Source organism: Pongo pygmaeus, chromosome 19 (genome assembly GCF_028885625.2).
Source record: "Pongo pygmaeus isolate AG05252 chromosome 19, NHGRI_mPonPyg2-v2.0_pri, whole genome shotgun sequence".
Classification (NCBI taxonomy): domain Eukaryota; kingdom Metazoa; phylum Chordata; class Mammalia; order Primates; family Hominidae; genus Pongo; species Pongo pygmaeus.
In genome coordinates this window covers 20,981,396-21,116,666 of record NC_072392.2, presented here as the reverse complement: position 1 = coordinate 21,116,666, position 135,271 = coordinate 20,981,396, and the positions used below count along the sequence as shown (strand labels likewise).

Genomic DNA, 135,271 nt, shown 5'->3' with positions numbered 1-135,271 from the left:
GTGCTGGGATTACAGGCATGAGCCGCTGCACCCAGCCAGAACACTACTACTTGAACTACACATCTCCTCTCTCCTGGGTGGGTTTCACACTTCGGAACTGGTACCTTTCCTCAAGCAATGCCCACAATTTAAAATGTCTTCCCCCACATTCTGTCCAAAGAAGTCCTCATCTCTGAAGACTGACCACTTTCTCCTCCACATCCTCCCAAAGCCTTTCCCAATGCCCAGCCTGTCCTCACATAGCATCCGGTTTGGCATCACTGACAGTTCGGTTCTGGGCCTCTGTGCCACCAGATGTGAGTGAGCTCTTCCTGGGAAAGACTGGGATTCGTCCCCAGGAAGCATGACCCAGGAGACTCAGGGGAAAATCAGTTTGCTGTAAATGGACCAGGCCCAGCTAATGGCCCTGTTGGGCCCATCTGCCCAGAATCTGAACTAAGCCTTCCTTTGCTTTAGCGCCTGAAAAACACCCTATCTGCTCCTACAAAGAGGCTGACGTTAAGATGTCTCTCTCTAGTGCTAGTCCAGCAGTTCACAAGACATCATCCCACAGGTGCCCAAGGGTCCCTGAGACCCTTTCTGGAGGTCTGCGAGGTCAGAACTTCATAATCAGACTAAGATGTGGGGTGTCACCATGTGAATATTTGTACTGATGATGCAAAAGCAAGGATGGGTGAAACGCATCTCAGTGGAAATCTGGACAGTGACACTGACCTGTGTCACTCATTATTGAAATCTTCACCACCATGCACTCACCATAAAAAAGAAAAAGCCTGCCAGGCACTGTGGCTCATGCCTGTAATCCCAACACTTTGGGAGGCTGAGGTGGGTGGATCATCTGAGGTCAGGAGTTCAAGACCAGCCTGGCCAACATGGCAAAACCTTGTCTCTACTAAAAAATACAAAAATTAGCCTGGCATGGTGGCGGTCGCCTGTAATCCCAGTACCCAGGAGACTGAGGCAGGGGAATTGCTTGAACCCGGGAGGTAGAGGTTGCAGTGAGCCGAGATCGTGCCACTGCACTCCAGCCTGGGTGACAGAGCAAGACTCCATCTCAAAAAAAAAAAAAAAAAAAAAAGTAGTGCCACTGCACTCCAGCCTGGGCGACAGAGCAAGACTCCATCTGAAAAAAAAAAAAAAAAAAAAAAAGTTTCCCATAGGAATGTTCTTGGTGAAGGAGTAACAATTGGTAATTTCATTAAATATCAACCCTCAAGTACATGTATTTTAATATGCGTGACAAATGGGAAGTCTGCATAAAGCACTTCTGCACAGTGAAGTACGATGGCTGTCCCCAGGAAAAGCACTTGTGCAGTTGTCTGGATAGTCAGCCAACTTAGCCACCATTTTCATGGAATACCATTTTTGCTTGAAACAACAACTGACCAACTGGCTATTTATTGGGTTTTTAAAAGACATTTTCTTTTTTCTTTTCTTCATTTTTAAGATAGGGTATCACTCTGTCACCCAGGCTGGAGTGCAGTGGTCTGATCATGGCTCACTGCAGCCTCAAACTCCCGTGCTCAAGCGATCCTCTCACCTCAGCCTCCCTTGTAGCTGGGACTACATGTGTGTGCCACCATGATTTTTTTGTGGAGAAAAGGTCTCACTATGTTGTCCAGGCTGGTCTCCAACTCCTGGGCTCAACTGATCCACCTTGGCCTCCCAAAGTGCTGGGATTACAGCTGTGAGCCACCACAACGATGAACAAACGTGATTTGTAAAATGCTGTGTAATAAAATGTGTCAATATTTGGAGGATCTGCATAATCCAGTCCAATTTTTTTCTTTGTTTTTTGAAACACAGTCTTGCTCTGTCACCCAGGCTGGAGTGCAGTGGCGCAATCTCAGCTCACTGCAACTTCCACCTCCCGGGTTCAGGCAATTCTCCTGCCTCAGCCTCCCAAGTAGCTGAGATTACAGGTGTGCACCACCACACCGACTCATTTTTTTTTTTTTTTTTTGTATTTTTAGTAGAGACGGGGTTTCACCATGTTGTTAATTCCTGACCTCAGGTGATCCACCCACCTTGGCCTTCCAAAGTGCTGGGATTACAGACATGAGCCACCACGCCTAGCCCAGTCCAATTGTTTTTTGAGATGGAGGTCTTACTGTGTTGCCCAGGCTGGTCTCAAACTCCTAGCCTCAAGTGATGCTCCCACCCCAGCCTCTCAAAGCATTGGTATTATAGGCAGGAGCCACCAAACCTGGCGAAGCCAGTATTTTCCAAATGACCAGTGCATGATATAAAAAATCATGTTTAGGTAATAGATCAAAGTGCAAGAACCAGCAATAGATTTCAATATAACAGTATGAACAGTTCATTGATATGGTTCAGATTCTACATTGTAACTAACCTTTAAGAAAAAAATGTGAGACTGGGCGTGGTGGCTCACGCCTGTAATCCCAACACTTTGGGAGGCTGAGGCGTGTGGATCACCTGAGGTCGGGAGTTCAAGACCAGCCTGACCAACATGGAGAAACCCCGTCTCTACTAAAAATATAAAATTAGCCAGGTGTGGTGGTATTTGCCTGTAATCCCAGGTACTCGGGAGGCTGAGGCAGGAGAATGGCTTAAACCCAGGAGACAGAGGTTGCAGTGAGCCGAAATCGTGCCATTGCACCCCCAGCCTGGGAGACAAGAGCAAGACTCTGTCAAAAAAAAAAAAAAAAAAAAAAGGCTGACTCCTTTTTCGGACTCAGCCCACCTGCACCCAGGTGAAATAAACAGCTTTGTTGCTCACACAAAGCCTGTTTAATGGTCTCTTCACACGGATGCGTGTGACATTTGGTGCCGAAGACCCGGGACAGGAGGACTCTCCTTCAGGAGACCAGGCCCCCTGTCCTTGCCCTCACTCCATGAGGAGATCCACCTACAACCTCGGGTCCTCAGACCAACCAGCCCAAGGAACATCTCACCAATTTCAAATCGGTTAAGCGGTCTTTTCACTCCTCACCAGCCTCTCTCTCTACCCTTCAATCTTCCTCTCTCACTACCCTTCAGTCTTCCTCTCTCGCTACCCTTTAATCTCCCTGTCCTTCCAATTCCAGTTCTTTTTCCTTTCTAGTAGAGGCAAGGAGACAAATTTTATCCATGGAACCAAAACTCCAGTGCAGGTCATGGACTTGGGAAGACAGACTTCCCTTGGGTTTAATCACTGCAGGGATGCCTGCCTGATTATTTACCCACACTCCATTGGTGTCTGATCACTGTGGGGACGCCTGCCTTGGTCATTCACCCACATTCCCTTGGTGGCAAGTCAATTGCGGGAACGCCTGCTTTGACTACTCACCGCCCCTCTTCTCTGTGTCTCTACTTTTCTCTTTAAACTTACCTCCTTCACTTAGGGCAAACTTCCGCCCTCCATTCCCCCTTCTCCTCCCTTAGCCTGTGTTCTCAAGAACTTAAAAGCTCTTCAACTCACACCTGACCTAAAACTTAAATGCCTTGTTTTCTTCTGCAATACCACTTGACCCCAATACAAACTCGATAACAGTTCTAAATAGCCAGAAAACAGCACTTTTGATTTCTCCATTTTATAAGATCTAGATAATTTTTGTCAAAAAAATGGGCAGATGGTCTGAGGTGCCTGACGTCCAGCCATTCTTTTACACATTGGTCCCTCCCTAGTCTCTGCTCCCAATGCAACTCATCCAAAATCTTTCTTCTTTCTCTCCTGTCTGTTCCTTCAGTCTCCACCCCAAGCTCTAAGTCCTGTGAATCCTCCTTTTCTACGGACCCATCTGACCCCTCCCCTCCTCCCCAGGCTGCCCCTCGCCAGTCCCAACTCTTCTTCAGCCTCTGCTCCCCCACCCTATAACCCTTCTATTACCTCCCCTCCTCACACCCGATCTGGCTTACAGTTTCGTTCTGCGACTAGCCCTCCCCAACCTGCCCAACAATTTCCTCTTAGAGAGGTGGCTGGAGCTGAAGGCATAGCCAAGGTTAATGCTCCTTTTTCTTTATCCAACCTCTCCCAAATCAGTTAGCGTTTAGGCTCTTTTTCATCAAATATGAAAACCCAGCCCAGTCGATGGCCCGTTTGGCAACAACCCTTAGATGCTTTACCGTCCTAGACCCAGAGGGGCCAGAAGGCTGTCTTATTCTCAACATGCATTTTATTATCCAACCTGCTCCCGACATTAGAAAAAGCTCCAAAAATTGGATTCTGGCCCTCAACCTACAACAGGACTTAATTGACCTCGCCTTCAAGGTGTACAATAATAGAGAAGAGTTGCAATTACTTGCCTCTGCTGTGAGAGAAACCCCAGCCACATCTCCAGCACACAAGAACTTCCAAATGCCTAAACTGCAGGGGCCAGGCATTCCTCCAGGACTGCCTCTCCCAGGATCTTGCTTCAAGTGCCGGAAATCTGGCCACTGGGCCAAGGAATGCCCACAGCCCAGGATTCCTCCTAAGCCATGTCCCATCTCTGTGGGACCCCACTGGAATTTGGACTGTCCAACTTGCCCAGCAGCCACTCCCAGGGCCCCTGGAACTCTGGCCCAAGGCTCTCTGACCGACTTCTTCCCAGATCTTCTCAGCTTAGTGGCTGAAGACTGACGCTGCTCGATTGCCTTGGAAGCCTACAGGACCATCACAGACGCTTTGGGTGACTTACAGTGGAGAGTAAGTCCATCCCCTTCTTAATCAATATGGAGGCTACCCACTCCACATTACTTTCTTTTCAAGGGCGTGTTTCCCTTGCCTCCATAACTGTTGTGGGTATTGACGGCCAGGCTTCTAAACCTCTTAAAACTCCCCAACTCTGGTGCCAACTTGAACAACATTCTTTTATGCACTCTGTTTTAGTTATCCCCGCCTGCCCAGCTCCCTTATTAGGTGAAGACACTTTAACCAAATTATCTGCTTCCCTGACTATCCCTGGGCTACAGCCACACCTCATTGCTGCCCTTTTCCCCAGTTCAAAGCCTCCTTCGCATCCTCCCCTTGTATCTCCCCACCTTAATCCACAAGTATGGGACACCTCTACTCCCTCCTTGGTGACCGATCATGCACCCCTTACCATCCCTTTAAAACCTAATCACCCTTACCCTGATCAACGCCAATATCCCACCCCATGGCATGCTTTAAAAGGATTAAAGCCCGTTATCACTCGCCTGCTACAGCATGGTCTTCTAAAGCCTATAAACTCTTCTTACAATTCCCCCATTTTACCTGTCCAAAAACCAGACAAGTCTTACAGGTTAGTTCAGGATCTGCGCCTTATCAACTAAATTGTCTTGCCTGTCCACCCCATGGCGCCAAAACCATATACTCTCCTATCCTCAACACCTCCCTCCACAACCCATTATTCTGTTCTAGATAAACCTAGCTGACCCCATAGATCCTAAATCCTTTCCCCACTCCCCTTTCCATTCCTTAAAAAACAGCCCTAAAATCTGCTCCTAAACTAGCTCTCCCTAACTCATCCCAACCCTTTTCATTACACAACCCTGAAGTACAGGGCTATGCGGTCAGAATTCTTACACAACAGCCAGGACCGTGCCCTGTAGCCTTTCTGTCCAAACAACTTGACCTTACTGTTTTAGCCTAACCCTCATGTCTGTGTGTGGCGGCGGCTGCTGCTTTAATACTTTTAGAGGCCCTCAAAATCACAAGCTATGCTCCACTTACTGTCTACAGTTCCCATAACTTTCAAAATCTATTTTCCTCCTCACACTTGACACGTATACTTTCTGCCCCACAGCTCCTTCAGCTATGCTCAGTCTTTGTTGAGTCTCCCACAATTACCATTGTTCCTGGCCCATACTTCAATCCAACCTCCCACATTATTCTGAATATCAGACCTGACCCCCATGACTGTATCTCTCTGATCCACCTGATAGTCACCCCATTTCCCCATATTTCCTTCTTTCCTGTTTCTCACCCTGATCACACTTGGTTTATTGATGGCAGTTCCACCAGGCCTAATCACCACTCACCAGCAATGGCAGGCTATGCTATAGTATCTTCCACATCTATCATTGAGGCTACTGCTCTGCCCCTCTCCACTACCTCTCAGCAAGCCAAACTCATTGCCTTAACTCGGGCCCTCACTCTTGCAAAGGGACTACACGTCAATATTTATACTGACTCTAAATATGCCTTCTGTATCCTGCACCACCGTGCTGTTATATGGGCAGAAAGAAATTTCCTCACTACACAAGGGTCCTCCATCATTAATGCCTCCTTAAGAAAAACTCTTCTTAAAGTCGCTTTACTTCCAAAGGAAGCTGGAGTCATTCACTGCAAGGGCCATCAAAAGGCATCAGATGTCATTGCTCAGGGCAACGCTTATGCTGATAAGGTAGCTAAAGAAGCAGCTAGCGTTCCAACTTCTGTCCCTCATGGCCAGCTCTTCTCTTTCTCACTGGTCACTCCTATTTACTCTCCAAATGAAGTTTCCACCTATCAATCCCTCTCCACTCAAGGCAGATGGTTCTTAGACCCAAAAAAAAAAATCTCCTTCCAGCCTCACAGGCCCATTCTATTCTGTCATCATTTCATAACCTCTTCCATGTAGGTTACAAGCCGATAGCCTGCCTCTTAAAACCTCTCATTTCCTTTCCATCATGAAAATCTATCCCCAGTCCACCACTCTTGACTCCCTCTTGGAGTGGATCTTTGCTGACAGGACACACACCAACACTTTCACCCTGATGAAGTCCTATTCTTTACTTTTATACTCACTCTTATTCTCATTCTCGTTCTTATGCCACCCTCTAACTCTCCCCAGCTATCTCCACCACACTATCAATCTCTCTCACTCTCTCTTAGCCGTTTCTAATCCTTTTTAAACAAACAGTTGCTGGCTCTGCATTTCTCTTTCCTCCAAAATTGTCGAGGCCTCGATTTACTCACTGCTGAAAAAGGAGGAGTCTGTATATTTTTAAATGAAGAGTGTTGTTTTTGCCTAAATCAGTCTGGCCTGGTATATGACAACATAAAACAACTCAAGGATAGAGCCCAAAAACTCGCCAACCAAGCAAATAATTACGTTGAACCCCCTTGGACACTGTCTAATTGGATGTCCTGGGTACTCCCAATTCTTAGTCCTTTAATACCTATTTTTCTCCTTCTTTTATTCGGACCTTGTGTCTTCCATTTAGTTTCTCAATTCATACAAAACCGCACCCAGGCCATCATCAATGATTCTATACGACAAATCCTCCTTCTAACAACCCCACAATATCACCCCTTACCCCAAAATCTTTCTTCAGCTTAATCTCTCCCACTGTAGGTTCCCATGCTGCCCCTAATCCCGCTGGAAGCAGCCCTGAGAAACATCGCCCATTATCTCTCCATACCACCCCCAAAAATTTTCACCGCCCCAACACTTCACCACTATTTTGTTTTGTTTTTCTTATTAATATAAGAAGACAGGAATGTCAGGCCTCTGAGCCCAAGCTAAGTCATCATATCCCCTGTGACCTGCACGTATACATCCAGATGGCCTGAAGCAACTGAGGATTCACAAAAGAAGTGAAATGGCCTTAATTGATGATATTCCACTATTGTGATTTGTTCCTGCCTCACCCTAACTGATAAGATATAGTCTCCCCCGCCCTTAAAAGGGTACTTTGTAATATTCTGCCCCGCCCTTAAGAACATACTTTGTATGCCTGCCCCAACCCTGTAAGAACTAATGATAAACCTACCACCCTGTGAGACTCCTTTTTCAGACTCAGCCGGCCTGCACCCTTGTTGCGCGCGCACACACACACACACACACACACACACACACACACACACGCCAGACATGGTGGCTCATGCCTGTAATCCCAGCACTTTGGGACGCCAAGGCAGGTGAATCACAAGGTCAGGAGATCGAGACCATCCTGGCTAACACAGGGAAACCCCGTCTCTACTAAAAAAATACAAAAAAATTAGCCGAGTGTGGTGGCAGGCCCCTGTAGTCCCAGCTACTTTGGAGGCTGAGGCAGGAGAATGGCGTGAACCCGGGAGGCGGAGCTTGCAGTGAGCCAAGGTCGCACCACTGCACTCCAGCCTGGGCAACAGAGCGAGACTCCATCTCAAAAAAAAAAAAAAAAAAAAAGAAGAAGAAGAAGAAGAAAGAAAAAACACTCGGCCAGGTGCAGTGGCTCACACCTGTAATCCCAGCACTTTGGAGGCCATGCTGGGGAGCTGGGGAGATCATGAGGTCAGGTGTTCGAGACCAGCTTGGCCAACATGGTGAAACCCCATCTCTACTAAAAATAAAAAAATTAGCTGGGTGTGGTGGTGCACACCTGTAATCCCAGCACTTAGGAGGCTGAGGCAGGAGAATCACTTGAACCCGAGAGGCAGAGGTTGTGGTGAGCTGAGATTGTGCCATTGCACTCCAGCCTAGGCGACAGAACTAGACCCTGTCTCAAACAAACAAAACAAAACAAAACAAAAAACACTTGTCAAATTTTGATCTGAATAGGTTTTTGAGTTAGTCCACCTCTTCAACTACATATCTATGAGGCCAGATTTTCCTTAACCAAAACAGTGTATTACAACAGATTGAATGTAAAAAATATATGAGAATCCAGTTTTCTTCTATTAAGCCAGACACTAAAAAAATTTGTTAAAATATAAAACAATGCCACTTTTATCACTACATGTGTTTTGGAAAACATAGATTTTTAATGATACATTTTTGTGTTAATTTATAATGAGCCTATTATTTTTAAATAAAATATATCCTAAGTTTCTTAGTTTTAATTTTCAATACAGTGAATATGTCAGGAATCTTGAAAGTAAAAAGTTTAAGAAGGCCAGGCGTGGTGGCTCACGCCTGTAATCCCAGCACTTTAGTAGGCCGAGGTGGGCGGATCTCTTGAAGCCAGGAGTTCCAGACCAGCCTGGCCAACATGGCAAAACCCTGTCTCTACTAAAAATACAAAAACCAGCCAGGCATGGTGGCGCATACCTGTAATCTTAGCTATTTGAGAGGCTGAGACACAAGAATCGCTTGAACCTGGGAGGCAGAGGTTACAGTGAGCTGCGATCGTGCAACTGCACTCCAACCTGGGCGACAGAGCGAGACTTGGTCTAAAAAAAGAAAAATGCTTAAGAACTGCTGGATTAACTAGGCAAATGACAAACGTGATTGAACACATAAAACTAGGGGAAACTATGAAAAGGTAGTTGAAGGAAGAGAATTGAACAGAGATGCTATTCAAAATAAAGCCAGGCAGCTGGGCACGGTGGCCCACGCCTGTAATCCCAGCACTTTGAGAGGCCAAGGCGGGCAGATCATGAAATCAGGAGTTCAAGACCAGCCTGGCCAACATGGTGAAACCCCATCTCTACTAAAAATACAAAAAAAAAAACTAGCCAGATGTGGTGGCAGGCGCCTGTAATCCCAGCTACTGAGGAGGCTGAGGCAGGAGAATGGCTTGAACCTGAGAGGGGGAGGTTGCAGTGAGCTGAGATAGCGCCATCGCACTCCAGTCTGGGCAACAAGAGCAAAACTCCGTCTCAAAAAAAAAAAAAGAAGAAGAAGAAGAAATAAAGCCAGGCCAGGCCTGGTGCCTCGTGCCTGTAATCCCAGTAATTTTGGAGGCCGAAGCAGGCAGATCTCTTGGAGCCCAGGAGTTTGAGACCACCCTGGGCAATATAGGGAAACCCTGACCTGTCTCTACAAAAAATACAAAAAAATTAGCTGGGCATGGTGGCACATGCCTGTAGTCCCAGCTACTCCAGAGGCTGAGTTAGGAGGATCAGCTGAGGCCAGGAGGTCAAGGCTGCAGTGCAGTGAGCTGTGATTGTGCCAGTGCACTCCAGCCTGGGTCACAGAGTAAGATGAAAGAAAGAAAGAAAAGAAAAGAAAAAGAAAGAAAGGAAGAAGGAAGGTAGGAAGGAAAGAAAGAAAAAGAAGGGAGGAAAGGAGGAAAGAAAGAAGGAAGGGAGGAAGGAAGGAAGGAGAAGGGAAGGGAAGGGAGGAAGGAAAGGAAGGGAGAGAAAGAAGAGAGAGAGAGAAGAAAGAAAGAAAAAGAGAAAAGAAAAAGAAGGAAAGGAAAGGAAGAAAGGTGGGAAAGGAAGGAAGGAAGAAAAAAAAAAGTATCCAGCCTGGCCAGCATGGTGAGACCCTATTGCTACCAAAACAACAAAAAAGTTACCAGGACATTGTGGTGTGCGCCTCTGGTCCCAGCTACTCAGGAGGCTGAGGCAAGAGGACGTCCTTGAGCTCAGGGAAGTCAAGGTTGGGTAAGCCGTGTTCATGCCCCTGCACTCCAACCTGGATGACAGAGCAAGACACTGTCTTAAAAAATAAAGTTAAAAAGAAAAAGAAAACCAAGTATAAATTTCAACAGAAAATTTTAGGTTGTCTAATGATATGAAAATTAATTTGTGGTCCAGGTGCGATGGCTCATGCCTGGAATCCCACCATTTTGGGAGGCCAGGGTTGGAGGATCACTTGAGCCCAGGAGTTCAAGACCAGCCTGGGCAACATAGTGAGACCTCATCTCTACTAAAAATTTAAAAAGTTACCGAGGTGTGGCAGCATGTGCCCATAGTCCCAGCTACTCAAGAGGCTGAGGTAGGAGGATCGCTTGAATCCAGGAGTTCAAGGCTGTAGTATGCTGCACTTGAGGCTGGGTGGCAGTGAGACCCTGTCTCTTAGAAAGATAAAAAAATAGGCCAGGCGCAGTGGCTCATGCCTGTAATCCCAGCACTTTGGGAGGCTGAAGCGGGTGGATCACCTGAGGTCAGGAGTTTGAGACCAGCCTGACCAACATGGAGAAATCCTGTCTCTACTAAAAATACAAAATTAGCCAGGCGTGGTGGCACAGCTACTCGAGAGGCTGAGGCAGGAGAATCGTTTGAACCCAGGAGGCAGAGGTTGCGGTGAGCTGAGATTGTGCCATTGCACTCCAGCCTGGGCAACAAGAGCAAAACTCTGTCTCAAAAAAAATTAAAAATAAAATAAAAATTAAACATAAATAAGATATTCATTCTAATAAATATTTTATATATATTTCATAATAAAGCTGTTGGATATGTTTTTTAAATCTCTGACATTATTACAAGGATTAAGAAGATTCCGAGACATGAACAATATTGTTAATATTGAAATATTCTCTAGGTATTAAGAATACAGGCCAGGCCAGGCACGGTGGCTCACGCCTGTAATCCCAGCACTTTGGGAGGCCGAGGCGGGCAGATCACAAGGTCAGGAGATCGAGACCATCCTGGCTAACACGGTGAAACCTCGTCTCTGCTAAAAATACAAAAAAAAAATTAGCCAGGCATGGTGGCGGGTGCCTGTAGTTCCAGCTACTCGGGAGGCTGAGGCAGGAGAATGACTTGAACCCAGGAGGCGGAGCTTGCAGTGAGCAGAGATCGTGCCACTGCACTCCAGCCTGGGCGACAGAGCGAGACTCCGTCTCAAAAAAAAAAAAAAAAAAGAATACAGACCACTTCATGACTTTAAATCTAGTTGGTAAGTCATGAGAAGAGTTTGATATAGTTCACTGTTGTTAAAGCATGGTTCAGATGAGCTCTCATTTAACTAGTGAGAGCCACATCAGACAAAGGAGCACTCAACAACTTCAAAATATTGATAAATAATTTAGAAATCCTCAGCCGGGCGCGGTGGCTCACGCCTGTAATCCCAGCACTTTGGGAGGCCGAGGCAGGCGGATCATGCAGGAGATCGAGACCATCCTGGCTAACATGGTGAAATCCCATCTCTACTAAAAATACAAAAAATTAGCCGGGTGAGGTGGCAGGTGCCTGTAGTCCCAGCTACTCAGGAGGCTGAGGCAGGAGAATGGCATGAACCTGGGAGGCAGAGCTTGCAGTGAGCAGAGATTGTGCCACTGCACTCCAGCCTGGGTGACAGAGCGAGATTCCGTCTCAAAAAAAAAAAAAAATCCTCAAAGTAATTTAATTAATAATGTGTGCTACATCTTCAATGAGTTGATAGGCAACTTTATGTCATGTGTTATTTGGTTTGTTCAAAAAATAAAATGTTACATTTTATATGTTAGTATATAATATTGTTAAAAGTTGCCTATACTGTTTATATTAAATATTGTTAAATATGTTTAACACCCCAAATACAAGAAAGATTTGGTTCCTGTCCTCAGTTGCCCCTCAAGGATGAATATTGTTTCAGTAATCTACTCTTGTTTTGCAAAACTTAGTCACTTAAACCAAAAAACTTTTCTTTTTTGAGATGGCATCTTGCTCTGTCACCCAGGCTGGAGTGCAATGGCATGATATCGGCCCACTGCAAACTCTGCCTCCTAGGTTCAAGCAATTCTCCTTCCTCAGCCTCCCAAGTAGCTGAGATTATAGACACCCCCCCATCACGCCCAGCTAATTTTTGTATTTTTGTAGAGACAAGGTTTCACCATGTTGGCCAGGCTGGTCTTGAACTCCTGACCTCAGGTGATCCTCCGCCTCAGCCTCCCAAAGTGCTGGGATTACAGGTGTGAGCCGCCGTGCCTGGCCAACATTTTTTAAAAACTGTTCACAGGCTAGGCATGATGGCTCACGCCTGTAATCCCAGCACTTTCAGAGGCCAACGTGGGAGGATTATTTGATCCCAGGAGTTTGAGACCAGCCTGGGCAACCAAACAAGACCCCATCTCTTAAAAAGTAATTAAATTAATTAATTAAGGGTTCACAATTGTGTAGGTCAGGAATTCTGGTAGGGCCATGAGGGATGGTTCATCTCTGCCCCACATGGTTTTGTCTGTGGTGACTCAACTGAGGCTGTAGGATCTGGGTCACTGGAGCTGGCCAAGAGTGCTGGGTCTCTTTGTATAGGATAAGCTGGATTCACTAATTTTTCTGGAAACCCAGTTCCCCACTCACAGACCCCCTCATCCTCCCATCCCGCCACTGTACTCCTAAAGGTAACACTATCGCAACCTCTAGATTTAGTTTTGTCTGGTTTGTATCTGGTTTCTTTCACTCCAAGTCATGCATGTGAGAGTCATCCGTAGACGGTTTGTGGTCCTTCACTCATTCTCACTGCTATTCAGTATCACATGGTACGCATAAACCACGATTGCCAAGTTTATGTCTCCTGCAAATAATGCTGTTACAAACACTCTAGGTTGTGAATTTGGGTGAACATTTGTCGACATTTCTGTTTGTATACCTAGCTATGGAACTGCTGGATCACAGGCAATGCATGTACTCAATATTGACAGATACTAATAAAGTGTTTTCCAAAGAGTTTGTACTGTTAACTTTTTTTTTTTTTTTTTGAGATGGAGACTCGCTCTTTCGCCCAGGCCGGACTGCAGTGGCGCTATCTTGGCCTCCTGGTTTCACGCAGTTCTCCTGCCTCAGCCTCCGAGTAGCTGGGACTACAGGCGCCCGCCACCGCGCCCGGCTTTTTTTTTTTTTTTTTTTTCACACTTAATTCACTTTATTTTTTCTTGTATAAAAATCCTATGTTGTAGCCACAGCTGGAGCCTGAGTCCGCTGCACAGAGACTCTGGTGTGGGTCTTGACGAGGTGGTCAGTGAATTCCTGATAGGGAGACTTGGTAAATACAGTCTCCTTCCAGAGGTCAGGGGTCAGGTAGCTGTAGGTCTTAGAAATGGCATCAAAGGTGGCCTTGGCGAAGTTACCCAGGGTGGCAGTGCAGCCCCGGGCTGAGGTGTAGCAGTCGTCGATACCAGCCATCATGAGCAGCTTCTTAGGCACAGGTGCGGAGACGATGCCAGTGCCCCTGGGTGCAGGGATGAGGCGCACCAGCACAGAGCCGCAGCGGCCTGTCACCTTGCAAGGGACGGTGTGGGGCTTGCCGATCTTGTTCCCCCAGTAGCCTCTGCGCACGGGGACAATGGAGAGCTTGGCCAGGATGATGGCCCCACGGATGGCGGTGGCCACCTCCTTGGAGCACTTAACACCCAGACCGACGTGGCCATTGTAGTCCCCGATAGCAACAAACGCCTTGAACCTGGTGCGCTGGCCGGCACGGGTCTGCTTCTGCACTGGCATAATCTTCAAAACCTCATCCTTGAGAGAGGCCCCCAGGAAGAAGTCAATGATCTCTGATTCCTTAATGGGCAGGGAGAAGAGATAGATCTCCTCCAGAGACTTGATCTTCATGTCCTTGACCAAGCGGCCCAACTTGGTGACGGGCATCCACTCCTTATCCTCGGCCTTGCCTCCGCGAGCTCCGCGGCCTCGGCCCCGGCCCCGTCACCGGCCGCGACCCCGGCCCCGGATGCCACTGCCGAAACCTCCGCGGAAGCCACCGCGGTTCCCCATCCCAGGGCCACCAGGGCCTCCGGGCCCCCCCGCTGCACCGGCGTCATCCGCCATTTGGTGTTTTTTCGGAAAAGAAGCTTTTTTTTTTTTTTTTTTTTTTTTTTTTTTGAGACTGAGTCTCACTCTGTCGCCCAGGCTGGAGTGCAGTGGTGCGGTCTCGGCTCGCTGCCAGCTCTGCCTCCTGGGTTCACGCCATTCTCCTGCCTCAGCCTCCCGAGTAGCTGGGACTACAGGCGCCCGCCACCACGCCCAGCTAATTTTGTATTTTTAGTAGAAACAGGGTTTCACCGTGTTAGCCAGGATGGTCTCGATCTCTTGACCTCGCGATCCGCCCGCCTCGGCCTCCCAAAGTGCTGGGATTACAGGCATGAGCCATCGCGCCCGGCCTTGTGCTGTTAACTGTTTAAAAACCACAATGTATAAACTTAGAAAAAGGGAAGAGACTTGATTTTTTTTTTCTTGTCTTTTTTTTGAGTCGGAATCCCGCTCTGTTGCCCAGGCTGGAGTGCAGTGGTGCGATCTTGGCTCACTGCAAGCTCCGCCTCCAGGGTTCATGCCATTCTCCTGCCTCAGCCTCCCGAGTAGCTGGGACTACAGGCGCCCGCCACTATACCCGGCTAATTTTTTTGTATTTTTTTAGTGGAGTCGGGGTTAGCCAGGATGGACTCGATCTCCTGACCTCGTGATCCGCCTGCCTCGGCCTCCCAAAGTGCTGGGATTATAAAAGGGTTACAGCCTCCAAGGTGACCGTCCCACAGGCTGGAAGCGTGCCTCTGACCAAGACTAGAGATAGGCACTTCAGAGGAGGAGGGGTTAGGGTAGGAAGTAATGCTGGACATGTTGGCTAAGCATACATATTCAACATGTTACAGGAGGAGCTATGCTATGAATATTCATGAAGGCAGTCCTGATGTGTATTGAGCAAACATACATGTAACATACAACCCATGTTCACTTTTGGGTAGAGATTTAACATTTAAATGTATTACGGTTAGGCCCTATATGTCAAAAGATCTTTTCAGGACCCGAAAGCGTGAAAATACGAAACCTCTGTAAACCCACAAGAGCCAGTCCATAATCAGTGGTCTTTTTTTTTTTTTTTTCTTTTTTTTGAGATAGAGTCTCACTCTGCCACCTAGGCTGGAATGCAGTGGCGCTATCCCCACTCACTGCAATCTCCACCTCCCGGGTTCAAGCGATTCTGCTGCCTCAGCCTCCTGAGAAGCTGGGATCACAGGCGCTCGCCACCACGCCCGGCTAATTTTTGTATTTTTTAATTTTATTTTTTGTTTTTTAGTATTTTTTGTTTTTAGACGGAGTCTTGCTCTGTCACCCAGGCTAGAGTGCAGTGGTGCGATCTTGGCCCACTGCAAGCTCTGCCTCCTGGGTTCACACCATTCTCCTGCCTCAGCCTCCTGAGTAGTGGGGACTACAGGCGCCCACCAGCACGCCTGGCTAATTTTTTTTTTTTTTTTTGTATTTTTAGTACAGACGGAGTTTCACCGTGTTAGCCAGGATGGTCTCGATTTCCTGACCTCATGATCAGCCAATTTTTGTATTTTTTTAGTAGAGACAGGGTTTTACCATATTGACCAGGCTGGTCTCAGACTCCTGACCTCAAGTGATCCGCCCACCTTGGCCTCCCAGAAGTGGTCTTCTTATCAGGAGAAAGTTACTTAAATCAGTCTCTTGACCAATCAAAGCTGTAGCTATGGCTAGTGGAGCAAGGGTTCAATTAGTCAGCATCTGTGAGCTGGATGAGTTGTCATGGTTTTAATATTGCTTATTTGAGGCCACAGCTTGTTTAGTTGCCAGAGTTGCTCTCAGCATTTTGGGAAGCTGAGATGGCAAGATCACTTGAGCCCAGTAGCTCAAGGATGCAATAAGCTATGATCGCGTCAGTGTACTTCAGCCTGGGTGACAGAGCAAGACCCTGTCTCTAAAAAAATTTTTTTTTTAGTTGGAGTTTTGCTCTTTTTGCCCAGGCTGGAGTGCAATGGCATGATCTCAGCTCACTACAACCTCCGCCTCCTAGGTTCAAGCAGTTCTCCTGCCTCAGCCTCCCAAGTAGCTGGGATTTCAGGCACCTGCCACCACACCTAGCTAATTTTTTTTTTTTTTGAGACAGAGTCTTATACTGTCGCCCAGTCTGGAGTGCAGTGGCACGATCTCAGCTCACTACAACCTCTGCCTCCTGGGTTCCAATGATTCTCCTGCCTCAGCTTCCCGAGTATCTGGGATTACAGGCACCTGCCACCATGGCCAGCCAATTTTTGTATTTTTAGTAGAGACAGGGTTTCACCATGTTGGTCAGGCTGGTCTGGAACTCCTGACCTTATGTGATCCAACTGCCTCGCTCTCCCAAAGTTCTGGGATTACCGGTGTGAGCCACCGCGCCTGGCCAAATTTTTTTTTTTTTTTTTCGAGATGGAGTTTCGCTCTTATTGTCCAGGCTGGACAATCTTGGCTCACTGCAACTTCCACCTCCCGGGTTCAAGAGATTCTTCTGCCTCAGCCTCCCAAGTAGCTGGTATTACAGGCATGCATCACCACTCCCGGCTAATTTTTTGTATTTAGCAGAGACAGGGTTTCACCATGTTGGTCAGGCTGGTCTCGAACTCCTGACCTCACCGGTGATCCACCCACTTCAGCCTCCCAAAGTGCTGGGATTACAGCTGTGAGCCATTAAATTTTTTTAATGGTGCTAGGTCAGACACTAAGATTATCATGATGGAGGCGTGGATAATAGATGTTTCCCAGGAGAGCTACGTGGATAGGAGGTTGGCTCTGACAGTCAGAGTTCAAGATCAGCAAAAAATAACTCACAGCAAAGGTTATGTGAGATGTCTTAGAGAAATAATATTAATGCCAAGTCAGCAAGAGCTTTTTTTTTTTTTTTCTTTTTTGTTGAGGCAGAGTCTTGCTTTGCCACTCAGGCTGGAGTGCAATGGTGTGATCACAGCTCACTGCAATCTCTGCCTCCCAGATTCAAGCGATTCTCCTGCCTCAGCCTCCTGAGTAGCTGAGATTACAGATGTGCACCACCATGCTCAGCTAATTTTTTGTATTTTTAGTAGAGATGGGGTTTCACCATGTTGGCCAGGCTGGTCTTGAACTCCTGGCCTCAAGCAATCCACCCACCTCAGCCTCCGAAAGTGCTGGGATTACAGGTGTGAGCCACTGCACCTGGCAGCAAGATTTTTAAATTGAGCATATCTTAAGAAAGAGTGTGGGCCAGGCACGGTGGCCACGCCTATAATCTTAGCACTTTGAGAGGCCGAGGCAGGTGGATCACCTAAGGTCAGGGGTTCAAGACCAGCCTGGCCAACATGGCAAAACCCCGTCTCTGCTAAAAATACAAAAATTATCTGGGTGTGATGGCACATGCCTGTAATCCTAGTTACTCGGGAGGCTGAGGCAGGAGAATCACTTGAACCCAGGAGGCAGAGGTTGCAGTGAGCCAATATCATGCCAGTGTACTCCAGCCTGGGCAAGACAGTGAGACTCTGTCTCAAAAAAAAAAAAAAAAAGAAAGAAAGAAAGAGTGTGCTGGCCAGATGCTGTGTCACACACCTGTCATCCCAGTGTTTTGGGAGGCTGAGGTGGGAGGATTGCTTGAGCCCAGCAGTTGGAGGCTGCAGTGAGCTATGATCACACCACTGTACTCTAGCCTGGGCAACAGAGTGAGACACTTTCGAAAGAAAGGAAGAAAAAAATGAAAAGAAGCAAGGGGGAAAAGAGGGAGGTGGGGGAGTAAAGAGTGCACTAATCAGAAAGGGGCTGAGAGCCCTGGAAGAATGAAAAGGTGGAGTCAAGGAGACAATATGGGGGAGAGGGAGTATTGCCTTGCCAAGGGTGATGCCCTCAACGGCATTGCCCGAGGTCAGCAGACACCCTGGGCTCAGATTCCAGCTTACTCAGTACCCCTGAAGCTATGGCTTCCCAGGTGGCTTTGCAGAGCTGAGGGTATGTGAGGAGCTACCTACTGTTACCAGCATTTTAGCCCACCAGACAGTTCATCTATTCATTCGTTCAACAAGTATTTAGGAGTGAACAAAATTGACAAAGTAGCCAGGTGCAGTGGCTTGAGCCTGTAATCCTGGCACCCTTTGGGAGGAGAAGGCAGTAGGATCACTTGAGTTCAGAGCCTGGGCAACAGAGTGAGACACTCTCTCTGAAGTACATATACATATATGTAATATATGTATTTTATATTCATATTTACAATGTTAATATATATATTAAAATAATAATAGAAATAACTGACAAAACCCCTGTTCTCAAGAAATGTATTCTTTAGTGGAGGAAGCTGACCATCAAACAAACAAACTAGGTAGGATGTTAGCTGGTGATGGGTACGAAGGAGAAAATGAAACCTGGAAAGCGAGATAGGAATTGTAGAGGGAGGAATACAACTTGACAAAAGGGGGCCAGGGATAGCCTCACTGAGCAGGTGACATCTCAGTAAAGACCTGAAGGAAGTGAGGGTGTGATCCTTGCAGATAGAGTGAGAGCATTCCCAGAGGAAGAAACAGCATGTTTAGGAGCCCTGAAGCAGGAGGCCAGGCAAACTGGGGGAAGGTGACGTGAGATGTGGACACACGGGAAACAGGCCAGATAGTGAAGGCTCTTGCAGGTTATTGTAAGGACTTTCCCTTGATTGGATGAGAGGACTTTGTAGGGTTTTTAACAAAGAACAACATAATCTGGGTTACTCTTTTCCTCTTAAAGACTTTATTTTTATCTTTTTAGTTACTTTCATTCAATTTGTACAAATGTATTGGGTACATGCGCAATTTTGTTACATGCATAGATTGCCTAGTGGTCAAGTCAGGGCTTTTAGTGCACCCATCAGGTACATTGTACCCTTTAACTAATTTCTCATCATCCACCCCTCCCCCTCACAGCTCCTCACCCTTCTGAGTCTCCATTGTCTAGCATTCTACTCTACGTCCATGTGCACACATTTCTTAGTACCCACTTATGAGTGAGAACATGCAGTATTTTATTTTCTGCACCTGGCTTGTTTCACTTAAGATAATGACTGACCTCCATTTCTATCCATGATGCTGACAAAAACATAATTTCATTTTTTTTTTTTGAGACTGTCACCCAAGCTGGAGGGCAGTGGCTCAATCTTTGCTCACTGCAACCTCCGCCTCCTGGGTTCAAGCGATTCTCCTGCCTCAGTCTCCTGAGTAGCCAGGATTACAGGCACGCACCACCACGCCTGGTGAATTTTTTTTTGTATTTTTAGTAAAGATGGGGTTTCACCATGTTGGTCAGGCTGGTCTCGAACTCCTGACCTCATGATCCACCCTCCTCAGCCTCCCAAAGTGTTGGGATTACAGGCGTGAGCCACCGCACCCGGCCAATAATCTCATTCTTCTAATGGCTGAATGATATTCGATTGTGTATATGCACCACACTTTATTCATTCACCTGTTGATGGACACTTAGGTTGATTTTGTATCTTTGCTATTGTGAATAACGCTGCGATAAACATACAAGTGCAGGTATCCCTTTGATACACTAATTTCTTTTCGTTTGGGTAGATACCCACAGAGGGATTGCTGGATTGAATGACGTTATGGTTCTATTTTCAGTTTTTGAGAGATCTTCACATTGTTTTCCACAGAGGCTGTACTAATTTACATTCCTACCAACAGCATAGAAGAGTTCCCTTTTCTCTGCAGCCTCACCGACATCTGTTATTTTTTGTCCGTTTAATAATAGCCATTCTGACTGGTGTGAGATGATATCTCATTGTGGTTTTAATGTGCATTTTGCTGATGATTAGTGGTGCTGAGCATTTTTTAGGACTTTACTTTTTAAAGCAGTTTTGGGTTCACAGCAAAATTGAGCAGAAAGTACAGCGAGTTCCCACACACTCCCTGCCCCCACTGCATGCACAGTCTTCTCCACTGTCAACATCCCCCATCAGAGTGCTGCATTGCTCACAATCCATCAGGCTACACTGGCACACTCTAATCACCTGAAGTCCACTGTTTACAGGAGGGTTTTTACATTAGTGTTTACTCTTGGTGATAGACGTACTATGGGTTTGGACAGATGTCAAAGTTGGGAGAAGTTCACCTTTAATCAGAAATGAATGTTGGATTTTGTCAAATGCTTTTTCTGGTTTAGTTTTTAACAGCTGAACCTTTCCCTCACAAATCAATACATTCGGCTTCTGGGATATATGTCACAGCCTCTAGGATTGTGATTCATGTGAACTCCTCTTGAGAGAGACTCTCACCCTGATCTCTGGGTGCTCATGAAATCAGGTTCATGGACCTGCCAGGCCAAGTTCTGCATCCCAACTGAGGTGGTTTCTCTAGAGCAGGCGTCCTGTTGTGAAGCCTTAGGGAGGACACGGGCTGCAGCTTCTCAGGATGACCCCCTCGCTATCAAGGCTCAGCGCTGTGGGCTGGCCTCACAGTGTGTCTCAGGGTTCTACTGATGTCTCTTCTATGTCTGCACTGAGATCACACACACAGTTTTAGTTCTTGTTGCCGGTGGGTTTTGCTTCTTCCTTCCTTTGAAGAAGGCTGGCAGCCTCCAAGAGCTTCGTCCCCGAGAGGCGTGGCATGTGGGCATGTGTGTGCCGTGTGGTTGACCTGGGGCAAGATCCCGACCACATCCCCGAGAGGCAGAGGAGATGGCTTCGGGCCCCCCGCGCAGGGCAGGGCGTTCACTTCCTCTTGAGTTGGGGGAAGATATCAGCTCAGCAATTCTCACCACAGTGGGGAGAAAAAGGGAAATATTAGTTTCCCAGTGTTAGCAATTACACAACAGCCAGAAATCAGTCTTCCTGATTACAGACTCCTCTAAGGAGGAACTGAGGGCTGCATGGAAAGAATAGCCTTGGGAATAATGTCATGAGATAGGTCTGTCTTCGTAATAAATCAGAAAAATCAATGCTTTATTTTTATCTATTTATTTATTTATTTTTGAGACAGAGTTTCCCTTTTGTCGCCCAGACTGGAGTGCAATGGCACGGTCTCGGCTCCTGCAACCTCTGCCTCCTGGGTTCAAGTGATTCTCCTGCCTCAGTCTCCTAAGTAGCTGGGATTACAGGCGCGTGCCACCATGCCCAGGTAATTTTTGTATTTTTAGTAGAGATGGGGTTTCACCATGTTGGCCAGGCTGATCTTGAACTCCTGATCTCAGGTGATGCATCCTCCTTGGCCTCCCAAAGTGCTGGGATTACAGGTGTGAGCCACTGCTGCCGGCCACCAACTCTTTACTCTCATCTTCCTAATACATCATCAGGACCTCCTGACTGTCCCACCAATGTTTCACAAGTCAGTGAACTTGCCTCTATCTCTGTCTGCCACCAGCAGTCACTAAACATCAGCATCTCCATTTCTACAGATGGCACAGAGGCCCAGAGAGGTGAAGGAAAGCCCAAGGTCCTACAGCCAGGATGTGGCACAATTTGGAAGTGAACCTACTTTACTGCAAACAGCACAGTGTAGATGAAGCCTGGCCTCTTCCAGCACTAGCTTGAGCTTGGACCAGTGGAGCAGTTCTCAAAACTTTCATCTCAGAAACCCTTCACACCCTGAAAATGTTTTGAGAATCCCAAAGAGCTTGGTTTATGTAGGCTAGACCTATTGACATATGCATAACATATCAGAAATTAAAAACAGAAATTGGCCAGGTGTGGTAGCTCACACCTGTAAGCTCAGCAATTTGGGAAGCTGAGGCAGGAGTATCCCTTGAGCCCAGAAGTTTGAGACCAGCCTGGGCAACAAGTGAGACCCCATCTCTAAAAAAATATTTTAAATTAGCCCAGCACAGTGGCTCACGTCTGTGCTTCCAGCTACCCAAGGTGGGAGGACTGCTTGAGCTCAGGAGGTCAAGACTGCAGTGAGCTGTGATTGTACCACTCACTGCCCTCCAGCCTGGGTAACAGAGTGAGAACTTGATTTAAAAAAAAGAAAGAGAAATTTTTGGCCGGGCACAGTGGCTCATGCCTGTAATCCCAGTACTGTGGGAGGCCAAGGTGGGTGGATCACCTGAGGTCAGAAGTTTGAGACCAGCCTGGCCAACATGGTGAAACTCCCATCTCTACTAGAAAGACAAAAAAAAAAAAAATTAGCTGGGCCTGGTGGCCCTCTGTCTCCTGGATTCAAACGATTCTCGTGCCTCAGCCTCCCCCCCCAAAAAAAGAGAGAAAAGATTGAATTTTCTATTATACATCATTTATTAAAACCAGACCCTTAAAAAGTTTCATTTATTTATTATTTAGCCACTCCCATGTTACAGTTTTTATTAAACTTTCTAAATCAGGATGGATTGCTTTGCTTTTTTTTTTTTTTTTTTGAGACTGAGTCTTGCTCTTTCTCCCAGGCTGAAGTGCAGTGGGGTGATTTCAGCTGACTGTAACCTCCGCCTCCTGGGTTCAAGTGATTCTCCCACCTCAGCCTCCCGAGTAGATGGGATTACAGGCATTCGCTACCACACCCAGCTAATTTTTGTATTTTTAGTAGAGATAGGGTTTCACTATGTTGGTCAGGCTGGTCTTGAACTCCTGGTCTCAGGTGATCCACCCAGCTCGGCCTCCCAAGTGCTGTGATTACACGCCAGGTCGAGTCACAGGAAAAAAAAAATTTAATAGATGCTTTCAGATATTTTTTCTGCTAGTTCCACATAATTCACAAGACGCACTAAACAATCTTTAAAGTCTTAAAATTTGCATTTAAGTACATTATTAAAATATTTTAATGTGAAATAATAGATGTGGCATTGATAATGGTAGAAAATTACAGCTTGACTTCCAAGTGTTCCAGAAAGTTGTTGCAGTAGCCTTGGGGACATGCTGCCCAGACCTTCCCTGGAGGATGGACATGCTGCGAGGCTGTGGTAGCACAGTAAACGTCCAGCAGTCAACTCTTCCTGGCCTCAGCAGCAGAGCAGCCTCACCGCCCTGTCAGGGGGCCTGGGTGGCCCCACCAGGTTGCTGAGTGAGGCACGACATTTTGGCTCAATGCGGGACAACTTTGATGTTCTGCTCCAGAGCTTTCTGCTGAGGAGGTTAGGCATGGTCGAGCCTGCATCACAGTTCTTCCTCTTCTGTCCAGTTCTGCTTCCAGCCCCCATTTTTTCCCCCCTGGTGTTAATCCGTAATAATCATCTGTACCTCAAGTCCAGGTCAGCATCTGTTTTCAGAGAACCCAACCAAGGACAGTGGTTTTGTCATTTCAGTGGGTCTTTGCTTAGTAAGAGGGAGCTCAAATCTAGATTGCAATGGCACATCTACATTGGTCTCATTCCTTTTTTTTTTTCTGAGACCAAGTCTCGCTCTGTCACCCAGGCTGGCTGGAGTGCAATGGTGCCATCTTGGCTCACTGCAACCTCTGCCTCCTGAGTTCAAGTGATTCTCCCCACTCAGCCTCCTGAGTAGCTGAGATTACAGGTGTGCGCCACCACACCTGGCTAATTTTTGTATTTTCAGTAGAGACAGGGTTTCATCATGTTGGCCAGGCTGGTCTCAAACTCCCGACCTCAAGTGATCCACCCACCTCGGCCTCCCAAAGTGCTGGGATTATAGGCATGAGCCACTGTGCCTGGCCAGTCTTATTCTTTTTTGAAGTTCAAGTAAATCCATCATGGCTGAAAATGCTCTATTCTTTCTAAACCATACAGTAGATTCTGTTGACATTTTTGAAGTGCTTTCAGATAGCTGAACAGGGGAGGTTCCTGGAGGGTGCTGTGCCTGGAGAGGACATAGAAGCTCCATGCCTTTTCCCACATGCCTTGACCTGTGCATCTGTTCATCTAAGACACATGCTCACCAGTGCCCAGATGAGGAAGTAAGAGCTATGGACAACAGTGTGGTGAACAGAATTGGGGAACCCAGCTTCTTCTCGATCCCCTTTCATAGTCCTTTTGGACATGACCTTATCAGACAGCCTGGAAGTAGGAGTTGGCAGGGCCTCTAGCACCTTCCTGGATAAGGTCCCAAACTAACTTCCCAGCCCCGTCTCCCACTATTCTATCCAACCCATCCAACCATGTACCTTATATTCTTGTTATGCCAAAGAGCCCACTGGTTCCCACAATGCCACATTTTGAACACGCTCCTTTCACTCACTTTTCCTACTTGGCAGGCTCTGATACATCTTTCAAGACTTTTCTCCAACGTGACTTTCTTCCAGAAAACTTTGCAACCCCAAGCAATGTTAGAGTTGTCTTCTTCTGGTTTCACCATGTTGGCAAGGCTGATCTCAAACTCCTGACCTCAAGTGATCATGTGGGAAGGGGCATGGAGCTTCTATGTCCTCTCCAGGCACAGCACCCTCCAGGAACCTCCACCTGTTCAGCTATCTGGAAGCACTTCAAAATGTCAACAGAATCTACTGCATGGTTTAGAAAGAATAGAGCATTTTCAGCATGATCCCAAAATGCCTGTAATCCCAAAATGCTGGGATTACAGGTGTGAGCCACCGTGCCTGGCCTGGTCAATTGTTTTATTTTTTGTAGAGATGAGGTTTTCCTGTGTTGCCCAGAGTGGTCTTGAACTCCTGAGCTCAAGCAATCTGCCTGCCTCATTCTCCCAAAGTGCTGGAGTTACAGGCATGGGCCACTGTGCCTGGCCTGAAATGCAATTTTTTTTTTTTTTTTTTTTTTTTTTTTTTTTTTTTTGAGATGGAGTCTCGCTCTGTCTCTCAGGCTGGAGTACAGTGGTGCGATCTTGGCTCACTGCAAGCTCCACCTCCCGGGTTCACGCCATTCTCCTGCCTCAGCCTCCCTAGCAGCTGGGACTGCAGGCGCCTGCCACCACACCCAGCTATTTTTTGTATTTTTACTAGAGACAGGGTTTCACCGTGCTAGCTAGGATGGTCTCGATCTCCTGACCTCGTGATCCGCCTGCCTCAGCCTCTCAAAGTGCTGGGATTACAGGCGTGAGCCACTGAGCCCGACCTGAGATGCAAATTTTATACTGATTTTTTTTTTTTTTTTGAGACGGAGTCTGTTGCCCAGGCTGTTGCCTGTTGCCCAGGCTGGAGTGCAGTGGCGCGATCTTGGCTCACTGCAAGCTCCGCCTCTCGGGTCCACGCCATTCTCTTACCTCAGCCTCTGGAGTAGCTGGGACTACAGGCGCCCGCCACCATGCCCAGCTAATTTTTTGTATTTTTAGTAGAGATGGGGTTTCACCGTGTTAGCCAGGATGGTCTCAGTCTCCTGACCTCGTGATCTGCCCGCCTTGGCCTCTCAAAGTGCTGGGATTACAGGTGTGAGCCACTGCGCCCGGCCAAATTTTATACTGATTTTTGCACAATATAAAAAGATGCTCCCCGCTGTTTTTGTTTGTTTGTTTGTTTTTCGCATTGCATCAAAATATTCCTAGGCTGAACTTTATTACTGATATAGTTTCAGAAAACTTATATTTATTATTCAGAAGATTTGTTATTATGGTATTTTTTAAAACTTTAAAAAACATACTCAAAATTTGTTATTGCTTCCTTTTATGTGCTTATTTTTCATATTTTATTGTAAATTCTTGCATTTATAAATATCAAAGCACTGCACCCTAACTATTCACAAGAATTTCAAAGCATCAGCAATGTCATCAAAGTAGATACAATAGAACCAAAATAGAAGGAATAGCAATGATGTAATTTGAAAATAATAATAAACTAGCTATTCTCCTGCATCTTGGAATGTCTCCCTGCCCAGCAGAATATTTCTCACATTTATTTTCACAGGATACCTTTTATCATCAGAACATTTCTATAGCACTGGATGAGAAACTAAACAGTTTATATTAGAATTTATATTAGTAATTAATTTTTTTTAAGACAGTGTCTCATTCGTCACCCAGGCTGGAGTGCAGTGGTGTGATCCCAGTTCACCACAACCTCTGCTTCCTGGGTTCAAGCAACTTTCCTGCCTCAGCCTCCCGAGTAGCTAGGATTACAGGCGAATGCCACCACACCTGGCTAATTTGTGTGTGTGTGTGTGTGCGCGCGTGTGTGTGTGAGATGGATTTTTGCTCTTCTCATCCAAGCTGGAGTGCAATGGTGCGATCTTGGTTCACTGCAACCTCTGCCTCCTAGGTTCAAGTGATTCTCCTGCCTTAGCCTCCCGAGTAGCTGGGATTACAGGCACACACCACCACGCCTGGCTAATTTTTGTATTTTTAGTAGAGAAGGGGTTTCACCACGTTGGCCAGGCTGGTCTGGAACTCCTGACCTCAGGTGATCCACCCACCTCAGTCTCCCAAAGTGCTGGGATTACAGGCGTGAGCCCCTGCGCCTGGCCTATATTAGTAATTAATTTTACCTCTCATTGCAGTTACTGTTATTCTATTTACTAACTGGTATTGAAACATTTCAACAGTTTAGCATGTTTAGACACACATGCACATGCACACACAGGACAAATTAAGAACAATGAACATGAATCAAATTGGCAATTTCCAGTGATTTTAGAGGTAAACTAGAAATCTACCCTGGCCTCCGTTCTCAAATGAAGCCTAAATTTGACCCACGGTGAACACTTCCTGGGGTGCCTATGTGGCCCCTGCTTCTGGGGACTCAGAACACCCACAGGCTTGTGCTGGGGGCAGCCATAGTTACGTGATCCTGCCTTCCTCAGTCCCACTCCTGGCTTCTGATGATTGTTCAGGGCCCAGCACCCAGCTGAAGTTAGAATCCCCTCCTTAAGAATTTGGTGGCTGGGCACAGTGGCTCACGCCTGTAAACCTAGCACTTTGGGAGGCCGAGGCAGGCGGGTTACCTAAGGTCAGGGGTTCAAGATCAGCCTGGCCAACATGGTGAAACCCCGCCTCTACTAAAAATGCAAAATAAATTTTAGCCAGGTGCAGTGGCACGCGACTGTAATCCCAGCTACTTGGGAGGCTGAGGCAGGAGAATCGCTTGAACCCGGAAGGCGGAGGTTGCGGTGAGCCGAGATCGTACCACTGTACTTCACCCTGGGCGATAGAGCAAGACTTCGTCTCAAAAAAAAAAAAAAAAAAAAAATTTTGGTTTGGAGACTGGGGCTGCCATTGCCACCATGTAGGAGATCTCAGGCAAGAGAACAAAGCAGGGGCACAGACGGAAGGCAGTTCTCTTTGAGATCCTGGTTCTGCGGGTAGTTTGCTTTTGAAGCCCAACTTTGAACTCTGAGAAGCACACCTGTATCTTTATCTACATTCTTTATTTTTCACTTTATCACATTTGACGTTTGCTATTTGCTACCAACATAGTCCTAACTAAACATTTTTTAGCAAAGCAACCCCTGCCTCCTGCCCCCACTTCTTTTCTGACCCTTGAGGTCAGAAATCCTGCACATTTTGCTTTTCAAATGGATATGTCTGTGGGGCCCATGTTTCGCCTGTGAATACAGGACACGCATGTCCAAATGAAGGGCCTATTGGAGGTTTCTTAAAAATACCTTCATGTAGTCGGGTGCGGTGGCTAACGCCTGTAATCCCAGCACTTTGGGAGGCCGAGGCGGGCGGATCACGAGGTCAGGAGATCGAGACCATCCTGGCTAACACGGTGAAACCCCGTCTCTACTAAAAATACAAAAAATTAGCCGGGCGTGGTGGCGGGTGCCTGTAGTCCCAGTTACTCGGGAGGCTGAGGCAGGAGAATGGCGTGAACCCGGGAGGCAGAGCTTGCAGTGAGCTGAGATCGCGCCACTGCACTCCAGTCTGGGCGACAGAGCAAGACTCTGTCTCAAAAACAAACAAACAAAAAACCTTCATGTGGCCAGGTGCGGTGGCTCACACCTGTAGTCCCAGCACTTTGAGAGGCCGAGACAGGCTGATCGCTTGAAGTCGGGAGTTTGAGAGCAGCCTGGCCAACATGGTGAAACCCCATCTCTACTAAGATACAAAAATGAGCTGGTCGTGGTGGTGCGTGCCTGTAATTCTAGCTGCTTGGGAGGCTCAGGCAGGAGAATCACTTGCACTTGGGAGGCAGAGGTTGCAGTGAGCCAAGATTGTGCTACTGAACTCCAGCCTGGGTGACAAAGTAAGATTCTGTCTCAAAAAAAAAAAAAAAAAAAAAAGTAAAGAAAAAAATAGACTGTAGAGAATCTTTCAGTGAGGTAAGGAATAACCTCCATCCATTTTTGGGTGTATGTGCAAACTTGCTTAAGTTGCTGTCAACTTTTGAAGGCTCCAGATTTTCAGTGTCTAACACAACCACCTGGGCCAGATGTAAGTAAGGACAGGATGACGTAAGCGTGCACAGTAGCAGAAGCAGAAACTCAGGGCCCTACGTTTTGAGCGTGTGAGGAAGGAGGGTTCTCTCAGAATCCTGGAGCTGACTCTGCCACGGTTCAGAGATCAGCTTGCAGGGACATGCAGTGGCAGTCGAGGTGGTGAGAGACCCCAAAAGCACATACCCTATACAACCGAACACACACTCAAGTGTGGAGCCTGCGTTTTCCATGATAGTTTCAAGCATATTGTTTATTAAATGGTTTCATAAGACACTTCCTTGCGGGAAACCTGACAATCTGTTCCTTGTCACTTGGACAGCTTTAACAATCAGGTAGAAAAGAAAGCTCCCTTCGGCCACGTGAAGTAAGCCCGAGGTCAAACTAGCCTGACACTGGGAGCCCCCAGGAGAGCCTTAAAAACGTGGGCGATCCTGAGTCGGTGTGCAGAAGCGATTCTCTGCGAAGAGGGCCCTGAGCTGTCACCAGCTTCTCGCAGTCAAGGGACCCCCAAAAGGTGCAGAATCCTGCCTGTCACCGTCCCTCTTGGGATGCTGAGCGAGTAAACCCCAAGAGGCGTCCGAAGGCCGGCAGTTTGGCAGCGTGAACTCTGGTTTTCCAGGGAGCGGGCAAAGCCTGGAGTAGCAGTTGCTCCTTTGCTCTGGCAGGAATCTGGGGGTCTACCCTGCACAGATAATCCATCCCGTCCTGCCTGCAGCTGGGGTTCAAGACCCGCTTCTCTGAAGTCCGCCTCCCAGCGGCCTGGAGCCCGGGACGTGGTCGGCTCGAATCTGCTCCCCAGGCCCAGAACGGAGCCCGCAGCCCGTAACCCGCTGTGGCCGCAGCGGGTCGCGCCCTTCGTCCCCGCCTCAGCAGCGGCGGAGGATCTGTCCAGCTGCGGGCGCCAAGCCCGGGCCGCACTCCTTTCCCCGGCGGAGGGAGCCAGCTGGCGCTGCGGCCTTCAAGGCGCGCGGACGTCGCGGAGGGCAGCCAGTCGCGCGGGAGCGGGTAGCGCGCGTGAGGGCGTTGGGCGCCGTCGCGAGGCGAGGAAGCGCGGGGCCGCGGCGGTGCGGCTTCTAGGGCGGCGGTTGCCGCCGCCGCAGCAGCGCCCCGAGCGGGGAGGGCCGAGGAGGCCGGACGAGCTGGGGATGGAGAGTACCGGGCCCTTCACTGCCTCAGAGCGCGTGTGCGGCTCTGGGCGCGCACAGTGACGGTGACGGCGCCCCTGGCCCGGCAGCGCCGAGGCCGCTTCGCCAGACAGCCCGCGGCCGGCGGCAGGCCGGGTCATGAGCGGCAGGGGCCGGGCCGGGCCTCGCTGACCCCGGCTCCGTGCGGCAGCTTCCCCCGTTTCCGCTCCGGTCTCTCGGCATGAGAGTCCGCCCGGGCCCGGGGCTGTGGCTGCCCCAGACCCGCCGCCCGCTGTCGCGCTCCGGGCCCGCGGACCCGCGGTGCTGATACCTGCGCCGCACTGCGCCGCCCGCCCGTCCGCTGTGTGCCCCGGGGGCGCGGCCATGGAGGTGGTGGGCGACTTCGAGTACAGCAAGAGGGATCTCGTGGGACACGGGGCCTTCGCCGTGGTCTTCCGGGGGCGGCACCGCCAGGTGAGCGCCGGCCGGGGCGAGGCCGGGCCCCGGGCGGCAGGCAGGGGGCTAGGTAGTTCTGAAACTTGGCGCAGCCGCGAGCCGAGACCCCCCGACTCGGCTAGCCGCCCGGGTATGCTATTGTGCGCGCAGCCCGTTTCGCGGTTTGTTTTGGTCCTGTGAGGGTTGTTGTGAGGCCCAAGCCTCTGGCAGCGCTCCGCCTACCGACCGGCTGCTGCTGATCCCCCTGTGTGCCCGGGACCCACCCCGCGGGCCGCCCGCAGGAGCCTTTGCACCCAGGTTACCCTGGACCCAAAATAGACTGTACTGCACCGTGCAGACTCGAGGCTTGGGCGTTAATGGACCTTTGGTTTTTTTCCCCGTGCCCAGGGCTGGTCACTTTTGAGGTTGATATTACAGACCCAGCGGAAAATGGGCGGATGTCCCGTTAGCCTCAGGCTTTCTCAGCCTGGGAGGTGTCACCTTTCCCAGCACTGGTCCCCTGCACCCCGAAGAGCCCTCGCACCGTTTTCCCCCCTGGAGTCAGATAGACGAGCTCCGGGTGAGAAAGGTGGTTAGACAATTCATTTTCAATCACCTTGAACATGAAATCGTGTTTAAGCCTTAAAAAAATTTTTTTAAGCCTTTGCTGTTTCGCAAGTACAGTTACACGAGATTTTAGAATCTAAAGAATTTGGAAAGGCATATCGGAAGTGGAAATAATCTTAAAGGGTGTGGCAGTTCTGGTTGTTGCCAAAGGGGCGTGTTAAAAGTGGGCTGACTTTATTGCTTATCGGATAAAGTAATGCTACTTTTCTTATTTATTTATTTATTTATTTATTTATTTTTGAGACAGAGTCTCGCTTTGTCGCCCAGGCTGGAGTGCCGTGGCGAGATCTCCGCTCACTGCAACCGCTGCCTCCCGGGCTCAAGCGATTCTCCTGCCTCAGCCTCCTGAGTAGCTGGGATTACAGGCGCCCGCCACCACGCCCGCCTAATTTTTTTTTTTTTTGTATTTTTAGTAGAGATGGGGTTTCACCACGTTGGCCAGTGTGGTCTTGAACTCCTGACCTCAGGTGATCCGATCCGCCCGCCTCAGCCTCCCAAAGTGCTGGGATTACAGGTGTGAGCCACGGCGCCCGGCCTACTTTTCATTTATTAGGAAAATAATTTAGAACTCAAGCACGGTGTAATCCTTCCAGGCTAACAAATAACTTTTCAATTAACTGTATCACCTTCCAAGTTTATTTCTACATTTGTCCATAACTTTGAAGTGGTTGTGAACTGTTCTTTTTTCATTTAATGTTAGTTACTATGTGGACTTCATATTTGTTATTTTTAGAAGTTGTGTTGTAGGACCTTGGCATATTACACTATAATTTATGAAATCACTTTCCCATTATTGAAAATACAGGTTCTTTTCCATTTTTCCCCAATGCCGTACATTTATTTGCCAAAAACGCCTTTGCCCTTGTAAATTTTTTTCTGTTATTTATGTGGAATGGTATCTAGGAGTAACACTGTTTTTCCTTTTCAGAAAACTGATTGGGAGGTAGCTATTAAAAGTATTAATAAAAAGAACTTGTCAAAATCACAAATACTGCTTGGAAAGGAAATTAAAATCTTAAAGGTATGTTACTTTATGTAGTAGTATTCATATAAGGTTAAAACTTAATTTAAATGAGTACATGCTGCCATCCTTTTCAATTTTGATAGTTGGGTCCAAGTTTGAGAATTTTCAACTGTTGCTCTCCTTTTTGCATGCTCACTTTTTTAAAACATTGAGTACTCGGAAGCTATTTTTAAGAACCAAAGCTCAGAGGGATTCTGTGAAGACTGAGTTTAGCTTCTCATCATTTCTCTTTTTCCTAGTGACTGTGTTGTTGTTTGAGAAGAGGGCCAGGCAGACCCATCTTGTACATTGTTTTTACCTCTCCTGTTGTCCCCTTTCATGTTACTACTAAGTTTTTTGGGGAGAGTAGGGGCGCTTGGGGTCTTTCTTTAAATTGAAGAAAGTTATATTCCTTGGAGGTGGCCTTTTTAGATCACTCACAACCAGTGTTATCTAAGTGGGATGGTTTGAGAAGATGGTTAAGTAAGTCTGGGAAACCCCATTTGCTAAATACTTCTTGGACATTCACAAAGCCTATGGTTCATTAAAGAAAGTCTGAAAAACTCTACAATGAAGAAACTTGTTTCAAAGTACTTAACCTAGTGTTCTCCAAACTAATACAAGCGTGGAACCCTCATTTAACACCCGATTTCCTCAAAACTGCTTCCTGTGGAGAGCTCTTTTTTAAGAATTGTAGCTCTTTGAGCTAAAAATCATATTTTCTTTCAGTGAGATAATGTGCTTTTTGTTTGATCAGGCACATTTCTTATTCTTTAATTGAATTTTTATAGTCTATTAATATAATACTAGAAGTGTATGTGTATACTTTAATTTTATTTACATATTAAAATATAGTAAAGTCATTAGAATACTTACATATTTTTCATTCTCAATTTTCTTAATAGGAACTTCAGCATGAAAATATTGTAGCACTCTATGATGTTCAGGTACCTTATTTTGAAAATTTTTAAAAATTAAAATAAAATTTTTTAAATTTCATACAGATTTAAGTGACTCTTAATAGAAATAAAAATGACCTTAATTCTTGTTGAAAAGATGCATAGCTTGAGTGACATGTTCCCGAATTAAGAAATTGTTTAAAACAGAACAGAGTAATAGGCTGAAAGAATATGCTGCATGAATAAGTTTATTAACAATTGATAATATACTATAGGTGTAGCATTGTTTTAGGTGAAGTAGAGGAATATTGATACCAGATCTAGCATTCTCTGATGAATGTTGAAAGGACTATTAAAAATAGAGCTTTTTTTTTTTTTTTTTTTTTTTTTACGGAGTCTCACTCTGTCTCTTGGGCTGCAGTGCAGTGGCTTGATCTCGGCTCACTGCAACCGCCACCTCCCTGGTTTAAGTGATTCTCCTGCCTCAGCCTCCCGAGTAGCTAGGACTATAGGTGTGCACCACTATGCCTGGCTAGTTTTTTTGTGTGTGTTTTTAGTAGAGATGGAGTTTCACCGTGTTGGCCAGGCTTGTCTCAAACTCCTGACCTCAAGTCATCCTCCCACCTTAGCCTCCCAAAGTGCTGGGATTACAGGCGTGAGTCACTGCGCCTGCCTAAATAGAAGTTTTTTTTAAAGAAAAAAACATTTTTTTTATTTTGTAGAGATAGGGTCTATGTTGCTTAGGCTAGTCTTGAACTCCTGGGCTCAAGGGATCCTTCTGCCTCAGCCTCTCAAAGTGCTGGGATTACAGATGTGAGCCACTACACATGACCTACATAGAGCTTTTTCTTCTTATGAAAGCAATATTTGTAAATTGAAAAAATATTAGAAAATAAATTTAAAACAAGGACACTATGCATGTTCATCACCCAGTTATATCTATGATTATAGGTTATAGATATATTTGTGTATGCTATGGCATGCAGTAGAGTTGCATTTTATTTGGAATGGGAAGTAGGTTCTAAAGTCATCCACTAAGGCAAAATTTCCGTATAGTCAAAATTACTCTTGGAAATCCTTTTCAGATCTCAGCATTGGAGAAAATTGCTGTTTTCTGGGTGTAGCACCAGATGAAGTAGCTGGCTTATATTTAGGGCCATATTATGTTAAACAATCCTTTAAATGCTAGAATCAGGCTGGGTGTGGTGGCTTGAGCCTGTAATTCTTGCTACTCAGGAGGCTGAGGCAGGAAGGTCACTTGAGCACAGGAGTTGAAGGCTGCAGTGAGCTGTGATCCTGCCACTGCAGTCATGCCTGGACAACAGAGCAAGATCGTCTCTTAAAAAAAAAAAAAACAAAAAACCAAAAACTAGAATCGCTTGTAGCTAGTGTGATACCATGTGAGAGCTGTGGGGACCTGAGACTCCCAGAGGGAACAGCCGATTCTGGTTGTCTCTCCACTGTCACTCCAGGGCAGGTCAGCATGCGTGATTTACGTAATTTCTTTCTTTTGCTTAGTCTGGACAGTTGAATTCGGGTAAGGTAAATGTGTATGTTATGTGATCCTATTACATATGTATTTCTAGCTAAAACCTCTTCTGTATTCACTTGCATTACTCAAATTCATTCATTTGACAAGCTTTTTTTTTTGGAGACAGTCTCACTCTGTCGCCCAGGCTGGAGTGAAGTGGTGTGAGCTTGGCTCACTGCAACCTCTGCCCCCCCAGGTTAAAGTGATTCTTGTGCCTCAGTCTCCCAAGTAGCTGGGATTATAGGCGCCTGCCACCATGTCCAGCTAAGTTTTGTATTTTTAGTAGAGACAGGGTTTCACCATATTGGCCATGCTGGTCTCGAACTCCTGACCTCAGGTGATCCTCCTGCCTCTGCCTCCCAAAATGCTGGGATTACAGATGTAAGCCACCACTCCCGGCCTGTTTTGCAAGTTTTTGAGTGACTATTATGTGCCAGGCATTGTTCTGAGTGCTAGGAATCAGGCAGTGAATAAAACAAAGTCTTTGCTTTCAATATGTTTAGTTTTAGTGGGGTGAGACAAATGGGCTGTTGTATATTTACTTTTTAAAAAATACTGTCATTTTTCAGCTGGGCACGGTGGCTCATACCTGTGATCCCAGGACTTTGGAAGGCTGAGGCAGGCGGGTCACCTGAGGTTGGGAGTTTGAGACCAGCCTAACCAACACGGAGGAACCCCATTTCTACTAAAAATACAAAAATTAGCCAGGCATGGTGGTGGGTGCCTGTAATCCCAGCTACTCAGGAGCCTGAGGCAGGAGAATTGCTTGAGCCCAGGAGGTGGAGGTTGCATTGAGCTGAGATTGCGCCATTGCACTCCAGCCTGGGTAACGAGCGAAACTCCGTCTCAAAAAAAAAAAATTGTCATTTTTCATGTGGTCATATCATAACACAAAGTAACTAAACTCATGTTATAAGATGTTTAACTTTTTTTGCCCGATTGCGATGGCTCACGCCTGTAATCCACACTTTGGGAGGCTGAGGCAAGTGGATCACCTGATGTCAGGAGTTCAAGACCAGCCTGGCCAACATGGCAAAACTCTGTCTCTGCTAAAAATACAAAAATCAGCTGGGCGTGGTGGCGGGCGCCTGTAATCCCAGTTATTCAGGAGACTGAGGCAGGAGAATCACTTGAACCTGGGAGGCGGAGGTTGCAATGAGCTGAGATCGTGCCACTGCACTCTAGCCTAGGTGACAGAGCCAGACTCCATCTCGGGGGGGGGAAAAAAAAAGAAAAAGGATGTTTAAGTTTTTCCTAACAGAAAAATGCTGTAAGAATTATGTATACCTTCTGAACATATTTTTGATTATTTAACTTCAATTTCTAATTGGAAAGACCAAGTCAAATAGCATGCACAGTGTTAAAATTTTTGATTGTAGAGTATGATTGCTTTCCAAAAAATTTACAATTTAAACTTCCATCCATGGAATATGTGAATGCAGTGAGTATATTTTGTTACCTGTTCAGATAGCTGTAATTCGTTTCTTCATTTGAGAAATTCAAAGCAGCATGAAAAGGGGAGAAACCTTTTAAGTCAAAACTAAACTCATCTCTCAGTCCCTAGTTGAAATGTTGGTTCTCCTCACTGCTGTTTGTATAGTTTGTCTTAGTCTCTGTAGATAGAGGGCACCAAGTGGTACAACTCAGTGCCTAGTACAAAAACTGTTAAATAATGTTAACTCTTTAGTTGCCCAATCTTGGAGAGATACAGAAAACCCTGGCAATTGCAGAGTAGGTTTTGTTTTGAAAGTATACTTAGATGATTTTCTTTTTCTTTTTTTTTTTTTTTTTGAGACGGAGTCTCGTTCTGTTGGCCAGGCTGGAGTGCAGTGGCGCAATCTTGGCTCACTGCAAGCTTCGCCTCCTAGGTTCACGCCATTCTCCTGCCTCAGCCTCCAGAGTAGCTGGGACTACAGGCGCCCGCCATCATACCCGGCTAATTTTTGTATTTTTAGTAGAGACGGGGTTTCATCTTGTTAACCAGGATGGTCTCGATCTCCTGACCTCGTGATCCGCCCATCTCGGCCTCCCAAAGTGCTGGGATAACAGGCGTGAGCCACCATGCCCGGCCTTGCTTAGATTATTTTCTATCAGAATGAAAAGTATTTTTTAGTACCAGCTTTGATTATAGAATGAGGTATCATTAGGGAGAACATACTAAAAAATGTGAATTGTTAATCAGGAATTTCAGGATGACTGCATTCAAATGTTGTATTATTTTGTACATGGTATACTTTAAGAACTAATTTTTTTTCTTTTTCTTTTTTTTTTTTTTTGAGAAGAAGTCTCGCTCTTGTCACCCAGGGTGGAGTGCAATGGCACAATCTCAGCTCATTGCACCTCTGCCTCCTGAGTTCAAGAGATTCTCCTGCCTCAGCCTCCTGAATAGCTGGGATTAAGTTGGGAGCTGCATTGGCCGGGAATCAAACCTGGGTCTTCTGCGTGGGAGGCAAGAATTCTACCACTGAACCACCAATGCTTTGAAACTAATTTATAAAAACAAATTTAAGAAGTGTCAGGCCAAGCGCGGTGGCTCATGCCTATAATACCAGCACTTTGGGAGGCCGAGGCAGGCGGGTCGCCTGAGGTCAGGAGTTTGAGGCCAGCGTGACCAACATGGAGAAACCCTTTCTCCACTAAAAATACAAAATTAGCTGGGCATGGTGGCACATGCCTGTAGTTCCAGCTACTCGGGAGGCTGAGGTAGGAGAATCTCTTGAACCGAAGAGGCGGAAGTTGCAGTGAGCCGAGATCGCACCATTGCACTCCAGCCTGGGCAACAAGAGGGAAACTCCATCTCAAAAAAAAAAAAAAAGAAGTATTAATCAAACGTCTTAAGTATTTGGCTATTAAATAAACAGAGTTTTGACCTAATACTTTATATTTGTTTTATTGATTCAAATTGTTCATCAAGGGGTACAGTATGTTTAGGAACTAATACAGTAACTATCAACTTGAAGTGAATGTCATTTTTACTGACCATTAGTTTTGGTTATCTGTCTGAAGTTTATAAATTGAGAACTTTTGATGTTGTAAAAATCAGCTTTCAGTTTAGATGACACTTAAAAAGAAATGCATTTTCCCTCTAATTCCAAAAGTAATATATGCCCACAGTTAAAATAATCAAATTGAATGGTAAATTAGAAAAGAGATGGCAATTCCCAGGGATAACCACTGTTTGGTATATTTGTTTTAGAATTTTCTAAATACATATATCAATCTATAACCATTTATACTTAGTTTTTAAAGCTTTTGATTTTGAGAGAATTAGTAGTGTTTGTACAGAAATGCAACTTGTTTTATTAAGCTTAATGTATCTTAGATACCTTTTCATAATCAGTATAGTATTGTAGGGCTAAATGATAATTTACTTAAAACCCAATTATGAGCCAGGCATGGTGGCTCACACCATAAACTCAGTGCTTTGGGAAGCTGAAGCCGGAGGGTTGCTTGAGGCCAGAAGTTCAAGACCAGCCTGTGCAACATAGTGGGACCCTGTTTCTACAAAAAATAAAGTTAGCCAAATGTGGTGGCACATACCTGTAATCTCACCCAGCTACTTGGGAGGCTAAAGTGGAAGGAACGCTCGAGCCCGGGAACTTGAAGTTACATTGAGCTGTGATTGCACCACCAGCCACTGTACTCCAGCTTGGGTGACAGAGTGAGTCCTGTAGCTTAAAAAACCACCGAATTATGGCTATTTGGAGTGGTTCCTATTTTTTCCCTATTGGAAACATTACTGCAGAGAAAGATGTGTGCATATATCTTTGTGTGTTTTTATAGTGTTCCTATAGAATAAATTCCTTGAAGTGGAATTGCTTGGTCAAAGATATTAGCTATTTTTTAAAGGATTATACCAGTTCTTTCTGTTACCCAGGCTGGAGTGCAGCGACACAATCTCGGCTCACTGCAACCTCTGCCTCCTGAGTTCAAGTGATTCTCTTGCCTCAGCCTCCCAAGTAGCTGGGATTACAGGTGGATAATTTTGTTTTTGTATTTTTAGCAGAGATGGAGCTTCACCTTGTTGCCCAGGCTGGTCTTGAACTTCTGACCTCAGGTGACCTGCCTGCCTCAGCCTTCCAAAGTGCTGGGATTACAGGCCTGAGCCACCGCACTCAGCCTATACTAGTTCTTTTTAACCAGTAGTGACCTTTTTAAAAAAAAATTTTATAATCTCACACTAGGAAAATATCTTTAAAAACGTTTTTGAATTATATTTACTTAATTAATAGAGATGAGGTCACTGTGTTGCCCAGGCTGGTCTCGAACTCCTGGACTAAAGTGATCCTCCTGCCTTGGCTTCCTAAAGTGCTGGGATTATAGGCGTGAGCCACCATGCCCAGCCTAATTTTTTTATTACTTTTCTTTTCTTTCTTTTTTTTTTTTTTTGAGATGGAGTTTCACTCTGTTGCCCAGGTTGGAGTGCAGTGGCACGATCTTGGCTCGCTGCAACCTCTGCCTCCTGGGCTCAAGCAGTTCTCCTGCCTCAGCCTCCCAAGTAGCTGGGATTACAGGCGCCCACCACCACAACTGGCAAATTTTTATATTTTTAGTAGAAATGGGGTTTCACCATGTTGGCTAGGCTGGCCTCGAACTCCTGACCTCAAGTGATCCACCTGCTTCGGCCTCCCAAAGTTCTGAGATTACAGATGTAAGCCACTGCACCCAGCTGGTATTTTTTTTTCTTAAATCATTAGGGTATCAGTCATCTTTTTGCTGTATTTGTCTTTTTACATTTCTTCTGTGACGTTCCCATTGCTGTCCTATGATGCATAGGTTGTGTTCATTTTTCTTACTGATTTATTTGTGACTAGTATTTCTTGAGCTAGTTAATGAGATGTACAGGTGTATAGTGGTGAACAAAGTAGAAATGGTCCTTTTTATTGTGGAACTCTTACAGGATATTAGGGAAGATGACATTAAGCAAATAGTTACTATTTCTTTTTTTTTTCTTTTTCGAGACAGGGTCTGGCTGTCTGGCCCAGGCTGGAGTGCAGTGGCATGATCACGCCTCACTGCAGCCTCCACCCTCTGGGCTTAAGCCATCCTCCCACCTCAGCCTTCGAAGTATCTGGGACTACAGGCAGGCACCACCATGCCTGGCTAATTTTTCTATTTTTTGTAGAGATGGAGTTTCACCATGTTGCTCAGCCTGGTCTCAAACTTCTGAGCTTAAGTGACCTGCCCACCTTGGCTTCCCAAAGTGCTGGGATTACAGGCATGAGCCACTATACCCGGGCCAATAGTTACTATTTCCAAGTGTGCCAAGTGCTGTAAGGAAGAGCTGTTGGCGAGGTTTGAACAATATGGGGCCTAGGAAAATGGGACAAGGGAAGGCTTCCTGGGGAAATGATGTCTGTAGAGATTGAGGGATGGGTGGGAGAAGGCTAGGTGGGGGTTAATGGGAGAAAATAAAGTAAGTTTCCCAAGGAGATGAAGCCTTCTGTAAAGAAGATCTCTTCTGTCCTCACTGACAGGAGAGATCACTGAGTTTGAGGAACTGGAAGAAGGCTAGTGTGTCTGGAGTACAGTAATGAGAGCCAGAGCATAGTGTTAGATGATACTGGAGAGGTTAGCAGGAGCCAGATCTGATCTTTATCTTAAGGACAGTACAAAGCTATTGAAGAGTTTTAAAAGCAGGAGAGTGATAGCGTTTTTATTTTTCAAAAGATAAATCTCCTAGAGCACTCTGAGCATGAGATAAGTACTTTAACTTAGGAATACATAACTGGGTGATTGTCAGTGGCCTGGTTAAATATCTGCCTCTTGGTAATTTTTAGTATCACAAGAAAAAGATGATTAATTTAATAGGTGGTGCTCATAAAACTGAGACATCTGACAAAAAATAGAATTGGAACACCATTCTCATCATTTTCCAAAATCATTTCCAAATGAATTAAAGGCTTAAATATATAAAGTAAACAATAACAGTCTCAGAATAATATTTAAATGACTGTGCAATCCAAGGGATGGAAAGACGTTTTAAATCAAGATAAGAAACTCAGAAGCTGTCGTATCAGAAGTTGTAATAGGGACATACAAAACATTTTTTTTTTTTTTGAGACAGAGTCTTGCTCTGTCACCCAGGCTGGAGTGCAATGCTGTGATCTTGGCCCCCTGCAACGTCCACCTCCCAGGTTCAAGCGATTCTCCCTGCCTCAGCCTCCTGAGTAGCTGGGATTACAGGCGCCCCGCCACCACGTGTGGCTAATGTCTGTATTTTTGGTAGAGACGAGGTTTCGCCATATTGGCCAGCCTGGTCTCGAACTCCCGACCTCAGGTGATCTGCCCGTCTTGGCCTCCCAGTGTCGGGATTACAGGTGTGAGCCACTGTGCCCGGCTATAAAAAATTTTAAAACTCTTTTTTTTTTTTTGTGACGGAGTCTCGCTCTGTCCCCCAGGCTGGAGTGCAGTGGCGCGATCTCGGCTCACTGCAAGCTCCGCTTCCTGGGTTCCTGCCATTCTCCTGCCTTAGGCTCCCGAGTAGCTGGGACTACAGGCACCTGCCACCATGCCCGGCTAATTTTTTGTATTTTTAGTAGAGATGGGGTTTCACTGTGTTAGCCAGGATGGTCTCGATCTCCTGACCTTGTGATCCGCCCGACTCGGCCTCCCAAAGCGCTGGGATTACAGGCATGAGCCACCGCGCCCAGCCTCAAACATTATTTGAGAAAAAGAAACATGCCATATACTGCTACAGTATAATTCTGTTTTTGTAAATTTTGGGAAGAGTCAGAAGTAGGCTAGGGTGATAGAAATCAGAACAGAGGTTGCCTCTTGGTCCCAGGGACTGATGGGAAAGGGGCATGAGAGAACTTTTTGGGGTGATGGAATTGTTATGTATTTTGATTGGCAGGGTAGATACGTAGGTGTAAGTATTTGTCACAACACATTGAACTGTACATTTATTTTTATTTTTAAATACTTATTTAGAAATGGGGTCTTACTCTGTTACTCAGGCTGGAGTGCATTTCTTCTGTGGCGCCATCATATCTCACGGCAGCCTCTAACTCCTGGGCTTAAGCGATCTTCCTGCCTTTGCCTCCTGAGTAGCTGGGATTACAGGCCTGTGCCACCATGCTCAGTGTATACCATTATTAAAAAGAAAGAGCTATTTATATCTAGGTAAGAAAGAATGATGGTATCAATGGAGACAGAGGCCTGGACAGATTAGTGAGATGTTTAGGAGATAGAATTGGTAGGACTTGGGCACTTGGACTGTAGGAGGTAAACAAGAGGGAATCAGAGTTGATAGCTCTTTGTCATGTTTTGAGATATTTTTCCCATTTTGTTTGGTATTTTTGGGGGGGTCTTATTTTAGACTTTTTTTCCTTTTTTTTTTTTTTTTTTTTTTGAGATGGAGTCTTGCTCTGTTGCCCAGGCTGGAGTGCAATGTCACAGTGTCGGCTCACTACAAACTCCGCCTCTCGGGTTCAAGTGATTCTCCTGCCTTAGCTTCCCTGGTAGCTGGGATTACAGGCACCTGCTACCACACCCAGCTAATTATTGTATTTTTAGTAGAGACAGGGTTTCTTTTATTTTCTTTTTTTTTTTTTTGAGTTGGAGTCTCGCTCTGTTGCCCAGGCTGGAGTGCAGTGGCGTGATCTCGGCTCACTCAAGCTCTGCCTCCCGGGTTCACGCCATTCTCCTGCCTCAGCCTCCCGCGTAGCTGGGACTACAGGCGCCCGCCACCATGCCTGGCTAATTTTTTGTATTTTCAGTAGAGACGGGGTTTCACCGTGTTAGCCAGGATGGTCTCGATCTCCTGACCTCGTGATCCACCCGCCTCGGCCTCCCAAAGTGCTGGGATTACAGGTGTGAACCACCGAGCCCGGCCCAAGACAGGGTTTCACCATGCTGGCTGGGCTGGTCTCGAACTCCCGACCTCAGGTGATCTGCCCGCCTCAGCCTCCCAAAGTGCTGGGATTACAGGCGTGAGCCACCGCACCTGGCCTAGCCTCTTTTTTTTTTTTTGAGATGGAGTCTTGTTCTGTTGCCAAGTCTGGAGTACAGTGGCGTGATCTCAGCTCACTGCAACCTCTGCTTCCTGGGTTCAAGCGATTCTACTGCCTCAGCCTCCAGAGTAGCTGGGATTCCAGGCACCTGCCACCAAGCCCAGCTAATTTTTTGTATTTTTAGTAGAGACGGGGTTTCACCATCTTGGCCAGGCTGGTCTTGAACTCCTGACCTCGTGATCCATTCACTTCTGCCTCCCAAAGTGCTGGGATTACAGGCTTAAGCCACCATGCCCCTGCCTGTCTCTTTTTAATATATAGAAGTTCCTACATGGTAGAATTTATCCAACCTGTTATTTAATGACCCCTAGGTTTCATATTATGGAAGATTTCTTTACCCTGAGCTTATGAAAATGATTCCCCATGTTTTCATCTAGTACTTAGGGTTTCATTTTTTCATATTTATATTTTTGATCTCTGGAACTTAGTTATGTACAAAGGGATAATGTAGGGACTCAACTTATTTTCCAGAAAGCCCAACCAGCTATCCGAGACTCTTAACCTGTTTTTGAGGATATCTACAGAAGAAGTCTTCTGTAAGACCGTTAAAAAGAGTTAGGACTTAGGGAATTTGAAGAATTACAGCAAATCAGGGTCAGATTAGGTGAGAATCAATTTATAAATTTATAAATCAGTATTATATATTCTGAATATTTTTGCAACCTTTGGTGTAATTAGTATTAATGAGATACACATTGAAGGAGAGTTTTTCCACAAACCTATATTGGGTTTGTGTTAGATCAGGAAGCTAGAAATGGCTTTCTTTTTGTGTGCTTTTTTTTTTCTTTGAGATGGAGTCTCACTCTGTTGCCCAGGCTGGAGTGCAGTGGTGCGATCTTGGCTCGCTGCAACCTTTGTCTTCTGGGTTAAAGCAGTTCTCCTCCTTCAGCCTTCCGAGTAGCTGGGGTTACAGGCATGCACCACCACACCCAGCTAATTTTTGTATTTTTAGTAGAGATGGGTTTCACCGTGTTGACCGGGCTGGTCTCAAACTCCTGACCTCAGGTGATTCGCCCGCCTCGGCCTCCCAAAGTGTTGGGATTACAGGTGTGAGCCACCGTGCCTGGCCAGAATTGGCTTTCATATATTGTATTTTGCATCTCGAAGTTTTGTAGAACTTGATTTGCTATGGTGTCAATCAATGTTCATGTCCCTCCAAAATTCATATGTTGAAATCCTGTCCCTCAAGGTGATGGTATTAGAAGGTGGGGCCTCGGCCGGGCGCGGTGGCTCAAGCCTGCAATCCCAGCACTTTGGGAGGTTAAGGCAGGAGGATCACGAGGTCAGAAGATTGAGACCATCCTGGCTAACAAGGTGAAAGCCCGTCTCTACTGAAAATACAAAAAATTAGCTGGGCGTGGTGGCAGGCGCCTGTAGTCCCAGCTACTCGGGAGGCTGAGGCAGGAGAATGGCGTGAACCCGGGAGGTGGAGGTTGCAAGTGAGCTGAGATTGCGCCACTGTACTCCAGCCTGGGCAATAGAGTGAGACTCTGTCTCAAAAAAAAAAAAAGAAGGTGGGGCCTCATTAGATCATGAGGGCGGAGCCTTCACAAATGAGATATTAGTGCCTTTATAAGAGACTCCAGAGGGAGCTCCCTTGTTCCTTCAACTATGTAAGCTTATTGTGAGAAGATGGCTGTCTGAACCAGAAATGGGCCTTCACCAGACACCAAATTTGCCTGTGCCTTGATGAACTTCCCAGCCTCCAGAATAGTGAGAAATACATTTCTGTTTTCAACCCCCTAGTCTATGGTAGTTTGTTATGAAAATTTAGCAGCCTAAAGGGACTAAGAAATGATCTAAGAGGAAGAGCCATAGATGTCAGTAAGGAAATGTGAGCTTAGAGTACTGTTATTAGCAATCTCAATTTAGGATCTTGAGCAAACCACTTTTTCCATGTTAACACCACCCTCTCACCAAAGTGTGAATGATAATTCCAACCCTACTTAGTCATGCCCTGAGGCCGTCCAGTACCAGGTAAGCCTAAGGGAAATAAACCCAAGAATTGTAGGAATGTTTCTTTTCTCTTTTCCTGTGAGATAAACCATAGAAATTGCCGGAGGGGTGGAGAATGAATTAAGAATATAGCAGAGAGATGTGAGGATTTGGGTTTAGAAACCAGGAATTAGGCCAAGTGCGGTGGCTCATGCTTGTAATCCCAGCACTTTGGAAGGGCAAGCTGGGCAGATCGCTTGAGTCCAAGAGTTTGGGATCAGCCTGGGCAATGTGGCAAAACCCCGTCTCTAGAAAAAAATACATAAAAATTAGCTGGGCGTGGTGGTGCACACCTGTGGTCCTAGCTACTGGGGGGTGCTGAGGCAGGAGACTCGCTTGAACCCTGGAGGTGGAGGTTGCAGTGAGCCAGCATCACACCACTGAATTTCAGCCTGGGTAATAGAGCGGGACCTTGTCTCAAAAAAAAAAAAAAATTAAAAAAATTTTAAGAAGTGTCACTTTAAAATAAAAAAGAAACCAGGAATTTTTCTTTGAGTTGTCTGGCTTGTCATTTACTTTTCTATTGCTTTGTATCATGGTGCCGTTTTCTCTACTTCTGCTTCTAGGCATCCGAATTTACTGGAGAGAACCACCTACTCATGTTATTTTGACTTTTAAAAATTGGCCGGGCGCGGTGGCTCACGCCTGTAATCCCAGCACTTTGGGAGGCCGAGGTGGGCAGATCACGAGGTCAGGAGATGGAGAACATTCTGGCTAACACAGTGAAACCCAGTCTCTACTAAAAATACAAAAAAAAAACCCAAAAAAAAACAGCCAGGTATGGTGGCGGGCGCCTGTAGTCCCAGCTACTTGGGAGACTGAGGCAGGAGAATGGTGTGGACCTGGGAGGTGGAGCTTGCAGTGAGCTGAGATTGTACCACTGCACTCCAGCCTGGGCCACAGAGCGAGACTCCATCTCAAAAAAAAAAAAAAAAATTTACTTTATTGTTTTTTTAAATTACAAAAGTAAATGACCTTCAGTATAAAAACACTTCAAATAGTCTAGCAGTATATGAAGTAAAGAGATGCCCTCTTTTTTTTTTTTTTTTTTTTTTGAGATGGAGTCTCGCTCTGTCACCCAGGCTGGAGTGCAGTGGCGATCTCGGCTCACTGCAAGCTCCGCCTCCCGGGTTCACGCTATTCTCCTGCCTCAGCCTCCCGAGTAGCTGGGGCTGTAGGCGCCTGCCACCATACCCAGCTAACTTTTTGTATTTTTAGTAGAGATGGGGTTTCACTGTGTTAGCCAGGATGGTCTTGATCTCCTGACCTTGTGATCCGCCTGCCTTGGCCTCCAAAGTGCTGGGATTACAGGCTGAGTCACTGTGCCCGGTGCTTTTTTGTTTGTTTGTTTGAGATGGAGTCTTGCTCTGTCGCTCAAGCTGGAGTGCAGTGGTGCGATCTCGGCTCACTGCAAATTCTGCCTCCTGGGTTCAAGCCATTCTCCTGCCTCAGCCTCCCAAGCAGCTGGGACTACAGGTGCATGTCATGCTGCCCAGCTAATTTTTGTATTTTGTTTTTGTTTTTGTTTTTGAGATGGAGTCTCATTCTGTTGCCAGGCTGGAATGCAGTGGCACAGTCTCAGCTCACTGCAACCTCTGTCTCCCGGGTTCAAGCGATTCTCCTGCCTCTGCCTCCTGAGTAGTTGGGACTACAGGCACGTGCCACCACGCCCAGCTAATTTTTGTATTTCTAGTGGAGATGGGGTTTCACTGTATTGGCCAGGCTAGTCTCGAACTCCTGACGTCATAATCCACCTGCCTCGGCCTCCCAAAGTGCTGGGATTACAGTCATGAACCACCGCACCCGGCCGAGATGCCCTCTTCTTATACCTCTTTATTTCCTTTTTCCAGAAGAAAAAACTGTTTTGTGTCCTTCAAGGCATTTTTATTTTTATTATTTATTTATTTATTTTGTGATGGGGTCTCATTCTGTTGCCTAGGCTGGAGTACAGTGGCGCGGTCTCAGCTCACTGCAACCTCCACCTCCCAGGTTCAAGTGATTCTCATGCCTCAGCCTCTGGAGTAGCTGGGATTGCAGGCATGCACCACCATGTCCAGCTAATTTTTTTGTATTTTTAGTAGAGATGGGGTTTTACCATGTTGGCCAGGCTAGTCTTGAACTCCTGACCTCAGGTGATCTGCCCACCTTGGCCTCCCAAAGTGCTGGGATTACAGGCGTGAGCCACTGTGCCCGGCCTAATTTTTTTTTTTTTTTTTTTTGAGACGAAGTCTCACTCTGTTGCCCAGGCTGGAGTGCAGTGGTACGATCTCGGCTCACTGCAACCTCTGCCTCCTGGGTTCAAGTGATTCTCCTACCTCAGCCTCCCAAGTAGCTGGGATTACATGCGCCTGCCACCATGCCTGGCTAATTTTTTTTTTTTTTTTTTTTTGGTATTTTTATTAGAGATGGGATTTCACCATGTTGGCCAAGCTGGTCTCGGACTCCTTAGCTCAGGTGATCCACCCGCTTCAGCCTCCCAAAGTGCTGGGATTACAGGCGTGAGCCACTGTACCCGGCCATTTTTTAATTGTTAGTAGAGATGAATTCTCCGTGTGTTGCCTAGGCTAGTCTTGAACTCTTGGGCTCAAGTGATCCTCCCACCTTGGCCTTCCAAAGTGTTGGGATTACACGTGTTAGCCACTGGGCCCAGCCCAAAAGCTATATATCTAGATATAGATAGGTCTAGATCAATCTAGACCTATCTATATATATTTTTTGAGACAGAGTCTGGCTCTCTTGCAGGCTGGAGTGCAATGGCATGATCTCGGCTCACTGCAAGCTCCGCCTCCCAGGTTCATGCCATTCTCTTGCCTCAGCCTCCCAAGTAGCTGGGACTACAGGTGCCCGCCACCACGCCTGGCTAATTTTTGTATTTTTAGTAGAGATGAGGTTTCACCGTATTAGCCAGGATGGTCTCGATCTCCTGGCCTTGTGATCCGCCTGCCTCGGCCTCCCAAAGTGCTGGGATTACAGACATGAGCCACCGCGCCTGGCCAGAAGCTATATTTTGAATTACATTTGCACACTGGCTCAAGTTAAGCCACAGGGAAGTTCAATCTAAATTTTAGTTATCGTTATAAAATCCCTTGCCATTGAAGAGCCAGCTAATCAGTCTTTGAGTTACTTAATCAACAGCAGACCTGGAGCTATATGGATTTGAGAGACTTTTTAAGAGCCCTCAATTCATTTCCTCAACATTTTGGAACGTGTTGATAATGTGATAAAACATTTCCCTTTGCCACCAATTGCTGATAATGCGATTGCCCCAAATAAACATAAAAAACAGAAAAGCAAAAAACCAGGCATCCTGAGTCATATATTCCAGAAATCAGATTGTGCATATAGTGTTGCTAGGGAGGATTTTACTGCTCCAAATCATAAACTTTTCTGTTTTACTGCTCCAAATCATAAACTTTTCTGTTTTACTGCTCCAAATCATAAACTTTTCAAAGTGGAAGTGTTTCCCCAAGGACCAAAGAATCCTTCCTTTTTCCCATTGTAAATTTACCATGCTTTTTGTCCTAGATCTGTTGTTTTAGGTCAATCATAACCAAAAGATGAATCTTTCTCTAGTTATTTCTGTAAACAAAATTTTACTTCTTGATGACTACATTAGTGTTACCAAAACTTGATTTGGCTTTGTAGAGGAGATAATTACATCATTATGTTGGGAATTTTAATTTCACTTTCTAATGGATTTTGTGATTTCATTTTACCAGTTTTAATAATGAACAAGTATGGTATTTTTAACTATCATTATCTTTAAATTTTGTGTTTAATTTTTCTCTAAATGATATTTAATATGTTTACTTTTCAGGAATTACCCAACTCTGTCTTTTTGGTGATGGAGGTAGGTAGTATACAAACTTCTGTTTATTTCAAATTTCTTTTTTTTTTAGATTCTAGCATATATCTGCATATTTCAGATCCTTTTTGATTAATATGAACTTTAAAATTGGTAGTAGATTATTTGAATTTTTGTATTAATAAAGTTGATTCAGTGATCTAGATTCTACTCAAGGAATAAAAATTTAAAAAATTTTGAATCTATAATAATGTTTTTAGGCTATATTTACATGACATATACAAATGATTTTTTAATCACAATTGAGAATGGATTGAATTAATCTTGAATCACTGTCCTTATTTTCATTACTTTCTCTTTTCTATGTCAGTATTGCAATGGTGGAGACCTCGCAGATTATTTGCAAGGTAACTGTGTATGTGTGTCAGTGTTCAGTAAAAGACAGTGCTACAGCCTGTTTAATCCTAAGAGGTACTTGTGAAATACACTACCCATTTTCTGCTCTTGTATAGAAACATTCAATAAATATTTGTGTATTTGTTTGACTTGTGGTCACTTTACAGACCAGTTGTTGTTGTTGTTTGTGGTTTTGTTCCTAAGCTTTACTTGTATATAAGTATTTACCTTTTTGTGTGTCTCTCTCTGACAGTGTTTGAGAGATGGTCCTATCCCCAGGAGAGGAGAAACTCGATAGAATTCCTCTCCTTCAAAAGGCTTGACTGAGTTTTAGTCCGTTTCATTTCTTTCAGAATTAAAAAATTATAGTGGAAAAATATATCCAAGAATGTATTTTATGTGAATATTTCTTGTAATTAAAAAAAGGCAACAAAAATTATATTAGATTGTGCTTGAAATTCTGAACCCAAAATGCATACATGTAGGATATGAAGCATTCAGATCAAATTGTGTGCCTCCAGAGTATTTTCTTTTTCCTTTTTTTTTTGGAGATGAAGTCTCACTCTATCGCCCAGGCTGCAGTGCAGTGGTACATTCTTGGCTCACTGCAACCTCTGCCTCCTGGGTTCAAGTGATTCTCCTGCCTCAGCCTCCTGAGTAGCTTTGATTACAGGCGCATACCTCCACGCCCAGCTAATTTTTGTATTTTTAGTAGAGACAGGGTTTCACCATGTTGATCAGGCTGGTCTCGAACTCCTGACCTCGTGATCCGCCCACCTTGGCCTCCCAAAATGCTGGGATTACAGGCGTGAGCCACCGCACCTGGCCAGTGAAGCCAGTATGTACTTGTTCACCCCTTAAAAGATGCAAGGGGAATATGCAAAGACAGTAAAAGGTTAACACATTCAACCTATAAATAGGTTACAGTGGCCAGATGCGGTGGCTCACGCCTATAATCCCAGCACTTTGGGAGGCTGAGGTGGGTGGATCACCTGAGGTGGGGAGTTCGAGACCAGCCTGACCAACGTGGAGAAACCTCATCTCTACTAAGAATACAAAATTAGCCGGGTGTGGTGGCACATGCCTGTAATCCCAGCTACTTGGGAGGCTGAGGCAGGAGAATCACTTGAACCCAGGAGGCGGAGGTTGCAGTGAGCCGAGATCATGCCATTGCACTCCAGCCTGGGCAACAAGATAGAAACTCCCATCTCAGAAAAAAAAAAAAAAAATAGATTATGGCAGTTGATGGTAAAAGCACTGTGGACAGTTTACAAAAGATAACATAGATATATAGAATAATGTAGAATATTGCTGACATTCAGAAGCTGTGTGGAGAAAAATGTAAAGAATACCAGTACGGGTACCCCCCACCACCATTTACAAGGGAATTATAGGCTGGAAGTGGTGGCTCACGCCTGTAATCCCAGCACTTTGGGAGGCCGAGGTGGGTGGATCACTTGAGGCCAGGAGTTCGAGACCAGCCTGTCCAACCTGGTGAAACCCTGTCTGTACTAAAAATACAAAAAGTAGCTGGGCATGGTGGTGCATGCCTGTAGTCCTAGCTGCTTGGGAGGTTGGGGCAGGAGAATCTCTTGGACCTGGGTAGCAGAGGTTGCAGTGAGCTGAGGTCACACCATTTTACTCCAGCCTGGGCTACAGAGCAAGACTCTGTCTCAAAAAAAAAAAAAAAAAAGAAAAAAAGAAATTATAAATACAGTTGAAGCTCCCTGTAAGCCCTTCTGCAACCCAATTCCTGTCCTTTCCCTAGAGGCAGCCATTGTCCTGAATTTGGTAGTTTAAAAAAAAAAAAAAACTGTCAATTTAGTTAACAAATTTCAAAATGTTAATCATAGATAGAATGCAGTGAGACAGACACTTTCATTCACTACTGTTGGAAAGGAGTCGAAGCTGGAAAGCACCCTGCTCTGCCTTTCTTGACATCCTTAGTGTTCCTGATGAAGCACTTTTCTACTTGGGTCAGACTGAGTGACACCAGCTTACAGCCCTCATTAGAATATCAGTTGATACCACCCTCCTTAGAATATCAGTTTTTTCTTTTCTAGAGAGCGTGTTTTTTTTTTTTTTTTTTAAAAAAGAATATCAGTCTCATTAACAAAACTATTATTCACCCATAGAAGCACTATTAGAACAGTTTTGTTGAACTCTTGTGTTTGATATTCTAAAGCAATATTGTTAGGAGACTGAATAGTGAAAGAGCTTAATTAGCTTGAATGTTGGAGTCAGCCAGGCAAGCATGGTTCTAGCACCAGTGTTTGCTTATACTGCTGTATGATTTTGGTTTTTTAACTTCTCCCTGATCTTTCTCTGCCACAGTCCTTAAGGGAATCCTTTGTAGTATGAAAGCACTTTAAAGACATATGAAAGCACTTTAAAGACATATGAAAGAAATTCTGGTCCTTAGGGGAATTATTGAGAGCTGCACTGCCCAGTATAGTAGCCACTGACCACATTGCGCTGTTGAAGTGTGGCTAGTCAGAATCAAGATGTGCTGTAAGTGTAAAATGCACAACGGATTTTGAATACTTCATCAGAAGGAAAGAATGATTAAATCTCATTAATTTAAAAATATTTATTACAAGTTGAAATGGTAATATTTTGGATATATTGGGTTAAATATATTAATTATATCTCTTTCTTTTCACTTTTTAAAATCTGGCCACTAGAAAATGGAAAGTTTGATGTGTGGCCACCTTATATTCCTGTTGGAGAGCACTGGTCTAGAAGGTCTGGAATGTCTAGAAGGACTGGAATGTCTAGAAGGTTGAATATCATTGTGTCACAATAGGGTCATTTAGTCCTTTAATTTGCTCTTTGAAACAAACACCTTTTATGTTTTCTTTCTTTCTTTTTTTTTTTTTCTTTTTGAGATAGAGTCTCACTCTGTCGCCCAGGCTGGAGTGCAGTGGTGCGATCTTGGCTCAGTGCAACCTCTGCCACCTGGGTTCAAGCCATTCTCCTGCCTCAGCCTCCTGAGTATGTTACAGGCACCTGCCACTGTGCCTGGCTAATTTCATATTTTTAGTAGAGATGGGATTTCGCCATGTTGGCCAGGTTGGTTTTGAACTTCTGACCTCAGGTGATCCACCCTCCTCGGCCTCCCAAAGTGCTGAGATTACAGGCGTGAGCTACCGCACCCGGCCAAAATAAATTTTAAATATACCATCCATTTCAATTGTCACAATGTAATTTAAGTAAACCATTACAAAAATAAAGTTCTAGTTGTTGATTTGACCTCCCCACTAATATGCGATAATATATATATTAGCATCTGCGAGAAAGTAGAGCTGGAAAAATGCACATCAAATTTTTAACAGTGTTCATCTCTGGAGGATGATTTTTTTTTTTTTTTTTTTTTTTGAGACGGAGTCTCGCTCTGTTGCCCAGGCTGGAGTGCAGTGGCAGGATCTCAGCTCACTGCAACCTCCACCTCCTGGGTTCAGACTATTTTCCGGCCTCAGCCTCCCTAGTAGCTGAGACTACAGGTGTGTGCCACCATGCTGGGCTAATTTTTGTATTTTTAGTAGAGACAGCATTTCACCATGCTGGCCAGGCTGGTTTCAAACTCCTGACCTCATGATCCACCCACCTTGGCCTCCCAAAGTGCTGGGATTACAGGCGTGAGCCACCGCGCCCAGCCCCCAAAAATTTCTTTTAATTGTAATTTTTAATTGTATTTATTTATTTATTTTTTGAGATGGCATCTCTGTAGTCCAAGCTGGAGTGCAATGGCATGATCTTGGCTCACTGCAACCTTTGCCTCCCAGGCTCAAGTCATTCTCGTGCCTCAGCCTCCCAAGTAGCCGGACTATAGACGTGTGCCACCATGCCTGGCTAATTTTTTGTATTTTAGTAGAGATGGGGTTTCATCATGTTACCCAGGGTGGTCTCAGACTCCTGAGCTCAGGTGATGTGCCCACCTTGGCCTCCCAAAGGGCTGGGATTACAGGTGTGAGCCACCATAGCTGGCCTTAATTTTTTATTTTTTTTGTAGAGACAGAGTCTTACCATGTTGTCTAGGCTGGTCTCAAACTCCTGGGCTCAAGCAATCCGTCCACCATGGCCTCCCAAAGTGCTGGGATTACAGGCATGAGCCACACACTGGGCCATATTTGATAATTTTTAAACCGTAAAGATTTATTTTATTTGAAGATGTTAAGGACATGTAAAACTTGACAGGTCATTAAAATGATTTTAAAACCACAGTATTTCACTTGTTCCAAGTATTAATGTTATTTCTCTCTTATTTACAAATGGAAAGGTTATATAGAACATATTCTAAGAATTATATGGACAGACATGCATCACAAATAATTTAAATAGGCACGTGGATACTAAATCCTCAGTGTAGGTAAGGAATTACACTTGTGACTTTTAGACTTATTGTAATAAGCTTATTTGCATACTTACTACATTGAAATATGTGCAAAGCCTTTTTCTAAAGTTTTCATAATTTTTTTCTTTTTTTAATATAAATATTTTTTGCTAATCTTCTCTGTATTGTTCCAATTTTAGTATATGTGCTGCTGAAATGAGCACAAGTTTTCATTATTAAATGGGTTTTATTTAATGATCATGTCAACTCGTAGTTATTCTCATCAACTTTTATACATGAGGAAGGTGGGCGCAGAGGGATTGTCTTTTAAAAAGGGTCACACATTAAGTGGAAGAACTAGGAGTTGAACAAAGGCAGCTAGACTTCAAATCAAGCTGTTAACCACAACATGCTCTGGCATATACAGAAATACTGTAGAATTTATTGAATAGGCTGGTCACGATGTCTCTCAGTGTAATCCCAGCACTGTGGGCGGCTGAGGCAAGTAGATCACTTAGGTCAGGAGTTCAAGACCAGCCTGGCCAACATGGCGAAACCATGTCTCTACAAAAATAGAAAAATTAGCTGGGCATGGTGATACGTGCTTGTAGTCCCAGCTACTCGGGAGGCTGAAGCAGGAGAATCTCTTGAACCCAGGAGGCAGAGGTTGCAGTGAGCTGAGATTGTACCACTGCACTCCAGCCTGGGGGACAGAGTAAAACTCTGTCTCAAAAAAAAAAAATATTTACGGAATAATGACGCTAGTTTCAAATAATGTTCATACCACCTCTTTATAGTGGTGAAATAGGTTAAAACATTTATTCTTAAGGTATTTTTAGTTATGAAAGATAGTGGGACAGGGGTGTGGGAGATAAAAGGACGGAGTAGATGCAGGAACACAGATGCCTCACAGGTACAGGTAGCAGTAGTATCTGGTCCCTCTGGTCAAAGATTTTGCTTGTTTTTAATTTGTGCTCACATAATGGTTGGAATTAAATATGGACACTTATTCCAGATATTTGACTAATATGAAGGGGAACTTAGCTTTTGGCTTGTAAAGGACATTCATATTTATTGAGTACGTATGGTGTTCAGAGTCATGTGGGCACCTTCAGCAGTAAAAACATGAAGGGAAAAGCAAAAAACACAGGTGAAACAAAAGATGAAAGTGCCAGTCAGTTCTCTTTACAACAGATTGACTACTACAGGTTTTGAGAAATCTGATATCTCTTCATAGTCTTCAATTATTAAAGTTAAAAAAATGAATAAATGTGAATCCAAATTCCTCATTCCCTTCATGCTCTCCTTCACAACCCAATCCTGTTGATGGAATATGCAGATGGTATTTGATTTTGTGTGCTTAAATATTTACGTGACTCCTTTTGTACCAGTGAAAGGGACTCTCAGTGAAGACACTATCAGAGTCTTTCTGCATCAGATTGCTGCTGCCATGCGAATCCTGCACAGCAAAGGAATCATCCACAGAGATCTCAAACCACAGAACATCTTGCTGTCCTATGCCAATCGCAGAAAATCAAGTGTCAGTGGTATTCGCATCAAAATAGGTAAATGGCCATGTATTGTGTCATGGAAAGGACATTTTTTGAAACTATTTTTAGACAACTTTAGCTTTGTTGAGTGATGGATTTTTTTTTTTTTTTTTTTTTTTTTGAGATGGAGTCTCGCTCTGTTGCTCAGGCTGGAGTGTAGTGGCGCGATCTTGGCTCACTGCAACCCACGCCTCCTGGGTTCAAGCGATTCTCCTGCTTCAGCCTCCTGAGTAGCTGGGATTACAGGCATGCACCACTACGCCCAGCTAAATTTTATATTTTTAGTAGAGACAGGGTTTCACCATGTTGGCCAGGCTGGTCTTGAACTCCTGACCTCAGGTGATCTGCCCGCCTCAGCCTCCGCAAGTGCTGGGATTACAGGTTTGAGCCTCCACACCTGGCCAAATGATGGATTTTATTGATGCAATTTGATATTTTTATTGAGATTGTGGAGTTCTCTTAGATAGATGAATCCTTTACATTATTGACAGTTTCTGCTAAGTCTCAGGCAGTGCTGGCAGGCCCACATCAGGAGCTCTAAATATGAATACCTGCGTCTCTCGAGAGGAAAATTGATGCGGTGTGGTTACTGGCAGCAAATTAACAACCCTGTTTTTTTTTTTTGTTTTTTTTTTTTTTTTTTTTTTTGAGATGGAGTCTGGCTCTGTCACCCGGGCTGGAGTGCTGTGGCACGATCTCGGCTCACTACAACCTCTGTCTCCCAGGTTGAAGAGATTCTCCTGCCTCAGCCTTCCAAGTAGCTGGGATGCGCAAGTAGCTGGCATGTGCCACCACACCCAGCTAATTTTTTTTGTAATTTTTTTTAGTAGAGACAGGGTTTCACCATGTTGGCCAGGCTGGTCTCGAACTCCTGACCTCAGGTGATCCACCCAACTCAGCCTCCCAAAGTGCTGGGATTATAGGTGTGAGCCACAACACCCGGCCATAACCCTGATTCTTTACAGTTCCTAGGCTTTTGACATAGTGATCTCAGAGACCATCTAGGTTAGCCCTTGGCAGTTTTTTTTAGTGGTACCTCAAAATTATTTGAAACAATAAAAGCGTAATTGTTCACATTCTACATCTGGTATTGATATTTAATGAAAACTGTATTAATGAGCTACTTATTATAATTAGCATTTTCACTTGCAAAGTTTCATGCACCGTGGTTGCAAATCTGGCAGAGCAGTGACTTGTACAGTTGACGATTACTACTATTTTTAGCTTGTTGAAATCAAGGTAGCTACTTTTTTCTTTGGTGGACAGTCTTATTCAGTAAGCTGTTTATTTTTCACAGTCCTTTGTGCCTTCTTGTGTCTTGAAGAATCATATGATATATGTTAGGTACGAGCGAAGACATAATTTGCTTTTCTACTTTCTGTTTTGTGAAATAGCGGATTTTGGTTTTGCTCGTTACCTACATAGTAACATGATGGCTGCAACACTGTGTGGATCCCCGATGTACATGGTGAGTGAGTGTTTGCATCCTTGTGTGTTTAAAGCGTGGCTCCATAATCATTGGAATTTAAGTATAATGCTTGCTTCCAAATAAGATGTGATTTTACATATAGTCCAAGTTGTTATTACTAATGTTAATTATATTACTGATAATGCTATAATACAGACATCTTTTACCTTAGCATAGTGGACTGTAAAAGTAAGTCATTTTTGCCCATTTGTTTTTATTTTTTAAAAAAGATTAGTTATGAGACAAATCTATTAAGTTGAAAATAAAAATTAATCAAGGGTAGTCGTGCTGTACATCATGTATAATATTAGGAGTGCTTTAAAAAACACCTTCTGGGAGCACTTCTTCAGCTGTAGGATGTGCTCATCTTTTGCATGTTAACTCTCTTGACAGGATCCCTGTGTTGTAGATGTTTTTTCCATTAGCCTCACACAGCTGAAATATCTCAGCTTTCCCCTTTATCCTCTCGTATAGATATCATCATGTATTATAGGGTTAGGCTATGAAACTTCTAAAGTAATGTGCAGTATTAAGTCTGGAAATACCTTAATTCTAGAGATTCAGAATTATGTCAAATAAATGTACCTATTTCAGTTCTAAATTTAAAATGGATTTATATTAAATTCGAAATTTCTCTAAACTAAAATCAACTTTGAACTGGTAATCAAATTTCAAAAAAAATTTTATTAGATTTACAGTCTTGATCATAATTTTACTGCTTATATATAATAAATTTTATAATTTTATATAAATTTTAAAATTACTTTGTACTTCTTGAGTATAAAATTAGTTTAGCCTTGAGGTTAGAGTGCTTTGGCTGATTATTAAAGGATATTGACTTAATAAGAAATTTACTAGGGAAAATAAATAAAAATGTTACGCCTGAGCTGGGTGTAGTGATGCGTGCCTTTAGTCCCAGCTACTTGGGAGGCTGAGGCAGGAGGACTTCTCAGGCGTTCATGGCCAGCCTGTGAACACAGCAGGATCCCATTTCCACAAAGAATTAAAGTTAAAAGGAAATGTTACATCTGAGAAATAAAACTATCTTTAAGTATATTTTCCATTTCTGTTTAATATTTGTCCTGATTAATGGTATATTTAAAATGCAAAATTTGATGAGAGGTGGGAAAATACCTGTAACAAAGCAGCAGAGAAATGGTTTTGCTTTTAGGACAATTTTTAGTATTGTGTGGGGTTTTGCATCATAGTTTTTCTATTACTATAAAAGTATTCAGATTACAAAAAACATAGGGAATAATATAGCAAACACCTATGTACCCACCATCCATATTTCACAAAGTTAACATTTTGCCATGTTTGTCTTGATCTTGTTTTTGAAAGAAATAAAATAGGCCAGGCGCAGGGGCTTATGCCTGTAATCCCAGTACTTTGGGAGGCCGAGGTGGGAGGATCACGAGGTCAGGAGTTCGAGACCAGCCTGGCCAACATGGTGAAACCCCGTCTCTACTAAAAATACAAAAAATTAGCTGGGCGTGGTTGCAGGCGCGTGTAATCCTACCTACTCAGGAGGCTGGGACAGGAGAGTCACTTGAACCTGGGAGGTGGAGGTTGCAGTGAGCCGAGATCACGCCACTGCACTCCAGCCTGAGTGACACAGTGAGACTCATTCTTAAAAAAAAAAAAAAAAAGAAAAGAAAAAAGAAAAGTATTTTGGAGACAGCCCAAGTTCCTTTTATACCTCTCCCTGATTGCATTTCCTCCTCTGCTCCTCTCACACACCTGAGGGAACCTCTGTCCTATGGTATGTATTTTATACACCATGTCCTATGGTGTGTATTTTTCTTTACTATTTATTTCAGCCCTCTCACTGTACTTTATGTGTCCATTATAATCAGTTGAAACATTTGTTTCCATAACTTGCCTCTTTTCATGCAACATTGATTTTGAGATTTACTAGTAAATCTCAATATATAATAATATGTTGTAAGTTCATTGCCTTATTATTTGATTAGAGAACTATCACAGGGTGTTGTTTTATTCTGGTAGTTTGTTAGGAGTGTCACCTTTACCAGTTAATTAATATGTGCATATTAATTATGTAAATAACATACTGCATGCCCCTTAAATTTCTCTGTTCCCAGGCTCCTGAGGTTATTATGTCTCAACATTATGATGCTAAGGCTGACTTGTGGAGCATAGGAACGGTGATATACCAATGCCTAGTTGGAAAACCACCTTTTCAGGTAGGCTGACTTTTTTCTTATGTCCTCAGTTTTGGGATCTTGTCATTTTGTAGTTGCGTTTGATTTGTAAAATGAAGAATACTTTGAAAGCAGTGTTTTTGGCTCCTCTGTGACTTACTTTGATTCTGTTATAGGCAAAAAGTGCTTTAGTGAGTCAGAACATCTTTTGGTTTTCCCCTTTTATCTGCCTGCCCTTTGTAGTTGGACTGGGCATGAAGTCTGTTGTATGCTGGGTTTGGGGCTAACAGCCTGGTGGGAAATGGTTGTGAATGGTGACACCAGAGCTTCCTGGTTAGCCTGGTTTTGGGATCCCAGAATCCACATGAGGGCTGGGGCTGGTCTGGGGAGATCTCTGGAAACCATTTCTAGCCCTCTATTCCTGACACTGCTAGGTGAGAGGGAGGTAATTATATACACTTTATGGAAATTATTATGGGTCTGTCTTCTCCTCCTCTCCCCCAACATCCTGCCAAAAAGTGACCCTGTAGAGTATAATCACGATGATTTCTCTTGAGTTCATATTGCCATGTTATAATTTCTTATGTTACAAAGAAGATCTTTGAATTTGAAAACTGGAACAAAGTGAAAATATTTGCCCAAGATAGTATTAAGAAAATTAGTGATGGCCGGGCGCGGTGGCTCACGCCTGTAATCCCAGCACTTTGGGAGGCCGAGGCGGGCGGATCACCTGAGGTCGGGAGTTCGAGACCAGCCTGACCAACATGGAGAAACCCCATCTCTACTAAAAATACAAAATTAGCCGGGCGTGGTGGCACATGCCTGTAATCCCAGCTACTAGGGAGGCTGAGGCAGGAGAATCACTTGAACCTGGGAGGCGGAGGTTGCGGTGAGCCGAGATCGCACCATTGCACTCCAGCCTGGGCAACAAGAGTGAAACTCTGTCTCAAAAAAAAGAAAAAGAAAAAGAAAATGAGTGACACAGCCAGGTTAAACACTTTTAATTTCTTAGTCTAGTTTGCACGTAGAGGAGGCTTCACTAATTCAGCAGCTGTTGTTATCAGCTATTTGTTGCTGTGGAGAGACTGAATAGTAGCAGTATACATAGTTCTTTTCTTTGAATTCCTTTAGGGTCCTAAGGTAAAGTACACCTGAATTTTACCCAACAATAATGTACCTATTGGGCAGGGCATGTAACCTTGAGAATAGTGGTCCTTAATCTGTTGTAAGTTTCAGGCTCCTCTCAGAGACTGACCTCAGAAAAGGTACTTCAGAAAAGGTACCTCAGAAAAGGTACATTATACTCAGATGTACAGAATTTTCACAAATGTCATAGGTTTTATGAGTTCCTAATGACCAGTTATGGGTCCTTCAGCAATCCATGGCTTTCAAGTTGAGAATCTATGTTCTGTAGCAAGAATATGAGCATCATCTCTCTTTCCTTTCCTCCTGCCTCATACTTTCCCTCCTTTCCTCTCAATCCCTTCCTTGAAACTCCCACTCCCTCAATCCCTTAAAAAAAAAAGCATATGAGTGTCAATCATATGATTTGAAAGTTTTGCCCCCGTTGTTTAGGAAATTAAACCTTTTTTTTTTTTTTAATAGGCCAATAGTCCTCAAGACTTAAGGATGTTTTATGAAAAAAATAGGAGCTTAATGCCTAGGTATGTGTTTAGATTACACTGGGTTTTACTATTTGTGAATACAGTGTTGTTTATTTGAACTGTTTGTGTTTTATGTATTCTCATTTTTTAATTCTTTTTCAGTTGATAATGTGAAAGCATTTGTTACAACAAATTAGAAAATTGCTGGCACATCATAGGTGTCTGTGTAGTGCTGCACTCTTTTCTTTCTTTTTTAAAATGTAAATTTAAAATAAAAAGATACGGAAGTTACATGTGTTCTTTGTGGGGAGGGTAATGTGGACAGAATAGATACGCGTAAAGTAGGAAGTGAATTCCCCCCAGCTTTGATCTCTTTAGGGGTAACAAGAGTTTGCTGTGTCTCTGTCTTCATAGTTTTTTGGGCGTTCTTTATACGTGTTTGAGTGCTTGTTTTCCTTTTTTTTAATTTTCTTGAACTTGTATCTTGGGATGAGTGCTTGTTTATGTATGTATTTATACACACGCATAGTTTAAGACAAATTACATCATATTTTGTGAGTTGTTTGCAGCGTCCTTTTGTTTTTTACTTTGTAGCACATCACAGATGATGTTCCGCAGCGGGATGTGGAGAGCCACTGTATGCTTTTTTTTGTTTTTGAGACAGAGTCTTGCTCTGTCGCCCAGGCTGTAGTGCAGTGGCACGATCTCGGCTCACTGCAGCCTCCCCCTCCTGAGTTCAAGCGATTCTCCTGCTTCAGTCTTGCTAGTAGGCACCCACCACCACGCCCAGCTAATTTTTGTATTTTTTTTTTTTTAGTGGACACGGAGTTTCACCGTGTTGGCCAGGCTGGTCTTGAACTCCTGACCTCAAGTGATCCTCCCGCCTCATCCTCCCAAAGTGCTGGGATTACAGGCATGAGCCACTATACCTGGCCAACTGTATGCTTTTTTTTTTTTTTTTTTTTTTAATGATTAATAGACTATTTAGGCAAGAGTACATATAGTCATCATTGAGAGACTTAATGTGAGAGGTTAAATGTTTGATCCAATTTTCCTTCCCGGATAAGTTTTTCTTTTGAATCCATGTCAGTTTTGAAAACATAATACCAGAATAAGAGGGGCCCAAATCCACACAGAGCGCCCAAGAGTGAGGTTTTAGGAGTGGGTCTGAAATTAGGATAGACATTTGCTGATCTTGCATAGGTCCAACGAATCAAGGCAGGATCTTCGATGAGCCCTCTGCGGTTGGGGTTGTTGTACTGAAGCAGGTACTCTCATTTCAGCCGGGCTCTTATGGCCAACTGCTCGACTTGCACCCGTCGGGTTTCCGGAGATATGTCGTATTTGGCTGGGTCGAGGGTCGGGGGCAGAGTGGCCAGGCATGATAGAGTATACTTTGGGAACCACATCTTGGTGACCCAGGGCTCAACTGCACCTGCCACTGTATGCTTTTAAATGCCACAGAGAGTCCCATAGATGTACATTATTTTATTTAATCAGATCCCTGTTTTCATTTTTTGGTTACTGCAAACAGGCTCTAGTGAAGTGTGTGTGTGCAAACAGGCTCTAGTGAAGTGTGTGTGTGCAAACAGGCTCTAGTGAAGTGTGTGTGTGTGTGTGTGTGTGTGTGTGTGTGTGTGTGTGTGTGTGTGTGTGTGTGTGTGTGTGTGTGTGTGTGTGTGTGTGTGTGTGTGTGTGTGTGTGTGTGTGTGTGTGTGTGTGTGTGTACTCCTTTGTGTATGTGTACATTTTGTTAGGGTGGACTCCTAGAAATGGAATTGTCAGACCAAAAGATACACTTTGCAAATAGGCTGTCCCAGTGAATACAGCAAGATAGAAGACTACTCCTTTTCCGTCATTTTTACCAACATGGAATGTTAGCGGATTTGATGCCGCACAAATGCATGAGGACCAGTTAGCTATTAATTTAATTTGCATTATTCTCTTTATTAGTGAGTTTGGCTCCTTTGTATTTGTTTAATATCTTTTTCTTTTTTCTTTTTTTTTTTTTTGAGACGGAGTCTTGTTCTGTTGCCAGGCTGGAGTGCAATGGCACGATCTTGGCTCACTGCAACATCCACCACCCAGTTTCAAGCCATTCTCCTGCCTCAGCCTCCCAGGTAGCTAGAACTACGGGCAGGCTACCACACCCGGCCAAATTTTGTATTTTTAGTGGACACGGGATTTCACCATGTTGTTCAGGCTGGTCTTGAACTCCTCACCTCAGGTGATCCACCCACCTTGGCCTCCCAAAGTGCTGGGATTACAGGTGTGAGACACTGTGCCCAGCCTGTTTAATATCTTTTTGTAATTCTTATTCTTTGAATTGTGTACTGCTATTACTTAACTCATTTTCCTATTGCTTGTTGTTTTCATATTGGATGTTAGGAAGTCGTATTAGTTCTCACTTGTATTTAAGTGCTGCCCTTTTCCAGACAGAAATGGAGGTGGCTATTTTGTAGTAGAGAACATTATAGCAACTATTAGTGCAAGATTGAAGCTATGCTAAAACTCAACATTGGGCTTTTTGAGGTGCCTTACTCCTGCAGATACTCAGAACAACAGCAAGCACAATACAGGAATCTTCTCGATTTGATGCTGTTTCTCAAAGGCAATTTAGTGCTTTTTTTTCTTCTTTTTTTTTTTTTTTGAGATGGAGTCTCGCTCTGTCGCCCAGCCTGGAGTGCAGTGGCATGATCTCAGCTCACTGCAAGCTCCACCTCCCGGGTTCATGCCATTCTCCTGCGTCAGCCTCCCAAGTAGCTGGGACTACAGGCGCCCACCACCACGCCCAGCTAATTTTTTTTTTCTATTTTTAGTAGAGACGGGGTTTCACCATGTTAGTCAGGATGGTCTCGATCTCCTGACCTCATGATCTGCCTGTCTCGGCCTCCCAAAGTGCTGGGATTACAGGCGTGAGCCACAACACCCGGCTTTTTTTCCTTCTTTAGATGACTCTTACATGGTCTTCCTGGTATAAATGTATTGGTGTTTGTGAAACCACATATACGTTTTAGTTTACTATATGGAAGGCAAAAGTCAATGTTTATATATATAAACTTATCACTTAGGTGGTTGTGTTTTTCCTTTCCCCCAGTATTCCCAGAGAAACATCACCTTATTTGGCTAATCTCCTTTTGGGTTTGCTTCAGAGAAACCAAAAAGATAGAATGGACTTTGGTAAGAAATAGTTTTAACTTTTGCATGTTTTCTAATTTATTGTTATATGTGCTGAAAGATTTAAAAAATAGAGATTTCAGAAAATTAAAATCAGTTTCACTTTTCTTTTTGTTTATTTCCTTCACTAGTTTCGTAAATATTTATTGAGTGCTTATTACTATGTTCTAGGTACGGGAGATAGAGTAATAAACAAAATCACTCTCCTCATGTAGCATATATTCTAGTGGTAGAGACAATAAGCAAATTAAAAACCGTGATTACATATTATATTAGAAGTTGCTAAGTATTATGGGAATAAAGAAGTGGGGATAGGGGTGGGGGTGGGGATTGAAATTTTAAATAAGGTAGTCAGTGAAGACCTTACTGAGAAAGTGACATTTAAACAAAGACTTGACTTGAAATGAGAGTGAGCCATATGGATATCTGTGGGAAGAGCTTTTTAAGCAGAGTGAACAGCCAATATAAATGCTCAGGGCTGGGAGCATGCCTGTAAGCTTGAGGAACAACCAGAAGGCCAGTTGAAGACTTAGGCTTTTCCACAAAGTGTGATGGGAGCCATTTAGAGGGTTTTGAGTGGAAGAAAAGTGATGTGACTAATGTTTTTAAAAAGGATCAAGCTGGCTGCTGCTTGAGAACAGACTGTATGCATATAAGGGGAAGAGCAGAAGCTGGGAGACTAATCAGGAGACTCTTGTCATTACCCAGGTGAGAGATGAGTGTAGCTTTGACTAGGATAATAGTAGTGGAGGTGGTAAGAAGTCTTTCTGGTGGTAGAGGCAACAGCATTCACTGATGGATTGAATGTGAGGGTGTGAGAGAGAAGACTCAAGGATGACTCCAAGGTTTTTGGCCTGAGCAGCTGAAAGGATGTTGTCGGTTACAGTGATGGGAAAGACTATATGGATAGAGCAGGCTACGGGGACAAGATGAGGAGTTTCTGTTGGACATGTTAAATTTAAGATAACCATTAGATATCTAAGTGTTGATGTCAGAAGTGCACTTGAATTTCAGAAAAAGTCTAGACTGGGGACAGATTGGGGAGTTGTCAGCCTGGATTTATTTATTTGTTTATTTTTATTTTTTTTGAGACAGGGTTTTACTCTGTCACCCAGGCTGGAGTGCAATGGTACGATCATGGCTCACTGCAGCCTTGACTTCCCCAAGCTCAGGTGATCCTCCCACCTCAGCCTCCCCAGTACCTGGGACTACAGGTGTACAACACCACCTCTGGCTAATTTTTGTATTTTTTTTGTAGAGACAGGGTTTCGTCATGTTGCCCAGGCTGGTCTCAAACTCCTGGGCTCAAGCGATCTACCCACCTTGGCCTGCCAAAATGCTGAGATTACATATGGGAGCCACAGTGCCCAGCAATATTTATTAAATACATTCTTTTCTTTTTTTTTTTTCCCTTTATTTGAGAAAAGGCCTCACTCTGTTACCCAGGCTGGACCGGAATGCAGTGGTGTGATCGTAGCTCACTGCAACCTTGAACTGGGTGCAAGTGATTCTCCTGCCTCAGCTTCCTTAGTAGCTGGGACTACAAGCCTGCACCACCACAGTTGGCTAATTTTTTGTTTTGTTTTGTTTTTGAGACGGAGTCTCGCTCTGTTGCCCAGGCTGGAGTGCAGTGGCACGATCTTGGCCCACTGCCACTTCCGCCTCCTGAGTTCAGGCAATTCTCTGCTTCAGCCTCCCGAGTAGCTGGGATTACAGGCGCCCGCCACCATGCCCAGCTAATTTTTTATATTTTTAGTAGAGACAGGGTTTCACCATCTTGTCCAGGCTGGTCTTGAACTCCTGACCTTGTGATCCGCCCACCTCAGCCTCCCAAAGTGCTGGGATTACAGGCATGAGCCACCATGCCCGGCCTGTTTTGTTTTGTTTTTTTGAGACGAAGTTTTGCTTTGTTATTTTGAGACGAAGTTTTGCTCTTGTTGCCCAAGCTGGAGTGCAGTGGCATGATCTCGGCTCACTGCAACTTCCCAGGTTCAAGCTCCCAGGTTGCAGCCTCCCAGGTTCAAGCTATTCTCCTGCCTCAGCCTCCCAAGTAGCTGGGATTACAAGTGCCTGTCACCATGCCTGGCTAATTTTTTTTGCTTGTTTGTGTTTTTGAGACGGAGTCTTGCTCTGTTGCCCAGGCTGGAGTGCAGTGGTGTGATCTCGGCTCACTGCAACCTCCGTCTCCCGGGTTCAAGCGATTCTCCTGCCTTAGCCTTCTGAGTGGCTGGGATTACAGGCACATGCCACTATGCCTGGCTAATTTTTGTATTTTTAGTAGAGATGGGTTTCACCATGTTGGTCAGGCTGATCTTGAACTCCTGACCTCATGATCCACCTGCCTCGGGATTACAGGCGTTAGCCACCACACCCAGCCTAATTTTTGTATTTTTTTTTTTTTTTTTTTAGTAGAGATGGGTTTTTGCCATGTTGGTCAGGCTTGTCTCAAACTCCTGGCCTCGGGTGATCCCCCTGCCTTGCCCTCCCAAAGTGCTGAGATTACAGGCTTGAGCTAATTTTTTTACCCTTTTGTAGGGATAGGGTCTCACAATATTGCCAGGGCTGTTCTCAAACTCCTGGCTTCAAGAAATCTTCCTGCCTTAGCCTCCCAAAGTGCTGGGATTACAGGTATGAGCCATTGTTCCAGTCAAAATAGATTATTTTCTAGTGTGCCATTTAAATTCTTTCATTGAGTGTTCTGGCTTTTTTGTACTATGTATTTTTTTTTTTAATGATTGCTCTAGGGATTACAGTATGCATCTTTTTTTTTTTTTATTTATGAAGTATTTATTGATCATTCTTGGGTGTTTCTCGGAGAGGGGGATATGGGAGGGTCATAGGATAATAGTGGAGAGAAGGTCAGGAGATAAACACGTGAACAAAGGTCTCTGGTTTTCCTAGGCAGAGGTCCCTGCGGCCTTCTGCAGTGTTTGTGCCCCTGGGTACTTGAGATTAGGGAGTGGTGATGACTCTTAAAGAGCATGCTCCCTTCAAGCATCTGTTTAACAAAGCACATCTTGCACCGCCCTTAATCCATTTAACCCTGAGTTGACACAGCACATGTTTCAGAGAGCACAGGGCTGGGGGCAAGGCCATAGATCAACAGCATCCCAAGGCAGAAGAATTTCTCCTAGTCAGAACAAAATGGAGTCTCCTATGCCCACCTCTTTCTACACAGACACAGCAACAATCTGATCTCTCCTTCCTTTCCCCACACTTCCCCCACTTCTTTTCAACAAAACCGCCATCGTCCTCATGGCCCGCTCCCGATGGTCGCTGTCTCTTCGGAGCTGTTGGGTACACCTCCTAGACAGGGCGGCCGGGCAGGGGTGCTCCTCACCTCCCAGACAGGGCGGCCGGGCTGAGGCGCTCCTCACTTCCCAGACGGGGTGCCGGGCAGAAGCGCTCCTCACTTCCTCCCAGACAGGGTGGCAGCCAGGCAGAGGCGCTCCTCACCTCCCAGACGGGGCGGCTGGGCAGAGGCGCTCCTCACTTCCCAGAGGGGGTGGCCGGGCAGAGGCGCTCCTCACTTCCCAGACGGGGCGGCCGGGCAGAGATGCTCCTCACTTCCTCCCAGACGGGGTGGCAGCCAGGCAGAGGCGCTCCTCACCTCCCAGACAGGGCCGCTGGGCAGAGGCGCTCCTCACTTCCCAGACTGGGCGGCCGGGCAGAGGCGCTCCTCACTTCCCAGACGGGGTGGCCAGGCAGAGGCGCTCCTCACCTCCCAGAAGGGGTGGCGGCTGGGCAGAAGCGCTCCTCACTTCCCAGATGGGGCAGCCAGGCAGAGGTGCTCCTCACTTCCTCCCAGACGGGGTGGCGGCCAGGCAGAGGCACTCCTCACTTCCCAGACGGGGTGGCCGGGCAGAGGTGCTCCTCACTTCCTCCCAGACAGGGTGGCGGCCAGGTAGAGGTGCTCCTCACCTCCCAGACGGGGTGGCCAGGCAGAGGCGCTCCTCACTTCCCATATGGGGTGGCGGCCGGGCAGAGGCGCTCCTCACTTCCCAGATGGGGCAGCCGGGCAGAGGCGCTCCTCACTTCCTCCCAGACGGGGTGGCGGCCAGGCAGAGGCGCTCCTCACCTCCCAGACGGGGCGGCCGGGCAGAGGTGCTCCTCATCTCCCAGACGGGGTGGCCAGGCAGAGGCGCTCCTCACTTCCCATATGGGGTGGCGGCCGGGCAGAGGCTCTCCTCACTTCCCAGATGGGGCAGCTGGGCAGAGGGGCTCCTCACTTCCCATATGGGGTGGCGGCCGGGCAGAGGCTCTCCTCACTTCCCAGATGGGGCAGCCGGGCAGAGGCGCTCCTCACTTCCCATATGGGGTGGCCGCCGGGCAGAGGCGCTCCTCACTTCCCAGATGGGGCAGCCGGGCAGAGGCGCTCCTCACTTCCTCCCAGACGGGGTGGCGGCCAGGCAGAGGCGCTCCTCACCTCCCAGACGGGGCGGCCGGGCAGAGGTGCTCCTCATCTCCCAGACGGGGTGGCCAGGCAGAGGCGCTCCTCACTTCCCATATGGGGTGGCCGCCGGGCAGAGGCGCTCCTCACTTCCCAGATGGGGCAGCCGGGCAGAGGCGCTCCTCACTTCCTCCCAGACGGGGTGGTGGCCAGGCAGAGGCGCTCCTCACCTCCCAGACGGGGCAGCCGGGCAGAGGTGCTCCTCATCTCCCAGACGGGGCAGCCAGGCAGAGGTGCTCCTCACTTCCTCCCAGACGGGGTGGCAGCCGGACAGAGGCACTCCTCACCTCCCAGACGGGGCGACCGGGCAGAGGCGCTCCTCACTTCCCAGACTGGGCAGCCGGGCAGAGGCGCTCCTCACTTCCTCCCAGACGGGGCGGCAGCCAGGTAGAGGCCCTCCTCACCTCCCAGACGGAGCGGCCGGGCAGAGGCGCTCCTCACTTCCCAGACTGGGCAGCCGGGCAGAGGCGCTCCTCACCTCCCAGACAGGGTGGCCAGGCAGAGGCGCTCCTCACTTCCCAGACGGGGTGGCGGTTGGGCAGAGGCGCTCCTCACTTCCCAGATGGGGCAGCCAGGCAGAGGCGCTCCTCACTTCCTCCCAGATGGGGTGGCAGCCAGGCAGAGGCACTCCTCACTTCCCAGATGGGGTGGCCGGGCAGAGGTGCTCCTCACTTCCTCCCAGACAGGGTGGCGGCCGGGCAGAGGCGCTCTTCCCCTCCCAGACGGGGCGGCCGGGCAGAGGTGCTCCTCATCTCCCAGACGGGGCGGCCGGGCAGAGGCGCTCCTCACCTCCCAGATGGGGTGGCCAGGCAGAGGCACTCCTCACTTCCCAGACGGGGTGGCAGCTGGGCAGAGGCGCTCCTCACTTCCCAGATGGGGCAGCCAGGCAGAGGCGCTCCTCACTTTCTCCCAGACGGGGTGGCAGCCAGGCAGAGGCACTCCTCACTTCCCAGACAGGGTGGCCGGGCAGAGGCGCTCCTCACTTCCCAGACGGGGCGGCCAGGCAGAGGTGCTCCTCACTTCCTCCCAGACGGGGTGGCGGCCGGGCAGAGGCGCTCCTCACCTCCCAGACAGGGCGGCCGGGCAGAGGCGCTCCTCATCTCGCAGACGGGGTGGCCGGGCAGAGGTGCTCCTCATCTCCCAGACGGGGCAGCCGGGCAGAGGTGCTCCTCACTTCCTCCCAGACGGGGTGGTGGCCAGGCAGAGGCACTCCTCACCTCCCAGACAGGGCGGCCGGGCGGAGGCGCTCCTCACCTCCCAGACGGGGTGGCCAGGCAGAGGCGCTCCTCACTTCTCATATGGGGTGGCGGCCGGGCAGAGGCTCTCCTCACTTCCCAGATGGGGCAGCCGGGCAGAGGCGCTCCTCACTTCCTCCCAGATGGGGTGGCGGCCAGGCATAGGCGCTCCTCACCTCCCAGACGGGGCAGCCGGGCAGAGGGGCTCCTCATCTCCCGGATGGGGCAGCCGGGCAGAGGTGCTCCTCACTTCCTCCCAGACGGGGTGGCAGCCAGGCAGAGGCACTCCTCACTTCCCAGACAGGGCGGCCGGGGCTCCTCACATCCCAGACGATGGGCAGCCAGGCAGAGACGCTCCTCACTTCCTAGACGGGGTGGCGGCGGGGCAGAGGCTGTAATCTTAGCACTTTAAGAGGCCAAGGCAGGAGGCTGGTAGGTGGAGGTTGTAGCCAGCCGAGATCACGCCACTGCACTCCAGCCTGAGCACTATTGAGCACTGAGTGAGCGAGACTCCGTCTGCAATCCCAGCACCTCGGGAGGCCGAGGCAGGCAGATCACTCGAGGCCAGGAGCTGGAGACCAGCCCGGTCAACACGGCGAAACCCCGTCTCCACCAAAAATACAAAAACCATTCAGGCGTGGCGGCACGCACCTGCAATCCCAGGCACTTGGCAGGCCGAGGCAGGAGAGTCACAGGAGCCCGAGGCAGGGAGGTTGCAGCGAGCCGAGATCACGGCAGTACAGTCCAGCTTCGGCAACAGAGGTAGACCAAAAAAAACCTTTTTTTTTTTTTTGAGACAGAGTCTCGCTCTGTCACCCAGGCTGGAGTGCAGTGGCGTGATCTTGGCTCACCGCAAGCTCCGCCTCCCGGGTTCATGCCATTCTCCTGCCTCAGCCTCCCGAGTAGCTGGGGCTACAGGCCCCCGCCACCACACCCAGCTAATTTTTTTGTATTTTTAGTAGAGACAGGGTTTCACCGTGTTAGCCAGGATGGTTTCAATCTCCTGACCTCGTGATCCGCCCACCTTGGCCTCCCAAAGTGCTGGGATTACAGGTGTGAGCCATCGCTCCCGGCCTCTACAATATGCATCTTAATTTATCACAGTCTACTTTATATAAATACTAGTTGAGGCCGGGTGTGGTGGCTCATGCCTGTAAGCCCAGCAGTTTGGGAGGCCGAGGTGGGCAGATCACGAGGTCAGGAGACCAGTACCATCCTGGGTAACACAGTGAAACCCCGTCGCTACTAAAAATACCAAAAAAATTAGCCGGGCGTGGTGGTGGGCGCCTGTAGTCCCAGCTACTTGAGAGGCTGAGGCAGGAGAATGGAGTGAACCCGGTAGGCGGAGCTTGCAGTGAGCCAAGATCACGCCACTACACTCCTCCAGCCTGGGTGACAGAGCGAGACTCCATCTCCAAAAAAACAGAAACAAAAAACAAAAAACTAGTTGAATTCTATTAAAATATAGAAGCTTTGTTCCCTTAATGTGGCTCCATTTGCTCTTCCCTTTGTGCTGTTGTCTCACATATTATGTCTATGTTGTAATCTCAACAGTGGCGTGTTAAGACGATTGCTTTATACAGTCTTATCTCTTTTTAAGAAGTGAGGAGAAGAAAGGTGAAAAACATGTATAGCGTCTTTTGTGTGTTTGTCTTTTTTTTTTTTTTTTCTGAGACAGTCTCACTCTGCACCCAGGCCTAAGTACAGTGGTACAAACAAGCCTCACTGCAGCCTTGACCCCCTGGGCTCAAGTGATCCTCCTGCCTGAAACTTCTGTATAGTTGGGATTACAAGTGCACACCACCATGCCCAGCTAATTTTTAAATTTTTTGTAGAGAGGTTTTTGCCATGTTGGCCAGGCTGGTTGCCAACTCCTGGGTTCAGGTGAACATCCTGCCTCAGCCTCCCAGAGTGCTGGGATTACAGGTGTGAGCCATCATGCCCAGCCTTAGAGTACTATTTTAGCCTATACATTTATCATTTCTGACACTCTTCATTTATTCTTACAGACTCAAGTTACTGTTTGGTGTCATTTTTTTTTTCTTTTTGTATTTTTTGTGTCTCTTTTTTGTTTGGTGTCATTTTTTTAGTTCTAATATAATTCCATTCCTTTCCTCCTCTTTTGTGTTGTCATATGTATTAATGTTTGTATGTTACAAAGCCCAATAGTACAATTTTATAATTATTTTATACAGTTGTCCTTTAAATCGGCTAAGAGAAAAATACATAATGTACTGTCTTCCATAATTATCTACTTAATTACCAATGCTCTTTATACAAGTTCTCAGAATCTTCATTTATCTGGGAATGTCATTATTTCCCTTTATTTCCTTTCACTTTGGAAAAGTGTTTTTTTAGTAGATACTGAATTCTTGGTTGTTAGGATTTTCTCCAGCCAGTACTTTGACTATGTCATCTTACTGCTTTCTGGCCTCCATTGTTTCTGATGAGAAGTCACCTGTTAATCTTACTAGGTTTCCCTAGTAGGTGATGAGTCATTTTTCTCTTAGTGCTTTTGAGATTTTTCTCTGTCTTTGATTTTCAACAGTTTTAACTGTGATGTGTCTACATGTGTGTCTCTGTGTTTATCCTGCTTGGAGTTTATTGATCTTTTTGGATATATAAATAAATGTTTTTCACCAAATTTGGGGAGTTGTCAACCATCATTTCTTAAAATATTCATTCTGTCCCTTTCTCTTTCTCTTCTCTGAGACTCCCATTAATGGTCTATGCTTGATGATGTCCCACAGCTGCGTCTGTTCATTTTTCCGTATTGTTTTTTCCTTTGAGTTTTTCAGATTGGAAATATCTATTAATCTGTTCTCAGGCTTGCTGATTGTTTTATTCAGTTATTGTACTTTTTAACTCCAGATTTTCTGTTTGGTTCTTTTTTATAATTTCTGTCTTTTTCTTGATATTCTCTATTTGATGAGTCACTGTCTCCTGCCTCAGCCTCCTGCATAGCTGGGACTACAAGCGCCCGCCACCATGCCCAGCTAATTTTTTGTATTTTTAGTAGAGTCGGGGTTTCACCATGTGGGCCAGGCTGGTCTCGAACTCCTGGGCTCACGTGATCCACCCACCTCGGCCTCCTAAAGTGCTGGGATTACAAGCGTGAGTCAGTGTGCCCGGCTGGCTTTCTCTACTTTTAAAAATGGGTGACAGAGCGAGACTCTGTCTCAAAAAAAAAAATTTGTTTTAATAACTGCTTTAAAGTCTTTGTTAAGTCCAACATTTGGCCCCCTCACGACAGTTTCTATTGACTGCTTCGTTTCCCTGTGTATGGGCCATACTTTGTTGCTTTGCATGCCTTGCGGTTTTTTGTCGAAAATCAAACATTTTGTTCAATACAGATAGCAACTTTAGATTTGAACCCTCCCCCTCTCCCAATTGGGGATTGTTCTGTTTTTGTTTTTTTTTTTTCCTTTGAGACAAAGTCTTACTGTGTCGCCCAGGCTGGAGTGCAATGGCATGATCTCAGCTCACTGCAAGCTCCGCCTCCTGAGTTCAAACAATTCTCCGGCCTCAGCCTCCCGACTAGCTGGGATTACAGGCGCACACCACTACGCCTGGTGAATTTTTGTATTTTTAGTAGAGACAGGGTTTCACCACGTTGGCCAGGCTAGTCATGAACTCCTGACCTTAAGTGATCCACCTGCCTCGGCCTCCCAAAGTGCTAGGATTACAGGCATGAGCCACGATGCCTGGTCGGATTGTTCTGTTTGTTCAGTAACTTGCGTGGACGAAATCTGTGGAATATTGTTTTCCTTGCAGTTTTTGAACATTGATTTATCTCCAAAATTGTTTTTGTATTTTTTTCAGTTAAAAAAATTGTAAAGCCCAATTTCCTAGGGGTCACCCCTGTGTCTACAGTTTTTTAGTGGTCAGCCAGTTATTGGTCAAAGGTGGTGCTTTGAGACGGTAAGTTACCATCCTTTGTCCGTAGATCTGTGTGTGGCTTGGGGAATACACTAAAAGTTCAAGCACAGCTGGGCATGGTGGCTCACATCTGTAATCCCAGCGCTTTGGGAGGCCGAAGTGGGCAGATCAGTTGAACTCAGGCATTTGAGATCAGCCTGGGCAACATGGTGAAAGCCTTCTACTAAAAATACAAAAATTAGCTGGTGTTGTGGTGTGGGCCTGTAGTCCCAGCTACTCAGGAGGCTGAGCTGGGAGGATTGCTTGAGCCCTGGAGGTCAAGGCTACAGTGAGCTGTGATCATGCCACTGCACCCAGCCTGGGTGACAGAATGAGACCCTGTCTAAAAAGATAAAAAAAAAAAAAAAGAAAATGTTTCATTTATCTTGACTCCAATCTTTATTATTTCTTTCCTTCTACTAGTTTTGGGCTTAGTTTGCTGTTTTTCTAGTTCCATAAGCATGAAGTTAGCTTATTGATTAGATGTTTCTTTTTCTTTTTTTTTTGAGACGGAGTTTTGCTCTGTCACCAAGGCTGGAGTGCAGTGGCGCCATCTTGGCTCACTGCAACCTCCATCCAGCTCCTGGGTTCAGGCGATACTCCTGCTTCAGCCTCCAGAGCAGCTGGGACTACAGGCTCAAGTCACCACGCCTGGCTATTTTGTATTTTTAGTAGAGACAGGGTTTCATCATGTTGGCCAGGCTGGTCTCAAACTCCTGATCTCAGGTGATCCACTTGCCTCGGCCTCCCAAAATACTGAGATTACAAGTGTGAGCCACCATACCTGGCCTATTTCTTCTTTTTTTTGAGACAGAGTCTTGCTCTGTCGCCCAGGCTGGAGTGCAGTGGCACGGTCTTGGCTCACTACAATCCCCGCCTCCTGGGCTAAAGTGATTCTTCTGCCTCAGCTTCCTGAGCAGCTGAGATTACAGGTGCCCGCCACCACACCTGGCTAATTTTTTTGTATTTTTAGTAGAGACGGGGCTTCACCATGTTGGCCAGGCTGGTCTTGAACCCCCAACCTCAAGTAATCTGCCTGCCATGGCCTCCCAAAGTGTTAGGATTATAGGCGTGGGGCACGGCACCTGGCCTTATTTCTTCTTTTTTAAAGGAGGTGTTTACAGGTATATTTTTCCCTCTTACTACTGCTTTTGTTACATCCCATAAGTTTTAGTATGTTGTGTTTTCATTTTCATTTGTCTCAAGATATTTTCTAATTTGCCTTTATGACTTCCCTGACTCAATGGTTGCTTAAGAGTTGGTATCCTTTGGCTCTGTGTCCCACCCAGATCTCATCTTGAATTGTAATCCCCATGTGTCTGGGGAAGGGCTTGGTGAGGTGAGTGAATGGGGAGGGGCTTGGTGGGAGGTGAGTGAATCATGGGGGTGGATTTCCTCCACGCTGTTCTTGTGATAGTGAGTTCTCACAAGATCCGATGGTTTGAAAGTGTGGTACATCCCCTTCCTGCTCTGCAATGGTAAGACATGCTTGCTTCCCCTTCGCCTTCTGCTATGATTGTAAGTTTTTTGAAACCTCCCCAGCCATCGAGAACCAAATTAAACCTCTTTTCTTCATAAAATGGCCAGTCTCAGGTAGTTTTTTTTTTTTTTTTTTAAGGGACAGAGTCTTGCTCTGTCACCCAGGCTGGAGTGCAGTGGAGCAATCGTGGCTCACTGCAACCTCCACTTCCAGGGTTCAAGCGATTCTCCTGTCTCAGGCTCCTGAGTAGCTGGAATTACAGCTGCGTGCCACCATGCCTGGCTAATTTTTGTATTTTTAGTAGAGACGGGGTTTCACCATGTTGGCCAGCTGGTCTTGAACTTCTGTTCTCAAGCGATCAGCCTGCCTGGGGCTTCCAAAGTGCTGGGATTACAGGCATGAGCCACTGCGCCAGGCCTCAAGTAGTTCTTTACAGTGTGCGAAAACAGAGTAATACAAGAGTGTTTTGTTTAATTTCCACATATTGTGGATTTTCCCATTATTTCCTTTGTTACTGATTTCTAGGTTTTTTTTTTTTCCTTTTTTTTTTTTTAAACAATCTCAAAGGACAGGCATGAACCACTGCGCCCGGCCCTTGATTTCCACTTTTATTCCATTGTGATTGGAAAAGATAATCAGTCACCATGATTACAGTCTTTTAAAATTTATGGGCCAGGCATGGTGGCTCATATCTGTAACCTTAGTGCTTTGAGAGGCTGAGGAAGGAAGACTGCGTGAGGCCAGGAGTTTGAGATTAGCCAGTGCAACATAGTGAGAACCTGTCTCTACAAAAAATACTAAAAATTAGCTGGGTGTAGTGGTATGCACCTTTAGTTCCAGCTTCTTGGGAGTCTGAGGTAAGAGGGATTACTTCAGCCCAGGAGTTTGATGCTGCAATGAGCTAATTGCACCACTGCATTCCAGCCTGAAAAACAGAGCGCGACATTGTCTCTGATTTAAAAAAAGAAATTATTAAGACTTGTTTTGTGGCCTAAGGTGTGGTCTCTTTTGGAGAATGTCCCAGGTGTACTTGAGAAAAATATATGCTCTGCTCTCGGAGACTAGAGTACTCTGTGTGTGTCTGTTAGGTCCAGTTAGTTTATAGCACTGTTCAGTGCCTCCCTTTCCTTATTGATGCTGTATCTGGTTATCCTATCCATTACTGAAGGTGGGATATTGAAGTCTCCAACTATTATTGTACAAATCTCTTTCTCACTTCAGTTGTCAATGTTTGCTTCATGTATTTTGGGGCTTTGATGTTTATAAATCTTAAATTTTCTTGGTTAATTGACCCTTCTATCAATATTTAATATCTTTTTTTTTTTTTTTTTTTTAAATGGAGTCTCGCTCTGTCACCCAGGCTGGAGTGCAGTGGCGCAATCTCGGTTTACTGCAACAACCTCCGCCTCCCAGGTTCAAGCGATTCTCCTGCCTCAGCCTCCCAAGTAGCTGGGACTACAGGTGCCTGCCACCATGCCCAGCTAATTTTTCTATTTTTAGTAGAGAGGGGATTTCACCTTGTTGGTCAGGCTGGTCTCGAACACCTGACCTTGTGATCTGCCCTCCTCAGCCTCCTAAAGTGCTGGGATTACAGGCGTGAGCTACCGCGCCCAGCCCCCCCCCTTTTTTTTTTTTTTCCTTGAGACAGGGTCTCATTCTGTTACCTAGTCTGGAGTGCAGTGGTGCAATCTTGGCTCACTGAAACCTCTGCCTCCTGGGCTCAAGTGATCCTCTCACCTCTGCCCCCCAAGTAGCTGGGACTACAGGTGCAAAGCTACCACACCTAGCTAATTTTTGTATTTTTTGTGGAGACAGGGTTTCACCATTTTTTTCAGGCTGATCTAGAACTCTTGAGCTTAAACGATCCACCCACCTCGGGTCTCCCAAAGTGCTAGGATTACAGGCTTAAGCCACTGTACTTGGCCTTATTTAATGTACTTTTTGTCTTTTATAACAGTTTTCAATTCAAATTCTATTTTGTCTGATAGTCAACTTCGTCCTTCTCTTTTGCTTAGTATTTGCCTGGAATAGCTTTTTCCATCATTTTGCTTTCAAATATTTGTGTCTTTAGATTTTAAAGCGAGTCTCTTTTTCTTTTTTTTTTTTTTCTTTTTGAGATGGAGTCTTACACTTTCACCCAGGCTGGTGTGCAGTGGTACAATCTCAGCTCACTGCAACCTCCGTGTCCCGAGTTCAGGCAATCCTCTCACTTCAGCTGGGACCACAGATGTGCAGCACCATGCCTAGCTAATTTTTTTGTATTTTTGGTTTCACCATGTTGCCCAGGCTGGTCTTGAATTCCTGAGCTTAAGAGATCCGCCTGGGATTAGAGGTGTGAGCCACCTCACATGGCCTAAAGGGAGTCTCTGTTCTGTTTACAGATTATAGTTGGATTATTTCCTTTTAATCTACTTTGCCAGTCTCTGCCTAAGGAGATCTATTTACATTTAAAGTAATTACTGATGAGGAAAGATTTTCACCATTTCACTATTTTTATGTCTTACAGCTTTTTTGTCCCACATTTCTCCCATTACTGCTCTTTTGTGTTTGATTTTTATAGTAACGTGTTTTGATTCCTTTCTCATTTCCTTTTGTGTATATTTTTCCTTGTGGTTACCTGGGGATTACATATAACATCTAAAGTTACTGAATTCATATTAACTTTAGTTGCATACAAAAACTCTACTTCTGTATTGCTCTATCCCCCCTTTATGTTGATATCACAAATTATATCTTTATGATAATTTTAATGCATTTGTCTTTTAAACTCTGTAGAAAGTGAAAAAGTGAAGTTACAGACCAAAATTACAGTACTATTGGATTTTAAATTGCCAGTGCACTTATCTTTTCCGGAGATCTTTATGTCTTCATGTGGCTTTTTACTGTCTAGCTCTTTTCATTTCAACCTGAAGTACTCTCTTTAGCATTTCTTATAGGGGAGCTCTTGTGGTAATGAACTCCCTCAGCTTTTGTTTTTCTGGGGATATCTTTATTTCTTCCTGAGTTTTGAAGTACAGTTTTGTGGAATGTAGACTTCTCAGTTAACTTTTTTTTTTCTTTCAGCACTTTAGGTAATATCCCACTGCCTTCTGGCCTCAAGATTTCTGATGGGAAATTGGCTGATATTCTTATTAAGGATCCCTGTATATTACAAGTTGCTTCTCTCTTGCTGCTTCCAAGATTCTCTCTGTCTTTTGAAAGCTTGATTCTGTAACTCTGTATGGGTCTCATCAGTTTATCTTAGAGTTTTTGGAAGTTGCTTTTTTTCTTTTGAGACAGAGTTTCGCCCTTGGTGCCTAGGCTGGGGCGCAATGGCAGGTTCTCGGCTCACTGCAACCTCCACCTCCCGAGTTCAAGCGATTCCCCTGCCTCTGCCTCCTGAGTAGTTGGGATTACAGGAATGTGCCACCATGCCTGTTAATTTTGTATTTTTAGTAGAGATGGGGTTTCTCCGTGTTGGTCAGGCTGGTCTCAAACTCCCGACCTCAGGTGATCCGCCCACCTCTGCCTCCCAAAGTGCTGGGATTATAAGCGTGAGCCACCACGCCCGGTCCAACCTAATTCTTATCTTAGGTAAAAACAGCAATACTTGAAAATGTCAGACCAGAGAAATCATTGACATGTTTAATGAAAATACTTAGCAAATTAACCCTGATCTTGTAGTTTTTAGGGAAAAAAGTGTTTGACTTTTCCTGTAGTAATAGTTGTAATACTAACAGAGATTTGTGGAAATATACTCCAGGATTTTGGTTTGCTAATGTATAGTATAATATGGAAATCCACATTGGTATTTAAATAAGATGGACTGGAATTTGAATTCTAGTCCCTCACCTTACTAACTCTTTGACATTGGACAAGAAACATGGCCTTTGTGTGCTTTTAATTTTCCTACCCATGATAGGAGGACATACTTCCTCAGATAAGGTTTGTGAAGCACCCACTTCATTGTCTTAGTGAATGTTGAATACTCAGTAGAGGATAGCTATAATTGTTTCCATGTTGGGGAAAAGATGAAATGGTCTGAATACCTATTTTCTTAACGTTTTGTAAAGTTGGACTAAAATTAAATTCATGTAGTTGGAAATATTTATACCTATTAGGGAGAAGTTAAGCTGAGAGTTGCTCTGAACCATGAGAATTATGGTCAATAGTGAAACAACTATTATGGATAATGGTTTTAAAATTATTGAATGTATTGTTTTTGTAGTTTCTTTTTTTTTTTTTTGAGATGGAGTCTCACTCTCGCCCAGGCTGGAGTGCAGTGGCACAATCTCAGCTCACTGCAAGCTCCGCCTCCCGGGTTCACGCCATTCTCCTGCCTCAGCCTCCTGAGTAGCTGGGACTACAGGCGCCTGCTGCCATGCCCAGCTAATTTTTTGTATTTTTAGTAGAGACGGGGTTTCACTGTGTTAGCCAGGATGGTCTCAATCTCCTGACCTTAGGTGATCTGCCTGCCTCAGCCTCCCAAAGTGCTGGGCTTACAGGCGTGAGCCACCACACCCGGCCAGTTTTTTCTCTTTTTAATGTGAAACCAGCATCAGGAATACTTCTAGGGGTGAAGGATAGTTTGTTGTATAAATCAGCTGCATCAATTTCCTCTTAGGACAATTAACAGCTGTAGTTCACATGGGTGCTTAACAAGAGCCTGGTGATCACAGTTCTCCTGTGGGGCTGTCCACTGGAGGGTGGAATACATTAGAGGACATGTCTGTGTAAGTAGCATCAGAGTATGTTGTGCTGGTGATAGATGTTTTGAGAATTCATAATTATTTAAAATTTGTTATTGATTCATTATTTTATATGACTATAAAAATAATTATTTTATAGAGGATTTATAAAAAATATGCTTTTACATTTAAAGGAAATGGAGCCTATATAAAGAAGTTAAATTCTGATCTCAAAGACATTATGTTGAATACATTGAGAAAAAATAACCTAGTTGATATTTTAGTCAATGTCTCTTTAAAGGTTGCATTCTCATTTCTTGTTACAGAAGCATTTTTTAGCCATCCTTTTCTTGAGCAAGTTCCAGTAAAAAAATGTGAGTATCCATTTTTTGTATTTTCACTTAAAGAATGAATGCAAGCTTTAGGAAAAATTAATGATTTTTACTACAAAATTCATCTTTTATTGTGACTCTTAAAATTTCATTGAATTTATTTATTTATTTATTTATTTTTTTGAGACGGAGTTTCGCTCTTGTTGCCCAGGCTGGAGTGCAGTGGCACGATCTCGGCTCACAGCAGCCTCCACCTCCTGGGTTCAAGCCATTCTCCTGCCTCAGCCTCTGGAGTAGCTGGGATTACAGGCATGCGCCACCACGCCCGGCTAATTTTGTATTTTTAGTAGAGATGGGGTTTCTCCATGTTGGTCAGGCTGGTCTCGAACTCTGGACCTCAGGTGATCCGCCCGCCTCAGCCCCCGAAAGTGCTGGGATTACAGGTGAGAGCCACCACACTCAGCCACTTTTTTTTTTTTTAAACGGAGTCTTGCTCTGTCACTCAGGCTGGAGTGCAGTGGTACAACCTCTGCTTCCTGGTTTCAAGTGATTCTCCTGCCTCAGTCTCCCGAGTAGCTGGGATTACAGGTGGGCACCACCACACCTGGCTAATTTTTGTATTTTTAGTAGAGACGAGGTTTCACCATGTTGGTCAGGCTGGTCTCAAACTCCTGACCTCAAGTGATCCTCCCACCTCAGCCTCCCAAAGTATTGGGATTATAGGAGTGAGCCTCTGCGCCCGGCCTGATTTTCTTAGATACCTACGATTGTGTTTATTTAATAACTGTTCTATTTTTCCTTCTGAAACGAAGTTGAAATAATTTTAGTAATTGTTGCATTTTTAGTTTCATCAGCAGATGTGGTAATAAATAGGTAAATGCAGATTTTGGGGGAACACAAAGGTGTAGTAGTTTTGGCAAGTGTTTCTGTTATACAGGTCATGTGACTGCACTACAAAATGATGTAGTTCATTTGTGTTTCTTCCCCTAGCTTGCCCAGTTCCAGTGCCCATGTATTCTGGTTCTGTCTCTGGAAGCTCCTGTGGCAGCTCTCCATCTTGTCGTTTTGCTTCTCCACCAGTAAGTTATAGTTTTATTAAAAATAATTTCAGAGTTAGTGCTATTACATCTGTTCTCAAATGGAGCGTGCACATACACTGTGGATATTCTTTTTATGTATAATGTTTACTAATGCAGCTGAGATTTGGGAGAAAGAACATGATAGTTGTTGGGTCAAATGGACCTGTATTCGGACCTCTGTCCGTATGTTACTGTGTAAGCTCCAGAAAGAAATGTCACCTCTCTGGGCCATTTTCCTCGGAACAGTGAGTATAGCACTATCACCTTTTTATACCCTATGGTGTTTTGGTGATGATACTTGCAAACAAAGAGTACCCATTACAGGTGGATAGGCAATAAATATTTATTTTATCTGAATGCTGTAGACATGAGCTTGGATTTTTTTTGTATGTGGAATTTCTACTGAGGGAGGAGTCACCTCTGAGCCAGATTTCACTGACTTAGATTCTCTTAATCATGATTTCTGGCGCTTTTCTACTCAAACCTCTTCCTTTCCCTGAAGCTCCCAAGCCATTTTCTTCATGGCTGTGTTCCCTCCCATCTCAGTACTTCTTCCTAATCCTGAGGCCTTCTGGTCACTCTAGTCACTTCTTCCTGCTCCACTCTCCTCTTAGGCTTTTGTTTTTTCTTTTTTCTTTTTTGAAATGGAGTCTCGCTCTGTCGCCCAGGCTGGAGTGTAGTGGCGCCATCTTGGCTCACTACAACCTCCGCCTCCTGGGTTTAAGCGATTCTCCCAGCCTCAGCCTCCCAAGTAGCTGGGACTGTAGGCGCACACCACCACACCCAGCTAATTTTTTGTGTCTTTTGTAGAGACGAGGTTTCACTATGTTGGCCAGGCTGGTCTCAAACTCCTGAACTCAAGTGATCTGCCCGCCTTGGCCTCCCAAAGTGTGAGCCATGGCACCCGGCCCCAGACATCAATTTCTTGAATGCCACTGGCGGAAAGGTAGGGGAGCCATAAAAGTGAGACAACTCAGAGATTTAAGTGGATGGGGCTTGCAGCCTCCATGTACCTTATCTGTCATATTAACTAGGACACCTTTTTTTGTATGTCAAGTGAGTGTAATTTACCTACCTTGTAGGGTTCTTCAGGGATAAGTGAGTGTAAGCACTTATTGCATGCAGGGTCTGACACATAGTGTATAACGCAAGAGGTGGCAACTGTTAGGTAAAGCCAGATGCAGATGTAGCCTGTTGCAAACAGACAAGTCTCAAAACTGGCAGCAAACCTTTCTTACACAGCCCCGAAAATTCATACCAAATAGATAAAGCAGATTATGTTAATAAGACTTACGTTATGTTCTCGTGAACTAAAAAAACTAAGAGGCAGACACGCTGGCACCAATCCTAGCCCTGCTGCTTGCCCACTCAGTGACTTTGGGCCGGTCAGTTAGAGAGGTGGGCCATGGTGTCCTCATCTGGACCATAGGCTTGATTAACCTTTGCTTGCAGGGTCCTGGTAGTAAGATGTGGGAAGTGCCTAGCCATGGCAAAGTCTCAATAAATTGTGGCTATTATTATGAACCATATATTTGACACAATGTAATATGAAAAGCAAAGCTTGTGCTAGAGAAAAGAACAACAGGGAAGAATCTAATTTTGGGAGAGCAAACATAAAGGAGCCTGTGGGGTGATAGTGTGACTGAGGGATGAGAGAGGCCAGCAGGGAGGACGTTGAACTGGAAATTTTCTTTGACTGGAGAGAGCATTTTGGGGTTTTTGTTGGTTGAAAGAGGAGAACAAAATAGGAGCCAGGCTAGGGCTGCCAAGGAGTAGCTGAATGTAGAACTAACTGGAGGAGTGAAGAGAGGCAGGAGAAAGAGAAAGGCTTTTTTAGAAGTTAAAAACTCTGGTGGCCAAACCTATTTTTTCTGAGGCAGGAATATTGTTTGATCCCAGGAGTTCAAGACCAGCATGGGCAACATATCAAGACCACCCATCTCTACTAAAAAAAAAAAAAAATAGCCAGGCGTGCCTGGGCATGACTGTAGACTCAGCTATAAGGGAGGCTGAAATGAGAGGATTGCTTGATCCCAGGAGTTCAAGGCCAGACTGGGCAACATAGTAAGAACCTGCCTCTATTAAAAAAAAAAAAAAAATCCGGCTGGGTGTGGTGACTCACGCCTGTAATCCCAACACTTTGGGAGGCTGAGGTGGCCAGATCATGAGACTGGGAGATCAAGACCGTCCTGGCTAACACGGTGAAACCCCATCTCTACTGAAAATACAAAAAATTAGCCGGGCATGGTGGCACACGCCTGTAGTCCCACCTACTCGGGAGGCTGAGGCAGCAGAATCGCTTGAACCTGGGAGGCGGAGGTTGCAGTGAGTCAAGATCGCACAACTGCACTCCAGCCTGAGCGGCAGAGCGAGATTCCATCTCAATAAAAAAAAACAAACCAAACAAAAAACAGTAAAATGGCTGGGTGTGGTGGTTCATGCCTATAATCCCAGCACTTTGGAAGTCTGAGGCGGGTGGACCACTTGAGGTCAGGAGTTTGAGACCAGCCTGGCCAACATGCCAAAACCCTGTCTTGGTGTTTTTTCAAATAACAAAAATTAGCCGGGCATGGCGGCGTGCACCTGTAATCCCAGATACTTAGGAGGCTGAGGCAGTAGAATCACTTGAACCCAGGAGGCAGAGGCTGCAGTGAGCCAAGATCATGCCACTGCTCTCCAGCCTGGGTGACAGAGCGAGACTCCATCTCAAAAAAAAAAAAAAAAAAAAAAAAAAAAACAGTGAAATAAGTCACTGGCATAAACATATCCTTTTTATGTCTTATTCATTAGAGTTCTTTAAAAAGTAAGGTTGGGCCAGGCTCAGTGGCTCACGCCTGTAATGCAGCACCTTGGGAGGCCAAGGTGGGTGGATCACTTGAGATCAGGAGTTTGAGACCTGCCTGGCCAACATGGCGAAAACCTGTCTCTACTAAAAATACAAAAATTAGCTGGGTATGGTGGCGTGTGCCTGTAATCCCAGCTACTTGGGAGGCTGAGGTGGGAGAATCGCTTGAACCCAGGAGGCGGAGATTGCAGTGAGCTGAGATTGTGCCACTGCAGAGCAAGACTTTGTGACTTTGTCTCAAAAAAAAAAAAAAAAAAAAGATAAGGTCAGCTGGATTACGCCTGTAATCCCAGCACTTTGGAAGGCCAAGGTGGGAGGATTGCTTGAGCACAGGAGTTTGAGACCAGCTTGGGTAACATGGTGAAATCCCGTCTCTACAAAAAAATTAAAAATAAGCTGGGTGCTTGAGCCCCTGACTTTGAGGTTACAGTGAGCTATGATTGCTCCACTGCACTTCAGCCTGGATACAGAGAGACCCTGTCTCAAAAACCAACCAACCAACCAATAAACATCATTTTAGGAAGCCTTTAAAAAAAATGGAAATAAAGTGGAAAGCAGGGGAAAAAAGGAAAGTACAAACATTTGTATATAGTTTCCAGTTAGTGGGATTAGAAAATGGGATGGTTTGATAGACCTTACATTTAACATCATCTGCCAAAAATAAGATGATTTCATACATGCTTCCCCTTCTTTCTAGGACTGGTGTAGACTCATACAGAGGCTTGAGATACACAGACATGCGATATAACGTTGTCGTTTTTACATTCTCATGTAAATATCTAGCTGCTATTTTATTCCAGAAAAATTCTAGGCCCCCCCAAAACAAAAAATTATAAACAATAAACTCCAAATCACTTTTAATTATGATACTGACTAGAGATTAAATGCTATTTAGATGGTAAATCTTGAATCTTTATTTATTTAGTTATTTTTTTGAGACAGAGTCTCACTCTGTCACCTAGGCTGGAGTACAGTGGCATGATCTCGGCTCACTGCAACCTCCGCTTCCGGCTTCAAGTGATTCTCCTGCCTCAGCCTCCTGAGTAGCTGGGATTACAGGCGTGTGCCACCACTTCGGGTAATTTTTTTATTTTTAGTAGAGATGGGGTTTTGCCATGTTGGCCAGGCTGGTCTTGAACTCCTGATCTCAGGTTATCCACCTGCCTTGGCCTCCCAAAGTGCTAGGATTATAGGTGTGAGCCTCCTCGCCTGGCCTATTTATTCGTTTTATAATATTTATTGAATACCTACTTTGTGTGATGTTCTGGTTTATACTAATGAATGAGATGACCAGGTCCCTGACATTAAGGAGGTTTTAGTTTAATTGTATGGAGAAGAGGTAGGTAACTCAATCATTGCCAGAAGCATATGTATATGTATCTTCATTGCCTATGGGAATATGATTGGGGAACATCAAAATTAGATTAAGGATTTAGGAAGGCTACTAAAAAGAGGATTGTTTGAGCTGAGTTTTGAAGAAAGATTGCAAGAATTAGTGAAAGAATGATATTGTAAGCAGAAGAATTTCCGTACATGAAGTCACAGAAGCGTGAGCCACTGAAGGAACTCTAGCTCTCCATGGCCATTTACATTTAAATTTGTTAAAATTAAGTGAATTTTAAAATTCACTTTCTTATTCACACCAGCCACATTTCAAGTGCGTAGTAGCCTTAGCTAGCTGGTAGCTCCCATGGTGGATAGCTCAAATATAGGCCTTTTCCATCATTGCAGAAAGAACAAGGCTGCACTCAGTAGTTCAGTTTGGTGGATGTAGAGAGCATTGGTGATGGGTGAAGGGAAAAGAAAGCTAGAGAGGTAGACAAGAGGCCTGACAGTATTTGGAGGTCAAGCAAAGGAATTTCAGCTGCATTCTTAAAAGTTGTAGTGAGCCAGGCCGGGCACGGTGGCTCATGCCTGTAATCCCAGCACTTTGGGAGGCCTAGGCGGGTGGATCACGAGGTCAAGAGACTGAGACCATCCTGGCCAACATGGTGAAACCCCGTTTCTACTAAAAATACAAAAATTAGCTGGGCGTGGTGGGGCGCGCCTGTAGTTCCAGCTACTTGGGAGGCTGCAGCAGGAGAATCGCTTGAACCCAGGAGGCGGAGGTTGCAGTGAGCCGAGATCATGCCGCTGCACTCCAGCCTGGTGATAGAGCGAGACTCCATCTCAAAAAAAAAAAAAAAAAAAGTTGTAGTGAGCCATTGGAATGATTTTAGAGTGAGTGATATGATTCACTGTGTTTTTTAGCTAGATTCTCCCAAAAGCAGGGTAGAGGACTAGGTTGGAGTGAGAGAGGAAATAGAGAGGTCTCCACTAGAGGAGAGAGGACACCTTGAGACCCTTGCACCTTTTATGTTATCATCATTGTTGTTGTCGTCATTACCGTTTTGAGAACGAAGCCTGAACTAAGGCGGCAGTAGGAAAGGAGAAGAGCCAGGTAAGAGAAAGGCAAAGAGCGCACAGATCTTGAAGATTGCTTGAACTTGGGACCTGAGGAAGAGTGAGACCTTGCTGGTGACAATAGCCAGCTGGCAGGGTCACTCTGAGGGAACTTGGGGAGCAGTGCTTTGGAATATAAAGGTGATGAGTTAACGTACAGGCATGAATGTGTTGTATAGGCAAGTGAACAAAGGGATCTAGAGCTCGTCAGAGAGAATCTTGGCTGAAGATCAAAAAGTGGGAACCATCATTCTGTGAGTGGTAGTTAAAGGTAAGAGGGACGGTGAGCATGGTCACTTGGGTAAGTACAACAAGTGAAGCGTGAAGAGCCCAGGGTGGCTCATGAGGAACTCTATACTCTTCTCCTCCTCCTTTTTGAGGGGCAAATGAGAAGTATGTACTCACAAAAGAGACTCAGAAGGAGTCCCCAAGAAGTAGGAAAAACAAGATTGCAGGGTCACTGAATAAAGGGGTAGAGTGTTGAGAAGAATGGTCCACAGTACAGATGGAGCAGAAAGTTCAAGTACCTTAAGGAGTATGGGAAATACTTGCTGGACTTGACAATAGAAATTATTGATAATCTTAGTAAAGGCATTTTTATTCAAGGGTTGAAGACAGAGTGGGTTATGTTGAATTAAGGGATATATAGGATGTGACAAATTTGAGACAGTGAAGATGATAATTTCAAGATATGTTGTTTATAGGCTCACGCCTGTAATCCCAGCACTTTGGGAGGCTAAGGCGGGTGGATCATGAGGTCAGGAGTTCAAGGCCAGCCTGGCCAAGATGGTGAAACCCCATCTCTACTAAAACTACAAAAATTAGCAGGCATGGTGGCAGATGCCTGTAATCCCAGCTACTCGAGAGGCTGAGGCAGGAGAATTGCTTGAACCTGGGTGGCAGAGGTTACAGTGAGCCAAGATCATGCCACTGTACTCCAGCCTGGGTAACACACTGAGACTCCATCTCAAAAAAAAAAAAAAAAAAAATAGAAAAAAGAAATGAAGAAGAGATGATAATTCGAGAGGGTTATAGGGATTTGAGATGTGAGAAAGTTAAACATGGTTATCTACAGAGGGAAAAAATGCCATAATAAAAGGAGAGGATGAAAATGTCAGGAGCTGAGGGGAGTTGTTCTAGGCCATTGGGGACATAGAGGAGCATGGAATGCAGAGCACAGGTGGAGAGAGGAGCTCCCATGGAAGAGAAGCATCTCTTCCACTGTTATGAGAAAGAATGACCAGGGTGATTGTAGATGCAGGTAATTTTGTAAATAGCAGGAGAAGAAACTGGGAAAGTTCCTGCCTAAACCACTGGAAAGATATTGTGGAGTTAGATAATTAGAATCACATCTCAGCTTGACTGCTTTTTAATTGTGTGATCTAGGGCAAATTACCTGTCTGAACTTTGTTTATTTATATGTGAATGGGCTAAAGTTAGATAACATGGAAAGCTCTTTTTTTTTTTTTTTTGAGATGGAGTCTCACTCTGTCGCCCAGGCTGGAGTGCAGTGGCGCAGTCTTGACTCACTGCAAGCTCCACCTCCCGGGTTTACGCCATTCTCCTGCCTCAGCCCCCCGAGTAGCTGGGACTACAGGCGCCCACCATCACGCCCAACTAATTTTTTGTATTTTTTAGTAGAGACGGGGTTTCGCCGTGTTAGCCAGGAGGGTCTCGATCTCCTGACTTCGTGATCTGCCCGCCTCAGCCTCCCAAAGTGCTGGAATTACAGGCCCAAAGTGCTGGAATTACAGGTGTGAGCCGTGATTCACGCCCTGCCAGAAAGCTCTTAACAGTGCCTAGTGCATGGTTGAGGCTCAGTAGTGCTAGTTCTTCCATCTTCCCTTCCCTTCATTACCTTGAGATACAAAGTCTCTTCAAAAAGTGATAAGGAGAGATTGTGTCAAGTGCATGTCACACACATGAAAATAAGTGGTATCAGTGACCGATACCATGGCACAGTGACATTCAAAGGAGCAGCAGCAGTGAACCAGGTATTTAAGGCTTGGGTTTAAAGAGCATAATATAGTATTTTTCCTTTCCTTAAATAAAGGCAAAGACGAAACAGGTTAATAGGGGCTTAACACAATAAGCTATGAAGTTCATTGTTGTAGAAAACCATTGTATAATCAAGATATTCACTGAGTTGTCAACTAGGGTCCTTAAACTAGATAAACAACAAAAGATACATAGCTAGTTAACTCTTAAGTATTTCTTTAAATATATTTACATGCTTTTCTTCCCTTCCTATCCTATCTCCTACTAACAAATCAACTACTACCCCGATAAAACAAAAACAAGAGGAACACAAGGATACCTGTAAGGTTTTCCAAGTCTATAAATACATTTCTGGTCTTAAGTGCAGGCACCCTTCCTGATTTGTCTATTTTTTTACATTATGTGTTCTCTTGGTTTCCTGCTTGTAATTTTTCTTCATTATATATTTAAAACTTGTGTGTGTATAAGATGTCATTAATTTAAAGTCTCTGGACATTTTGTGTTTAGTCATTAAGTGGAGAGTTATTAAGTGTCTGCTTTGTTAGGCCATGAGCTAGAACTGGGGGATGTTGTGATGATAAAAATTCACTTTCTCAAAAACTTCAGGAGAGGGAGGCAAGTACATGTGGATAAGTGGTATGATATATTTTTAAGTATCACTTTTGGAAAACATTTTAGAAGTCTTTATGCAAACACTTTTAAAAGAAAGGTTTTCTAAAGGAAAGCTTTTCCAAAGAGATTTTTTGAAACCTTAGATGGAATTGGACTTCGTGCCCACTTTTGTGGGGAAAAAAAAAAAAATTCCTTAGTCTAGTCACTATTCTGACTTGCATTTGATTATTAGGCCAGTTTTAATTTTATGTTGTTAATTTTAGTCCCTTCCAGATATGCAGCATATTCAGGAAGAAAACTTATCTTCCCCACCATTGGGTCCTCCCAACTATCTACAAGTTTCCAAAGATTCTGCCAGTACTAGTAGCAAGAACTCTTCTTGTGACACGGATGACTTTGTTTTGGTGCCACACAACATCTCGTCAGACCACTCAAGTGAGAATCTTTTCTACTTGTACACATTGTATTTCTTAATCTACTAAACTAGCATCTTTTTTTAACCCATATATTACACTTTCTTGTGTAGGGCACCTTTTCAAATGAGCATTTTATTTAGTTGTTTGAATTCTCAGAATTATATTCCTACCTTTTTAAAATTTGCTCAATCATCTTCTATTAAACAATAATTTTGGATTCTGAAGGTACATGAAAACTTTATAGGAAATGATCTCAAATTCTGTTTGTATCCAAACAGAAAGAAATAGAGAAACCAGCAGAATGAGTGAAACTAAGGAAAGAAAGGAACAACTCATTTGGGGAAAAAACCTGAGTCAAAAGAGTGTTATAGACAATCTGAACGTCCTTCAGAAAATACTTATGTAAGTTAAGGAATGAACTTCATAAATATATGGGAAGAATTTTCATAAAGGAACTAGAATCCAAGTGACTAAATAGAGCCAGTGTACTTTGGAATAGTGAAGGGTACCAGAAAACCTACAAAAAAGAGAGATTAGGTAAAACTATTAAAAAGAAGGAACCCTGGTTTGATCTTGAAGGAGTAGTATCAGAAAAGCTAGAGATTTGATTACTTTAATAATTGAATAATATCAAGTGCTGATTATGTGCAGCAGTTTGTATCAGGTCTTTTTAGTTGTTCATCTAGTACTTATTTAGTAGATGCTCATTCTAGGCACTGTGCTAGTTGTTGGGAAGACCATAATCCCTAAACTGAATGTGATTGAGTATTAGCTGGGTGCGGAAGGGAAAACATGGACCACAGCAGCAGTGCCATGGCAGTTTATAACCAGCATTATGAGAACTGAGAGTTACCTTTAAAAGTAATCTAGTACAGTGGTTTTCTTTTTTATTTTTTTTTAATTTTGTTATTATTATCCTTTAAGTTTTAGGGTACATGTGCACAACATGCAGGTTTGTTACATATGTATACATGTGCCATGTTGGTGTGCTGCACCCATTAACTTGTCAAGTGGTTTTATTTCTTTACCAAAAGTAATTAAAACTTTTAAAATCATGAAACATTTTAAACAAAATAATAGAGCAGATACTCAAGGTACCCACTAGGCTGTGTTACTTTTATATAGGTCAATATTTTGCCGTATTTGTCTTAGATGTCTTTTTAAAATATATAAAATGCCGTAAGTTGCCGGGCGCAGTGGCTCACGCCTGTAATCCCACCACTTTGGGAGGCTGAGGTGGGCGGATCATGAGGTCAGGAGTTTGAGACCAGCCTGACCAACATGGTGAAACTCTGTCTCTACTAAAAATACAAAAATTAGCCAGGTATGGTGGCGCGCACCTGTAATCCCAGCTACTCAGGAGGCCAAGGCTGGAGAATCGCTTGAACCCCCTCCAGAAGCACTGGGGTCCCTGGGAGGGGGAGGTTGCAGTGAGCTGAGATTGTGCCATTGTACTCCAGCCTGGGCGACAGAGAGTGACTCCATCTCAAAAAACAAACAAACAAACAAAAAAGCAAAAAAAAAAATGCTGTAAGTACAGCTAAAGTGCCTTTTCTCTTTCTGCTCTTGCTAGGGGTATATTCTTCCTGTAGATTTCATATTTCTGCATGTAATTGTATCCATACTTAACATAGGATTTTTGTGTTTTTATAGTTACAGGTTGAGCCTGCCAAATTAGAAAATCTGAAATGCCCCCAAATCTGAAACTTTTAGAGTGCCAGCATGATGCTCAATGGAAATGCTCATTGAAGCATTTCAGATTTTAGATTTTTGCATTTGGAATGCTCAGTATAATGTGAATGTTCCAAAATTCAAAATTCATTCTAATACCTGAATTGTATAATATAACTAAAACACAGTTTATCCATTTCCCTACTGATTTATAGTTGGGTTACTTCTACCACTTCACTGTCCAAAATGTAATGAGCCAGGCGTTGTGGTTCACAACCTATAATCCCAGTAGTTTGGGAGGCTGAGGAGGAAGGATTGCTTGTACCCAGAAATTTGAAACCAGTCTGGGCAACATAGTGAGATTCTTTCTCTACAGAAACTAAAAAGTTAGCCAGACGTGATGGTGCACACCTGTAATCAGAGCTTCTCTGGGGGCTGAAGTGGGAGGATCGCATGAACCCCCAAGTTCAAGACCAGCCAGGGCATCATGGCAAGACCCCACCTTTACCAAAAAAAGAAAAATTAGCTGGGTATGGTGGTGCATGCCTGTAGTCTCAGCTTGGGAGGTTGAGGCTGCAGTGAGCCATGATTGTGCCGCTGCACTCCAGCCTGGGCAACAGAGCAAGACCCTGTCTCAAAAAAAAAAAAAATATATATATGTATATAATAACAGACATTCTTGTGTACATGTCCCAGAATTTCTTCTAACTAAAAACTTAGATATCTACAACTTTATAATATATTGGTACAAACAACTTGTACTAATATTCTCTGTCATGCTGCCCTAGTGTTATAATGGTGTTCTATATTTTCTTCTAAAGATTTTTTTTCCACATATAATTTTACCTGTAATTCATTTTTGTAGATGGAGCAAGGTAGAGATCGGTCAGTTGTCCTATTTATTAAATATTTGTCTTTTCTCCACTGATGTGCAGTGTCAACGTTTGTCATGTCAGGTTGAAATACACGATGGGGTTTCTTTTTTTGTCTATATTATAAGAATTTTTAAATTTGTGTCAGTATGTGTGTGTGGTCAGGGAGGGAAGGAGAGGCAGAGAGCATTTCAGTATTCTTCAGAATCACTCTGGCTATTCTTGGCCCTTTCCCCCCACATATAGTTTAATTTCAGCTCGATAAGTTTATGAAACCCATTTTGGGATTTTGATGGGAATTGCATTGACTTTATAGTATGACCTATTCAAGGACAGGCAGGTTCTTTACAATATTAAGTCACCTAATTATGAATGTGTATTTCTCCACTTATTTAGGTTTCTTTAATGTGTTTTGATACATTTTTATACTTTTCTATATAAAGAGCATTCACATCTTTTGTTTTCTTCTAGTTATCTTTTTTCTTGTGTGTGCTGGTGTAAATGTTTCAAAACTGCTCCTGTCAAGATCTTTGTGCTGCCAAATCCTAGGGGTCAGTTCTCAGTCCTCATTGTCCTGATATGTCCACATTTGTTACAGTTGATCATGCCCTTCTTTTTAATGATTAAAAATGTGCTATTGTGAAATGTATCATACATACAAGATGTTTAAAACAGTTATACAGTTTAAAAGTAATATGTAACAAGTACCTGAGTGCCCTGCTGATTTTTATCTTTTTTTGGTCAGCTTTTCCTTCTTTTTGTCTTATTGCTCTAATTTAATTTTATTAATGTTTCTTCTTATCCTTTCAGTGAGTTTTTCTTTTATGCTCTCATGTTTTAAATTTTCAGAAGTTCTTTTTCTCTGAGTATTGTTCTTATTTCAACATGCAGTGTATTATTGTATGCTTCTTGACGATGGAGAATTTGAAAGTTGTTTGAGAGCTCTGTACGTGGGACTGTCTCATTGACAGCAAGCAAGCCTCTTTGATGAATGCTATGGCGGGGGCAATTCTTGGGACTATTTCCCTTTTGGAGGGCTACTCATATCCCCCAAAAGACTCATCCAATCTTTTGCCTAAAGAGTATAAACTTGATACTATCTGGAGTAGCAAAATGGGGGAAGAAGTATGGAGTTCTCAATAGTCATTGTAAAATTTCATTTAATAACTCTTTTCCACTAATCTTTTTATTAGTGTAGTACCCTTGCTTTTAATTTTTCCTGCTGTTCTGCAGTTCAGAGACCCTCTGTTTTACTCTGTCCCAAGTATGAATGTACAGTTTTTTGCTATAGTGGGAGATGGGCATTGCCTACCTGCATAAGGTTGGGGAAAGGATATAAAATTCTAACTGCTTCTTTTAAAAAGAATTCTATATAAAAAATACGTTGTATTATGTATATTTAAGGTATGCAACATGATATTATGAGATATACAAATGGTCACTGGCTTACAATTTTTTGACTTTATGATGGTAGGAAAATGATATGCATTCAGTAAAAACCATCCCTCAAATTTTGAATTTTGATCTTTTTCTGTATTAGCAATATGCGGTACAGAACTCTCTTGTGATGCTGGGTGGCAGCAGCGAGCTGCAGCTCCTAGTCAGCCTGCGATCACCAGAGTAAATAGCTGATGCTGGAGATATTCAACACTTTATAAAATAGGCTTTGGTGCCCAATTGTAGGCCAGTGTAAGTATTCTGAGTATGTTTAAGGTAGCTAGGCTTAGCCATGATGTTCGGTAGGTTAGGTGTATTAAATGCATTTTGACCCAGGACAGTTTTCAGCCTACAGTGGGTTTATTCAGAAGTGACACCATCTTAGGTTGAGGGGCATCTATATATAGTAAAATGGTTACTACAGTGAAATAAATTAATATATTCATCAACTCACATAGTTACTCACCCCTCCCTCCATGAGCAGCTGTAATCTATTCACTTACCAAAATCCTGAACACGATACACTATGATGAACTATATCCTAACTGCTTCTAAATAGACTTTCAATCAATCCTGCTTTTAGTCCTACCTTCAGTGCTACTCTGAAAGGTATCTGGTACTGCTGATTACTCAGCATTTTGGAGTTCTGTGATGTAAATTGGTTTACTTTTGGGCTTTCCAGCTGGCTAAGGTTCTATCTTCTTGGGTCAACTAAGTTAAATACTACTCGTCCATCAACTATACCTTCCAAATTTTGGTGGCTGTGAACTTTTCTGTTCTTTTTGTCCTTGTGAGTTTAGGCTCTTCTCTTTTCTGTCCTGTTGCCTCTATAGTTTCAAAATTACAATATATCAAAAGAACTCTGAATATTACTTAAAATATGATTATTTATTGGTCCTGTCTGACTTAAAATTTTTTAAAATGTGGTCATTGAAAGCCATTTAAGATCTTTTTTGTCCTTAGGATAATCCCATTGGGTATATGCAATCAAATTATTGAGTTTCAAAGTTACTTGAGGCCAGGTTCAGTGGCTCATGTCTGTAATCTCAGCACTTTGGGAGGCCGAGGTGGACAGATCACTTGAGGTCAGGAGTTCGAGACCAGCCTGGCCAACATGGGGAAACTCCGTCTCTACTAAAAATACAAAAATTAGCTGGGTGTGGTGGCACACACCTGTAATCCCAGCTACTTGGGAGGCTGAGGCAGGAGAATTGCTTGAACCTTGGAGGCAGAGGTTGCAGTGAGCCGAGATCATGCTGCTGCACTTCAGCCTGGGCGACAGAGTGAGACTGTCTCAAAAATACATACATTAAAAAAAAAAAAAGTTACTTGAAATAATTTCCCTCTCGTGATTAAGCTATTGGGTTGATACATGATTAGGTTCCTTTACTTTTGATTTTTAGGTATTTTATTTTCTTTTGATTTAATTTCGTTTGAAAATTATGTATGGTTTCAAACTCAAAGCTACGAAAGAAAGTACACTTAGTGAAATCTAGCTTTTATCCCTGCTTCATCTCCCTGTTTTCTCAATTCTCCTATAGACAAGTATTCATTGTCTTTAAATAAAAATGGACTTCCCCTTTGCCCTGCTACTCTTTGTTCCCTTACCCTGATTTATTTTCCTTTATAATGCTTATTGCTACCTGACATTATTATGTTTTTTTTTTTGTTTTTTTTTGAGAATGGGATCTTGCTGTGTTGCCCAGGCAGGTCTCAAACTCCTGGGCTCAAGCTATTCTCCCACCTCTGCCTCCCTAAATGATGGGATTCCAGGCATGAGCTACCACACCTGGCCTTCTTCCATGACATCTTGTTCAACAACCCACGCAAGACCTGAGAGAGTGTTATGCAGGAGGATGGGGTAATCTGACATTTTATTGAACTAGACTTTGTTATATGGTCAGTTCTTCTATTATGTTATATTATGTTATATACATGTTCTTTGCAAAATTTTGCAATGAAGTTATGTGCAAATGGTATTAAAGGGCACAACTCTCAGAACTTTTGTCATTGACACAGAAAAAGGAACCTGATAAAAACAGCACAGTTTTTGGGTGTTTAATGGGGAAGGAATATGTAAACACTGCAATAAATATGGCATTTTATTTTGAAGAAGACCTCAAATTTGCTTATAGAAGTGGGCATCCAAAGAGTTGCAGCCTATGTCTTCAGCTAGGTGTAGTTTTCTGAGGTCATCTATTATTTCTTATAGATGAAATCATAACATAAGCCAATGGTAATTTTGCATCGTGCATGAAATCCTAATAATCATGTTGGAACAAATTTGTGTTTTTTTAAGCAGATGGTATAACAGGAACTGATTGTTCTTTTCTCTCTTTTAGATGATATGCCAATGGGGACTGCTGGCAGACGTGCTTCAAATGAGTTCTTGGTGTGTGGAGGGTATGTATATTTACATTATCTTATTAAAATTTGTTTTATATTTTATTTTTGTGAGTAAGGTTATAGAACTTAGTGTTCTTGATTTAAGATTTATTTTGTTTTACAGTCCATTATTTCGGTTTTTTTTTTTTTTTTCTTTTGAGATGGAGTCTGGCTCTGCCACCCAGACTGGAGTGCAGTGGTGCGATCTCGGCTCACTGCAAGCTCTGCCTCTGGGTTCATGCCATTCTCCTGCCTCAGCCTCCCGAGTAGCTGGGACTATAGGCGCCTGCCACCACGCCTGGGTAATTTTTTGTATTTTTAACAGAGACAAGGTTTCACTATGTTAGCCGGGATGGTCTCGATCTCCTGACCTCATGATCCGCCTGCCTTGGCCTCCCAGAGTGCTGGGATTATAGGCATGAGCCACCGCGCCCGGCCTCATTATTTATTTTCTTGAAATTTTATTTAGTTATTTTTTTCTTTGAGATGGAGTCTTGCTCTGTGGCCCAGGCTGGAGTGCATTGGTGGGAAGTTGGCTCACTGCAACCTCCGCCTCCTGGGTTCAAGCCATTCTCCTGTCTCAGCCTTCCAAGTAGCTGGGATTACAGGCATGTGCCACCATACCCGGCTAATTTTTTTTTTTTTTTTTTGAGACGGAGTCTCATCCTATCACCCAGGCTGGAGTGCAATGGTGTGATGTCGCCTCACTGCAACCTCTACCTCCGGGGTTCAAGTGATTCTCCTGCCTCAGCCTCCTGAGTAGATGGGATTACAGGTACGCACCACCATGCCCGGCTAATTTTTTTGTATCTTTAGTAGAGATGGGGTTTCACCATGTTGGCCAGGCTGGTCTCAAACTCCTTACCTCAGGTGATCGCCAGCCACGGCCTCAAAGTGCTGGGATTACAGGTGTGAGCCACTGCGCCAAGCCTGAAATTTTAATTGTGATAAAAAACACATAAAATCTACTATTTCAGCCATTTTAATGTTTATAGTTCATTAGTGTTAAATATGTTCACATTGTTATGCAACCAATTTCTGGGACTTTTTCGTTTTGCAAATCTGAAACTCTATACTCATTAAACGTTACCTCCCAGTTTCCCCTTCCCTTCAAGGCCCTGATAATCACATTCTGCTCTCTGTTTCTATGAATTTGACTACTTTCGATACCTCATGTAAGTGAAATCATATAGCATTTGTCTTTTTTGTGACTTGGCTTATTTCACTTAGCATAATGACTGTAAGGTTCATCCATGTTGTGGCATGTGACAGGCTTTTTCCCTTTTTACAGCTGAATTATATTCCATGGTATGTATATGCTACATTTTGTTTATCCATTCATCCATTGGTGAACATTTGGGGTTGCTTCAACCTCTTGGCTATTGTGCATGCTGTTATGAACATGAGTGTGTAAATATCTCCTTAAGATCCTGCTTTCAGTACCTTTGGATATGTACCAAGAAGTGAGATTGCTGGGTCATATGGTAATTTTGTGTTTAATTTTTTCAGGAATTGGCTAAATTTTCCATAGCAGTTGTACCATTTTACAGGCCCACCAACAGTGCACAGGGGTTCCAGTTTCTCCACATTCTCACCAGCATTTGTTATTTTCTAAAATAACAGCCATCCTAATTAATGAGCGTGGGGTGATACCTCATTGTGATTTTGATTTGCACTTCTCTAACGATTAGTGATATTGAGCCATCTTTTTTTATACTTCTTAGCCATTTGTATATCATCTTTGGAGAAATGTCCAGTCAAGATCTTTGCCCATTTTTAAATTGAGTTGTTTGGGTTTTTGTTGTTGGGTTGTAAGAGTTCTCTATATATTTTGGATATTAGCCTCTTGTCAGGTATGATTTGCAAGTATTTCTTCCCATTCTCTTGGTTGTCTTTTGACTCTGTGTCCTTTGATACATGAAAATTTTTTAAGTTTGAGGAGGTCATATTTGTGTATTTTTTGTTTTGTTGCCTGTGCTTTTGGCATCATATTCAAGAAATCATTGCCTACTCTTATGTCATTAAGTTTTCCCTCTATGTTTTTGTCTAGGAGTTTTATAGTTTTGGGTATAACGTTCAGGCCTTTAATCCCCTTTGAGTTAATTTTTATGTATGGTGTATGATAAGATTCCAACTTTACTCTTTTGCATGTGGATATCCAATTTTCCCAGCACCATTTGCTGAAGAGACTGTGCCTGTCCCATTGTGTGGTCTTAGCATTCTTGTCTAAGATCATTTCACTGTATATGCAAGAGTATCTTTTTTTTTTGAGATGGAGTTTCGCTCTTGTTGCCCAGGCTGGAGTGCAATGGTGCGATTTCGGCTCACTGCAGCCTCCGCCTCCCAGGTTCAAGCAATTCTCCTGCCTCAGCCTCCAGGGTAGCTGGGATTACAGGTACCTGCCACCACGCCTGGCTAATTTTTTGTATTTTTAGTAGAGACGGGGTTTCGCCATGTTGGTCAGGCTGGTTTCGAACTCCTGACCTCGTGATCCACCTGCTTCAGCCTCCCAAACCTTAAACAATTTGATGTACTCTAAGGCACCCCTTGAGTAGCACTGGTACCTTGGGGGCCCTCAGTGCACAGTTTGGGAACCATGGGGATAAGCAAATCTTGTACAATCTTGTTTCTTTCCTCTCTTTGAGGATATGGGAATTCAAATATGGGAATTGTATATTGCCAAATTTTCACTTCTTTTGATGTGCTGCCTTTTTTTCTTCTTGAGTCATCTTTGGCTCCTTTTTGGCTTCTCTTCCTATGGTCTAATTCTTGAACTTTCCTTTACAAGTGAATATGCATTGTTCTCTAAAGCAGCACTTCTTGGTAATAGTGCCTTCATTAGCTACATGGCAGTTTTCAGTACATGTAGGGAATATAATATCTATTCCTTGTGCATCCAGACAAAAAATAGGCACAGGCATGGGAGTTAGGATATCAGAATTCTAAGACTGGTTGTTGCCAGGCATTGATGGAGGCCAGCTGCATACACAGCCCATGGTGCATTAGAGTGCACCATCTGAGTGGATTTCTACCTTTCTGATTGCTTCCCTTTACATGCAGTAACCCCTTTGTCACTAGCACCTTGCAAGCTGTGTGCCTGTGTGCCAGACTAGGCCCTTCTCTGATGCTGCTTGGGTTTCTGGGTGATGAGCAGGTTATCTCCACTTGGCTCCCCATCACTTACACAGCCTCTTGAGCATGAGCTCACAACTGTGGCTTAGCATTAGTCTGCTAGATTGCGTTTCACAGGAGCTCTTATGCATAGATCCTTCCTTCTTCTCTCCCTCTGTCCCTTGGCATTACTTCCAGCTGAACCCTTGCTTTCCTGATTACTTGTCAGCCTTTCAGGATTTACTCCTGGAGTCTTCTAAAACAAAGAGGCAACTGGGGATCTCCTGGTGTGAAGATTGTGAATTTGAAGAAGTTGTCATGGTATCACCTAGTCTTTATTTGTCTGTTTGCATTTGTGCTTTCCTCTCAGCACAAGTAGATAGAATAACGTGATTGTGCTACTGTGTGGCCAGGCTGCCTCATCTTTCAAGTATTTCATATGGGTCCAAGATGACGGTCCACACAGAGAATGTTGTGAATTGTAGGCCCTAGTGGAGGTGAGGAAGATGTGCTGGAGACTCAGGACATACATAGACTTTCCCTCTCCTTAACTTGGACTCAGGGAGTTGAGTGATGGTTAAATATTGGTGTTAATATTAAGTTGTACAGGAAAATGGCTGCAGTTGTCTTAGCTAGCTAGAGATCTGGAATTTGTCCAGGGAAGACTTTCTAGACCCTGAGCAAGTCTGCTTGCAGGTCCTGTCCAGAGAATATCTGAGATAACATTTGCAGAACACCATCCATGGATGTTCATGTCCTCATGCTGGTAGGGGGAGGAACCAGAGGTGTTAGAGAAGCCAGGTGAGATTACCTGAGAAGAGGTGCTTAGAATTATGAGGTTGCTAAGTTTACTTCTTTGGGTACCTTTATTTAGCTTCTTCCCTTCGGAGATTAACCAGTACAGGAAAAATTTTAGAGCTTGATAATGTGTATTTAAAAAAAATTCCCTGATGTACTTTAGCAGGGAATGAATGCTTCAAAAACTGTTTACTGACTAAATTGAAACAATTAAAAAAAATGGCATTGATTCATTCACATTCTGATAATGGATGACTGTGTTGGTTATTCTGTTGTTAAGGAACTTGGGTTGTCAGACCTGTGAGTGCACTGGCTTGCAGACACCAGAGCTGATTAGTGAAGTACTGTTAAGCTGTTTTAGTGGTAGTAGAGGGTTTGTGTTTTTGGGATTTTGTTTGTTTGTTTTTAGGATGTAGATAAACTGAAGAATCAGATGTATAGATATTAAAAACATTCATTATTGTATTTAAAGATACTACATGGAAATACCTAAATAAAAATGTATAGAGAGAGCTCATAGAAGCACACTAAATGGCGTATCATTAGGAATTCCACTTGGCTGTAAACCATAGGGTTCTAACTATAGTGTGGTTGAACACTTAAAGGTTTTCTCACATGAAGAAAAGTCACGATAAACAGTTGTTTCCTTGGTTTCTGTGGCTCAAGGAAGTTACGTGTCTTCAGGTCTTTTGGCCTTTTTTTTGTGGTTCAAAGGTATCTGCTGAAGCTCCAGCAACCATGCTCACATTTTGAACAGGAAGAATGAGTAGAAGACTTCTGCTTATATCTCACTGAGCAAGAAAGACATATGGTTATCCTTGGCTGCAAGGGAGTCTGGGATATGCTGCAATTAATTGGGCATATTATTGCCACTAATAAAATAGATTTTAAGTTATTTTTTAGTAAGACATAAAGGCTGAATGGATATTGGGAAAGCAGCTAACATCTCCACTACAAAAGTGTTTTATATTTCTTTTTACTTTGAAATAAGTCATCTCTCTTAGGGCCCAGTGTTATCTCTGATATGTTTTAGGATATGTTGTGAAGTGAATTGAAAGTGATATAAGGACATTCTATTTCTGAATTTATGAAAAGTGAGGAAAGAGGCTATTAAAGAAACCAAATACTGACACTACAAAATGTGGACGTCAGATGAGTTGCATGCTTTGAGAGTTTGCGCAAGGTGTTCTCCTTCTTCATAAAGTCAGAGCTCTTTGGGAATGCTTACAGCGTTCATGACTTTTGCAAACATTCCAGTCATCTTTGTTGTTGAACTTCCTGTTCTTTTACCCAGCATATTTTCCTGGATATTTTTTCTCTCACATAGTAATGAATAGCAGAATGTGAGTGGATGAAACAGTTTTGCTGACCTGTGGACTTTTCCTGTTGTTGTAAAGGAACTTTTTTCCAGGTTATTATAATTCTTAGTCCTCAGTATGCATATGAATGCCAGGAGTTTTTTAGATAATAAATGTGATTTTTTTGGCTTTATATATTTTTTAACAAGGTCATTTCTTATTAAGGTAGTGGAGTGACCATTTGGCTCTTTCTGGAATTTTCTCTAAATATAACTAATGGGTCAAATGAAAGAAAAACAGTCCTACCACTGTTTCTTTCCTTTTTCAATAAATTACGATTGCAGGCAGTGTCAGCCTACTGTGTCACCTCACAGCGAAACAGCACCAATTCCAGTTCCTACTCAAATAAGGAATTATCAGCGCATAGAGCAGAATCTTACATCTACTGCCAGCTCAGGCACAAATGTACATGGATCTCCAAGGTAAGTTAGTAGCTTTTTTCTTGCTTAATTCTTTTTCATCTCCTTTAAAAAAAATTTTATTGCTATTGGAAGATATGTTACTTTCTGTGGCATAGTCTCTTACATGTGTGTATAATGGGAATGCACAAAATTGAATAATAAAGTTTTATAATTGATCAATTTAAATGATATTTAAGCTTGGCTTGATAATATAGTATGATATGTATATATTTGTATATGTTTTATTTATATGTGTTAAGTATACATGTGTATAGATATATACACTTAAAAAGTATAATTACTTTTAAGAATTGAGGAAGAACTTATTAAAAAATGAAATCCCACCAGTTGTAGCAGATTATTTACATATTGTTTGCTTTTTCCCCCATCCTGAGACCTTACTAAGATCATATTAAAGGAATAACAGAGGTACAAATCCACAAAAACAAGTGAAATAAGAATAGATTATTCCTTTTTTTTTTTTTCTTTTTCTTTTTCTTTTTTTTTTGTGCTTTAGAGATGGGGTCTCACTACATTGACCAGGCTGGTCTTGAACTCCTGGCCTCAAGCGATCCTCCTGTCTCAGCCTCCCAAAGTGCTGGGATTACAGGCATGAGCCACCACGCCTGGCCAAGCATAGATTATTCTTACTCTATTCAGTGAGAGAGAGAGTTCAGTAAATTTCTGGAAAACAGAAGGGGGTAGAAAAATGGTACTTGATTTAGCACGGCAGACGTAAGTATCAGAATCAGGGATTCTGACATAAGGAGAATCACTGTGCCCCACAGTACCCTCAGAGAGACCTAAATCTCAGAGAACTCCATAGAGTGGCGGGAGGAAATAGCACTTTGACTTCTGGTAACTAATTCTACATATATGTATGTCATGGACATACTCTACATATACAGGCCTCTCCTGTGTAAGAAATTGCATTTACACAAAGTTGTTAACTGTTATGATACCAAAGGATGAAAAATAAGCCATGTGGCCACCGGTAATGAACTAATTTATCATGATCCATCTCTGATCATGGAATATTACACACCTTCCATTCCACAAAGAGTGAAGGAGTTCCCTCTGTGCCAAGATAGAAAGATTTCCAAGTTATATTATAAAATGAAAAAAGTAAAGTGATTAACAGTATATTGTACAGTGGTTCTCAAAGTTTAGTCTGTGGATCCCTTCAGAGGGTCCATGAGGTCAAAACTATTTTAATAATAAAAATTAGACGTTATTTGCTTTTTTCATTACATTGATACATGCACTGATAGTACAAAAAGCAAAGATGGATAAAGCTATTGGTACCTTTGCCTGAATCAGGGTGGTGGTACCCAAACAATACTATTAGTCTTTGTATTCTTCTCCACTACACACTTGCAGTACAAAGGAATGTCCTTAATGAGGCAGTAAAAATTAATATTTTTCTTTGAAAATCTCAATCTTTGAGTGAGATGTACACATAAAGCACTTTTGCTGCATATTAGAGTAGTTATCTTAGGAAAAGCATCGTATGATTGTTCTAGTTCCAAGTTGAGCTAGCTGCTTTGTCATAGAGTACCCTTTTTACCTTAAATAATGGCTGATAAACTATGGTTATGGGTATCAAGAAGCCATTTTGTCAAAAATGGTAAGTCTTTCCACTTTGAAGAAAACAGGTGATGATAAATGTCAATGATAAAACTTGAGCTTTTAAGCAAAAATTAGAATGTTGGAAAAATTCAGTAGTGAATACAAGTTTGACAGCTTCTGTTATACCTTGACAGGTGTTTCTTTTAAAATTGAGGGTGATATTTTGTTATGAATATGACTTTTTGATATTGTTTAATGTATCAGCATTGGAATATCTGCATAACTCAGTGAACCAATGTTTTCCAAATTACTGAATGGTTAAAAAAAATCATGCACAGGTAAAAATTTCATTCAAAGTGCAAGATTCTTTGCAAAAGAATGGAGTCTCACATAATGGAGTATGAGTTCATTAATCTGGTTTCAGATCCACATTGCAGCCAACCTTTTAGCAACGACCACTTGCTGAGTTTTGGTGTTGTATCGAAGAAACGTGTCACAGTTAACCTGAAAAGGCTACCAAAATATTCCTTCCTTTCACAGTTACACATCTGTGGAAGGCTGGATCCTTTTCATATTCTTCACTCAAAATAACGTATCTTACAACAGATTGAATGCAGAAGCAATTATGAGAATCCAAATGTCTTCTGTGAGCCATTAGAAATTTATAAAAATATATAAAATAATTCCATGCTTCTTACTAATTTATTTTGTTTTGGAAAATATGTTTATTTTTCATAATCTTATATTACATGGAATAAGCTTATTAATGAGTTAATAATTCTTAAAAATTCTCAGCTTAATTTTGAATACAGTAAATATCAATAGATATAAGTTACATAAACAGAACTCTCTGGGGTCTTCAGTAATTTTTAAGAGTATAAAGAGGACCTAAGACCAAAAGGATTCAAAATGGTTGGTATGTAATATATCACCTTTGGTGTTAAAACATGGTGAAAAGGAGTGTATATTTAGTTTGTTTTGTATATGCCTTAAGGAACTCTGGAAGGATACACTAGAAACTAAGAATCATGGTAACCTTTTGAACAGAATTGGGGAAGTGTTGGGAATTAGGCAGATAGAATAGAAAAATGAGAGGGAGACCTCACTCTTTTTATGCATCTTATAATTGTTCCATGTGACTGTATTATATATTTTTGAAAACTACTCCGTGGCATACTGTTAGGAAGTTTCAGAAAATGCGGGAATAAAAAGAGAGTTCTAGAACCTTTTATAGAAGGAATAATTTACTTTTCAGATCTGCAGTGGTACGAAGGTCCAACACCAGCCCCATGGGCTTCCTCCGGCTGGGATCATGCTCCCCAGTGCCAGCAGACACAGCACAGACAGTTGGACGAAGGCTCTCCACTGGGTCTTCTAGGCCTTACTCACCTTCCCCTTTGGGTAAGTAGAGTTTAAAAACAGTTGTTTTCAACCTTTTTTTCACTGTAATAAATCTGACATGACACATTTTCTTCAGGAACTTTGGCTCACGATGGCAGTGTTCTCAGCTGATTGGAGGCCATACCCCGTCCCTCCATCTTTGCCCCAATCCAAACTCCTTCTTTTCTTTTTCTTTTTCTTTCTTTATTTGAGACAAGGTCTCACTCTGTCGCCCAGGCTGGAGTGCAGGGGGCATGATCTCGGCTCACTGCAGCCTCCACTTCCCGGGTTCAAAGGATCTTTTCACCTCAGTCTCCCAAGTACCTGGAACTACAGGCGCATGCCACCACACCCAGCTAATTTTTTTTATTTTTTTATTTTTATAGAGACAAAGTTTCACTATGTTACCCAGGCTGGTGTCGAGCTCCTGGGCTCAAGCATCCACTCGCCTTGGCCTTCCAAAGTGCTGGGATTATAGGTGTGAGCCACCGCGCCCGGCCCCAACTTCTTTTTGAGAATCTCTGTATAAATTTGTTAGAATCTCTACTGTAAATACAATAATATAAATGTAACTTATGTATAAAAAGCATCTCCTTTGGGATTGGGCTCTAAATGCAAAGTCAGACACCCTAGGTTGAAGTGCATAAAATGCCTTTTCTACTTATCACTCATAAGGATTACTGTATAGCAGCTCTGGGTCACAATTACCAGAAACCTTCCAGTTCTGGTAGGCATGTGGTGGCAGCTTCGTTACAGATCTTCCCACTTCTCCTGGTACTGTAATAAGGAGAATGCCAATACAAACAAAACACCAGAAACAACAAAAACCCTACCAAAAGGAAAAACAAACCATGTACCATATCTTCAGTGAAACCAAGAGACAGAAATAAAAGTTCAAACTGCAGAAATATGTGTGAGAGAGCCAAAGCCATTGAGACTACAGCAGCTGTATGAGAGGCAGCATTGAGGTGGTGGGAAGAACAGGTGGTGCACACAGGGCCTGGGGGTGGCAAATCTCAAAACTGCAAAAAAAATACTTCCAGGAGAGGGCCCCACCTTCAGTCAGAACTGCTGAAGTAACACTAAGATGGAACAGGAAGAAGTCTCCAGAGACAAGAGAAGGGCTTTCCTCAGGAGCCCTCAAGACAAAACACACAATGATAGTGTTAAGAAAAATAAAAAAGTTTAAATTGCCACATTACCTGTTGCAATGGTTTCAAAGCTGTTTTTAGATGAAAAATCTTTAAATAAAATTTTGGCCCTTTCTCACCCCTGTAGCAGCCCCTGATGTACTTCAGGGTCTCCAAAGACAAGGTCCAAATCTCATCCTTGCACACAAGTATAAAGCCCTTCCCTAAGGATCTGATCTCTGCCTGCTGCCTGATCCCTTGGAATGAGCCCTGTTGATATAGACATATGTTTCTCATCTGCTTAAACTCCCTGAAGCCTTCCCTAACTCTCTCTCTCTCTGTTAGTTTTAATTCTCAGAGAAATGGATGCATAGAACATATTAGATATACAAGAGAGTGACTTGGGGAAACTTCTGTGAAGAATGAAGGGGAGGAGCAGGAGGAAGTAGGGAGGGCCCTCAGACCAAGACATAGGTCCAACACCTGGAAAAGGAGGGCAGGAAGGAGGAAGAGCTGGCCAGGAAGAGTCTCAGACTATGGTATAGGTCTAAGAAGGTTTCAGCCAGACTGAAGGAGTAGCCCCAAGCACTGGATTATCTTGTTAGAGGAATTCCCTGACCCGCTTCAACAAGCCTGAATTAGTGCCCCACCATATGCAGTCATTGGCTGGGAACAGCCCTGGGGGAAGCCTAGCCTTGGCACCAGTGTGGTAGATCCAGAGGGACTGCAGCTGGGGCTTTCTGTTAGCTGTGCCCTGCAGCTCCACAAGTCCGAACACTTTGTACAAACTCTTTGTACTTACCTGTCTTATGGACATACCTGTTAGGAGCGTTTATTTGTTTATGTGGTTTTTCTTCCCCTAATGTTCTTATTTCAAGGCAGATTATATGATACTTTTTATCTTAGTGTGCAGCACCCAGCAGATTGGTTGTCCAGTAAATGTTAGTTGAACTAAATGTTTGTTACTTAAAATTTTCTAACCAGTAATTTACTGTGCAATTTGTGCATGTGTTGGCTGTTGCCATCTTTTATTGGTTTTTGATCATTTTTCTTCCTTTCCCCATCCTTTTTTTTTTTTTTTTTTTTTTTTTTTTTTTGTAGTTGGTACCATTCCCGAGCAATTCAGTCAGTGCTGCTGTGGGCATCCTCAGGGCCATGACTCCAGGAGTAGAAACTCCTCAGGTAGAAGAATGTATTTGGTTTATTAATAATTTGAATTGTATTATAAATGGATTTGAGTTGTGTTTTTCTAGTCTTATCAAAGAACAGAATTGATATGAAATATCTCCTCTGCCATCCTGATTTTTAGAATCTTGGTCTAATGTGGTTTAATATGTCATAAAGCTAATCTAATACCTTCTTTTGGATATGAGATTCCTTAATGAAAGTAAGTCTTAGGAATTAAATAACTTGGCTAAGTTTTTGTTATTTTCACATAGATAATGAAAATTATTTATGGAGTGAAGTTTTATTACTTTAATACTATTGATTAATAATACTTTTTTTTTTTTTTTTTTTTTGAAATGAGTCTCGCTCTGTCGCCCAGGCTGGAGTGTAGTGGCATGATCTTGGCTCACTGCAACCTCTGCCTCCTGGGCTCAAGCAATTCTTCTGCCTCAGCCTCCCAAGTAGCTGGGACTACAGGTGAGCGCCACCATGCCTGGCTAATTTTTGTATTTTTAGTAGAGACGGGGTTTCACCATATTGGCCAGGCTAGTCTTGAACTCCTGACCCTGTGATCCGCCCGCCTCGGCCTCCCAAAGTGCTGGGATTACAGGTGTGAGCCACCATGCCCGGCTGATTAATACCATTTTTGGTAAGAGCCATGAGTCAGCATCAGATAAAATAATATAGATTTTAAAAATTATATGTATTTGCCTGAAAAGATATGTGTGACTCGTGTCTTTATAAGTTAAATTCTATTGTATGGATATTTAAGGAGTTGGCCAGTTAAAGGACTCCTGTGTTACTTAGAAAAGCACTCTTTAACAAAGCTTAAATAACTTTATTCAGACCATAAGATTTTAACACAAATTTATTTTTATAAAGGGCAGTACAATTAAATATCAGGTTTGGAAAGAGATGAAGCCAGGAGTGGTCAATAGCAAAGCTTCTGTTGGTTTCTGTTTTTAGAAGAATGATGGTTAGGTCACTAAGAATATTTGCATGCCCTTTATATTATTTTTGATAGTTTGGCTTCTAAGAAACTCCAAAGAATGTGTAACTGGAGTCAAGGATTAGTGGACCTTGGGTTGGAAGCAACAAGGTTTGTAGGGGGGAAAAGGGGACCTCGTAGGCTCTTGATTTGGTGTCCCCTGAAGAGGCAAGGATATCTTCAGGAAAGTGCTTTCTTTGTGAGAATATGGATGCTTTCAGTTTTAAGTGTATAATTTAATGGACAAAGTACAGAAAATCCACATGCTTGTTATTTTTACACAAAGTAAAATCTCGGAAAGGTCTGTTATCTTATGATCTTCTTTCCTACACGTTATATATATTTGTTTATTTTGTTTTTTTGAATAAGGAGTTATTTTGGGTTAGTTTGAGTTTTCTTTTAGTTGCTGTGTGAGAAAAGAGAATAATTACATAGATTTATCCAGGTATGTATTCATATAGAGTAAAAATCATCCTGTTCAATGTAGGTTTTTGTTGTATTCATTAACTTTAATCATTAACAATATTGTTCTCTTTGGTGCTAATCAGACCTTGCATTAATCTGAGTTATTTGCTAGCTAGTGATTAAAAACAGCTAATAACCCATAATCATTAAATTCTGTTTCCTGAGAATATGAACAATGGACTTGTTTTGCAAAGGATGACAGAAAAATAGTCTCTTGCCAAGTAAATCACTTTTAGAATGTCTTATGAAAAATAAGATATTTATCAGAATTCTCATTTTAAAAATTGTCTTCTTAATTTTTACATTTTTGCACTGCACTTCTTCACTTCAGGTTAATGTTACATTTGTTTTCTTGTTAGGTTCTCCAGTGCCACAAGCTCAGTCACCACAGTCTCTCTTATCGGGTGCTAGACTGCAGAGCGCCCCCACTCTCACTGACATCTATCAGAACAAGCAGAAGCTCAGAAAACAGCACTCTGACCCCGTGTGCCCATCCCATACTGGGGCTGGGTACAGCTACTCGCCTCAGCCCAGTCGGCCTGGCAGCCTTGGAACTTCTCCCACCAAGCACTTGGGGTCCTCTCCACGGAGTTCTGACTGGTTCTTTAAAACTCCTTTGCCAACAATCATTGGCTCTCCTACTAAGGTTTGTTTATTAAACCCTTTTGTAGGTCAGGAACTGGTACAGTACTTTATGGAAAGGATTCATTATGAGAATAGCTATAATTTATTTATTTTATTTTTTGAGACGGAGTCTTGCTTTGTCACCCAGGCTGGAGTGCAGTGGCACAACCTCAGCTCATCACAACCTCCACCTCCCAGGTTCAAACAATTCTGGTACCTCAGCCTCCCGAGTAGCTGGGATTACAGGCATGTGCCACCATGCCCAGCTAATTTTTTTTGTATTTTTAGTAGAGATGGGATTTCACCATGTTGGCCAGGCTAGTCTTTAACTCCTGGCCTCAAGTGATCCGCCTGCCTCAGTCTCCCAAAATGCTAGAATTACAGGTATGAGCCACTGCTCCTGGACAATAATAGCTATAATATAATGAGCACTTTCTATGTACCAGACGCAGCATAAGTACTTTACTTGCAGAATGCTTTTTGTGTATGATCCCATTTAATCCTGAAAAAAGGAAATTGAGGCTTGGAGAGTTTAAATTAATTGCGCAAGGTCACACAAGCTGTAAACAGAGCTGCCAGTGTTTGAATCTGGGTTTGACTGACTCCAGAGTCTATACTCCTGCCAGGTCTCACCCGCAGACCCTGACCAAGTAATGGATGAAAAAATGCACTCCGACACAGACATCCAGTGAAGGAGCAGGCTAGGGGACCGGGCCATTCAGAGAAAGAGTTGTAGCAGCCACGGCCCTGACATGCTGGTGCTGCAGGCATTTATTTAGTACAGATTTAGTGACAAAGGCCTTGAGTCAACATACTTGTAAGTAGTTGCGCATGGATGATTAAAGGCCAGGTTCCAAGGCCTAAGTAAACTAACTTATCTAGATCAGTTTTTTTACATCTCGTTGTTATCTAACCTAAGCTTTCAGGCACCAGATAAGATAATCTGGCTGCCTTCAGCCAAATCCTAACTTTTGTAAAACCTCCCGGCCTTCCAAGAAGGTTTGCATCTTTCTGCAATTTTTCCTACCACCCCGACCTATCTCCTACACGCTCCTGACTACTGGGTCACACAAGCCTGCCAGTACTGAATAGTTCATGCATCGTATTAACTAGTTTACATATATATATGTCTCTCTAGACCACAGCTCCTTTCAAAATCCCTAAAACGCAAGCATCTTCCAACCTGTTAGCCTTGGTTACTCGTCATGGGCCTGCTGAAGAACAGTCCAAAGATGGGAACGAGCCACGGGAATGTGTCCATTGCCTCTTAGTGCAAGGAAGTGAGAGGCAGCGGGCCGAGCAGCAGAGCAAGGCAGTGTTTGGCAGGTAAAAGACTGTTTGCATTCTAGCATTAAACATGAAAACTGTAATAGTAAAACATAGATTTCTGTTATAAAAGCAGCAAGACTACATTAGTGTAGCGGGTGATTTATGCCATATGGTTATTGATATGTACCATGTACATTTAGAATCTCTGAAAACCACAGATGCTTCCTGTAACTGTGTAAGGTACATAGTTCTTCCTGAACTTTTTGAATATTCTATTTCTGTCCTTTATTTGTATTATTGAAGTTTATCTCTACCCTGAATTGTTTGATATCTATTTCTTGTTTCCTCATTCTCTAACTTCCTATTAACCCTTCTAGTTTTAAAAAGTGTACTTTTCCTTTATTAAAAACATCACCATTCTTTTTAGATCTGTTAGTACTGGGAAGTTATCAGATCAACAAGGAAAGACTCCTATATGTCGACATCAGGGCAGCACAGACAGTTTAAATACAGAACGACCAATGGATATAGGTAAGAAAAATGTAGTTTCTTTTTAGGCAGGTAATTTGCTAGCATGTGCATTAGTTTCTTACTGCTGTTGTAACAAATCATCGCATGCTTGGTGGCATAAAACAACACAAATGTATTATTTTATAGTTCTGGATGCCATCCCTATCCTCTCATCTTCCTTCTCAGTAGCCCATTCAGAATAGGAGCTTATTCAGTATCTTGATGAGCAGCAGCCTGTGCGTTACTAATGGAAGGAGTTCTGATCAAGATTTTCTTTTTTTTTTTTTTTTTTAATCAGTAGGATAATACTGGTCGAAGTTGGCCTAAACCTACATGTACTCCTGAGCATTTACTTTACAGCAACTGAATTTTATAAGGACTCATAGGTCACTGAGACCCCTGAACCTTTCGGAGTTGCTCCAGAGACTGTATGTTCATGACCACCCATATATATCTAGATTACTTGGCCTGTGTGTCAAAAAACAAAAACAAAATGCAGATTCTAGACTCTAATTCCGTATTCCAGACTTGCTTGCTTAAATTTTCTGGGTTTTTTTTTTTTGGGAGATGAAGTCTCGCTCAGTCGCCCAGGTTGGAGGGCAGTGGCGCAATCTTGGCTCACTGCAAGCTCCACCTCCCGAGTTCACACCATTCTCCTGCCTCAGCCTCCCAAGTAGTTGGGGCTATAGGCACCCACCACTACGCCTGGCTAATTTTTTTGTATTTTTAGTAGAGACAGGGTTTCACCGTGTTAGCCAGGATGGTCTCGATCTCCTGACCTTGTGATCTGCCCATCTCGGCCTCCCAAAGTGTTCTGGGGGTTTTTAGGAATCAACATGTGTAATACACTCCCAGGTGATTATTGTGGACACCCAGATTTGAGAATCACTATTGTAATCTCCTTGTTTTTTTTTTCTCTATGATTTTTTAATTTTCCCCATGAGCATCCAAAGGAGGAAATATCTGAGCCAGCATGGTTTCTTTCTAATCCAAAGAGAATACTGTAGGATTTAATATTTCACTGTACTATCTTCTTCCCTGCATAGTTTCTAAAGAGAAGTCTAATGTAATTCTTACCCTTGTTCTCTATAGGTGAGGTGTGTTTTTGTCTTTAGCTTCTTTCAAAATTTTCTCTTTGTCTTTGATTCTCTGAAGTTTGAATATGATATGCTTAGGTGCAGATTTTTTCATATTCATTCTGCTGGGTGTTTTCTGTTTCCTAGGTCTGTGGTTTGGTTCTGTCATTAATTTTGGAAGTTTTTCAGCCATTACTACTTTGAATGTTTCTTCTGCTCCTCTCTCTCATTCTTCTGGTATTCCCATTAAGTATATGTTCCACTCTTATAGTTGGTCCATTGTTCTTAAAAGTCTCATGCTCTACTGACTGAGCTAGCCGGGCACTGGCTCCATTGTTCTTAGTCTGTTCTTTTTTTTTTCTTCTTTTCATTCTTATTTCTCTTTGCTTTTTAGTTCAGGAAGTTTCAGGAAGATATTGACATATCTTCAGTCTCACTGATTCTTTCCTTGGCAAAGTCCAGTCTACTGATGAGCCCATCAAAGGCATTCTTTGTTTCTGTTACTGGGATTTTGATTTTCAGCATTTCTTTTTGACTCTTTCTGAGTTTCCATCTCTCTGTCTGTATTACCTATCTGTTCTTGCATGTTGTCCACTTTTTCCATTAGAGCCCTTAGTAGATTAATTATCGTTACTTTAAATTCCCAGTGTGGTGTTAAACAATTCCAGTATCTCTGCCATATGTGAGTCTGGTTCTGATGTTTGATTTGCTCTCTCTTTTCAAACTGTACTTTTGCCTTTTAGCATGCCTTTTAATTGAGGCTGGGTATGATGTACTTTGTTTAAAAACTGAGTTAAATAGGCCTTTAGTGTGAGGTTTTTTGTTTATCTGGCCAGGAGTTAAGCTTTATTTAGTGTTTGCTGTAGCTGTAGGTATCAGAGGCTAAAATTTTCTCCGGTATCCTTGTTTTTGTCTCTCCTGTTGTCTTTGGGTTTCCCTATACACTCCTTCTTAAATTGCATCTGGACCTTGCCTAATTCTGTATTTTCTTCTGAGAGTTTTATAATTCTAATTTTAAAAGTGTAAGATGTAGCTCTTACACTTATGTCTGTGGTCCAGTTTGACTTAATTCATATGGATGATGTGGTGAAGGGATCCAGCTTTATTCTTTTGGATGGGCTATTCAGTGGTCGCAGCACCATTGAAGACTATTCTTTCCTTGTTGTGTTGTTTTGCTAGCCTTGTCAAAAATCAGTTGACCATTGATAGGGTTAGGTTTTGCGCCCCCACCCAAATCTCATCTTGAATTGTAATTCCCATAATTTCCATGTGTCGGGGAGAGACCAGGTAGAGGTAATTGAATCATGGGGGCAGTTTCCCCCATGATGTTCTCATGATAGTGAGTTCTCACGAGATATGATGGTTTTATAAGGGGCTCTTCCCCCCTTTGCTTGGCATTTCTCCTTCCTGCTGCCTTGTCAAGAAAGTGCCTTGCTTCCCCTTTGCCTTCCACTGTAATCGTAAGTTTCCTGAGGCCTCCCCAGCCATTCTTAACTGTGAGTCAATTAAACCTCTTTCCTTTATAAATTTCCCAGTCTTGGGCATTATTTATAGCAGTATGAAAACGAACTAATACAACTATAAATATGTTTATTTCTGGACTCTTAACTATTTCATTGATCTATATGTCAATTTATGCTGGTACCATACTGCCTTGATTACTGTAGCTTTGTCTTAAGTTTTGAAATCAGGAAATATGAGTTTATCTTTTTTGTTCTTTTTCAAGATTGTTTTGGTTATTAGGGGTACCTTGTGTTTCCATATGAATTTTTGCATCATCTTGTCAGTTTCTGTAGAGAGACTGGCTGGATTTTTTTGTGTGTGTTTTTTTGAGACAGAGTCTCGCTCTGTCGCCCAGGCTGGAATGCAGTGGTGCCATCTTGGCTCACTGCAAGCTCTGAGAGACTGACTGGGTTTTTGGTGGAGATCGCATTATTAGATCACTTTAGTGAATATTGAAATCTGTCTTAGTCCGTTTTGTGCTGCTATAACAGAACATCTGAGACTGCGTAATTTATAATGAACAGAAATTTACTTTCTTACCATTCTGGAGGCTGAAAGTCCAAGATCAAGGCACTTGATCTGGTGATGGTCTTGCTGCATCATCACATAGTGGAAGGCAGAAGGGCAGAAGAGGGCTTGTCCTTTGACCTCAAGCCCTTTTATAATGGCATTAATCCATTCATGAGGGCTTTTGGGTCTTGTTTCCTCTTTTCTTAGTCTGCTCAAAGGTTTGTCAATTTTATTTATCTTTTCAATAAACTAGCTTTCATTTCCTTGATCTTTCGTATTGTTTTCTTAGTTTCAATTTCGTTTGTGCCCTGATTTTTATTATTTCTTTTCTTCTAGTAATTTTAGGTTTGGTTTGCTCTTGCTTTTTTAGTTCTTTAAGATGCATTGTTAGGTTATTTGAAGATTTCTTCTTTTTTGATGCATAGGCACTTTTAGCTATAAATTTCCCTCTTAGTACTGCTTTCACTGTAATCCCATAGGTTTAGTATGTTGTGTTTTCATTATTATTTGTTTCAAGGAATTTTTCAATTTCCTTTCTTCATTGACCCACTGGTCATTCAGGAGCATATTGTTTAATTTCCATGTATTTATATAGTTTCCAAAATACCTTTTATTAATTTCTAGTTTTATTTCATGGTAGTCAGAGAAGATGCTTGATATTATTTCAATTTTTTTGTTTTGTTTTTTTTTTTGTTTGTAAACAGGGTGTTGCTGGAGTGCAGTGGCACGATCTTGGTGCACTGCAGTCTCCACCTCCCGGGTTCAAGCAATTCTTGTGCCTCAGCCTCCCTCGTTGCTGGGATTACAGGTGTGTACCACCATGCCTGGCTGATTTTTATAATTTTTTTTTTCTTTTTAGACAGAGTTTCACTCTGTTGCCCAGGCTGGAGTACATTAGTGTAGTCTTGGCTCACTGCAACCTCCTCTTCCTGGGTTCAAGTGATTCTCCTGCCTCAGCCTCTTGAGTAGCTGGAACCACAGGTGTGTGCCACCATACCCAGCTAATTTTTGTATTTTTAGTAGAGACGGGGTTTTACCATGTTGGCCAGGCTGGTCTGGAACTCCTGGCCTCATGTGATTTGCCCGCCTCGGCCTCCCAGAGTCCTGGGATTATAGGCGTGAGCCACTGCACCCACCTAATTTTTGTAATTTTAGTAGAGACAGGGTTTTGCCATGTTGGCTAGGCTGGTCTCGAACTCCTGGCCTCAAGTGATCTGCCCACCTCAGCCTCCCAAAGTGCTGCAGCTACAGGTGTGAGCCACTACACCTGGTCGTTGTTGTTGTTTAATGTTTTATGACTTGTTTTGTGACATATGAGAATGATCCATATGCTGAGAGGAATGTATATTCTGCAGCCATTGGGTGAAACGTTCTGTAAATATCAGTTAGGTCCTATAGTGCAGATTAAGTCTGATGTTTCTTTGTTGATTTTCTGTCTGGATGATCTATCCAAGGGTGAAAGTGGGGCGCTGAAGTTTCCAGCTATTGTATTGGGGTCTATCTCTGTCTTTAGCTCTAACAATATTTGCTTTATATATCTGTATGCTCCAGTGTTGGGTGCGTATATATCTACAGTTGTCATATCCTCTTGCTGAATTGACCCCTTCGTCATTATATAATGACCTTTGTCTCTTTTTATGGTTTTTGTCTTGAAATCTATCTTGTCTGATGTAAGTATAGCTACTCCTGCTCTTTTTCAGTTTCCATTGCGTGGAGTATCTTTTTCCATCCCTTTATTATCAGTCTACGTGTGTCTCTATAGGTGAAGTGTGTTTCTTAAAGCCACCAGATAGGTGGGGCTTATTTTTTTAATCCATTCAGCTACTCAATGTCCTTTAACTCTTGGCTGAAGAGTTTAGTTCATTTATATTCAATGTTTGTATTGGTAAGTAAGGACTTAATCCTGCCATTTTGTTATTTGTTTTCTGGTCTTCTTTTTCCTTCCTTCCTTCTTCCCTCCCTCTTTCTTGCTTTTAGTGAAGGTGATTTTCTCTGGTGGTATCACTGATTTTCTTGCTTTCTACTTTTTGTGTATCCAGTGTATGTTTTTTTATTTGAGGTTACCATGAGGCTTGTAAATACTGTCCATTAATTCAATTTAATTTAATTTTTTTATTTTTGAGATGGAGTTTCGCTCTTGTCACCCAGGCTGGAGTGCAATGGCACGATCTTGGCTCACTGCAACCTCTGCTTCCTGGGTTCAAGCGATTATCCTGCCTCAGCCTCCCAAGTAGCTGGGATTACAGGCGCCTGCCACCATACCTGGCAAATTTTTGTATTTTTAGTAGAGACGGAGTTTCACCAATGTTGTCCAGGTCTTGAACTCCTGACCTCAGGTGATTCACCTGTCTTGGCCTCCCAAATTGTTAGGATTACAGGCTTGAGCCACCACTCCCGGCCCTATCCATTATTTTAAAGTGATGACAACACTGATTGCATAAACAAGCAATAAGAAAACAAAAAATACTCTATCTCCTTTCTTCTTAACTTTTTTTGTTTCTCTTTATATGTTATTGTACTGTCTATGTCTTGAAAAGCTGTAATTATTTTTGATCGGGTCGTTGTTTAGTCTTTCTACTTAAGGCCAATAACCCTTTTTTTTTTGCAGCTATTTTTTAGATCTTGTAGGCTTGCTTCATTCTTTTTCATTTTTTTCTTCTGTTTCCTCTGTATTTTCAAATAGCCTATTTTCAAAGCTCACTAATTCTTTCTTCTGCTTGATCAATTCTGCTATTAAGAGACTCCATTGCATTCTTCAGTGTGTCAATTGCATTTTTCACCTCTGGAATTTTTACTTGATTCTTTTAATTATTTCAGTCTGTGTTAAATTTATCTGATAGAATTCTGAATTTCTTCTCTATGTTATCTTGAATTTCCTTGAGTTTCCTCAAAACAGCTATTTTGAATTCTCTGTCTGAAAGGTTATATATCTCTGTTTCTCCATGATTAGTCCCTGGTGCCTTATTTAGTTCACTTGGTAAGTTCATGTTTTCCTGGCTGGTCTTGATGTAGATTTTTGTCCGTGTCTGGGCATTGACATGTTAGGTATTTATTGTTGTCTTCACAATCTGGGCTTTGCAATCTGTACCTGTCCTTCTTGGGGAGACTTTCCAGGTATTTGACGGGACTTGGGCTCCAAGCCCAATAATGCTGTAGTTCTTGCAGACTCGTAGACTTGGATAAGATCCAGAAGAATTCTGTGGATTACCAGCTAGAGACTTTTGTTCTCTTCCCTAACTTTTTTCAAAAGGTGAACAACTAATGGCATGTCTCTCTTTCTATGCTGAGCTGATTGGAGGTGGGGGTGGGGTGATACAAACACCCCTGTGGCCACCACCACTGGAACTGCTTGGGTTAGACCTGAAGCCAGCACAGCCCTGGGTCTTGCCCAAGGCCCTCTTTAACCATTGCCTGGCTACTACCTATGTTCGCTCAAGCCCCAGGACTTAAAATCAGCAGGTGGAGAAACCAGCCAGGTTTGTGTCCTTCCTTTCAGGGCAACAAGTTCCCCAGGCACCAGGCATGTCCAGAGATGCTATCTAGGAGTCAGGAGTTGGAATGAAAAACCTTAGAAATCTACCTGGTATTATCCTACTGCAGCTAAGCTGCCACTCAGACCGCAGGACAAAGTCCTTCCCAGTCTTTCCTGCCCCTTCCACAGGCAGAGGAACCTATCCCTGTGGCCATAACCACCACTGGCCCACAAGGAGTTCTGCCAGGCCACCACTGATGTTAACTTAAGGCCCAAGGGCTCTTCAGTCAGCATGAGCTGAGTGCTGCTAGGCCTAGGACCAACCCTTCAGGGCAGGTCCAGAAATGTCCAAGAGCCTAGGCCTAGACTTGGGAACCCCAAGAGCCTGCTTGGTGCTCTATCCCACTGTAATCAAGCTGCTACCTGAAGCCAGCATGTTTCAGAGTCTCACCCAAGGCCCAAGCATGCTCCCTGAGTAGTGTTATTGGTTATTCAGGGCCCGAGGACTCTTCAGTCAGCAGGTGATCAATCCTGCCAGGACTGGGTCTTTTTTTTCAAGGCCAGTGAGTTCACTTCTGGCTCAGGGTGTGCTTAGAAATGTCAACAGGAACTAGGGCCTGGGATGAGGGGTCTCACGACTCTGCCCGGGGCTCCTCCTACTGTGGCTGAGCCTAGTATCCAAGAGATAAGAGAAAGCCCTTTTTACCTTTCTCTCTTGTCCTCAAGCAGAAGGAAGGAGTCACTTTTGGTGCTGTGAGCTGCGCTGCCTGGGTTTGGGAGGAGGAGTGGCACAAACACTCCCTTAGAAGCCCTGTCTGATGTCTCTCTAGGTCATGCCCCAATCCACTGGCTTTAAGCCCAGCACGGCACCAGGATTTGGCTAGGAATTGCAGTCCTTGTGTCCTAGACTGCCTTTCAAGTTCACTTTGGACCCGGAGCGCTTTAGCTTGTGGTGGTGAGGCTTGTGGAAACTCACATTCTGGCCACTCAGACGGGCACTTTCCCTCTAGCTACAGCTGGTCCAAATGCTCCCTCTGTAGGCGGACATCAGCTGAGTTCAGCATGGTTTTCCTTTGCACTGTGACAGGGCAACACTGAGTTCTATGTGCAGTCCCCAAATTGCTGCGCTCTCCCTCCCCCAAGTACACAGATTATTTCCTTGCCACACACAGCTGCTGCCAGGGGAGGGGCGGAGGGTGGTGCTGGTGATTCAAGACTGCCTTTCCTACCCTTTTCAGTGCCTCTTTCAGTGATATGAAGTTAAAACCAGGTACTGTGATTACTCACCTGATTTTTGGTTCTTATGAAGGTGCTTTATTGTGTGCAAATTTTTGGGAGGCGGGTTGTACAACTGGTGGAGCCTTCTATTTTGCCATCTTACTCTGGTTTGTAATTTTATGTCTTTGAAAAGAAGCTGAGATAAGAAAAGAAAGCAAGTATGTATTTATAGTTTGTTATATTAACTTTCTTATTTATCTTATTTCTGGTTATCTTGGGGTGTTTTTGTGGATTTGAGTTACCATCTGGTGTCACTTCCTTACTCTAATACAGTTTTACTCCCATCTGACTCCTTTATGTTCTTATTATCAAATATATTTCTGGCTGGGTGCAGTGGCTCACACCTGTAATCCCAACACTGTGGAAGGCCGAGGCAGGAGGATCACTTGAGCTCAGGAGTTCGAGGCTGCAGTGAGCTATGGTCACACCACTGCCCTTCAGCCTGGGGGACAGGTGGAGACCCTGTCTCTAAAAAAGTAAAAAGTAAGGCTGGGCGCAGTGGCTCATGCCTGTAATCCCAGCAGTTTGAGAGGCCAAGGCGGATGGATCACAAGGTCAAGAGATCGAGACCATCCTGGCCAACATGGTGAAACCCTGTGTCTACTAAAAATACAAAAATTAGCTGGGCATGGTGGCACGCACCTGTAATCCCAGCTACTTGGGAGGCTGAGGCAGGAGAATCAGGAGGCAGAGGTTGCAGTGAGCCGAGATCGTGCCAGTGCACTCCAGCATGGCGACAGAGTGAGATTCGTCTCCAAAAAAAAAAAAAGTAAATAAATGAACATTACATTTCTATATGCTATAGACCTGACAATGCAACTGTATACATGTTTTATACAGTTGCTTTTTAAAATCAGTTAACAGAAGAAATATACAGTTTGTGTTTTATAATTATCTTTACAGGTTGAGATTACTATTTGGAGTTAGTTACTTTTGGTCTGAAGAACTATCCTTTGTATTTCTTGTAAGACAGGTCTGCTGGCAGTAAATTCTCTCAGCTTTTGTTTATTTGGGAATGTCTTTATTTTGATTTCTTTTCTTTTTTTTTTTTTGAGACGGAGCCTCGCTCTGTCACCCAGGCTGGAGTGCAATGGCATGATCTCGACTCACTGCAACCTCTGCCTCATGGGTTTAAGAGATTCTCCTGACTCAGGCTCTTGAGTAGCTGGGATTACAGGCACGCATCACCATGCCCGGGAAAGTTTTGTGTTTTTAGTAGAAACAGGGTTTCACCACATTGGCCAGGCTGGTCTCGAACTCCTGACCTCAGGTGATCCACCCGCCTTGGCCTCCCAAAGTGCTGGGATTACAGGCATGAGCCACCACACCCACCCTAGGTTAACCTGTTTTTATTCCCAGTTCTTGGCGTTCACTTTTTAGGACTGTCTTCAACATGTATAACTTACAGTTCATGTATTTTAGAAGTATACAAACATAACTCTGAATGCTAGATTTTGGTGTGAAGAAGATTCACACTTGAGATTACTATAAATTATTTTAATGAAAATATTGTATTACATTTTTTGATTTTAAGAGCAATAAGTACTTTTTGTAAGAAGAGGAAAAAAAAAAAAAACACTAGACTCCTGATATAAAAGTCAGTATCCCCCTGCAATCCCATCTCCCGGATATAACCACTATCAAGGTAATATGACCTTCTATAAACTTTTGTTGTAGCTCCAGCAGGAGCCTGTGGTGGTGTTCTGGCACCTCCTGCAGGTACAGCAGCAAGTTCCAGGGCTGTCCTCTTCACTGTAGGGTCTCCTCCACACAGTGCAGCGGCCCCCACTTGTACCCACATGTTCCTTCGAACAAGAACAACCTCAGGTAAGGAGCATTTGTTATATTACAGTCTTTGGCTAGTATTTGGAATGTAGTGTTTTGACAAATGACTCAGTGTTGTAACTTGGACAAGTCACTTAATTCTCTGGGCTTCAGTTTCTTTACCAGTGAAATGGAGATTACTATTTTCTTTATCTTAATGGGTTATAAGAAGTAGATGAGGCATCATTTGTGGGGAAAAAAAATCTTTGTAAAGTGTTATATTATATATTAAAATATAAATATATGTTGTATATAATATTTTACAAAATGACCTAGTATAAATATGACTTCTTTGTGAAGAAGCAAATCATATATGGTTCTTCTCAGCTTATATATTAAAGGGTTACTTTAGTAGATCCAATAAATTATTTGAAAATTATAGGTTTTTTTTTTTTTTTTAAAGAAACTTGTTTTGGCCAGGTGAGGTGGTTCACGCCTGTAATCCCAGCACTTTGGGAGGCCAAGGCGGGAGGATCACTTGAGGTCAGGAGTTCGAGACCAGCCTGGGCAACATGGTGAAACCCCATCTCTACAAAAAAAAATACAGAAATTAGCCAGACATGGTGGCATATGCCTATAGTCCCAGCTACTTGTGAGGCTGAGGTGAAAGAATTACCTGAGCCCAGAAAATCAAGGCTGCAGTGAGCTGTGATCACGCCACTGCAATTCAGCCTGGGCAACAGCAAGACCCTGCCTCAAAAAAAAAAAAAAAAAAAGTATCATGTCCAGTGTTATTGAGGTTTAGTAGGATCTATGTGCTTACTCAGGGCTGCGTTAGAGAGTACTATAACAGTTCTTAGGAAGAGCTGTAAAAATATGTATTGATGTATGTTAATTCCATTCCTCTTTATACCACTTCAGAGTATTTATCACAAAGAAATTATTCAAAAGAAGGAACAACTGTCTGCATTTCATTACAGTGCTATTTGTAATATGAATAAAATCAGAAATAGTATAAATGACTCCAGATAAACATTATATAATATATATAAACTTAATGAATCAGTGCATCCATTGGGTTTTATAATTATGAGGCCCTGTGGAGCAGCAAGGAGAAATGAATATGATCTAAATTTGTTTAAAACAGAGTATAAAAAAACTAGCTCTGATGATGTCTAATATAAAATATATAGACAAGGAATAACAATGAACATGGATAAGTAAAAACTATTAATATCCTCAAATAGTACATAGGGGGTCAGTGAGTTTCTTTTAACGTTTCCTTTATCACCTCAGCGGGTTTGTTCAGTAAATAAGAGTAGGAGTGGGTGTGAAAGCCCTAACTCTGGACACTGCCATGTATCCTCTGTTTCCTTGTAGTGGGGCCCAGCAACTCTGGGGGCTCTCTGTGTGCCATGAGTGGCCGCGTGTGTGTGGGGTCCCCGCCTGGCCCAGGCTTCGGCTCTTCCCCTCCAGGAGCAGAGGCAGCTCCCAGCCTGAGATACGTGCCTTACGGTGCTTCACCCCCCAGCCTAGAGGGGCTCATCACCTTTGAAGCCCCTGAACTGCCGGAGGAGACGCTGATGGAGGTAGAGAAGAGACTATAGTGGTGTGAATGTAATGTTGATTTGATATGAGAACATTCTAGTGATGACAAGAACAAAATACGTTAAATAGTTAGGAAGTTATGTTCTCTTTAACGTGCCTTTTCAGTTTGAAAAGTATTGCTGATGTCTTTTTAGATTAATGTTGACAGTGACACTCATCCATAATAAGCTTTGGTTTATAGGAAGAAACACATAGATTCTGTGTTTTTCTTTCTTTTTTTTTGAGACAGAGTCTTGCTCTGTCACCCAGGCTGGAGTGCAGTGGCGCAATCTCGGCTCACCGCAACCTCCGCCTCCTGGGTTCAAGCAATTCTCCTGCCTCAGCCCCCCGAGTAGCTGGGACTACAGGCATGCGCCACCATGCCTGGCTAATTTTTGTATTTTTAGTAGAGACGGGGTTTCACCATGTTGGCCAGGCTTGTCTCGAACTCCTGACCTTGTGATCTGCCCACCTCTGCCTCCCAAAGTGCTAGGATTACAGGCATGAGCATTCTAGTACATTCTATTACATGTTCCAGTGTATTGAAACATACAGTGCAATATGCTGTCACAGAGCAGAGAGACTTTTAGAAGTCAGTTGGCTTATTCTCCTGTCACTAGGAAAATGATTCTCATCTTTATTTAACCATAAAAGAGTGGGAAACTTTTAGGCTTATTTGAGATTTCAGAATGCATTTATAACTAAAAACAAATCTCAAAACAACAATCTAGAATACCCATTTATTTATTTATTTATTTATTTATTTATTTGAGACGGAGTCTCGCTCTGTCACCCAGGTTGGAATACAGTGGTGCGATCTCAGCTCACTCTAACCTCCTGGGTTCAAGCCACTCTCCTGCCTCAGCTTCTTGAGGAGCTGGGACTACAGGCACGTGCCACCATGCCCGGCTAATTTTTGTATTTTTAGTAGAGATGGGATTTCGCCATGTTGGCCAGGCTGGTCTCAAACTCCTGACCTCAGGTGATCCACCTGCCTCGGCCTCCCAAAGTGCTGGGATTACAGGCGTGAGCCACCATGCCTGGCCTAGAATGCCCATTTTTAAATGACAGCCCTCTGAATGCGTTATGTCTACCCACACTCCCCTCTTTTAACTAACTGAAAAGATCACAGAAAGTTAGAGCTTTGGTATTAGTAATCACTGTTAACTGAAAAACCACCAGAAATTAAATAAAGCAACTCTGAAATTATAAGAAGTCAGCAGAATTCAACACAGTATCAAGAAGTGTGATTTAGCACCTATAGTATCCTTATAATCTTGGTGTCTAACTTGTCACGTCTTTGTCTCATGTATATTGATTTAATCGTTCAGCTTTCTTTTCTTTTTCTAGTAAAAGCACAGCAACCCATCCTGAGTTTACTTATGTGGGTACTCTGATACATATACACAAACACATGCATATACCTACATTTGGTTTCATTTGTGTTCATTTTCTTACCAGCTTTCTGAAATTTAAAAATTTCAATCTCCTTTTGTCATTCTGATACTCATAAGTATAGAAAACATGATCGGTGGCCATGGTTTATGTACAGAAATGAGTATGTACCTATTTTTATTCTGAAATTTTCTAAGACAAATTGACTTTGCTGCAGCGAGAACACACAGACACCTTACGCCATCTGAATGTGATGCTGATGTTCACTGAGTGTGTGCTGGACCTGACAGCCATGAGGGGAGGAAACCCTGAGCTGTGCACATCTGCTGTGTCCTTGTACCAGATCCAGGAGAGTGTGGTGGTGGACCAGATCAGTCAGCTGAGCAAAGACTGGGGGTGGGTGCCCCCCTGTCATTCATTTCCATACTTTTCATGCTTTGTCTAAACTTGTGTCTAAGTTGTAGGTATTGTCATCCACTGAAGATCATATCTCATTATTAAAAGCTAGGAGTCTCAATTATTTCTTTGTACTACATTTCACTATATGAGCCAAGACCTGGAAATTATGCAACCTCAGTATTGCCTTTCCTTGTAAATTATACTGTTGAAGATCTTCTATGTAAATAGATTGTATTGATTTTTATCTGAGTGTATCCGTTGTTTTCACAGTACACACATCTTTAACTATGCCTTGTCCCTCGAGAGTTTACTTGTGCATTAAGAAATTAAGGAGGGCTGGTCGCAGTGGCTTATGTCTATATGTAATTCCAGCACTTTGGGAGGAGGGGCAGAAGGATTGCTTGAGCCCATGGGTTCGAGACCAGCCTGGGCAATATGATGAATCCCTGTCTCTACAAAAAATACAAAAATTAGCTGGGCATGGTGGTGCGTCCCTGTGGTCCCAACTATTAATATTCGGGAGACTGAGGTGGGAGGATCCCTTGAGCCCAGGAAGTAGAGGCTGCAGTAAGCCAAGATCAAGCCACTCTACTTCAGCCTGGGGGACAGAGCAAGACTGTCAAAAAAAAAGAAAGAAGAAAAGAAATCAAAGAGGATGCTATTCCTTTATAGAAAGGCAATTTTAATGGTGACCTGTTGTGTAGAGTGCCACATCTTACATTAGTTCACAAGATAACCCTCTGCTACTGTCTTTTGGGTGCAGGCGGGTGGAGCAGCTGGTGTTGTACATGAAAGCAGCACAGCTGCTTGCGGCTTCTCTGCATCTTGCCAAAGCCCAGATCAAGTCCGGGAAATTGAGCCCATCCACAGCTGTGAAACAAGGTATGGGAGAAGGCAGCGTGAGACTCCGGGGGTCGGTCCTTAAGTTGCTCTTTCCCATCACACTGAGAGAGAGCGTCTGATGAGTACTCACTGTTGTTTTTATTTTTCAGTATTCTTAAAGGGAAAAGATGCTGGGTTGTTAGCTTTTTGCAGTTCAATTGATAGAAGTCAGAAGTGCATTATTTTCAATCTTTTCATATTGAAAGAGATAACATGAAAGAATCCTATTTCTGGTCCTTTTTTTGAATGATCACATAGTGACACCTTCCCTATATATCAGCAGGAAAGATACATATAACTGTGTCTTTATTTCTGGAGGAAAATTAAAATTAGTTCCCATCTCAATTTTTTTTCAGTTGTCAAGAATCTGAACGAACGATATAAATTCTGCATCACCATGTGCAAGAAACTTACAGAAAAGCTGAATCGATTCTTCTCTGACAAACAGAGGTTTATTGATGAAATCAACAGTGTGACTGCAGAGAAACTCATCTATAATTGTGCTGTAGAAATGGTAACCCTTCTAAGGTTTAATATTATATAGTACTACTTATCTTTAAGTGTCTTTTTAATTGAATATCTATATGACAGCTATCCTTTTAAAAGATAATGTCTCAAGTCCCAAGTATTGTGGATTGCCTTCTACTAAAGAAGTAATTGGATTTAAGCAACTCTTAATGTAATTTACTGGATGTATTTTAAGTAATTACAAATCCGTTTACCACATTTGCTAAAAGTTTATTACAGCTCTTATTAAACATTGCTGGCATTAGGCATGATCTAATCTTTTTTTTTTTTTTCTTGAGACGGAGTCACTCTGTCGCCCAGGCTGGAGTACTCTGTCTCCCAGGCTGGAGTACACTGGCACAATCTCAGCTCACTGCAACCTCTGCTTCCCAGATTCAAGTGATTCTCCTGCCTCAGCTTCCTGAGTAGCTGGGATTACAGGCACCTGCCACCATGCCCAGCTAATTTTTGTATTTTTAGTAGCGATGGGGTTTCGCCATGTTGGCCAGGGTGGTCTCCAACTCCTGGCCTCAGGTGTTCCACCCTCCTCAGCCTCCCAAAGTGCTGGGATTACAGGTGTGAGCCACTGTGCCCAGCCGATCTAATCTTTTTATAGTGTGCATCTAAAAGCATTAGCAGGATCTGTTTCTGCATTTTCTGTTGTTTAAGAAAGTTAGGCTTGATAAAACTCTTAGGAAAAACACTGCTTTATTAATGAATCCACACAAATTTATGTGCTCAGGTCCCACTTACTGATATTGTAGTATAGACACAAAGTAAAACCTCCTTTTCCTATTTTCTGGTTTTAATATTGGAAATAATTTGTTTTCTGCCTCTCTTGGGGAAAAATTGCTCTAAAGTATAAATAAAAATAGAGGCTGTTGAAAAAGTAGTTAAGTGGGATAAAATTCATTAGTTAGCCAATCATATTTTTTTCTTTTTTTTAGATGGAGTTTTGTTCTGTTGTCCAGGCTTACATGCAGCAGCATGATCTTGGCTCACTGCAACCTCTGCTTCCCAGGTTCAAGCGATTCTGCTCCCTTAGCCTCCCATGTAGCTGGGATTACAGGCACCTGCCACCACGCCCAGCTAATTTTTGTGTTTTTAGTAGAGACAGGATTTTACCATGTTGGCCAGGCTGGTCTTGAACTCTTGACCTCCGGTGATCCACCCACCTCGGCCTCCCAAAGTGCTGGGATTATAGGTGTGAGCCACCGTGCCCGGCCTGCCAATTGTATTTCTAACACATTAACATAATAGATCCCCCTTTCCATCTTCTGTTTGTCTACTGTGAACTGTGCTGTTATAGTATATCCGTGGCCTTATTTTGAAATTTATTAAAATAACCATAGGAAAATAACTTTGGAATATAAATTCTTGACAAAAATAGTATATATCATATTGCTGTAAACTATTGAGATGAATAATATGCACTGCATCACTGTATGCTGAGTTGAGACTTCATATGATAAATTATTTTTAGAATTTTGCACCAGAAAAATGTCCTCCATAAGGAATTATAATGCTGTTTTTCCTTCTCAGAATAAAGAGCCCTATAACTTAATAAATTCCTCCTTTCGTCCTGGCTGCTTAGTGAGCTTAGAGGCATTAACACTTAGTTACTTTTTTCTTTTTCCTTGTCCTGGCTCTAATCTTCTGTATCCATTTTATTTGCTTTATTGTTAGCTGCTTGAAATTATTTTTTTGAAGGAGAGAGAATAGCTAGGTGCAGTGGCATGCACCTGTAGTCCCAGCTACTCAGGAGGCTGAGGCGAGAGGATTGCTTGAGCTCAGGAGTTCAAGATCAGTCTAGGCAACAGAGCGAGACCCCATCTATATAAGAATACATAAATACATTTTAAAAATTAAAAACAAAAACAAGATATAGCATATTAACAAGTAAATTCGGATACTGGATTACTGAGAGTTCTGGTACTTAATGATCAAAGAGAAAATCAGAATGTCGATGGGGAAATCCCTGTGAATAATGCTACCATCCCCTCTTTCTGGAGAGCCCCTTCCCACATTTTTCCTCACCTGATTCACTTCTGCTGTTGTTGCTTTATGATTCAGCACAAACAGCACCTCCTGGAAGCTTCCCCTAATCATCTTCTCCTTCCATAATATGGGTTAGAGGCATCCCCTATGTATTCCGTACCATCCAGTTTTTGCGGGACTGTATCTCCCTCCAGACTGCAAGCTCTCTCCTTCATTGTAGGCACAGTGCCTGGCACTTTGTAGATGCTCAATAAGTATCTTTGAATGAATGAATGACTACACCCAAAAATTATTTGGCTAGAAAAAGAAGCCAATAAAGCCAGTAAGTGACCATTAGCATCATTTAATTATATTATTGAAACCTACTTTAATGAAATTTCAGGTTACCCTTGTATGGAAGTGTGTGTTTAAAATCAATTTACAATGAAGTCATAAAAGAGCCAGTTTAGAAGAGTTCTAGTATGAAATTTATGAAGCATACCTCTGAATACCAGAAGGCTGTGTTTGAAAGCAGAGTGACTTTTTATGAAGTTGCTCTTATATATTGCTCATCCCAAAGAATCTTTGAGTTTTATGTAGTTTTGCAGACTGTATCACCTTACCAAAATGTGTTAATTTTAGGTGGATTCCATTTAAAGCTTCATTGCCCAAATGGATTTGTATTTTCTTGGAAAAATTGAGAAAATTGTGTTTTTGTTGACTGGTTCCAGGTTCAGTCTGCAGCCCTGGATGAGATGTTTCAGCAGACCGAAGATATTGTTTATCGCTACCATAAGGCAGCCCTTCTTTTGGAAGGCCTAAGTAAGATTCTACAGGATCCTGCAGATATTGAAAATGTACATAAATGTAAGTTGACTTACAAAGTAGTCTGTTTTTTGACTTCATTTTAGTTGTCTGTCACAGGCATAGTACAAAGAGCTTGGAGTTTGGAATCCTGCCTTGGTTTGAATCGTGGCTTTCCAGCGTTGAGCAAATCACTGAGCCTTTGTGTGGCCTCAGCTTCTTTTTCATAAAATAGGAGTAGGGCCAGGCACAGTGGCTCACGCCTGTAATCCCAGCACTTTGGGAGGCCAAGGTGGGCGGATCACCTGAGCTCAGGAGTGCGAGACCAGCCCGGCCAACATAGCGAAACCCCATCTTTACTAAAAATACAAAACTTAGCTGGGCATCATGGCACATACCTGTAAGTTCCACTGCTCAGGAGGCTGAGACGGGAGAATCGCTTGAACCCAGGAGGTGGAGGTTGCAGTGAGCTGAGATTGTGCCACTGCACTCCAGCCTGGGCGACAAAGCAAGACTCCATCCTACGTAGTTAGGTAGGTATGTAGGTAGGTAGGTAGTTAGGTAGGTAGATACATACATACATACATACATAGATACATAGATAGATACATAGATAAATAGATGCATAGCTAGATAGATACAGCAGTGCCTGCCTTGCAGGGTTGTTGTGAGGATTACAGGTGATGCATGAAAAGCACTGGTGACTGCGTAATTCATCTTTAGATTTCTACACTGTGTTACTTTGTTGGCAAGTGTTCGTATATGTAGGAGGACTTTATTTTTATTATTAAATGTAACTGTTTTAAGCCTCATGGGCTTAGTGACTGAAGAGTCCCGTGAAACTTCTGTGTACTGCAGACTTGGTATAGATAGCAGAGTGGAGATTGATGGGATACCAGGATGTTATTACTTATCACATACAAGCCCAATAATCTGGTTTTTTAGGCAGAGGTGGTGGACTGGTTGGAGTGTATGTGGTCCTGCTACATTTTGAATAGCCACAAGAGGATGGCAGTTCTAAGACTATTTGCAGTTATGAGCAAGCTAGTTACGTAGCAAGCTAGCCGATGTGCTTACCTAAATTTTACCACTTTGCAGCACTAAGCCAGAAGTCATATCTAAACTATTACCAAGCAGAAAGAAGAAAACATATTCAGAACTGTTAACTTCGGGGCAAAGATAGAATAGAGATGACAATATAGTGATTTTTTTCATTAGTTCTTCATTTTTGTTATTTTATTTCTAGATAAATGTAGTATTGAGAGAAGACTGTCGGCGCTCTGCCATAGCACCGCAACCATGTGAGCAGCAGGCTCATCCCGTGGACCGGTGGTGGGAACGTGAGGTGATGCCTTTGGGATTACAGCTTGAGTTCTGTCACCCCATCCCCAGGAAACTGTAGCTTCTTAACTGGTGACTACCAAAGAACAAGCAGTGATTTGAAAAAGGAAAAACAATCCAAAAACTACATATTTGTAGGAAATCTGCCTTATTGGAGAAAGTCACCCTTTCCCTTTTTCTTTGTAGAAGCAGGAGCAAGAGTGTTTGGCTCCCAGTTTGGACTTGGTGAATAAATATACCTTAGAACTAGGATAATCGGTACAGTTATTCTTAAAGATAATTAAAAATGAAACAAAGTGTTCATCAGAGCAGTGTGTGAAATTCCATGTGTTTGCTGACGTATAAAGGTAAAAGTATTCACCCCTCATTCAGGCAGTTTGATATTTGGAGTAAGTTTGTTTAAATCTGAGCATGCATCTTTAAACAGCTCAGGAAGAAATAGCTTAAGAAGAAGTGAAACATGGATCTTGGAAGAAATTTTGAAATCTTCAATTTGATCCTAATATGGACACATGTTAATCTTCCAAAATCTTTCATATTGCACTAATTTATTAAAACAACTGTGTATTGGATTTTGTAATTTAACTAAGGCACAATGGACTTGTTTAAAATATTTTACTTGATTGTATACATATACCCTTTCCAGAATTCACATGTAATCTCCAGTGAACTTTTAAGTGGTTAAAACTTGTATTCATGTGAACCTTTGCACATTTTTTTTTTTACTTCTTCATCTACACCTACAGATTTTCTCAGTAATGTTTTTGTTAGCTTTTGGTTCCATTTTTTATTGTGCATGCAGAATGTACATTGATGCCTGTGACCTTAGGTTTATTAAAGGCTAGGTTTATTTGGGCAGTATTAGAAACAAAATCATAGATCAAGAGATACTCTTGATAATTTGAATAGGGCCAAAACAAAGTTGGTGACCTAAAGGCTTGTTAGTGATGTGGAGTTCCTACATGCAGTGAGTGGAAAATGAAGTTCGTTTTCTCTTAGGAAAATGGGCAGCTGTCTTCTGCCTAATGTGTATTTTTCATGTTAATCCTGACAGTTCACCAAATAGCTAGTCATGGAGAATGCAGGCAGTTAACTTAATATCCCTCCAGGAATGGTTCCTACGTTGTGTATTATTTGGTTTCTTTTACTTACCTGCTTGAATACTTGAATAAACCATTCACCAATTTTAATCCTTTTACATAAAATAATCTGAACTCTTTGACAAATTGCACAGAGCTCTTTGGCATTAATCTAATTTTAATGTACTGATTAAAACAAACATGGTTTTCCTTTACTTTGACAAAGTAATGTAATTTTTACCTTATTTATCTGTATGAAATTCCAGTAGTTAATTTGAACATTTATTTATATGACGTTTGTATTTTTAGGTCTTTAATACAGTGTTTCTACCTCTCATTTGTAACTGCATGCATTATTCTTGAAACTAGGTAAAACTCACTGAATTGTTGTGTAATAGCCTTTTTATTATTGCCTGTACAAATGTATATTAAGGTAAAATAAAACTGACAAAGTGTTTCTAGGGTGTAGCTGGATACATATTAAGTGGCTTGTTGAGCCAGGTACTTCCTTAGGGAGTTTAGAGACTTGGCCATGAATATCCTTTGTCCTGCCCCAGGATTTAGATCTCGGCTACTGTCATGCAGGCTTCCAGGAACATAGACTGTTTTACCTCCACAACCCTATTTGTTATTAGTGATACTTTATTTTATATAATATTTTTTATTCACAGTGAAATTTCATTCATGTTCTTTCAGTTATCACCTGTGTTATCGCAGTTGTAGGTTTATTCTATCCTCTCCTCTTCCTCTCCCAACAGGTTCAGAGAGGGGAAGTGATTGGCCTAAAGTCAGGAACTAGGCAAGTGGTCAAGCCATGCTTTGTGACTTTCATGTTAATTCTTCTTGTTCTTGTATATTAAAGGTCTTGGGGTAGATGGTGTGTGTGAAACAGTGAAGTCTCAACAGCAGAAAAGAACAAAATGTAAATTCATGAATAATGGTTCTGGTTATACTTCCATTATCAAGGCTAATTGTTTTAAGAGATTTTGCCTTGAGTATAGCAATAATAAACAAATGCTCTATGTTTCCCTGAGTATTTTAAATTTCATATTATGTTTCATAGAGTGGAAATGTACCAGTTCATACATTCATGGGTTGACACCTGTATTCAAGCCATAACCTGGAAAATTGCTGACCAGCTATTCCTACTCTAAGGGTTTGCTTTAACTATACCCTCCACTGGACTATATATAGAGAGAGAGCCTGTGCTGTATATAGTTGGTTTCCCACAGTCCCTGTCCCCTCCTTCCATTGAGAGAAGTAACCAGAGCAACAGTTGTTCTCCCTCGCTGGAGTGGTGAATAGGAGCCAGGAGGAGGGGACTGTTAGGGTCGGGCTGCCTCAGTCTCCACAGTAATTAAGAGGAAATTGAGTTGGATACAGTGGACATGAGGCCTGGAATGGGTACCCCAAACCCATGCATCTTAGAGTGTCTGAGTCCCCACGCCCCCTTCTGCATGCCAGGAATACTCTGTGCAGCCATCTTGTGACTGCTTCAGTCCAGAGAAGGATAGCATCCATCCCTCCCTCCAGCTCGCCTCTCTGCTGAGGCTTTCTCCTCTCCACTCAGCTAGCTATTTGCAACAGCTTCTCTCCTGGCACTTGTCTGGGAATACCAAGTTAAAAATTATAACACCCAATTTTGGTAACTTTAGTTGAGAGAAACCTCTAGTGAAGACTGATAAGTAACTTATTGCCCATAGTCCCATGTTCCTTTGTCTCCACCAAGAGGAATTACCAGCCCAGCAGTTCTGCTCTCACTAGAGTCCCGTCTAGGAGCTTGAGAGGAGAGGATTTTTAGGGCTGGACTGCCTCAGTCTGCACAGTAATAAGTTGAGCTGGACACAGTGGACATGAGGACCTGGACTCAGATATCTGAAGAATCCTTATTTTTTGTTTGTTTGTTTGTTTTGAGACGGAGTCACCCTATTGCCCAGGCTGGAGTGCATTGATGCAATCTTGGCTCACTGCAACCTCTGCCTCCCAGGTTCAAGTGATTCTTCTGCCTCAGCCTCCCAGGTAGCTGGGATTACAGGCATGCGCCACCACGCTCAGCTATTTTTCGTATTTTTAGTAGAGACGGGGTTTCACCATGTTGGTCAGGCTGGTCTTGAACACCAGCCTCAGCCTCCCAAAGTGCTGGGATTACAGGCGTGAGCCACCGTGCCCGGCCAAAATCCTTAATGTTTTTGTTTTTTGGTTTTTTTTTTGAGACAGTCTTGCTCTGTCACCCAGGCTGGAGTGCAGTGGCACAATCTCGGCTCACTGCAAGCTCTGCCTCCGGGGTTCACGCCATTCTCCTGCCTCAGCCTCCCGAGTAGCTGGGACTACAGGCACCTGCCACCACGCCCGGCTGATTTTTTATATTTTTTAGTAGAGGCGGGGTTTCACCGTGTTAGGACGGTCTTGATCTCCTGACCTCGTGATCCGCCCGCCTCGGCCTCCTAAAGTGCTGGTATTACAGGCGTGAGCCACCGTGCCTGGACTATCGTTAATGTTGATATTAGTGGTTAGCACATGTTTTGGAGGAGGATTTCACACTTTTTTAACTATGCTCCCTCGTATTTTCTGTAAGCAATCTTAAATTCTTTCTGGAATAAAGCAAGGTTGATCAGTATTTCTCAAGGAGGATTATTTGGCAGGGAGTAGCTACTGCTCAGAGAACTTGGTATTGTTGTTACATGCATCCTGGAAGCATCTGTGCCTATTTCTGGACAGCCTCAGACCACTTTCTTCTGAGTCCTGGACCCTTGAATCTGCAGCCAAGCAAACTCTTGGGTCCCTCCCAAGTCTCATGTTTAGTAAAGCCCTGTGAGAATAATTTTATTGGGGGAGGAGTCGAGATGATACTTCCCTCACCTGCGTCAGAGGAAACCACATCAGAAACAATCCACCTAGAAAAACACTGCATACAGGAAAACTGACAACTTGCCCTGAGAAATCACAGCCTTGGTGCAAGAGGTGAAGCCGAACTGGTAAAAGATCAAAGTGAATTCAGAGATCAGACTGTACTAGGGAAAGGAGCAGAGGCTGAGATCCTGCTGCCAGTGTGACCTCTCACAGAGTAGCCCAGCGGAGGCTGTGCAGAGATGGCCAGAGCCAGGACCCAGCCCTGCGGAGCCCCTGAGCACATGTGGTCCCGAGTGAAGCCGTGCCTGTTGCTCTGAACAGGTGGGATCGATCTGTAGGTTTTTCCTCTTTTCACAGAGCGTGGCTCTCCTTAGGTCTGCACTCCCTCTCTGCGCAGGGCGGACCTCCCTGGGCTCTGCAGCATGACCTCCTGTCCCAAGACAGTCGTGCTCTTGGACAGTTAGCTTCTATCATTAGGAAGTGCCCACATGAGCTCTTGTTTATTGGAAACCGTGTTCTATGCCTCCTTTGGGGTTTCTGCAACTCAATTTGGCAGGTCGCTTAGTGTTCCACCTGGTCTCAAACTCCAGCTCCACCATGTGCAGTTGTGTGTTCTTCGGCAAGTTCCTCCCTTCCTCCAAATCTGTCAGTGGGGGAAGAGTGCTTGTTTCACAGAGTTGAGGTGAGAAATAAGTTAATGAATATGAAATTCTTTGCCCAGCCCCTGGCACATGGAAGAGCTCAGCAATGCTGTATCCGTTGTAGTGGTCATCACTCTGTGGCTCTTCACTGCTCTTGTTTTGTTTTGGGAGGGGGTGGAGAACAATTTGTTCTGTGTTTGTGTGGGGCAAGGCCTGTCTTCAGGGCTCTCGAACCACGTGCGCTCTCGCTAGAGCTTCTGAAAGGACACAGTTCTTGCATACAAGTTGCTTTCTCCAGCTTGCCCACCAGGCAGTCTGGCTTCAGACATCTGTGTTGCCCTTTTAAGTCAATTTGGCTGTTTAAGTGGAATGTTTGTGTCAGTCTGATAATTGTTAATTCATTTGATCCTCATACCAACCCTTACTTGCCTCCTTTTACAGATGGAAAAATCAAACTTGGAAAGTAATTTCCACAAGGAAAAGCCCCACGGCTGGAAAGCGGTGGGAGCAGGAGGCCACACTGGGTGCAGGAGTACCCACCTTCCCACAGGAGCCCCATACCGTCTCACCCTTAGAAAACCCAAATGCTCACTCCTTGTCTTTCTAATGCATTCTTTCTGATGTACAGGAAGAGGGGAAAGAAGGAAGAGCTTTTCCGTTTGGTGCTCCAACGTCCCTGCTGGACCCATCTTCTGCCTAGTGGAAGGCAGCAAAATTTCAAGAAACAGGTGAGGTTGAGCAGCTTGGTGCAACCCCATGGGGCCTGGAGTTGGAGCTGAACAGTAATGGATTTCAGAGACCACCCTGAAACGCCCAGTAAAAAAGACTTCAGAGACATGTTAATAAACTCAAGCATTTGATCGACCCACTTTTAAGTGTTCCTGTTTGCTTGTTTTTGCATGTGGCAGTGAAATTGAGCAGGAGGGAATTGTTTCAGTGGGAAGTGGGAGGACCCTCAAGTCTAGATGTGCCCAGAGGACCCTCCCCCACCACAGGCCCTGCTGCCTGCTGGGGCCAGTTGCTTCACTGATGGCAGTAGACATAGCCCCGTTCTCCAGGAACGCCCTTTAGAGGCTGCCCTGCCGAGGCTGCGTGCATTCCCATTCTCACCTTGGCCTGCCCAGCCTAGCGTTCAGTGCCAGTCCCCTTTGGCTTACGCAGGAGGAGGACAGCATGTAGAACCCCATCTCCAGCCACCAAGTCCACCCAGTTGCTGCCTTCTACCTTCTGTCCTATTGTTCCCATCTCAGCCCTTGTTTACACTGTTTACTCAGAGTAACCCTTGTTTACTCAGCCCTCACATGAAGGCCCTTGTTTACACTGGCACCCCCACCCGCTACTACAGGGAGAGGCTGGGGAAGAGGATAGTGGTTGAGCCTGGCCAGATCTCTGGAAGGCCTCTCCCAAGTCTCACGGGCAATAAAGTGACTTCCTGTCTAGCACATGGATTCCCTTCAGGAAGCAGTGATGGGAAACCTACAGCCAGAGCTTCTGGGGGGCCCTGGGTGGCTAGAGGTTATTGCTCCACTTCCTCTGGAAAATTTCAGTGAAGATGAAGATGAGTTGATAAACTTTGGAGCTAAACCAAAGATGGCTGATTTAGGTAGGAATTCTCATAAAGAGCAGAAAGAGTGCAGGCTGCTGATTTGTATGGAATGCCTTGTGGTTGGAAAATGGATTTAGTTTCTAGTAGAAACCCAGAATATTTTGAGCACGAACAGTTTTGTTTCCATAAATCCCTTTTACATTCTGAGAAAGAAAACAGCACCCCCATACACCTGTCTCTTCGGGAGAACTTTCCTACAATATGATGAAAGTAAGCACAAAAGGTTTGAATACATTTTAAGTGTTTATAAGATGATAAAGATACATCTGTGGGTGTCCAAAGGAATAAGTTTTCCTTCTCTATCTGTAGTGTCTGATGGACCTGGAAAATGGGAATTATTTTAGAGGGTGGGTGAGGTTTGTTTGTTTGAGGCGGAGTCTTGTTCAGTCACCCAGGCTGGAGTGCAGTGGTGCGATCTCAGTTCACTGTGACGTCCGCCTCCCAGGTTCAAGTGATTCTCCTGCCTCAGCCTCCCAAGTAGCTGGGATTACAGGTGCCCGCCACTAGGCCTGGCTAATTTTTTTTGTGTTTTTAGTAGGGATGGGGTTTCAGCATGTTGGCCAGGCTGGTCTCAAACTTCTGGCCTTAGATGATCCACCGCCTCAGCCTCCCAAAATGCTAGGATTACAGGAGACATTTAATTTTATATTCCATAATGCTGATATTTTTCACCATGAGCTTATATAATTTAAAAAAAATTTTTTTTTTTTTGAGACAGAGTGTCACTCTGTTACCCAGGCTGGAGTGCAGTGGCACTATCTCAGCTCACTGCAACCTCTGCTTCCTGGGTTCAAGCTATTCTCCCACCTAAGCCTCCCAACTAACTGGGATTACAGGTGTGTGCCACCACGGCTGGCTAACTTTTTTTTTTTGTATTTTTTTGAGACGGAGTCTCACTCTGTCACTTTGGCTAGAATGCAATGGCGTGATCTTGTCTCACTGCAACCTCCGCCTCCTGGGTTCAAGTGATTCTCCTGCCTCAGCCTCCTGAGTAGCTGGAATTACAGGCGCGTGCCACCACGCCCAGCTCATTTTTGTATTTTTAGTAGAGACAGGGTTTCACCATGTTGGCCAGGCTGGTCTCAAACTCCTGACCTCAGGTGATCTGCCCACCTCGGCCTCCCAAAGTGCTGGGATTATAGGCATGAGCCATTGTGCCCGGCCTAATTATGTAATTTTTAAAAACAAAGTTTTTTTAAGTATAGGAAAACTGAAAGACTAGGAAAGATTTGCAGTAAATTCAACAGATGAAGGGAGGTTAAAGTAGGGGAAAATGTTAGGAGAAAATCCAGAAATTCTCTTTGCTCCTGACAGCAATGGTGAGCAGCAGAGGGGCCTGAAAGGGTAGTGGGTTTGAGAGGCCGTGGTGTCCTGTGGGGCCCTGCCACAAGCCGTGGTTGCCTCCTGTGTGCGCCGACACTGACCTGGGTGAGACGCCTCACTCCCT

The 135,271-nt window shown here is 43.5% G+C and overlaps 1 protein-coding gene, 1 non-coding gene and 3 pseudogenes across 7 annotated transcripts; 1 reads left to right on the top strand and 4 right to left on the bottom strand.

Moving 5' to 3' along the window:
* Window positions 1-13,347: 13,347 nt before the first annotated feature.
* Window positions 13,348-14,305, bottom strand: LOC129017757 (small ribosomal subunit protein uS5-like; annotated as a pseudogene).
* Window positions 14,306-29,409: 15,104 nt separating this feature from the next.
* Window positions 29,410-133,089, top strand: ULK2 (unc-51 like autophagy activating kinase 2). 6 transcript variants are annotated; one of them, XM_063656426.1, is made up of 28 exons: window positions 29,410-30,018; window positions 31,535-31,627; window positions 32,515-32,556; window positions 47,867-47,899; window positions 48,225-48,261; window positions 53,975-54,148; window positions 55,528-55,601; window positions 57,704-57,805; window positions 59,369-59,427; window positions 62,465-62,547; window positions 78,621-78,668; window positions 79,617-79,705; window positions 87,866-88,037; window positions 94,341-94,401; window positions 99,935-100,072; window positions 102,876-103,021; window positions 105,232-105,312; window positions 107,110-107,396; window positions 108,513-108,700; window positions 109,071-109,174; window positions 118,751-118,819; window positions 120,137-120,345; window positions 121,956-122,134; window positions 122,901-123,019; window positions 123,376-123,533; window positions 126,235-126,370; window positions 127,554-127,652; window positions 132,847-133,089. In XM_063656426.1, the coding sequence occupies exons 1-27, from the start codon at window positions 29,929-29,931 to the stop codon at window positions 127,610-127,612; spliced, it is 3,030 nt and encodes a 1,009-aa protein (XP_063512496.1). In that variant the 5' UTR covers window positions 29,410-29,928; the 3' UTR covers window positions 127,613-127,652; window positions 132,847-133,089. The 6 variants fall into 6 exon arrangements, with proteins under 6 accessions (XP_063512496.1, XP_054314447.1, XP_063512495.1 ...); XM_054458472.2 differs by having other exon boundaries at window positions 118,670-118,819; XM_063656425.1 differs by lacking the exon at window positions 132,847-133,089 and having other exon boundaries at window positions 127,554-129,763.
* TRNAG-CCC (transfer RNA glycine (anticodon CCC)) lies at window positions 36,448-36,518 on the bottom strand. Its single transcript has one exon. It is a non-coding gene; the product is annotated as a tRNA-Gly (tRNA).
* On the bottom strand, window positions 52,752-52,807 carry LOC129018473 (U6 spliceosomal RNA; annotated as a pseudogene).
* On the bottom strand, window positions 60,387-60,848 carry LOC129017756 (NADH dehydrogenase [ubiquinone] 1 beta subcomplex subunit 4-like; annotated as a pseudogene).
* Window positions 133,090-135,271: the final 2,182 nt, after the last annotated feature.

Excerpts from the sequence above, each read along its gene's own strand:
- ULK2 (XM_054458472.2), top strand. The coding sequence starts at position 29,929 with ATGGAGGTGGTGGGCGACTTCGAGTACAGCAAGAGGGATCTCGTGGGA. Across the intron at positions 109,175-118,669 it reads AGAACGACCAATGGATATAG|CTCCAGCAGGAGCCTGTGGT; the intron begins GTAAGAAAAATG and ends CTTTTGTTGTAG. Across the intron at positions 126,371-127,553 it reads TATTGAAAATGTACATAAAT|ATAAATGTAGTATTGAGAGA; the intron begins GTAAGTTGACTT and ends TTTTATTTCTAG.